We start from the raw sequence: 144,179 nt of genomic DNA on the forward strand, positions 1-144,179 counted from the left end.
TATATCACAAATTAAATGTGCAGCTTGTATAGCAGTACAGATTTACTGTCCTCTAAAAATTACTCAACATACACAACAAAATTAAGTACACCCTACGTAAACATTTAATAACTGTGTCCACATGTAATAAAAGTATTTTGTGTGAGCACCATTGTTATGTTGTCCTTAATCCTTCTGCCAAGTTGATCTTTATCTTTATCTGTCTCATCAGACCACAGGACGTGGTTTCTGTAATTCATGCTCTTGGGCAGGTCATCTTCAGCAAACTGTTTGCAGGTTTTTCTTTTAAACCAGCTTCAATGTGCAGCATATGGTTTGAGCACTGACAAGCGGAAGTTTCGCTTCTGCAACCTCTAAACCAATGCTGCAGCACTCAGGCGTCTGTTTTTTAAAGCCAGTTTCTGCACCTGACACACAACACCAGGACTTTGAGGCCTGATTCGAGAAATCCTCTGTATGACCCTGGCAACTGTATTGTAACTCAGGGTCTTACCAATATTTTTTATAGCCGTGCCCATCTTTATGAAGAGCAACAATTCTAATTCTCAAATCCTCAAAGAGTTCTTTGCCATGAGGTGCCATGTTGAACATCCAGTGGTCAGTATCAGAGAATTGTTCTCAAAACACCACATTTTAACTGCTTTAATACAAGATACACGAATGTATCCTGTCAAGCAGACAAAAACATGAACATGATATATAGGACATGTGGCTTTGCATAGTTAAATGACGTACACTTGTTATCACTTAGGGTTTACTTCATTTTGTTGACATGTTGAGTTTTTTTCAGAGGGTTGTACTGCTATACAAGCTGCAGATCGACTGCTCTAAAATATATATTAAAGTTTCATTTCTATTGTATTGTCCCTTGAGAAGATACACTAAAATGGTTGCTGAAATGTGAAGGGTGTACTTACTTTGGTGAGATACTGTGTATATGCCAGCCTATAATTATAAATGTTGAGGTTTATTACACATACAAAATAGTCTCATATTTGAGAAGCTTTGCACAGCCAAAGCCATATAAAATATGACATTTCTGACAATTCATCAGGTTTTACATACATGTTTGTGCATGTAACATAAATAATAAATCTACAGTAGAATAATAGATTTTATAAACCTGAATTACTATACAAAATATGAAAGTCCATCCAGTATGAAATGACTGATGGGTTAATCAGCATGGGATTAGACATGAAATCAACATTTTTTGAGAACATTTTAAGAACATATACCAACAAATGGTTTAGAATAAGAATGAATTCTTCAGCATATACGGTATAAACGTAAATGATAAAAAATGAAGTTTGGTTTCACTTTGACCTAAAAAAGCAGGATTTCTAAGATTTAGACCCCAAGTGCTTTATTCTGGGGTCAGTATTCCAGTAATATCTTGACTTGTCCTGCTAGAAGATACCAAAGATCCAAATACATCAAATTCACCAAAACTGAAAGAATATTCAATTTTTTACATTTTTGATTTATCTGATCCCCAATAGCAAACTCTAGACTTCTATAGTTCTGGTTAGAACTATAGAATATAAATAAAACCACCTGCAATGAACGAAATACCCCAAAAATGGTGTTTTATGTTTACAGTATTGTACTGTATTAACATTTTACCTCATTTTATAATTAATAATTATATTTCCTATTAATAAATGTCATTATTTTAACATAAAACTCGATAAAAACAATTCCCTATACGTTTTTTGGTCTATGGTGCTATCCGCAAGAGACCGGGAAAATCAGCCAAACTAATTAGTCACATTTCAAATGCAATTAACCTTGGACGTGACAGTCGAACCGTGTTAAAGCGGAGGAATTGCCGCATATATAAAAACTTGACACAAACTGGATTGGAAAATCTCAGGTTAAATCAATAGTTGATATTCTTTGCAACAAATAATCATTTCACCATGCAATTCAATATCTTAACAACTTAATCACCAGTTCTCTTTGCAGAACGGACAATCCTTGCTGCTCACTTCTCTCTATTAACATTCATTCATTTATACATTTTCTTTAATTCTCTTTTTTTCTTATTGTCATAAAATATAGATTAGATAGACATGATCAGCAACTCTCATGTTTACTTTTCTTGAAAAGTAAGATTTAGGGATTAGGGTTTAAACAGAGATAACTCCAGGTAAAAGATGCAGTGTATTGTGTAGATATTTTTCCTGCCAGCCCTGTCATGTAGTCCCAGGTGTGTGTATATATAGAGGATTTTCAATTGGACTTCCAGCCAACCAGAACCAAATAATATTATAATAAGATAATATATTAAGTTTAATAATGTGATGGGGTAAGAAGGTATTGGAACGAGCTACTGGAATAATTCTCATTACACAATCAGTGTCAAGGCTTTAAGATCAGCAAGCCACACCTTTTCCTCCCTGGCTATACTTATTAATACTGTTAAGAATGAGATTTTAGAACAGGATGTCACAATGCTCAGAAATTAATAAAATCATTTTTATTTAACAATATTATTTAACAATGTTATGCAATTTTATGGCACAAACACAAATAGAATGAAATGGCCACAATACTGTGCTTTACTTTTTCTTCAGTGTCAAAACAAAGCCTAAAAATCCCCAGCAGACCTCAGTTTTACTGGTATAACTGTTTTTTTTTTCTTAGAAGTCTTTGTGATTTTAAAGCTCTGACCGATCCAAGTTAGTTTGTGCTTGTTCTTTTCTTCTGATCTAACTTTGTGAAACTTGAGCAAATGTTATGTATGGGTATGTTTCACAGTAACATTTACTGGACAGACAAAGAACAAAACTGTCAGCAGACCCCTTTTCCACTGACACACTGCTGGTGCTGGTGCTGGAGCGGATGCTGTGTCAGGGACTTTGTAGGAACAGGCAAAATTATGTCAAATAATGGCGTACAAATTGCTGGGATTGTTTAGTGATGTCTGTCAGTAAAAATCATCCAAATGATATTAAAAAGTATATGTACAGTATATTCTCTTATGCTCTGTTGACATGAAGAGAACAGCGGTACTTCAGGTTGAATTCCCATCTCATGGTTCCCTGATGCTGTCTGTGTGGAGTGTCCTAACCATGTGTTTCCACTGTGTCCTCAGCTTTCTTTACACCTTACTTTCCAGGTATTTTGCAGGTCTTCTGTCTCTCATTTGAAATTGTTATATGATAAAGTGTATAAATGTGTGTGTGGTGTCCTGTAGCTGAATGCTAAGCGTGTTCTAAGGGTGCACCCCTATACTCATCTGTATTTGGAACATTCTGTTCAATCTGAATATCACATTTATATTTGTTTATATCTTAGCAGACACATACATGTACTTACACACACTCATTTTGATAATATTTGTCTTCTCGGGGTCTAATTTCAGACAATGTAGATAATATACATAGTTTCTTTTCTTAATATTTATTATTTTCAACATTTTCAAAAGAACATGTATGAAATTATGCAGTAAACATAAGTGGTGAACAACCCAGAATATGTTTTATATTTTCGATTGTCCAAAGAAAGGGAAAGGAAGAAAAGAATTTGAGAATTTAATCAAAACAGAGGGCACATTTTGCATCGACATGTCCTCCCAACTGGTTTGCACTTAGTGAGACCATAGTTTGTTTTTTAACAATGACCCCAAACATACCTCTAGGTTATGCAAGAGCTATTCGTTCAGGGAGAGTGATGGAGTGCTGCATCAGGTGACCTGGCATTCACAATCATCCAATCTAAATCAAGTTATGATGGTTTTGAATTAAACTGGACCAGAGAGTAAAGGAAAAGCAGCCAACAAGCACTCAACACCTCTGGGAATTTCTTACGATTGTTTGAAAATTGTACCAGATGATTACCTCATGAGTCTGATGGAAAAAAAGCTATGTGTGTGCCAAGCTGTCATCAAAATAAAAGGTAAAGAATCAAAATATTAAACATGTTCTGGGTTAATCAACACATATTTGTTTACTACATAATTTCATACCTGTTCTTTCATAGTTTGAAAGTTTGGATGTCGTCAGTACTAATATACAATGTTCAAAATTATAAAAAGTAATAAAAAACAATTAAGGAGAAGGTGTACAATCTTTTGACTGATACTGACTCAAAATGAGTTGTAGATGCAGCTGATTTAGCTATTTGTTCAAGTTTGATAAAAAAACAAACAAAAAAACACACACAGCTCCTAAACCAGCACAAACAGAGTGTTGGTGGAAAAAGGCTACAATTTCCCTGATGCATGGAGAAGTGAATGTGCAGATGTTCATTTACAAAGTGAACAAAGTGAAGCTCTGGAGTCGCTAAACTATTTAGAGGCCATTTATTCTATTAAAAAGAGGAGGACGTACCGCAAAGAGTCCACTATGCTCTGTCAGCAACAATAAAGACATTCATAGTACTCCACTCCACAGCAGTGGAGCACACCTTTCAAAATGACTTGGGGGGGTGTTTTTGGATTATTTCCATAGAGGCACCTTCACATTGCTGTTCGATGAAGGAGGACACAGCATCACAACTCTGGTAAAAGTCTCAGTAATTGTGCTCTTTTCCTTTAGAGTGTCGTTGTGAGTGTTAGAGTGAGGAATAGTTGAGACTGGGCTAATCACTCTGAGAATTATAGTCAAAACATTTTTCAGAGAGATCACATCATTGTACATTTTTTCGTCTGTACTTAGTGGCATGTAGTCCACCTCTTTTCCATAAGTAGCATTCTTTTAGTGTCTTTCCTCACTAATTTTCCTCACACGTAGGCCTGATTTTTATCTCTGTGAATTTTAGAGAGTACTGCCAACCCGTCCAAGAGGACCACTCGATGCCGTCGGCGTAGGACGAGTGCTGACCGCGCAGGTACTGTCCATTCAGGTTGGACGTGTGGCAATTGCGGTACCACCAGGCTCCGTGGTAGAAGGAGGCACAGTTGTTCTCCGAGTGATCGTTGTCCTTGTCCTTTGTGGTGAACTTCATGCCGTTGTGTTTGAGCAATGAGTCCCCTAAAGAAATAGAGAATAAATGGAGCCAAAACAAGAGATTATTTTGTGACTCGATAAACTTTTTTTGACATACTTATAAACTGCCACTGACTACACTACATTTTAAATGACAAATCTACTGTGGGAAGAGGAGAATGACTGGAATATCAAAGAATTTACTTCATTTCAAGTAAGTGCACATTGTTCGAGTTTTCAATGCTGTCCCAGTTTGCTAACTGATACATAAGTGCTGTAATTGTTAATGGATAAATCATAGGTTCTTTTTTTTTTCTTCTGAACTCTTTCATGATAGCTAGCAATGTTAATTCACTTTGCAGAGTGTTAAAACTAAAACACTGCCTAAAAAGCAACGCAGTGTAACGTGGCTAGTTAAATGGGTAGATTCCTGTCAATTTTAACTTATACCTGTTTGGACAGGCAACTCGCTATTGGTGTAAAAATATTGCTGTTATAAATGTGAAAGCATAACTGGGCTAACTATATTATTTTTATGCAGTTTCTGAAGAGTTTACTCCCTAATTATTCACCAGGAATTATGCAGCTCATTAGTTCAGCCTCTGCCTCTAAAACTACAATTGATTAGTACTTTTGCACAGTAGCCTCTTTGATCTAAGAGTGGATTAAATGACATTGCATTCACTATAATATACATTCTATTTAATAGATGCATTCATTAATTGAGATTTATTAGAGGTATTGGATTTGCATTTACATTTTATTCATCAAACCTATTTTTTCTTGATGTAAGACAGAATACAAAGCAGGAATATAGATATTGAATAATTCAAGACTGAATTTGATCAATTTTTTAATCATGCTATTTTTTTTATTTATAAAGATCCGTCTCTGTCTCTCATGTTTCTTGAGCTTGGCTTTTTTAGTGCAATTTGATTAATTTTATTGTAAAATGTTTTAATCATTAGGCGCTTGAACTGCTTAGGGCGAGCAGACTTGGAGCTGATGCTCATGAATATGAAGTCTTAAAAGCCACATGTCTAGCTATCTGTAGAGACTCTGCTGACACTCGTGACAACCAACAACCACAGGAAATGTCTTTTTGAGTGAATCTGCAAACAATCTTTGACATTGTATGCAAAATTATCAGTGCAGTACTAATAACTAGTTGCATGTGCAATAACTTTTTAGAACTATTAGCGTAGACTGATTTTTCTGCCATCTGTTCTTCACTGCTGTTACAATTTCCATTTGATGATCCATTTCACTTAACATTACCTTTATATGAATATTTATTTCTATTTAATTTTTTTATTTTTACTTTAAACTTTACTTTGAACTTTTACTGTGAGCGGCTGCAAATCAAATAATTTCTCGATGGAATCAATAAAGTATTCCGATTCTGATTTTTGAACTTCCAGCATGAGAAAGAGTGCTTTAAATTGAAAAGCTAGCATGTGTAATGTGAAATAGAGAGAAAAAAAGATCACATTACTATGTCCCATTACATTCCATTATGAAATTTAATTACTTATAATAACTGAGGCTGATTCAACAGTAAAAAAAAATGTAAAAACATGTCAAAGCTCATCATTTTAATAAAGGGTTTATACCTTGTACTTAATCTGCTAAAATAGTATTTATTAGCTTTAATGTCTTTAAACAATGCAGAAGAAAGGAGAAGAGAGGAGAGAGAAAAACATTATGAGAAGAGATTAGAATGGAAAAAAATAAAAGAGAAGAGAAGAGAAGAGAAGAGAAGAGAAGAGAAGAGAAGAGAAGAGAAGAGAAGAGAAGATTCGTTTGGTTTGTTGGAGCAGTATGATGGACTGCAAGTCTCATAAATGCAATGTTGCAGTGCTAACTGTAATGGAATTCAGCACTGATGACATCAGACTTTACTGCAGCCATATGAATCATACCAGACCTTTTGAAGATATAAAGGAGATATCATATCATAAGGCAGAAATACTTTTATAAATCTCAGGTGGCTTATGGATACATCAGGTTCCTCTTTGCTTTATAGACAGTACCTTGTTTTTATGTCCATAACGTCTCAAAGTGTTGAAACAGAATTGTGGGAAATTGTAATAACCACTACTACAACCTTTGGAATAGTCAATTTCTGGAATTGACAGCAAATTCACATCAAAATACCACAGAGTTATGAAACCTAAATTAAGCCTATTGATCATTTTGGTTTCTTACCAGTAGATTCCTTTTATTATTTGTCATATTTGATGCACGGAGTCAACTGTTTCTGAACATTATTATGTAAGGAATAAAAAACTCAGGGCTGTGCTGTGTTGGAAAATAATCAGTATATATATATATATATATATATATATATATATATATATATATATATATATATATATATTTCACATATCCTTTTTTTTTACCTATTTAAAGTTGCATTCAAATCTGTGGAATGTTTCGAAAAACAGGTGTTTGTTTGTGAAGTTACCAAGAAACTGTTTTAATATTTGTGCCATAAATGAAACTATCTGAGTCAGCACTTGAACAAGGTCACTCAATTCAAGTACCTGGGCTCATTCATCTGCTCCTTTTTCAGACACCCGAGCATGAGACAACACCACATGACTAATCTGGCAAATTATTGGAGTGCTCTATGATCCAAAGATGCTCATCCATCTCAAGGCAAAAGTGTACAAGGCTGCCATCCATATAGTTGCTCGGTCTTGGAAAGAGTGCTGTCCAGCCACCATTAAGCACCAACAAACTATCCATTCCTAGAAATGCTTTGCTGCACACTAATCTCTATCCCACTTTAATCACAAAAATGTCGGCAAAATAACAAAAGCGGCACTGGTCACAGAAAAGATGTGCAAAGTCTGACTGTGATCATACAGCCATGCCCTTCACGGTTGCAAGAAGACAGCCTTATGACAAAGTCCTCAAGAAATCTGGCCTCATGGTCAGCCAAAGAACCACTGGCTCAACAGACTGAAGAAAGATTGCATTGTCATTGATTGAGTCAAGTAGAGTATGGTGTGCAGAATTGCAGTACCTGCATTAACACAAGACTAACTCTAGGAAAAAGAGGAAAAAAAATAGTTGTCCCCTGAGAATCTGTAAAGGGACAGGATTTGGAAAGAAAAACAAATAGCATGTCCTATTGCTTAGGGCAGCTGCAGAAACCTGATTGGCCACACCGAATTACTCATGTACAGGAAGCAATGAAGGTAGAAATGTGATTCTTGGCTGAAAGCCTAAGGGGAAAACAACTGCATTAGACTTTATCTTGCTGTCCACTGGCCTCATCATTTGTCATTTCCCATTTTAGAGGTAGCTGTAAACCACCAAATAACCTGACACAAAATGGTTAAGAAAAAAGACTTGAATACTAGGTGTAGTAAACTGGGAAAACTCACTAAATTGCTGGTATTGGTGTGGCTGAATTTTGGCAAAACAACCAGTAAGTTTTGGGGCAAGCTGACTTTTAGTTTTGGAGTTTAAATGCTATGATCTTACTTACTACAATCATCTTTGATTTAAAAGTGCATAAGGGTGATTTATTTGCAAACAATATGAAACAAAAACCATGAGAATCATTAAATGCATGGCTTGTTGCCATTTCATCAAATTTACATGAGAATTCATAAAGTACTTTTGTCTCTTCAAATGTATATCTAGTTATATTGCAATGTTGGAATCCTGGCATGTAAATGCCTTTGTAACAACATAACACACATACTATATACTCGTATATCACTAGAAATTCTGGCTTCTGATCTAATAGATCTGGTGATGAAATAGTACTTGACATCATTATGTGCTGAAATTAATCGACTATATTACTGTTTTGCAGATGTTGCATTCTGTCTGCCCTTTGGACACTTTCCATAGAATTCTATGCAAAAGTGAACACCGTATACCTTTCACATTAATATGAAACTTTACTTTAGCTTTACTTTATGTTGTGCTACAGAAACCTGAAAGTGTGCTTGTTAATTAGAGCTGTGTAAAGATGCCCCCTTTCCTGACTTATATTTATAAAGTGTTTATTTGTCACCCATAATTAGCAAACTGTCCACCTTTATGGCATGCCATGGACATGTCACACTACCTCATTATCTCTGCTCCTCCCGGTGAGTCCGACCTGGTGAGGAGGCCAGAGGCAAAGGACAGGGACCAGGGACAGATTGATTGCAGAAAACCAATTAACGCTTGACAGAGGACCTGAGGGCAGTGCAGGTAAAGGTTCTCTGCCACACTGAGATAAGCAGCACATATATTTTACTTTTCAGTATTTACAGGATAAGAAGTTTTAAACATATTTGCTGAATTATCATGACAATTCCTACGTCTGGTTTGGGTGTGATCTCCTCACACTCTCGAGTCCAGCAGCTAACTTTACCAAAACTACACTTTTGAACTTTCATGGGCAATACAAAGGAGATACACAATCCAAAACATAATAATGGCATTTATTGTACACGCTGCTCAACTTTTCCTACATTAGCAGATAAATGATTCCAAGATGCCTTGAGCTAAAATTGCATCGATAAACGAGAAAAAGAGGGGAAAGTACTATAGTGCAAACCCACACTGCTGGAGATCCACTCAAATGATTTACTTTGATTGGTAAATACTATCTTATTCTTTAGCACATTTCTTAACCAAAAAAAAAAATTCATCCAAGTACTGTATAGCACACATGAAAGTGTATATAGGCTTATTTAAAGTGTTCATATGCTATTGTGTTTATATACAAGCAATTCTGAATATAATTAAATAGGATATCAGAAGAAATTAGATTGGATTCTGGTTAGATATTATAAATTATACTAGCTAGTATATAATATACTCAAAATATATTGTTTTTTGGTTTAATTAATGATATCAGTCTGCTTTTATATCAACTAACATACTTTTAACTATTATATCAACTTGGCTTTATATTATTTAAAATGATGTCTAAATTCACCTGATTTGATTCATGACAATAAACAGTGCCCAAAGAGAATGGTTTTTCATGTAGTCCTATGATTGGATTATCTCACAAGATAATGCCACATTAAGGAAGTATACTTAGAAGCCCTGATGATCGAAAGTTAAGCCTTTTTTCATAATTTGGTCACAGCAAAGATTGGCCTAAAAATAAAGCCTTGGCAGAAGAACCCTGTCGAGTATGTTCCACATTTCTGTAGTGCAGCATGAGTCTTTACAATACGACTACATAAAGCAATGCAGCTGTAACACACATCTGAAAGGTTCCTCCTTCCCCATAAATCTAAAGGATTCTATCTAAGGATGGATTTTGCCACTCATACTCGCTAAATCTCTCAGGACAAAGATAGAACCTACCAGCGGTTCCTGAGTAGTCCGCTATAGTCAATGGGTAGCCGTCCTCATCCGGGTCGACGGAGAACAATCCTACGCCAAAGGATCCATAGTGCGCGAACGAAGTGCTGTTCTCAAAGTCCTCCAGGTCAATCCTCAACTCATAATTAGCCTGAATGGTCAGTGCATGAATCCGCTTCAGACCTGAAAAACAACAGTAAGTTCAATGACAGAACCTAAATAAAAAAAAGAATTGAATACATTGTATATAAAGGTGTCTGGCTGACAGCGAACATGAACATGAACTGTATTATCTGAGAGCCATCATCATATTTATGTATGATGTAAATATATATATATATATATATATATATATATATATATATATATATATATATATATATATATATATATATATATATATATATATATATATATATATATATATATATATATATATATATATACATATATATATATATATATATATATATATATATATATATATATATATATATATATGTGTGTGTGTTTTGAACATTGTACTTATTTAGCCACAAGGATGTTACAAAATCTTTCACTTCAACCCATGTAAAGCATATTTTCATGGAGCTCACTTTGTGCACAGGGGCATTGTCATGTTAAAACAGGTTTGTGTCTCCTAGTTCAAAGAGAAGGGAAAATGCAATGCTGTTACATCCAAAGACATCCTATACAATTATGATTTTTAAATTCTGTGGTAACCGTTTGAGGAAGAAGCACATATGACTGGAAAAGGCAGGCGTCCTATTACTTTTGACCGTATATTATCATAACATGAACACGTATTAAGACCTTAGGTGCAACACCAGAATGAATAAAAATTCACAAACTGCATGAGAGTAACACATATGGGGTAGAGTTTGAGTAAAACCAAGGCGTATCTCTGAACATGTCTGAATTGATATGTATTGATCTGTCTGACAGCTCACACAATGTAAACACAAAAAAACTGACATTCATAAAAAATCTGGGAAAATGTCATACAAAGCCAATAATAAACCCACAAGTACAATCCATCAATGTATTAGTAGTATTATTCCTATTACACACAGAAGAAAGCATTTTGAGGGCCAGAGCGGTACACATAGCCGGTCAGCTTTTCCTTTAAAAGCTTCATCAAACAGAAGAAACTCATAACTTTAATTTCATGTCTGGTAGCCTCATTAAGTTTAATTTTGCTGCTGGTACACCATATGAAAATAAAGGTTAAAAACGAAGCTGTCACATGAAACTACTTTTGCAAAAAAAATGTGACCATGACAACTAAGACTATTTATTCAACTATGATCAGTACTTTAGATCATTACTTTGTATTTCCTGTTAGTATGATTTCATAGTAATAACTGTGATGTAAGAATGTAATAAAATTTCAGCACATTTGCTTTGTAATACACTGCACATATTTAAACATGGACACTTTATAACTTTCAATCAGGTTTAAATGGCTCATTATAAACTCTCACTTTCATTTCTAATTAGGTAAAAGTTTCTTTCTTTCCCATTTTGTAACCCACAGATGAACTTAATGCTCCCATTCATAGCATTGAGAACGATGCTAAGCTGTTTGCCCGTTTTCAGGAGTAATTGCGTGTTACGTACAAAGCTGGCGCAAACACCTCAGTAGCTTCTCAGAGCTTGAAAGCAACCATTAAGTTCATCTCGGAGTGGAAAAGAGAAAAAGTCCCAAAAACCATACTTACTGAGTCAAAATCTTAACCAATTAAAATCAAATGTTCACAAAGCAGCGAAGGGAAACATTAAGCTAGATGAGGGCTAGATGTACCAAGCTGTTTCCGCCCGTTTTCAGACATAATTAGGCAAATTTTGCATGTTTTGTCGGAAATGAGCAATCTCGAACGGGAATGGGAGACCGAATACATATTTCCGCTCCATGTACCAAACTTTTCACTTTTAGCTAAATTATCCCTCAGCAAGGTTTGTATGTCATTATATCGGCCTTACAAACGCAGGTCCAAAGCAGCACCTTGCTCGGAGCTGTGTGTGTGTGTGTGTGTGTGTGCAATGCTGCCAGGTGCATAGTTTTTTCTTTCAACTACTTTAAATCTGTCAATGCACATATTCACTCACAGATACTTTCATTTGTGCCAAAAAATTACATTTTAGGACTTTTGTGAAAAATACTTTCTACATCACTATATTATATTTAATACATTTTCGTAAACTGGATTTGACGATGGATATATCGTAATTATATCTGAGATCTATCTCTAATGAGCAAGGCAATGGCAAGAGGAGAAAAAGTTCTTTAAATGACATGAGGAAGAAACCTTGAGAAAAAAAAACAGACTGTTAGGAATATTCCCCAAATGCCAAGCGCTGCAGTTAAAGCTCACCGGAATGCATTTCTGACACCAGTGCTACACTTTGGTTTGGTTTAATTTGCTATGTGTTTTTCGTTGCCTTTCACATCCTGTTTCAACCCATGTCTTGTCATTAGCTGCTTCTCTCATATATCGTTGTTGCCTGCACCTGTTTTTGGTTTACAAATGATTATTTTGTATTCTTATTCCCACCTGTGTTCTTTCTTCCCTTGCGAAGTATCATCTCATTGTGACCAAGATTTTTGATTCTACCGTGTGGTTATTTTGTTGTTGATCTGTTTTTCCTTTTTGTTCTTTGATCGAATATATCATTTTCACATTGATGCATCTTTTGTATATTTTTGATACATTTACTCAATCACACCTTTTCACACCTTTGCTCAATCGTTGGCTTGGAGATCCAGAGAGGGCAAATTTGGAAGTTGGTGTTCTCAGTTGCCATATTTGGAGGCCACAGTGATTGAAGAGGTTTGGAGTTCTCCACTGGCTGTGAAAAGGGGAGTCTATTCTAACCTGGGTGACCCCCAGATACTGTCATTCTAAATGATCCTATTTCTATAACTGCATTCTATAAAGTCAAGCAGTGCTTAAAAAAAAAAAAAAAAAATAATAATAATAATAATAATAATAATAACATTCCCACACGTTTGTGACAGATGCTGCAGTCGACGTCAAGAAAAAGTATTACAGTTAAATTGACACTTTCCCTATTCTGTGCAAATCTTTTAACTAAAACAGCTGCTGATTAAAACTGGAATATCAGCTCCATTCATTCCCTCTCACACTGTTTACTTACAACTCTGACACCAGCCTTTGTTTAATAAGAACTTCATTTGCATATCTTCATTACTCAACTCGCTTTCAGTCCCAAGCTTTTTTCACAGAAACTTTTCCCAGCACTTAACGGCAGCTTTTCATAACACAATCAGATCTCGAGTGTCTGTTAACACACTCAGTGAAGCTACATTTCATAGAACTCAGTTTAGCACTCTGACATCAAGGCTTCAAGTTCAATACAATGAATATATTTTATTTATATATATATATATATATATATATATATATATATATATATATATATATATATATATATATATATATATATATAAAGCATGGAGCATACAGTATGCACATGAGTTTTCCACAGGAAGACCAGGTACTTGTACATGTGTGTATGTGTGTGTTTGTGTGCATGTGTGTGCCTGTGTCCCATAACATCAGAACACAAAATCAATGAGGCTGTGATTCTTTTTTGCAGAATTTCAGGACTATTACTTGGTTATTTACTGCAGAAAGTGGAAGATTAATCAAACTATGTATATCCTATACAACTGCACTGGTATATACTACACTGCACTGCTGTACACTATGTCTTAAATCATTTACTGGTCTATTAGGAGTGCAGTTTGAAATGAGTATTCAAGATTAATTGAGTATTTGGGAAACCCATGAACACATCACTGTTGCTGCAAATATTACTACAGACCCAGTCATAGAAATCATTGTCTCCAATTTTCTCATAAAAGCTCTTCTCTTTCAATTCTACTGTTAATAGTGTGTGTTTTTTTTGACTTGAGACTGGTGGTGTGATGACTGAGACTATAAACTTGTTATTAAATGTGAGGATCAGAACCTGGTGGTTTGTTGCTATTGCATCATTTCAAGTAATTTACTCTTACAATCAAAGATTTCACTTACAAATTATTTGTGCTGTAAAATAAGAAGTGGTGCATATCACCAAAATACTGTGGCCTACATTAAGTGTTCAATTCAGACACAAGGTTGGAAACATAATATTTGGTAGACCTATAAATTTTAATAAAAATTGCCCGGAAAAACTTCTCTATTCTAAATGGAAAAATTGGAGCGAACAGTTTCTGCCCTCATGTCATGTTTCCCTGGTTGCAGACAACATGTTTTAGGTTTTAGCCAACAAGCATGTTACAGCTTTTTGTTCTAATCCTGTTCCACCCCTTATTTGTTTTTGTCTGGCTATTTTCTGTTCTCCAACTTTGTGTAAGTCCTTGAATAGTGTGTGTAAATACTGTATACTCCTGGTCAAGAACATGAGGCAAGCCCAAAATGGCAAAATATCACTCTTTTAATAGTTTAAAAACAAATGATTGGTTAGACAATTAGCATCACTTTTGCCTGATATTCATTTAAAGGTTCATGCATGATGGGTAAGATTCCCTAGTGGTCTAGTGGTCTCACCGCTGCGGCCGGGTTCGATTCCCGGTCAGGGAACCAACCCCAGCCATTAGGGTTGCACAAGCCAAAGCACTCTTAGTGCCGGTCCCAAGCCCGGATAAAGGGGGGGGTTGCGTTAGGAAGGGCATCCAGCGTAAAAACGTGCCAAATCAATCATGCGGATCATGAATACGGATGATTCGCTGTGGCGAGATTGTTGAGATTCAAACAGTTGAAGATGTGTAGCTGAAAAGATCATAATTTTAATTTTTATATGTTCTTTTATTACCTAAAACAGTTTACATGCCCAAAAGAGAGTCTGAGGAGTGCATTTGTTTCATTCTTCTAATTCCCTGACCAATGATTTGTTGTAAAGACCAGTTAACCATTTTTGGCTTAGGAGTAATGGCAGTTGTGAAACCTGGAATTGACATTTCATTTTTATGAGATATTAACACAATGCCAGATTTGATTTATAACCTGATTCTCATGATTTGAAACTCACATGTTTACAGCAAGGTGCTTGTAGAAGACGTTACACAATACACTTTATTCAGGTTTATTATTTCTAATTCTACTTGCAACATGTCCCCCATGTCTGACATGGGGTTTCACGGATGATCATGTCAATTGACAACATTAGGAACAACATTTTTCAAGAACACCATCCTTGCATCAGCTTTCTTGTATGCTATAGAAAGTAGAAATAGACATATGATCCTACATATATGTCCTACGATTGTTAATTACTTACGCACACTGTACTGAACTGTACACATATCAACATACGTCCTAATTTCATAATACCCGTACATACCTCTAACCGTACTCCAGGATGTGCTTTTTTTTATCTTTCATAAAACAGATAAATAAAGGTAAGCATTTGAAGATCATACAGATCTCTTTGCCTCAAGCTTAGCCAGGCAGAGCACTCATAGCCGCGGGCATGCTCGAATAAAAGAACGCACAGCTCCATTGACTTATTAACGAAACGTGGCAAATATTTGAGCAGCTGACGCACTGCTGATGTTTAAACAGTTTGCTTGTTTGGAGGTCTAATTTATTCTCGCAAGAATTTCACACTCACGTCGGGCTGTCAAACAATCTTCAGAATCAAAGCTTTATGTTTGGGTGTAATCACAATAATTACGTTTGAAATGTATCAGGTTATTTACACACATTTGTTCGACGTGTTTGCTGAAAATGAAACAAATTAGCAACGCATAAGTTGCAAGCACAACATTTTTTCAATGTATTAAATGTAAAAAAAATAAAATAAATGGAATATTCTATACTATATCAAGTCAAGTTTATTTCTATAGCGCTTTTCACAACAGACATTGTTATGAGGAAGAAACCTTGAGAGGAACCAGACTCAAAAGGGAACCCATCCTCATTTGGGTGATATCAAGAGTGATATCTTTTCCAGTCGTGGATCATTCTCAAACTGTTTCCACAAAGTTTGAAGCACAGAATTATAAAGGTTGTCTTTAAATTCAGTAGCCTTAAATTTTCCCTTCACCTGAACTAGGAGACCCAAACATATTCCAGCATGTTAATGCCCCTGTGCACATAGATATGCTTTACATGAGTTTTAGGGAAGATCTTGATTGGCCTGCTGTAGTGTCTGGGCTCAAACCTATTAAACACCTTTGGGATGAATTGGAATACTGACCCTAGGCCTCCTCACCGTACATCAGTACCTGATTTTACTAACACACTCGTGGCTCAAAAATCACCACAAGCACACTCCAAAGTCTAGTCGCACATCTTCCTAGATGACTGGAGGTTATTATAAGAGCAAATGGGGACTAAATGTGGAGTCGGATGTTAAAAAAGCATATTTGAAACTCAGGTGTCTGCAAACTGTCCATATAGTGTTAACATTAACCCCTGTTTTTTTCATACCCACTTGTACTGCTGTGTGTGTTAGCATCTTTCCTGCATACATTAACCCATGCTTATTTTAAATTGTATATATTTTAGGTATTAGAAATCAATAGCAATAAGAAAAAAAAACTCGGGCTAATGATTGCAAAGAAAAAAAGATGTATGTCATTTTGTTTTTATAAAAAAAATGTATGTGTGCTGAATGGTTCCATTATCATTACAAAAAAATGGGGCTGTGACTATAAAAAGTTTGAGTACCCCTGGTCTACATTATGTGAGTGTTAATGAAAAACGAGCTGTTCTTTGTGAATAAGATGTATGTTTTGCAGTGGAGAGTGACAGTCCGCTCTACTCTCCTTTTCTTTCCGTGCAACAAAACAGGGTCATTAATATTTAATCACAGTCCTCCATCTGTGTAGCTGTTCATGGGAGAGCTTTCGGGAACAACAGGCTCATACACAGAGGTGTTCCTCTCACTCTGTCACAAAACTGCACTGAGAGGAGAAATGAATAGGGAGAGGAAGAGAGGAGGGTGATAAAAGCTCAGCACGAGTGCATGCTGACACACACACATGCACACACACACACACACACACACACACACTCTCTCTTTCTCTCTGGAGGTGGAGGTGTTGTGCCTGTAAGCTATCAGGTCTTGGTATGGGGACTCTGAACACCTGGCATGTGACTGACATGTCATAGGCACATTAGATCTTTGACACACACTTACACACAAATGCACAATTCTGCCACTCATTTCGCATCTGATGTGAATATTTCATAAATATTTAAATACAAATATAAATATTTAAGTAAACAGCTTTAAAGAAAAGAACACTATTTTAGTACGCTTTGGTGATATTTAACACATAACCTGGATCAGCCATAACATTAAAACTACTTACAAGTGTAATCAATTTTTTTTTATTTTGTTTTTATTCCAGTCACTTTACAGGGGTGGGATATTTTATGGCGCAAATATGCGGCCAGTTCTCAAAGCTGTGGAAGCAGGAGGAAATGGGCAATATCTTAATGACCTTGACAATTGTGATGGTTTGACAACTGGGTTTCAGAATCTCCAAAAACGTCAGGCCTTGCAGGATTGTTCACAGTTTTCAGTAATTAGCACCTACCAAAAGTGGTCTGAGAAAAGACAAGCAGTTACCTGGTAACAAAGACATGAGCACCCAAAGATCACTAATGAGGGCCTGAAGTGAAGACTAGCCCATCTGGCCTGGATCCATAGAAGAGCTACAGTAGCACAAATTTCTGGCTATGATATAAAGGTTTCACCAAGTGCATCACAGCTCACTATATATAGAGCTGTGTAGCTGCAAAGTGGTCAGAGATACCATGCTGACCCCTGTCTATCACCAAAAACTCCATGAAGCATGAGCATTAGAAATGGACCATAGTGCAGTGGAAGAATATGACCTGGTTTGAAAATTCACATTTTCTTTTACGTCATGTGAAAGGCCAGGTGCGTGTGCGTTGAAGAGATGGTGCCAGAATGCACAAAAACCAAAAATACAAGAAGAAGTATGCAGGTGTTGAGGTAGTGTGAAGTGTAAGCAAAGTTCTGCTAGGAAAACATGGGTCCTGGCATAAAAAAATTATGCACGTCACATGTATTTTACAACACAGTGAAATTGTTTCTTCACATATCCCAGTAATGTGAAGAAGCTGGGGCCAAGCTCCGGGTCCCCAAGAGTGGCAGCTTGTGATATCCCGGGTAGGTGATCGGTTCCGTAGTGATCAGTAACCCAGAGCCTTAACTCTGAGGTACCACCTTGTGCTGGTGTTGAAAAAAACACTCAACAACTTTTAAACTTAAATAAATAAATAAACAAAAATAAATAAATAAATAAATACAGATAGTCCTCGACTTACGGTGGAGATGTGTCTTGATAACCTCATCATATCTTAAAAATATGGTGAGTCGAGACATGGCCTAGCCTACCCAGGAGTCTAAAAGAATGGTGATCAGTCGTAGGTGATGGAGTAGTATATGGAGTAATATTGCTCTGTTTTGCTACATAAATTAGCAAAACAGTTCATTTTACAGTACCATACTGTAAAAACTATATATATCTGTCAGGAGGCGCATGGATGAGCACGGGTTCACGAAGACAGAGCATATGCTGCTGCAGTACATTTGCCTGCACGAAAATATTATTACAATATTGTTGTATCGCTATCATCATTGTAAGATCGGAAAATTGTAAGTCGAACAATAATGGACCATGTGTAAATAAATAAATCAAGTTTTTACATATTAGTCACATATCATGCAATTCTTGACAGTATCAGATGCTTCACATCTTTATCAGCAGAAATCGTATTAATCCGTCAGCTTCTCTGTGTAAATTTTCTGACCCGCTTTACCCTCTCCATCTGGTTTCCCAACTTCCCTCCGAAAAACGTCGTACACATCACTGTTTATCACTGCTTCCACGTCAGGCTAACCAAATAGCCTCTCGGGGACCAAGAGACATGTGGTGCATCCAGAAGGTAGCACAGACTATGAAATTAATTGCTTTTTGAAATAATTTCGCTTTTATCTTAATATCAGACTGCAACTATTTATCTTTAAAACAGACCTAAAATCTATCAGAAACATGTGTGGCATTGGGACCTGTGAACCTACTGTACAAATCAGATCTCGGGTGGATATGCTTGACACTAAGCAAACTTTCCTCTTTTGAGAACAGTAAGGTCTAGGCTTTCACCTAATTTACACATCACAATTTCTTAGCACAAAGTAATGTTGAGGTCTGTGTGGTGCACCAACAACAATCTTCACTGAACAAAAAAAAACTTCCACTGAAGCAGAAAAAAAGATTTTTTGTTATTTTCATTTTTGGAATGTGCATATGACTGAAGGACATTAATGCAAGCAGAGTATCTCGGCATTATCTGGTGGAGAAAGATAAGTAGGCGGCTTCAAACAATAAGCATAAGGATTAAAGCAAATGCTTTGTGGATGTTGAACGAGGTCATGGTTTATTCAGGAACATCAGGCTCACATACAGATCACAGATAAAGACCGCATTATAACTACCAATGTGTTCATGGTGCATGACAACTCAATGGGGACTGTGGTAACATTGTGCTCAAATCTCTACCTGCAGAAACGGAGCTTCGCTTTCACTGTACTACATACATGTAATCCACAATGCCGAGAAAAAATCAGGAAGATCAAAGGTGAACTCAAGGATTTATTTGTGTAATCCAGCTGAGTTCTTGAAGCATAGACTAACAAATAATGTCAACTGAGACCTAATGTGTTCTCTCTGTGCAAGATTTATGGATAAAAAGCTTAATGGCTCAAATAAACAACCAGAATACTAGTGTATACATTGAAATAGTCTGATATTTGATTCCATCCATCCATCCATCCATCCATCCATCCATCCATCCATCCATCCATCCATCCATCCATCCATCCATCCATCCATCCATCCATCTATCCATCTATCTATCTATCTATCTATCTATCTATCTATCTATCTATCTATCTATCTATCTATCCATCCATCCATCCATCCATTCAACCTTCATTCATTAAACTTAAAGTCCACCCAACCATCGATCTTTTCCAATTTTACGCTTGTTGCTTTGCGGTCATTTCTCCCATACCTGATTGCATCCACCTTTGCTTTTGCAAACCATTCGTGTTAGTGTGCTCTTGTGAAACACTCACCTACACATTTATATACCTTCAACGAAACCAGCCTGTAATCCTTCTTATTTTGTGGCTACTGTTTTCTTGTTTTTTATGATTATAACAGTGTTCCACTTTAGCTGCTCTGCTGTGATCCGACCCCTGCTACAGGCATTGACATCTTTTCTGGCTTTGCCTCAGTAAACATCACACTTGAAACGATTATACAGAAAGACAGGTTTCACTGAGTAGTTTAACCAAGGTGTCCATATGAAGGAGCATATTTTGAATATTTAGAAATTGGCTCAAAAGTGTAGATCTAGTAGACAACCAAGAATCATAATTGCCAAATCAATTTTTATTCAATCAACTCTCTGGAGGAACACAATTGCACCCTGTTTTCTGTATTTTCTGTCAAATCAATAATCAACAACCTAGTATTCATTATTAAAATGAATAATTATCACCATTTGTGTAATCAGGGCAATTAGCAGGACAAAGGCTCCCTATTACTTTTACTGCTATTAGCTATAGCTATTACTGGTGATCTCTCTAATACTAGAATCTCACTCTGTACTCCCCTGTTGTCTGGCAAACTATACCAGCTCTTTTCTATGGGTGGTCTGGCTCCTCAACACATACCACTCACAACCAGGATCTGGTCTATATATGGACTGACCACATACTACTGTATTCTAAATAAAATTCATCAGGCCTATGTTATGTACACTACATACATTTTATGGACAAAAATACTGCACTTATAATAACCACCAGATTTAGGAGTAAGGTTTTATAGATTTTTGCTTATTCAACCACAAGAGTGTTAGTAAAATCAGGTGCAGTACTGATGTAGAGTGAGGAGGCCTAGGGTGCAGTCAGCGTTCACAGTTTAATAAAAGTCTCAGTAAAATAAATTAAGAAACAGAATGCAGAGTCAGAAACTGTGCAGGGTTTGAGCAAAGGGCAAACAGATTTCAAGGACCTGAAATCCAGAGAGATAAAAACAAAAGACTGTAATATAAATTAGAGAAAAATAATACTTCGCAAATGCAAATTGTCTTCGAATCTCTATATATACAGGGAGATATATATATACGTTGAACCTGGAATAGTGTGTTGTCTTTTAGGTCGGCCATGTTGGATGGTAAGTCCTCGGCGTTGTGTGAATGGAAAGTATGTGGTTTTGATTGAGGTGTGCAGCTATGTTTTGATTAAAGTGTTAGGTGTGTTTGGGTTAATTTGTGTATTTTCTGAAATGTGTAGCTGTGTTTTGTCTGTGGTGTGCTAGTGTGTTTTGTTATCTTTGCAAATGTGTTTCTGCATTGTTAGAGTTGTGCAAGTGTGAATGAACACTTGCTCCCTCATATTATTTAGAGTACAATGCTAGAGACGGTAGTTTTGGTGTTTAATCTATTCCGGATGTATTAGCATGTTCTGCTTGTCACACTTGCACCTCCACATAGGAGAGTCAAAATATTCTTGATGCACTTCGAAAAGCCGAGGTTGACAATTTTTGAAGAGTTAGTTCAGAAGCAGCCAGCTGTTCGAATGTAAGCAATTGTGAAATGTCAAAACACAAAACTTCACAAACACACGAAAACACATAAAAAAATGACAGAATAAAGCATGCAGCAGGAGATGGAGATATGGGGGAATAAGAGAAGAGAAAGTAGAAGATGCATACAGTGAGTAGCCATGCTTGTCAGCAGAATGTGTTGTACACCTCAGGAACCGGATTTCAGTACACCAGATGGGAGAAGAGGTAGGGGAGGAGAAACATGTATCACTATGTGATACAACAGAACATAAAGAAGTGTAGAGGAATGAGAGGAGAAAGAGAGTCAGAACAAAAATTGGCATAAGATCACTGACAGCTTTGCCAAAGAATGAAAAACTGTGCTTTGCTATTGAATTTCATGTTTGTTTAAGTGCAATATGCTCCAGCTAGTTCATATATATATATATATATATATATATATATATATATATATATATATATATATATATATATATATATATATATTTTAGTTTCAAAACATCTGCACTCTTTTTCAAATCCCACAAGAATTCTCTGGGATGGCTGTTGATATGAGTTATTGTATAAAGTATGCAGGTGAAATTTGTTTCAAGTGTGATTTGTATAAAGTGTGTATAAAATGTGTAGGTAAGTTTTGTCTGAAATGTGTATAGGTGTGTTTTGTCTGTAATGTTTATAGATGTGTTTTGTCTAAAATTGGTAGAGATGTGTTTTGTTTATATAATGCATATGTGATTTGTCTAAAATGTGTAGAGTTGTGTTCACTATGAAACTATAGGCATGTTCTCCATGAAGTGTGTAGGTGTTTTATGTTTAAAAATTTGTATATGTGTGTATTATATGACGTGTGCAGGTGATTTTTGTCTGAAATGTGTATATGTGTAATTTGTATGAAGTGTGCAGGTGTGTTTTGTATGACGTGTGCAGGTATGTGTAAATGTGTTTTGGTTAAAGTGTGTGTTTAGTGTCTTTCACTAAACATTTAAATTAGCTTGACTTGCATTTCAATAATAAGAAATATAAAGAGTCGGGAAAACATTTCTGGAGGGTGTGGCACATTGCAGCAAAAGATATTACTTATGTCATTAATGGCAGCACACCATTAATTTACTGCACAATTTAAACAGTTATCTAGCAAACATCAAGATGCATTTTTACAAAAATATAATCTACCTCATATAGCAGCCTTTTTTTCTACCTTTTCCCCACCATCATAATTATTAATCTCTTTAAGAGGAAAGGATAAAAGCTATGGCTATATAATTTACCTCAGACATTCACTTGCTTATTTCTTCATAGTATGTATCAAGACACATAATTTGCCTGTCATACTTTTGAGTTAAATTGAGTTTGTTGTCATTTTTCTGCCTTGTTAATGACTTCTGTGCATAGGACTGGGCAGTACATTAGCATTTCATTTGAACGAATGATTTCTCCACCCCTACAATAAATAGCTTATTTCTTTCAGCACCATTTAACCCAGTTTATTTATTCACATCGCTGTAATTGAATTTACCGAAGGCACCTTTAATAATCTAAAAGTTCACAAACCCGTCCAACTAAGAAAAAAAGGTGATTACAAAGACTCTGAGATGATATAGCACATTTACACGCATAATGAAATCACACATCTGATGTTGTTGTTCAGTCTTTCAAGGAAGGGTGAGAGGACCACTGATGACATGCTACTGGAGGTTCGGCAGAGCCGCCAATAAGTCAAAAGCTGTTGCTTCCGGCTCAATATGGTGAGAAGTGTCATCGGCTTAATTTTTGCATGAACACTTTGCAGCAGCAGCTCCGATACCATCTCCTATTAAAAAAAAAACATTCCTAACCATAAAACTATAGAAAACAGTGAGAAGATAAGCCCTCTTTCCATTGGGTTCAGTTAGATGATATAGCCCTGACCTTGTTGAGGGATTTATTACATGAGCATGGACTGGTCTGTTTTGGTACATTTAAAGCCTTCTGCTTCAGGACAGCATTAAGGGCATTAAGGAGATAAGCAAAGAACCAAGACATTCAATTATTTTATTTATCTATGTCCTAATAGCACCATTTGTGCTATTTGTGTACAATGACCAAATATTTTAATTAGAAACCTAACCTAGACCTGTAAATGATTAAAATAAAGTATCAAGCATCATCCTAATCTTTAAGCTTTTTTATAAAACAAAACAAAACTAGGTTTAAGAGCTCAACTTCTTTTAGTTCTCTGTATCCTTCTTGATGATGTCTACATGGCAGACAATTGCTTAGTATCTAGTATTCAAGAATTGCTAGTATCAAATATTGATGCATCGCTTATACTATTACTTGATGCTAGAAATTCTTACATTCACATTATGTTCTCATTCCATTTGCATATCTTTATTTTCTGATGATATATCAAATATAACACTACTGCAAATCCCTCTTAACTCTCTTACAGCTGAGCTGCATCTCTGCCACGAGTTTATCTTTGCTAAGGGCACTGTGGCCTCTACACTGTCTCTTTCTCCACCCTCTTATCTTAATGACTGCATATTCTTGATTTTCCCCCTCCAGCTCATCTCTTTGAACTCGCAGGTTAATTGTGCTCAGCTTCCTCATGTCTTATTGATCGGAGATCAGAGGAGCAACAGACTCATCCTCATAACCAGCAGCACCGTTCTAGAGCTCCACCAACAGGCATGAGCATTGAGCTTCTTTAGTTTAATGCAGTAAGTATATTATTGGGCATCCAACCCAAACTATCATTCCTCTTCTTATAAACATCATTAAAGCAATGGGGTGACATTCACTGACAGGCCTGTCATTCCACATTACGGTGCCTTAGTCTCAAGAACATGGGTACATGTTTCCCTCAAACAATGGCAGAATATAAAATAAAGAAACTGGATTAATTCATTAAAGGGAGCTATTTTGCATCAGAATCAATCAAAGTTCTTCATACTGTTGCCCTGATAATGTAGAGGCATCCTTGCAGCAAATTAAAAAAAGTACTATTAAATTTGCATATATCAGTTGTATCTGATAATAACAGATAGTCAAAAACACACACATAAAGATCTGTTCAAGAATATATTTTTAGGAAAGCTTTTTTTTGCCTTTCCTCTTCTCCTTCTTCTCATATCTGTCTTTATTGCTATATATGCAGCCACCAACATCTCTGCCAACATCTCTGTCTCTGCTAGAGAGCTACATTAAAGACTTCTATACTGTATTACTCTTTATTTAATTCACTATAATAAATCAGGGATTATAATTACAGACAATTTGTCTTGCTTGTTTCATCAGTAGTCATTTATTCAAACTGCTGTTCTCTAACATCATCCTCCAAAAAATAGTTTTTAATTAATGGTAATGTCTGGGTACCACGACATGACAGGACATGATAAGGACCTGTTTCAGGCTTTAACTTAAGGCATAATGAACTCCAGCGGATAATTACATTCAAACGGATGCAAAGTTGGTACTTACCGTTCGAAAAAAACACTGTAATATGTAAAATATAATGAAACAATGCCTTACCAAGCCAGTGCTCTCCTGTGATCTTCCCAAAGCCCTCACGATACGCAGCCCAGTCCCTGTAGAAGTCGACAGAACCATCTTCTCTGCGCTGAAACACCTGGAGGACATAAATTAAGATGTCAACATTTCTGAAACGATTATCTTTATTCGATAAGGGTGGCTCACTGCGGCATACAGCCTCAATAAGCAGATTATTGTAATGTTTTACTGTTTACAGTATGGAATAGGAATGTTGATTCACATCATGAAATTTACATCATTTCTTATCAGCGTTTTATTAATTATGCATCTAATGCAATTGCATTGTTCGAACACGAGAAGCCTCATGTCTCTATAAAAATGTAGAGAAAGGACTCTCGGCCTCACAGTTCAGGATCGCTCTAATCCACACACATCTAGCTCTTCAGCAGCTCTTAAGCAACACCGGCTAAAGTAAACAGTCATTTAGGGCAGACATTTTAGCCGACCTTGGAGCTCTATTTCAGGTTGAAATAATGCCTCAGGTGCTGCTACAGTACTTGCGTTGCTTCAATTAAAATTGGATTATTTAGTAAATTTTTTGCGAAAATGTACAAACATTTTTTTTTTATGATGATGAACATCGTAATATCTGTTACATAGAATATTAAACCACTGCTCAAAGCAATTTTATTTAGTTCGTTTTATACAGACATTTTCATTGGTTATTTTTTTAAAGGTTTTTTTTGGTCATCATTTTTTCTACTTCTGTCACTTTCCTTTACATTTATATTTACATGTATGGCATTATGGCATCAAGAGCAACATACAAAAGTGCTTTGAGTCTTTATCAATAAATAAATCAACATTGTTCTACTAGGTAACAAACGTAAGATATCATTAGCCTAAAACTCTGCTAACTTTATTTTCTTTTCCACATTATTACAAATAACAAAATTGTCAAGCATTATATATTTAAATACTGAGCTTCTTTTTCCATCGTTTAGTAAATTTGTTTAGTTTAATGCTTTAGTAATGCTACATTTTTGCATGTATATAAAAGCAATCGCCAGTAAATGTACAAATTTGTTCTTGTATTCAGTTAGTGAAGCATACAAAACACCAGAGTGACTGACTAATGAAAGACAGCTAAATACTTCATTAATGTCAATCAACTATTATATTTCCTTTGTGCTAGATGAAATGCCTGTTTAATTTGCATTTTTTTTTTATATATATATAGATAGAAGTTATATACATTTTAAATGTTAATCCATCTTGGTGCACTGGTCCTTTGGCCATTCTGAGGTACATGAGTGACCCCTGGAGCTTAGTAATAAACCACTTGGTCATAGAAATATATATATATATATATATATATATATATATATATATATATATATATATATATATATATCAGTGGTTCTTAACCTTGTTGGAGGTACTGACCCCCACCAGTTTCATATGAGCATCCACCGAACCCTTCCAATGATGGCCAAGCGGGGCATGTCATCACGAATCATATGAGTCGGGTGTGTGTCTTGACCTCGGCACCCAGGTTGAGAACCACTGATATATATAAAAAGCTTGAATCAAGTACTGAATTGAGCATAATAATCAAATTCTGCATGTTGCAAACAGAAAAAGGACTCTCTGCCCAGTGTGTTTAGTAAAATCTATAACTGTGGGCTTTCTTTAGTATCACTAGCAACTATATACAGCCTTTTCAACACCATAAACAAGACTTTGACCTTGTCTATGGATGAAAACAAATCCTGGCTGCACCACAAAAAAATGAAATACTACATACAGTGTGTCAGGACTAATACAGAGCATCTAAAGGACCATGTTTCATCATGCTCCATCAGACCACTCTCCTGTTTCTTTCATGAAAATGGGCTGGAAAACAATCCAGCCTCATGTGAGCCAGCTCTAGGCCTTTTTCCCACTGCAATGTCATATAGCCATACTATCGCTACTATTACTGCAGCTGTAAACAGTCATTTCTTCACTTTCTATTGAAGTGAGATAAAATAAAGAACATTACTGAGAAACTGCAAAACCCAACATATAGCAAATAGAAACAGTTTAACATCCATTCCACTGATTGAAAGAACTAATACTTGAAATTGATACTTCTTCTACAAAATCCTAAATACACATCTCCTCACAGAAAACTTGGCTAGACATCATTAAATACAAACACGTTTATTAAAGGTTCATCAATACACTTCGATTATGAAACATTTATCATACAAGTCTCTGTGAGTTGGTGTTGCTATAGAAACGATTAAATATTACAACAAGCCCATTAAAATAAACCTCTGCTTTAAAATCAAGACAGCATCGCTGTCAGAGTTGCTGTTTTAGAAAATTACAACACAATCGACACCCTCTGAATAGTCAGATTTGAGAATTCTGAAAATATTACATAGCAGTAAAATTAGAAAGAATACCCAGAACAGAGCTTCTTCTGAAGAATCAATGATGCAAGAATAGATAATATCAATCAGAAATATTTGCCCAGTGAGCTGTAAATGATAAGTGCTGGTCTTTGTTACGGTGTGATGGAAAGTCTTGGAAAGAATTCAAAGCATAATTTAGGCAATAATTGAGTGCCAATGCCCTTATAGAGGATAAATCAAGCAAACAGTGAATCGATGTACTCCTGGAAATGCCAGGAATTGAAAACCCTTCTTTTAATGTGCTTGGCCAACTGCAGTACATACAGACACACACAAACTGTTGTAGAAAATGCTTCCCCATGGCACTATGAGACAAAAAAAAGAATGCACACTGATATAGACACATCCTCCAGTCTGGATTAGAAATAATAACACTGTCTGTCTTGGTTGTGTGGGTCAGAGATCGACAGCTTCGTTGTCACCTGGCATTCATATCAAAGTGAAGCCTCACCATTAGTGTGGTTTAGGTGTGGGTACCTGAAGGCATATTTATCTGTGAAGATGTGTAGCGTCTAACCCAGAGCCCGCAGTGGGGCTCAGGAGCTGCACCTTTCAGGCAAGAGATCTTGGAAAACACAGAGCACCTTTTAATAAAACATGCGAGCGCTCCGCATCGGTGCTCGGGGCCGCATTTGAAATGAGCGACTGCGTTATTCGATTCGAAATAAATCCCCTCTTTCAATCCTCCTGCAATCCACAAATTATCCAAAGAGCTTTAATTATTCAGAATAATCCCTGTAACTACTTTCTGAGTCACCTTTAAGTGGAAGAGCTCTAAATCTTTATTGCACCTAGAGTATACATTTAGGCAGTTAAATGCAAGCGACTTCTTGTGTTTTAATAAATATTTTACATGGATGGATCTGAAAATTCTCAACAGGACTTTTGTATCTTTGCTTCAATTTAGAAAGCATTTAGATGGCATATGAAAAAAAGAAAATAAATACATACATAAAAGATAAAGCTTTGGAAAGTCCTGACTCTGAGAGTTCAAGATGGTTGGCTGCAGAGGTGGGAAGTAACGAAGTACAAATACTTTGTTACTGTACTTAAGTAGATTTTTCTCGTATCAGTATTTTACTTCACTATTTATTTTTCGGGCAATTTTTCACTTTCACTCTACATATTTTACCCTAATATCTTCACCTTCCACTTCTTACATATTCAAACCAGACTCGTTACTTTAGTTTTAATCTATTTGGTGACATGATCGATATCCTTTCTTCTTGTTTTCAAACTACCACTGGTGCATAATTTCCTGGTTCTCACGCACTACGGACGTAGGCTAGTTTTCAAAGCTAACAACATGCAAGGCAGAAGGCAACAAGAGGTCTGGGGTTAATGTGGATGAGACAGAGGGAGTCAGTGATGTAAACAGAGACATTCCTGATCATCATCATTTTTTTCTCTGCTTGTGATCTATATGGTGGATGTTCAGCCTGGATTCATTCATTAGAGAACAAATGTTTTAATTATTTTGTATTAATATATTAATATGATGTGAGGTCCAGAAACCAGCATGACACTAAAAAACCAGGTAGTAGTAATGGCTACTTTTTACTTAAATACATGTCAAAACTCAAACTTCTTTACGTTAACTTGTGGAAAAGTAAAGTCAGTACATTTACCAGAGTCTTTTAAAACATGAGTGTCTGTACTTCTACTTGAGTGAAGGATGTGTGTACTTTTGCCATCTCTATTTGGCTGTGCTAAAAAGGTTTAGGTTAAGGCAATACCTTTACAGCAAACCTGTAGACTGAATAGCTCATATACTTTGTAAACAAGAAAGAAAACATGCTATAATAGCAGTGGATGGAGTGGGAGTGGGTGTGTGATGTTTCCTCTATCAGTTTATTTTCATATCCACCATGAATCTGCTTCAGCCTTCACACAGTGTGTCCACAAAGCAATTTCTCTTCCTATAATAAATGTCCACTGGCAGCAGAGCACACAAAAGCTGACACTAGTCCTTCAGTTCAGATGAGCTTCAGCAGCAGATTACACTGCTTTGCCATATACACTGGAACTCTTTTGTCTAAAGGCTCAAACACAGAGAAACGACCTTGTAGCAAAGTATATGAACTAATATACCACAGTGCTGCTGATTTCTCAAATGTGATTTGCCAGAAGGCTTATGAACAGCCCTGACTGCTCTGATTTGTAAGGCAAATCACATGTTAATACGAATGCACCCATGTATAATTTCTATAGTGGCAACTAACACTGGGACATGTATAGAAGTGATGTGCATATCCATAAATGAGGCCAATACGATTTGCATTTCGATGCATAGCCAATGATATGATACATTAAAGATACATATCTGCAGATCCCGATGCATTACAATACAACACAATTCACCACTTTTATGATCTAAGTTTGCACAATGTGATTCAATGCAATATGATGCAACAGAATTTCTTTGGTTCAGGCAAACAGCAAATCATAAATGTACCGAAGTACCTTCTGACTTCTAATGGTCCTTTCATAAACAGGCCTTCATAGTGCAAAAAATAAAAGATTAAATAAAACCAGATGTTTTCCTGTTCTGCCTTCAGGAAGATGAAGCTCTACCTCTGCCATGTTAATCTGTATTTTATGAGACTCTCAGGACACGCCTCGGTCTCTTTAGCGTTGTGATACGTGATATTCAATTAGTAGCAGTGGTGGTGAGAAAAGGCGCTTAAGAAACAGTTAAGTGAGGAGAAATCAATCTACATATAAAATATTGGATGGCGCATATATAGTAGTTATATATAAATAAACGATGATGAAATATGTTAAAAACAATGCATCGCCGATACAAATAGCGATGTATTCAAATACTTGTATCTGATGCACACTTTGTCAGATAGATGTAAATCTGTAAATGTTACCATCCCTAATGTATTGTAAACTTCTGTAGGTCCACCCACTCTAAGGCTAATAGTCATTAGTTATATTTGTAATAGATTAAGGTCTAAGTTACTTTTAGAGAGATTTGGTTTAATTGATTTGCTTTCACCTTTCACTATGCTGAAATGCATTGTGGCTGCAGCAGGTTATACCTGGGAGTTCCTGGGATCTCCCACCTCTTACAAGCTTTAAGTGGGAGACTTTGGTAGAATTTGACTCAATCATGAAAAAAGCTCAACAGAGATTGGTCTTCCTTAGTCAGCTGAGGAAGTTCAACCTGCCACAGGAGTTGCCGGAGCAGTTTTACTCAGCTGTCATTGAAGCTCTCCTGTATACTGTACTCGAATTACTGTTTTGTATGGTTCAGCTACCAAATTAGAAATTAGAAGAGGGTGTTTGGGACTGCTAAGAAGATTTTTGGTGCTTTACTGCCTTCTCCTCACCAGAACTTCACTGTGCTGTAATGTATATGTGACAAATAAAGGCTATTCTTCTAAAAGGTTTTACATTTCTGAAAGAAGTATCCTGTATCAGCACTTTAAACAGTCTTTATGACTTTTTATAGCATTTTATTAACTATGTAATAAAATAAAGTACGTTTACAGCATTTGGAAGACCTGATCCAAGGGTGTTATAATTATCTTATATATGCTAACAAGCAGGTGAGGGTTAAGGAGAAGCTCAATAGGCCACCAGTGGTAGATTGGTGGTGCTTGGATTTGAACTCACAAAATCCTTTTAGAAGTACAGCAAATAACCATTTATCAAATCACAACAATTCCTACAAGTGACATAAACCCATACATTTAGGCTGCAACAAATAAATAAGACTTTTATGGTGGAGAAGGCATCAGAGTATGGTTTGCCAAAAGAGACATTAAAAACTATATAGTTTGATTGGTGTAAGTGATGTAGCTTAGTGGTAAAGGCATTGGACTTGGCTCTGAAGGTTGTAAGTTTAAATCCCAGACAAACCAAGCTGCCCCCATCACCCCCCCACTCTCCTGGGTTCCTAAAAAAAGGCCTAAACCACATATCTGCTCAGCTGTATGAATAAGATAAGGGCATCTGTTTAATGCTGTAAATGCAAGTAAGGAATTATGTATTTTGAAAAATACAATCCATTCTTTTGTTAATTAGAGAAACGAATAGGATGGAGAGAACTTACTTGTTTCATGCATATCCATAAAAACAAATAAAAAGTGACTTGCCCTTTATAATCAATGAAATATGCATGCACTATGGTGTTTTATTCCTTACTAATTAGGGGCAACAGTGTTCATCCTGGATACAGGCATGTAAGAATGTGTAAATAGCTGATGTTCTAGACATCTGACATTGCTGTGTGATTCAGTCATTCTGTGTGTGTGTGTGTGTGTGTGTGTGTGTGTGTGTGTGTGTGTGTGTGTGTGTGTGTGTGAGAGTGTGTGTGTGTGTGTGTGTGTGTGTGTGTGTGTGTGTGTTAAAAGCATTCATGATTTTACATCGATGTGCCAAACCAGGTACTGTCCAAAATCTGACTCTTACAATCAGCTGGTATTGGAGACTCCTTCAAAAATAAACATTTTCTAACATTAAACGTCACATTATTATTAATACATCCATTCTTTGTTAAATAATAATTCATTTAATATCCATTCATTATTACACTTACATTATGTGAAATGTCTGCTAAGTCTGTTTATGCTGTGTTACTATAGAAACGATTTTATACTAGGATGAACATCACACTGAAATTGGCCTAATGTCACAGCTGCTGTTATAGAACATAAACATTAATACAGAGCATGCAGCACATACTATGCAGTTAATGCGCAGCAAAGGCAAGACACACATGCTGAAGCCTGTCAATCATCTCAGCACCACCTTCTCTGTGGAGGCTCACAAGCAATTTGAGAACAGAGCAGTGAGGAAGCCCCTAACCGCATCTTCGCAAACTGAGTGCCTCCAAAGTGGACAACAAAGACACTCGTTCTGTGACTGCAGCTATCGATCTAGTCCATTAAGGGAGCGAAGATTTCATAGCCGTAATATTTGTCAATTTGGAACAGATGTGATGAGAAAAGGACAGTTAGGTAGCCGACTGAACATATTGCTTTAAAGCCTGTGTTTTGCTTTCCAATTTACAGCCTCTCCTTCGATCCTCGCACAGTCCAAATTACGTAGCTCCATCAATGACAGTGGTCTGCCATGAAGACAGAGCTTTTCACCAATGGAATCCACAGCATCTCCTTTGCAGCTCTCTAATCCACAGATATCACAGGATAAAGACAAATAGAAACAAATAAACAGATACGCGTTGCTATTGAAAGCTTTTTTTTTCTTTACACCAGTTCAATGCGCCAAATTGCACAGGACTCAGCATTTACACCTATTCAGCCCTGTTTACCTTTCGGGTAATCCTTTAAAGCTGTATAAAGCATTGGATAGTCATCATTCTTAATCCCAATTACTGTTTTCTAGTTGATTTTCTTTTTATTATAACATTTTTCATTCAAAAATTCATTATAACACTGACACATTAATATAATCTTAACACATTAATACATTATAAATATGTTCAGCTAGTTAAAAAAGTAAAAAAAAAGAGATGGCACTTCAAAAGAATATTTTTTCATTCTGCATTTATTAAAAATATACTAAATCATTATATGTATTCAGCTTCTTCCTCTTTTATTTTTACATCTTATTAGAGTGTATAAAGAGAAAACACTTTTTAGTAAATTAATTAATTAGCAGCTTCTACTATAGTTTATAAAAAGATGTGATGAAAGAAAGAAAGAAATATAAACATATAAACAATGTATGGAATCAAATGTATGGGAAAATAAAATAAAAAAACAATTATAATATGGGGTGATACCATTTTTACTTTTTTATTACACAAAAAAATTGTTTACTTTTAAATACCATGCAATTTGCCAATGCAAATAATTTTGTATAATTTTGAATCCATTTATAGTTACATTTAATTATATAGCACACCCATGTGTCAGATCTCCAAATATGGCCACCGTGAACTCCAACCACCATACCAAAACCCTCTGCTGCTTGAATTCTCCAAGCTACTGATTGAGCTGAGGTGTGTAACAAAGACATTCATTCATAAGTTCACTGAAAAGCATTTCTCATACTGAGCAGCCCCTCTGCCATACCAAGCCTTCCAACATATGATTGATATCTCATTCATTACATGTTTTGGCTACTGTTTCAATGCTTGTTTTGCCCTGCTTAATACTGTGTGCTTTTTCTTCAATTTCTGCCTATTTTTGACCCCTCTTTTCCATATCAATTTGCATTTTACAACCTTCATGACACCATGAATCAAGTTTGTTCATATTGTTAATGTTGTTATAGCAGCCATTAACATTTGTTCCACCACAAGCCTCTTTTTATTTGAGTATAAATAAATAAACTCTGGGTCAGTCCATTTTTAGATTTCAACTATTTCATCAAACAATCAGAGTAGTAAATCTTGATGAAGCCGTGTTTTAAATTCCAATGCATAGACAAACAATACACTGATTGAAGTACTGTAATAAGATAAGATAAGATAAGATAAGATAAGATAAGATAAGATAAGATAAGATAAGATAAGATAAGATAAGATAAACCTTTATTCGTCCCACAGTGGGGAAATTTCTATGTTACAGCAGCAAGACAAAGAAATAAAAATAGATGCAAATATATATAAAAAAAGAAGAATATACAAAAAAAAATAAAAACAGAAATAAAAATAAATAATAATAATAATAATAACAACAAAGAAATAAAAATAATGCAAATATCTAAAAAATAATATACATATACTACAATACCAGTATATATACAGTACAATGTAATAATACAAATAGGAAAAAACTAAAGTACGCTTTTTAAGTCACGTTTTAAGGTAGTATTGCACGTAAATTGCGGGTGATATTGCACATAATATTGTACCTGATTTATTTAATAATATTTCACACAGATAAAGTTATTGCACATCTTAAAAAGTAATAGCAGTGTTGTATGGTGGTGACTGGTTTTACTGGGATGTAAATGTAAATGTAATGTAAACAAAAATCTAAATTACAACATTTTTGTTTGGTTGGAGCAAAAATGCTTTACGGCATGTTGTTCAATGGACCCTTATCTTTTCTAATAAACCGGGAATAGCTGCAGTGGATGCGTTTGTGACTCGTTATTACCATAATTGTGTAAGTACTGCATTTATTTATGCATGTTCTTTGTTTACTGCTTACACAAATTCAGCAAATACATTCATTTTTCCATTGAAAAATAGTGATCTAAAATCGCTGCTTGAGGCTAAGACATTTAGAATGATTTATAGTTAATAGTTACTCTTGACCCTTTTTATTTAATCTATTGTTAAACGTTAACACCTCTAAACAATAGGATATCGGTCGCGGGTGGGGCGCTGAAGGCTAAGGGGTTAATTTACTTACATTCACTTCAGGGTGTGTGGTTCTAATAAATAAATTCAAACAATTAAACAAGTCTATTGCTATTTTGATGAAAAGATTAAATGATGTTTGTACATATGCACAGTTGAAGACAAAACAAAAGAGATTAATGGCTTAAACATGCTGAATGAGTCAATTATTAGACTAAAGATATTGAAGTATGTGACAATTTTATAAGTGCTAAAAATCATATAATTGGATTATTAGTGTTCATGTAAATACAATCACTATACCACAGTGATCCAACAGCACTGAACTGAAGCCAAACTTAGCATGCTGACATCCATCTGGGCCAAAATTAGTGCAGAGAGAGAGAGAGAGAGAGAGAGAGAGAGAGAGAGAGAGAGAGAGAGAGAGAGAGAGAGAGAGATGGCAACAGATTTTTATTCTATATTCTAAACACAATTTTGTGATTTTGTGTGAGGTTCCCAAAAAGAACACCATCATTAAAGTGCATGTTCTAGTTTCAGTCCATTATTGTGGCTATTTTGTTCACTGTATAGATTCTAAATTGTGTGGTTGCCTTTATTAAATCCTTTGTGCATCAATAGTATCAATGTATCCAGTGTTTCCAGAACTTCAGTGAGAAATTTATGAATGGAGCCAACATTTATTCTTTGTTATCATCTGCAATTCTGAGTGGTGTTTTCTTTTGATTGTCATATATGATTTTTAGCTTCGACTGTAGTTTTGATATTAATTCTCCTTTCTTTCTCTATCTGCACCTCGATTTGTACCTTAAGCTCATGTAAATATATATAATGTAAATATAAAAGCACAATATCCCCTATTTTCAGTGGCCTACTTGGTACTGGTACTACTAATACTAGTCTTGATACTACACAGCATTTGAGGCAAAAAAAAAAAATAATCCCAACAAACTGCCAATGGTTTCAATATTTATATCTTACATATGATTCAATTCAAGCTGACACTGATGCCACTCATTTCAAATCCTTTCATTAGAGCGTACCATTGCAAGTGCACAGATGCTAAATAGATTTTCATTTAAAGTTCCCTGGCATGATCTAGATTTCAGGTTCCTGTGTTTGGAAAATTCCTATCTGCATGAGACCTCATGTACAGTATAAGAGGTCTCAGGTTTTCTTTGACCTTCAAAAATGTGCTGCAATATGGAATGGTTATGGTGCTGAGTGTTTCCATTGATCAGCTCAGGATGTACAAAATAACATTTGTGCCAAATGTATGTAATCTAAAGCTTTAAGAAGCGAACATGAATTTCTAATTAGAAGGAAGTAAATATTCTTTATTATTATTATGTAGAAATGATTTCCTTCTGTCCATTAAGTAATGAAGTAATTATTGAAGTTGGTTTATTCATTAAGTGAAGAGTGGGATGACTACCCAAATCATTAAATATTAATTATAAAATCAAATATTATGAACTTTACATGTACTATACTAATACAATAATAAAATGAGGAAATAGTTGGGTCATTTTCAAAACAAAGTTCAAACTATACAGAGAATCGCATGCAGGACACTCTCCAAAATTCACTTCCGGGTTAGGGAGCTGTCAATTCAAACCTTACTAGTCATAAGAGTCAAGCACTTCTTAAGCCCTGCTCCAAAAGGGTTTGCGCTAGAATCTTGAACATAATATTGCAGAGCATAAAAAGAAAACTTTGAAAGCGTAAAAAAAAACTCGGCCAGCGGATTTAAAAACCATGATTATTGACAAAGAAATTATTAAAAACTATTACCATGGAATTCTGTTTATTTGAAGACCATGTTCAGATTTTTGCCACTGCTCATTGTTTTCAGTTGCAGATTGCTTAAAAGCTACAGTACATTCAGTACTTTTATCACAAATGTCATTTCATATTATATCCAGTACAATCCTAACCAGAATAAGACTTGAATTGAAAGAGAAAGTAAGAACGAAACTGCTATTTCATTACCAGTTTCATTGAAATAAACCCATGTTTTTGCTAAATCAAATCTCAACAACTACACCAAAAATTGCAAATATGAAAATAAGATGTATGCACAAAAAGCAATTCCACATATTGAGCTTTTCATTTCCCCCTCTAATTAAATCAGGGCCTTAATCCAGAGCAGGAAATTAGCTCTTTTGTAAAGTAAAGCAGTATGCTTATATAAGGTGAGAATTTTAGCTAGCTTATGTTCATCCAATGGCCTATACAACATCTTCACATATAGGTTCTTTAAAAGAGATTATTATTTCTGGACTCCCCTGATCTCTCTCTTTATCTCTTTCTGCTGATCAAACCTGCAAACCATTTCATGCGCTAGCTGTCCATCCGCATCCACGATTTTTCATTTAAAATGAACACTCACAGGTCACAGACCTCCAAACAGGACTTGACATATATTGGACACGTGTTAATTTATCCTCAGTATAATTTGTAAATACTGATTAATCATGTACTGTAATACGCAATCGTTCCAAATGAAATGAGGCTGGGAAAAGTGGTGAGGAGAAATGCCCTGGACCATCTGTAGCCCATCAGCAATTTAATACCGGCTAATATGCTGCACACTAAATTGTGGAATTGAACTCGTGCAACTCCTCCACCAGCAAATCAATAAAAGCCAGTTGGGCAATCAGGGATTATACAGATAGTGTCTCGGGGGAAAAAAAAACAACTTTGCAGTTACTCTCTTGCCATTGGATAGTCGGAGGTATTCAGAGATTCTATATCTGAAGATGGTCTATGCGTTTTCCCCATGTTTTATTTGTGTTATGGACAAAATGTGGCCCCTAGCATAACTAAGCACACTCCTCTCAGGAGGGTTATAAAGTTCTTTCAAATGCATTAAATGCTACTTCGGTTTGTCCCTTTTGGGGTTTTCCTTTGAGAAATAATAGAAAAGTTTTCCCCTTTTATCCATCCACACAAACCTCAAAAAAACCTCTCCCTGAGTGTACTTCTGGTTCCCATCTCAACATTTTAGCGGAGCGGCCAGGTGAAGGCAAAATGATCTTGAAAAGAAATGACCTCTTTTATAGCCGATCGTTTCTTTAAATAAAATAGCCAGCAAACTAAAAATAAAAACTATGTGAATTACAGGATGGAGGTCATAAAAAAAGACCAGGCATTACCATGCGATTGGGGCATTGAAATGACAAATTCACTTCCAACAGCCAAAGGACCAACAACAGCAACAATAACAGTTAATACCAATTATGAGACAACCAAAAACACACAAAGGTACATCTCAGGCATAGGATGAAGCAAAATAAGTGTATCCCTCAGACACAAATTCCCACATTTGAGAAATTCTAAATCTAAATACTAAAAAAAAAAAACTTTTTCTGCATATTTTGTTATTTGCTATTTTATAAAGAAAACTTGATTAAGCAGAGTAAATAGTCTATAGAGTTAACAAAATCAATATTTATTTTCAGGATTGATCTAAAGTGATGTGGAGGTGAATTACATTCAAAATTTCCCTAAAGATTTACAAAAAAATAAAAATAAAATTGAGTGAGTTGTTACATTAGAGCAACCCAAGAAGCAACAAACTGGGGGAGCTTTTTGTACTTGTCACATGTACATTACAGCACAGTGAAATTCTTTCTTCACGTGATGTTAAGAAGTTGGGGTCGGAACACATGTTCAGCCATGATATAGAATATATGGGTAAGGACCTTGCCCAAGGGTCCAACAGTGGCAGCTTGGTGATAGTGGGTCTTGAACCCCTTACCTCTAACCAAAGCTACAGTACCAGTTCCCTGTAGTTTTCACATATCCCAGCTTGTCAGTAAGCTGGGGTCAAAGCACAGGGTCAGCTATGGAACAGCAGCCCTGGAGCAGATAGGGGTAAGTGCCTTGTTTAAAACCCCCTGGTTCTGGGTTTATGACCAAACGTAACAATAATCTATAAAAGCAATGAGACAACCAAAACAATGGCAAAATGGCACTTTTGTTCCGGAGAAAACAGATATTTATGGTGTGGTCTTTCTTTACATATAATATAAATATAAATATATATCCTGTATTTTACCAAACTAGCATGTATATTTGTAATAAAATGGTGACAGGTGTTGGTAAGTGCAAGCCTATCTAGATCTAGATCTAGATAAGCCTGTCTGTCTGTCTGTCCGTCCGTCCGTCCGTCCGTCTTTTAGTTATAATTTAATAGAAATCAGTCAGAGTTGAGAAAAAGGGTAAATTCTACAGTTACTGGGAATCAGGACCAGAACTCGTAGCCAAAAGCCAAAATCAATTTAGAAAGCACAACAGGGGTAAAGAAATCACACTGATATATAGGACACAGGAACACTGGTAAAACCAGACAAAGAATGGAATTGTCACGGATTCCCCTCTCAGAGCTCGGTGTGCCTCCAAATGTTGTTTTCATGTTTCATTTTAAGGTTCTGTCACGGAAACACTGAAGCACTCAAATCACTCAAATATAAGCACAGTAAGAAAAACATGTAAAGACAAAGCACCATAAGCACCAAAAGTTTCCAAACATATGACCATTAGATTATTTTTGCTTTTTTAAACATCCTATTCCACAATTACTTTTCATTTGCAATTATAATAATCTCCACTCCTCTGAGAAGGTTGTGGTTGGTCCTCTGGTTGTGGAGATCTGTGCATATTTAGCCACAAGTACGTTAGTAACCTGATCCATAAATTGAGCAATCGAGCTACAAATACAACAATGTACATGTCTAATATTTAGAATGAGATCAGGAGAGTATAGTTGGATATACAAATGAAATATTATTCATCTTATTAAAATAACTGATATCTGGTAGCTTGCAAACTAACAACAGCACAAGGGGGTGAAGATTGTCGCTGCGTGAGTACCATTATAGTAAGTATTGTGGTGATTCAGGGAAAAGAAGCATAAAAAGAATGAAAAGGAAGTAAATGGGACAGAAAATAAAATCATTAGGCATAATTGTATGAGAATTAATCAGCAGTTACAATTGCACAACTGTGAAAGGAATGAACTAATGTATGCAAAATCTCCAAAGTACAAATACACACACACACACACACACACACACACACACACACAATAACAAAACAACAAAAAAAAAAAACTCGAAATAAACCCAACCCATGCTGGCATTTGAAAAATAGGCATTTTTAATGTTAAAAGCAAAAGAAAATAAACAAAAATCTAATTTGGACTTTATTAAACAAAGAATAAGACCTTAATTAACCCCCAATATGTGCTTATTAAGGTAATTCACAATCATTTTTTAATAGAAAATGGCAGTAAAAAATGCCTGATAATGAGTAATGATTCATCCTGTTATGATTCACATCCAACAAAGATGATTTTTTTCCTAACGGTGGCTACAAGCCACAAGTTTAGTTTGGAGATAAACTTGTCCTGCATGTCATTTATTGATAGCTGGATGCTAATCAATTCCCAGCAACTTGTGAAACATCTGCGCATTATCATTATCATGAAGGCTTAGTCATCCCTCGACAAGATTTCTCAGCAGGCTGCCTGTTTGCATTTATTCAAATGTCAGGGACACAAGGCGCTTCTCGTCGCCATGCTGAATTCCCATGCCATCTTATGCTTGATGCAGCTGGCAACAAGTTAACTGGCTTCATTAAATCTGACTTTTTAATTTGCAACTAATTACCATAAGAGTGAGAAAGAAAAGAAGAAGAAGGAAAAAACCTCCTGAAAAATACAGTCTTAGAATATGAGTTTAATGGTTCAGAATGAAGAGAGCCAGGAGAGCACCACAGTTCTGTACACTGTTATTGCTCCCTCTCACTCGAATTTATGCAAATAGCTCATTCCTAAATGTCTTCTGGGATTAATGGAGCTGTTAAAAGGTAACGGCGGGAAACCGGCACTGGTGATATATAATGAAGTTGGACAGCGGTAATGTCCTCGAGGCCTGCTGCTTTACAGAGTTGACGAACAAACGTTCTTTATTTTGGAATCAAAATTCATGTTTCACAAAAAAAACAATAAATAAATAAAAAATACATATATCATGAGAAGAAATCGTTTGAAGAAAGACTGGAGGTAGAGGAAAAAACATAAAAAGCACTTGATGAATGCAGCTATGGTAACCCAATCATTAGGGTTGCACAAGCCAGTGCAGTCTTAAAGCAGGTTTTAAGCCCTGATAAATGAGGAGGGTTGCGTTAGGAAGGGCATCCGGTGTAAAACATGTGTCAAATCAAATATGCAGATCAAGACTCAGAATTTCATACCTGATCGGTCAAGGCCCGGGTAACCAACAACCCCACGGATATTGTTAGCCAACAGGGTACCGGTGGAAATGGGACTACTGTTGGCCGAAGGAGGAGAAAGAGAGGAGGAAGTCATCTACAGAGACAGCAGGGAAAGGAGAAGTGTAGGGGAGTGGAGGTTCGGGTTGGTACTTTAAATGTTGGTACTATGACTGATAAACGAAGAGAGATAGCTAATATGATGGAGAGGAGAAAGGTAGATATGTTGTGTATTCAGGAGACCAAGTGGAAAGGAAGTAAGATGTGGGATTAAACTGTTCTTTCATGGTGTGGATGGAAAGAGAAATGGTGTAGGGTGATTCTGAAGGAAAAGTACAGTAAGAGTGTAGTGGAGGTGAAGAGAGTTTCTGAATATGAAGCTGGAAGTTAAAGGGGTGATGATAAATGTCATCAGTGCCTATGCTCCACAAGTGGGTTGTGAGATAGAGGGAAGGAAGCATTCTGGAGTGAGTTAGATGGAGTGGTAGAAGGTGTACCTAGAAAAGAACGATAGGTAATTGGGGCATACTTTCATGTGCATGTTGGTGAAGGGAACAGAGGTGATGAGGAGGTGATGGGAAGGCATGGCCTTAAGGAGAGGAATGTGGGAGTGCAGATGGTGGTAGATTTTGCTAAAAGGAAAGAAATGGCAGTGGTGAATATGTATTTTAAGAAGAAGGAGCAGAGGGTAACGTATAAGCGTGAAGGAAGGTGCACACAGGTGAACTATGTTCTATGTAGGATATGCAACCTAAAGGAGATTGGAGATTGTAAGGTGTTGGTGGGGGACAGTGTAGCAAGACAGCATTGGATGGTGGTCTGTAGGATGGTTTTGGAGGTGAAGAAGAAGAGCAGGAAAGTGAGGACTAAAAGAATAATAAGATGGTGGAAACTGAAGGAGGAAGACTGTAGTGTGAGATTCAGGGAAGAGGTCAGACATTTGCGGCATTAAGCAGACGCCCTTATCAGACGGGTTTGGTGGTTTTTAAGAGGTGTGAGATGATCGGGAAACTACTGCAGAAGTGATAAGGGAGACAGCTAGAAAGGTACTTGGTGTGACATCTGGAAATAGAAAGGAAGACAAAGAGACAAGGTGGTGGAATGAGGAAGTGCAAGAGAGCATAAGGAGAAAGAGGTTGGCGAAAGAGAATTGGAATCGACAGAGTTAGAAAAAGTAGGCAGGAGTGCAAGGAGATGCGGCAGCAGGTAAAGAGGGATGTAGCGAAAACCAAGGAAAAGGCACATGAGGAGCTTTATACCGATTGGCCAGGCAGAGGGACCGAGCTGGGAAGGATGTGCTGCAAGTTAGAGCAATAAAGGATGCAGATGGAAATGTGTTGACTAGTGAGGAGAGTGTGTTGAAAATATGGAGGGAGTATTTTGAGCACCTGATAAATGAGGAAAATGAGAAGAGAGAGAAGGTTGGATAATGTGGAGATGGTAAAGCAGTGTACGAGGGCAGTGTGACAGCAGTGAAGTGTGCACTAGGAATAACAGACTGGTTCAAGGTGGAGGTTGGACTGCATCAAGAATTAGGTCTAAGCCCTTTGCTGTTTGCAGTGGTGATAGACAGGTTGACGGACAAGGTCAGACAGGAGTCTCAGTGGACTATGATGTTGGATGATTTTGTGATTTGTGGTGAGAGTAGGGAGCAGGTGGAGAAGAGCCTGGAGAGGTGGAGGTACGTGCTGGAGAGAAGGGGAATGAAAGTCAGTAAGAGTAAGACAGAGTACATGTGTGTGAATTAAAGGGAGTGCAGTGGAGTGGTGCAGTTGCAGGGAGAAGAGGTGGTGAAGGTGAAGTGCAAAATAATGGAGAGTGTGTTAGAAAAGTGAAAGAAAGAGTGCAGGCAGGGTGGAGTGGGTGGAGAATAGTGGCAGGAGTGATAGAAGGGTATCTGCAAAAGAGAAAGGGAAAAAATTATAGAACTGTGGTGAGACCTGTGATGTGGTATGGTTTAGAGACAGTGGCATTGACTAAATGACAGGAGTTGGAGCTGGAGTTAGCAGAGCTGAAGATGTTAAGGTTTTCGTTGGGAGTGAGTTTATTAGAGGGACAACGCATGTAGGACCTTTTTTTAGACAAGGTGAGGGAGGAGCGATTGAGATGGTTTAGATATGTGCAGAGGAGGGACATGGGGTATATCAGTAGGAAAATGCTGAGGATGGAGCCACCGGGAAGGAGGAAAAGAGGAAGACCATGGAGAAGGTTTATGGATGTGGTGAGGGAAGACATGCAGGTAGTTTGTTTGAAAGAGGCAGATGTACATATGTCCTCTACATCTGCCTCTTTCAAACCAACTATCTGCTGTGGCAACCCCTAATCGGATAATGTAATATATATTTTTTTTATAATATTTATTTTGTTATTATTATTTATTTGTAACTATTTAATTTGCATTCCTGGAAAGTCTGGCAACTGTCTTGAAAGTTTTCCACCTGTGAATAATCATCTTTACTGTAAGATGATAAGCTTTAAATTGGAAATGGCCTTATAACCCTTCCCAGATTGATGAACAGCATAAACTGATTTTTCAGGTAAGCTAAATATTCAAAAGTACAGCAGGCCTAGCTAATAATTCTAGTTCAGGTCAATTCTTACTTTTCATTCAAACTTTAAAAGAAAAAAGGTAAAGAAAACCTACAGTAATGCTTTCCCCATTTGCAGCACTGACATTTCTTTTTTATCTCTCAGGACTTTTTAAGGTCATCGAATACAGAGAGTACAATACAGCGAGTACTAAGAGGACCACAAATGACAGCAGAGCAGACGAGACAGACCGACAGCCTGAAATGAAAGCAGGAAGCGTATAAAGCTTTCCAGTTTTCAGGCTAGATTGAAATTAGATTGATATATTTCATTCCCCTGCCATGTCCTTCCCTTTTTCCCCCAAATAGGGAAGACACTCACTCTGCTGCAATTTCCTCTCGAACGCTTCAGTTGCTGTCCATATCAAGTTGTCTATCAGAGTGACTTGTAGATGGACCGGTTGAGCTGATGCCTGATACACTAAAAGTCCATAACTCAGTCCAAGATACATTTACAGAAAAGCATGTCTGCTAGTGTTATAATGCTGCTGCTACCTTTCGCATTTTATATTATATAGTGCAAAAAGAGCAGTTAAATATATGTTATGTATAATATATTTTGTATATATTCTGTATATATGTTATGTATAATATGTTATGTATATATTTTTATACAATTATTGAAGGTGTTTGAGATTGAGATTTTTTTGTTATTTATTTCGTTTTTCAGTTTGTCAAATCCTTCTTGTTTCTTAGCTCATCAATCAACTTTATTTATCTCATTAAGGATAAGAAAAAATGTTTAATGTTTAAATAGCTGTCTGCTGCCTCACTTTATATGCAACTGTAATTAAATGTAAATATGGTTAGAGCAGAGTATTGATATAGAACAGTGATTAAACTGTTCGGAACAATTTGTATGGTCAGGGATTTGAACACAAACCTTCCAGCCACTCAAAATGGAGCAGACAAATACAGTCAGGAAAATAAGTATTTGAACACCCTGCTATTTTGCAAGTTCTCCCACTTAGAAATCATGGAGGGCTCTGAAATTTTCATCATAGGTGCATGTCCACTGTGAGAGACATAATCTAAAAAAAAAAAAAATCCAGAAATCACAATATATGATTTTTTATCTATTTATTTGTATGATACAGCTGCAAATAAGCATTTGAACACCTGTCTATCAGCTAGAATTCTGACCCTCAAAGACCTGTTAGTCTGCCTTTAAAATGTCCACCTCCACTACATTTATTATCCTAAATTAGATGCACCTGTTTGAGGTTGTTAGCTGCATCATATAAAGACACTTAGCTGCTGTATAAAGACACCTGTCCACCCCATACAATCAGTAAGAATCCAACTACTAACATGGCCAAGACCAAAGAGCTGTCCAAAGACACTAGAGACAAAATTGTACACCTCCACAAGGCTGGAAAGGGCTACGGGGAAATTGCCAAGCAGCTTGGTGAAAAAAGGTCCACTGTTGGAGAAATCATTAGAAAATGGAAGAAGCTTAACCTGACTGTCAATCTCCCTCTGACTGGGGCGCCATGCAAGATCTCAGCTTGTGGGGTCTCAATGATCCTAAGGAAGGTGAGAAATCAGCCCAGAACTACACAGGAGGAGATGGTCAACGACCTGAAAAGAGTTGGGACCACCGTTTCCAAGGTTACTGTTGGTAATACACTAAGATGTCATGGTTTGAAATCATGCATGGCACGGAAGGTTCCCCTGCTTAAACCAGCACATGTCCAGGCACGTCTTAAGTTTGCCAATGACCATTTGGATGAACCAGAGGAGTCATGGGAGAAAGTCATGTGGTCAGATGAGACCAAAATAGAACTTTTGGGTCATAATTCCACTAAACGTGTTTGGAGGAAGAAGAATGATGAGTACCATCCCAAGAACACCATCCCTACTGTGAAGCATGGGGGTGGTAGCATCATGCTTTGGGGGTGTTTTTCTGCACATGGGACAGGGCGACTGCACTGTATTAAGGAGAGGATGACCGGGGCCATGTATTGCGAGATTTTGGGGAACAACCTCCTTCCCTCAGTTAGAGCATTGAAGATTGGTCAAGGCTGGGTCTTCCAACATGACAATGACCCGAAGCACACAGCCAGGATAACCAAGGAGTGGCTCTGTAAGAAGCATATCAAGGTTCTGGCGTGGCCTAGCCAGTCTCCAGACCTAAACCCAATAGAGAATCTTTGAGGAGCTCAAACTCCATGTTTCTCAGCGACAGGCCAGAAACCTGACTGATCTAGAGAAGATCTGTGTGGAGGAGTGGGCCAAAATCCCTCCTGCAGTGTGTGCAAACCTGGTGAAAAACTACAGGAAACGTTTGACCTCTGTAATTGCAAACAAAGGCTACTGTACCAAATATTAACATTGACTTTCTCAGGTGTTCAAATACTTATTTGCAGCTGTATCATACAAATAAATAGTTAAAAATTCATACATTGTGATTTCTTTTTTTAGATTATGTCTCTCACAGTGGACATGCACCTACGATGACAATTTCAGACCCCTCCATGATTTCTAAGTGGGAGAACTTGCAAAATAGCAGGGTGTTCAAATACTTATTTTCCTCATTGTAGCTGAATAAATATGGTATAGTCCATTATATATATAGATAGATTTATTATATTATATTATATATAATTATATAGTACAGTACAGAATATATCTATGTTCTGAGAAGAAGCTACAGATCTGGGAAAATATATTTTGAAGTGTGCTTCTGGCGATTTGTACACATTCAGACACAAATCACAAATCTGATGTGGCGTGCAGAGGCCTGGGTTGCACTCAGCATTCCAATTCATCCAAATGGTGCTCCAAATGACTACTGCACCTTGCTTTATAAATAAATGACCTACATATTTACTTCACTTTACAGAATTTCTTTTCATGTGCCTAAGAGTATACAGCTATATGTCAACTCCTCCCATGGCCAATGCCTGAGCAACACGAGAGAAAGCAAACCAATGCATCGAAACACAAAGTAATCAGAAGTCGACTGTGACGGAAACACCATGTGACCCTCATTGTTAAATGAGCTTTGAAGCTCCAAATGTCAGCACTGCATCCCACAGTGCAGCAGGAGCCGGCCGCGCTATTAGCCCCGGCTCAGCGCAGGCGTCAACCCGATGGAACAGAAAAAAAAGCAGTGTGCCAGAGTGTGAAAAAATCCCCTTGAGCCACTGAGCTCTCAACATGAAGTGCAAATACTTTCAAACACCCTGTCGCCCACCACAGAGTATGCTTGGGCTTAAAAAAAAGGGGGGGTTTTAAACTCATGCTGTCACTGAGTGCCTGCATTCTTGATGTGTCTCAAGGAGCAAGAAGAGCCTTTTTCACACGTGTGGTTGCACCTATAAAACGTGTGAACATGCACAGGAGTTGTTCATTTGCCAATTCTCTGGGAGGAGACCAAGTGAAGATAGAAGACAACACACTGAAACCTTCAAAATCAGCTTTTTTTTTAAGGCATGACAAGCTGCTTTTTTTTGCTGTAGGAGAGAGAAATATTGTCACGGTTACGGTAAAATCAGTTTGCAAACTACATTTCCCATCACATGTCACAAATCACATACACCTGCTCCCTGTTTTACCTCAATCAGCACAACTATATAAGATCCAATTTATCACCATCCCCTTGTTGAGCTTTCATTGAGGTCGATTATTTTTCTTACCCTGTGTACTCATTGTTTTGTTCTTAGTTTTTGCCCTGTTTCACTTTTTTGGTTCTTGTTTGGTTTATTACAAACGGCTTTATTACAGCTATAACAATTGGAGAGTTTGGTCATACTGTGATGCCGATCTGACTTTCAAAAATATTCCATATAAATAAGTATTGGGATACATGACATTTTCTGCCATATGTGGTTCTTCCCCAAACTGTTACCTTAAAATTGGAGGCACACAATTATACAGGATGACTGTGGATGCGGTAGCAGTAAATCTTTTCTTCACTTGAACCAGTCGACCCAAACTTGTTAAAACATGACCATGCCCCTTTGCACAAAGCCAGCTCCATGAACATATAGTTTAGATGGGCTGGAGTGAAAATATTGAGTGGACTGCTATAGATCTCTGACCTGAACCCTATTGATCAATGCTGACTCCATCTCAGGCCTTTTCACCCGACATCAATTCCTGAATGACCACAAATCTCCATAAGTACACCAAAAAATCTAGTGGACCACCTTCCCAGAAAAGTGGAGGTTATTAAAACAGCAAATGGGGACTAAATGTAGAATAAGCAAATAAGTATCTTATGGTCAATTGTCCACAAACTTTAGTCATATAGACCATTATTGCCATGTAGGATTGTGGTGGAATTTGAAATATAACACCATCTAAAAGCTTAAATGGATCCAATAGCATTGCGTAAAAGTTTTATTGTATATCAGATCTGACCCAAAGACAAATCTGATATCGAATAAAATGCAAATTCCACTTGTAGTAGGAATGTAAACCTGATCGAATCAGAAAATCATGCATAAAATAAAAGTAACTATTACAAATAAATTAAGATTGAATATATCAGATAAAGATAAAGTGGCCGTTTAAAATAATACAAATATATTTCAATGTGCAAAAGGGAATTACAAATTAAATAGAATGTATGCAATATTGTTTTATTGTGGTGTGCCATGTGTAGTTCTGATTATGTCCTAGTTAGTTCAAGTTATCTAGTGTAAATTTAGATTGTTTCATGTAGCATCTCTAGTAAGATCTCTGGAACAACTGTCTAGATAAAATGTGAGCACTCTATATAGACAAGTATTGGGATACCTGATTTTTCCAGCCATATGTGTTTCTTCCCCAAACTGTTACCACAAATTTGGAGGCACACAAATGTATAGGATGTCTTTGGATGCAGTTGATTCTTTCTTCACTTGAAATAGGAGACCCAAACTTGTTCCAGCATGACAATACCACTGTGCACAAAGCCATGAAGATATTCTTTACATGTGCACATACTTTAGCGCATTGTTCATTGGGAAACATTGTTTCTGTGTACTGTACCACCTGTATTATTGTTGAAAATCCAAGAAATGCCACTTGGGAAAGTAGTAGCTCAGTGTTAAGGCTCTGGGTTACTAATTAGGTGGTTAGGTTTCAAGCCCCAGTATTGCCAAGCTGCTATTATTTTGCCTTTAACCCTCTGTGCTCCAGGGGCACTGTGTTATGGCTGACCCCAGCTTCCCAATGCAATTTGTGGAGGAAGAATTTCACTGTTCTGTAATATACATGTGACAAGTGAAAAAAAACCATTTCCTTTAATATAGTCACAATTGTCCAATTTGTGTCATGCTCATTTGCAAGACCTCGAAGATGAATGTACATCCCAAACCTTCCTGAACATATGCCATCTTATAATACTCATGACTACAGTTTTAGAAAATGTCCAGTCTGTTGTTTTTGGGGTAGAATAAAAAATTGTGGATGCACTGAGGATGATTATTGCAGACAGCCCCAGCTGCGCTACAGATGTTTATACATCTGACTTTGGCAGCAAAGCTATCTGCTCTAATTAACCGCTGTTTGTTGCTAAGATGTTCTGTTCCAGAGAATTTTTTCATCTCCTTCTTTAAGCTCTTTCTCTCGTTTTTTTTTTTTTTAAGCTTTCTGTTCCTCTGTCTCCTTTTCGAGTCATTTGCGTGACAGAGGTTGTGCATGCATGATGTCAGCTGCAGTATCTCTGCCTCCCTCTGTGATCTTTTCTCTGCCATGGTTATCTTTTTCCTTCTTCGCTGCGTGCGGCACAAATGGAAATAGACTGCAAATAATTTTTTTAATTAAAAAAGTAAGACGAGACAATGCGAGAGCTAATGATGGGCGTTAATGCATTGTAAAAGTGAATTAATTTGTCTTATAAACAGGGCTAAACAAGGGGGAAATGATTAACAATGATACATATCCACTTTCTTGTTGATGTCACACCCCCAATCCACCCTTTCTCTCAAATGTTGTTGCAATTTCTGCCACCTCCACCACCTACATCCTGCTTCCCTTTCTCACTTTTTCCATCCTTTTTCCTCTTGATCTCTGAACTCAATCTGCTCCTGCAAGCCCAACATCCTTGTCAGGGGAAAGAAATGCTGGTGATGATAAATAGCTTTCTTCCTCCTCTACACTCTCCCACTGCTGACGATGTGCTCAGGAGGGAATGAATGGGGCAAATGCTCCCATGTTCAATATGTCCCCTTTTCAGATGTGACAGAGAGGGCGAATATCAAAAATGTGTGTTTCTGTCGGCTCAGGATCGCTGTAAATATTTGTTTCCTTTTCTTTCCCGCTTGTTTTGTATCCAATAGTGCTTTTGAATTTTGATAAGTTGGACTGATTTTTTTTTTCTTTTGACAGTAGTTCCAGATGCAAACTTTATATTAAATGTTACATCAATGTTAAATGTATCAAATGTTACATCAAGTCAGGAATGTTTTTCATTTCTATCTTTTTTTTTGTTTTGTTTTTTTATACTGCAGCAGCACCCACATTTTCTGTTACCCTGTGTTTACATTTATTTATAAGTCACTTACTAATGTTTTAATTTTCTTTTAATGTAGTGACTATTTAATATCTGTTTTGTGAAAATAGATGTTTCTTTTTATTTTGTCATAAAATCAGTACAGCAAGAATCTCTAATGAATACAAATATACAAAAACAAATATATAGGGGAGGTGGTAGCTTAGTGTTTAAGGCATTGGACTTTGGATCTGAAGGTCTTAAGTTTAAATCCCAGCCCCTCCGAGCTGCCACTCCTAGGCCCCTGAGCAGGGCCAATAACTCCTCTATGATGTTATATGGATATTTTATATCTGTTTTATGAATGAAATAAATGTAAGTATGCCAAATGCCATAAATGTAAGTATAAAGCACTATATGAGTAGGGTTATGGGAACTACAAATATGAATCCGTAAATGGGCAAAGTTACGGAAATGACAAGTATAAAGCTCTAAATGGGTGGGGTTATGGGAACCATAAGTATGAAGCTCTTAGGTAATTTTATTATCTTCTTGATGTGTCTTATCCACTGTACAATCCTTGCATAGTTATACTGTATATTACTATATATACACCATATCTTATCTACTGGATCTTCTGTGCATAATTTACCCTCACCCATGTACATATGGAATCATTTACCACATTGCTATTTTTTAAATAGGCCTCTTATCCGTTTCTGGTTAGATACTAACTGCATATCATTGGCTTTGCACATGTATTTTGCACAATGACAATAAAGTCAATGAATCTAATTAATCTAATCTACACTAAATTAATCTAATCTAAACTAAACTAATGAATTCTAATCTTATGGAAATTATAAGTTTGAAGCTCTAAATGGCCAGAATTATTGGAACTACAAGTATGAAGCTCTATAAGGATGAGGTTTTAGTACCTACAAGTATGAAGCTCTACATATCCAGTAGACTTTTAGAACAGGACAATATTTCCCGAATAACTAGAATAAATTAGCAAACCTTAGTAAACAGGTTAAAAATTGTTTGACGAAAACACTCACAATCAACAAAGAAGTGTACTGCTGCTCCTCGCTTCTGCTTTGTTCTGTCACGACACTTCACATCTGCATGATCTGAATCCCACTAAAACTAGCACTGCAACCGAGTAACTTCCAGCTGCTTTGTCACATCACGTCACTGCCAGCGTGAGTGCAGGGTTTCGCATGTAACGAATTGTTGCCTGTCACTTTGTCACGTACTAGTGTGAATACCAGGCGAGATCAGTAATGTCAGAATTTAATTATACCAGTGCCTATCTAATGTTCTAAATCCCTATTGTTCCTTGAACATGTCATACTTTGAAACAAAATAAGGTTTTGTTCTTTACAAGAAGAGCTGTGTGTGATATAAAAAAAATATATTACTTTTATGCATGCATGTCTTTTGTTTATATAGATATTGATTATTTACAATGATCCATTTTTTAGGAATGTATATCATTTGGGATGGAGGTTTCTCCAGCTCCTTTAGTTACCCTGTGGCTACATCTCAGCTAATTCTTTCTTTAATTGCTCATTGACATTTGGTACACGGCCACAGGAATGAGTCACCGTTGTGCCATATCCTTATTTAACATAATCAGCGACTAACTACAGAATTAAAAGAAGCAGCTATGTTTAAAAAAAGTCTGAGTGAAAATGCTTCTATTTTGCCTTTTTTTCTAAATAAAAAATAATTGACAAATGATATTCTGGAGTTGAAAAAAAAAATTTATATCAGGATGAATTTAAGAGTTTCTTAGTATTGGTACGTCCTAGTTTGGCTTTAATAACAGTGAGCACAAATTTGTGTAAAAGCTGATGATCTATTTAAAAAAAACAATCCATCAGTGTCGTCTGTAAAACGGGTTTCAGTAGAACTTTTAGACATTTTAGTATATCACAAATTTGTTCACATTTAAAATAGGGACCTAAATAGAAATCACTTGAATATCACATACAGGTAGTCCCCTAATTATGATTTAGATATGTTACGACACCCCGCCACACAACCTCTATGCCGGGGATTGCCCTTCTTTCTGGACCTTCACACTAAAATGTCAAGGTCCTGTGCTAAGCCATTATCAGCTCGCCTCTTAAAACAATTGGGGTTGGTGCCCCGGGGTTGAAGAGACGCTGGCCAGCTATCTCTCCACAGGTGTCTCGTCGTTCCTTAAAACCCGGGTGCTGCCCACAAAGCCCATTCAGAACACTTTGGCACTACTGGGCAAAGCAGATGCCTCAGTGTGTGCCTTCACACCATGGCAGTGTTGCAGGCCTATCAGGCTGACCTGCTGTAGAAGCTGGATGTGGGTGGCATCTCAGGCGGCGAGGAGGTCCAGGAGCTCCCTCGTGCAGCGGACCTGGCTCTGCGGGTCACTAAAGAGATCGCTGGAGCCCTCATGTCTGTCGGATTTTTCCGACAGGGACAGGGCCATTCTGCTGGACACCCCTCCCGACTGGCCCATTCGGCTACTTTGTAAATGCGGTCATCGACAAGTTTCAGGAGGCCTTAAAACAGTTGGTGGCATTACAGCGGTTCCTTCCACGTCGCTCTTGTGGGGCTGCTTGGCATCATCTTCAATAGAAGGGCTTTGGCCAAAAAATCCTGACACTGGGTCTTCTGGGGATTTCGCTGGGAAGGGGCATTGTCCACCTCTTTATACAGTGCCCGCCCCACCAAGGCACACTCAGGGTGCTGGTCCGTTAGCCCTGCAATGCTCAGTGCTCAAGTTAACCTGTTAGACTTCACCACCGCTTTTGGGACTCATAGCTGAAAATACCCTACCTAAATTTAAATGTTAACAGTTCCTGATAAAAGTGGGCTACATACACAATTAAAATATATTTAGAAAGAAGTTACTCTGACCTTTACTGTCCATCAATCAAAGTTGCTATTGCTCAAAAAGATAAATTCTTCTTATTTCTTTTTTCAGCTTCTCCCATTAGGGGTCGCCACAGCCGATCATCCATTGCTTATAAAGATAATAATTTATAGAAAGTTATAGATGATGAAGAACTGTGAATATAAGTTTCCTGAATTGAAATTATTTTTTTCTTCATATATAAATACATGAATTATATTGAATTATATGAATTATAGTGCTTATATTTTAAATTGAATGAAGATATCATGAAAAATGAGATTCCTACAAACATTTATCTGAGACTATGTCTTTCACCCCTTCTCACCCCACCCACCCCAGATTTTTAGGACAGCTCAAATGCCCTACCTAAAATGTTAACAGTTCCTGAGAAAAATGTAACAATAGACAATTTTGATATCTTTGGAAAAAAGACACTTTGAGCTTTACACCAAAGTTGATATTGCAAAAAAGTTATTAAGTAATAGATAATGAAGTGTCATGGATATACATTTCCTGCATTGAACATTATTTTTATTTCATATATAAATACATGAAATCAGTCCTGAAGCAATCCAGAAAATAAAAGGGGTTAAGAGCAACATGTTTAATGAGTTTATATTTTATAAAGATTTTCATGGCAAATGAGATTCCTACAAACTGAGGAACTTATCTGAGACTATGTCTGATCTTTTTGAGAGCCACTTGCTAAACTCAGGTGGCCATTCAATCTCTAATCATACAGTCTGCATATAAATGAATGACTGACCATTAAAGGCTATTCATAATTTATTATTAAAGGCTAGCTATAGACATGTCTGGCTATTGATATTGAGTTGACTTTCATACTGATGGCCAGGTAGCCAGTATTTTTTTTACTGTCATGGCTATTCGTATTGATGTGCGGCCATTCCGATCTCAACAATTCACACACACACACACACACACACACACACACACACACACACACACACACACAATAAAAGTTAATAGAAAACTGTAATGGGAAATATATTGTAACTTACAGATGTAAAATAGGCTCAGATTTTTCATCTCCATGCAGATCTCCAGGTCTCTGTTGTTACTCCGCCCCAACAATATTTTCCTCATCTCTGCTTTGCGCAAATCTCCGATAAAAGCAAGTTATTTGACTGTCCATTTTTTTTAGTAAACAAAGCCCAGTTAGCACAAGCTGAAAACAGCTGTTTGTGCAGAACTTTGTGCATGTGCTCCTCTGTTTGACCACTAAGAGTTTAGTAATAAAACTAAGACAAAAAAAAAATTTGTTTGTGTGTATTGCTTAAAAATTTTGCAAATACATAAGTTGTACTTTTCCATAGAAAAACAGTGATTTGAAATCATGCACTCCCCCGCAGGGCAGTCGCTGGGTAGAAACTCGTTCATGATGCGTTTCCTCTACAATACCTAAAAGTGCCTGCGTGGGACATGGCCATTTTGGAGGCCCTATCAGAGCCTCCCTTCGAGCCGTTGGCTGAGGTGCCTTGGAGGTTCTTCACAGTCAAGACTGTGTTCCTCCTGGCCATTTCCTCTCTCAAGAGAGCTGGGGATCTGCAGGCCCTCTCTGTGGCCCCCTCCTTTCTGGAGTTTACTTTAGGCATGGACAGTGCCTTTCTTTCTTTGCCTGTTAGTTTGTTATGGCCCTCTGAGGAGAGGTCTCCCTGCAAACAAGCAGACGCTCAGCAAATAGATTGTGGATGCTATTTCATCCTCCTACAAGTCCTCTGGTCGCCCTGTTCTTTTCGGGTTAGAGCTCACTTGACCTGGAGTGTGACAGCTTCTACTGCTTGGTCCTCTGAAGTCTCTCTCCAAGTCATTTGCAATGCTGCGGGCTGGTCCACCTCGCTGACCTTTGTCAGGTTTAACAGCCTCAACCTCAGTGCCACTCCTTGGGTCGCTGTCCTTCAACCTAGCTGTGCTCTTCCACACTAGGCAGGGACTGATCAGTCTGGCGTTATTGTACTCTTGTTCCCAAAGCGTTGTTGACACAGCTTAAGTTCCTGAAGAGGAATGTCTCCAGGTTACGTATGTAACCATGGTTCCCCGATGGAATGAGGCGCTGCGTCCCCATGCCACACTGCCGGCATCCCTGCGGCACTTTCATCCCTTTTAAGAAGCTAGCGCCGGCTTTACTCCATGTGCTTTTATAGCTTCCTGGTCATGATGTCACACCACTGGTGACGCCTCGCTTTCTATTGGACTGATTACACACGATTCAGAGCATAGACAACGCGCAAGCATTCCCAAAGCATTGTTGACACAGCAACAATACATAAGCTAAAATCATTAGTCCCCACAATCCATGCCAGTTCTGCTTAGCACCTGAGAGAATCTGTTGCACGTACTACAAAAAGGAACAGGAATGAGTGTTTCAAAAATAAAAATATAAGCGCAATATGAGTAGTACCATTTACATAAACGTATACAAGGGGAACATGCATGTATTTAGTCAGGACACTGCAACTAATTAAATGCATACATGTCAGGCAGATTCCTATAGTATATCTGGATTACTTTTATTATGAATATTGCCAGTCTGCAGTGATCAGTATCTATCAAAAGTGCTGTAATGAAGGAACAATGGTGAACCGGTGACAGGGTCATGGCCGGCCAAGGCTTATTAATGCATATGGGGAGAGAAGGATGGTCCGTGTGGTCCAAACCAACAGACAAGCTCCTGTAGCTCAGATTGCTAAAGAAGTTAATGTTGTTAATGCTCAACAAGTCAAGACTGTTTTGCCAACAAAAGCGGAACCAATGTTAAGGCATTTGGTTATAATGTTATGCCTGATCAATGGCCATAAAGTTGCTTGGTTGGTGTACATTCCTGTAAATGTAGCTATTGCTTTCATGTCCAGTATGAAATATACACATAAAATATAGAATATAAGTAAGTAAGAGATTCAGTTTCATAGGTCCTAGTCTTTTATTAAATACAGTCTACCCTAAATATGCTGGTGTTTGACCCTGGCTTTTAAGAGGAGGACTCACCGTCCAGCCACCTCCATCACTGCTCATATCACAGTAAACCTGGAAGCCTGATGGGAAGTGAATAGGAAACACGGAATAGATCCCGTCTTCTCGCTGTCCACTGGCATAGATGTCACTACAGTCTCTCGGTTGGGAGTCTGCAGAAAAAGACGAGAGGGGAAAAAAGCCTAACATTATCATTTATCATCGGCACAGCAGACACAAAATGTGTCATCTTTCACACTCTGCATCTTTCCGAAAGGCATCAGTCACTCATAAAGGCTGCAGAGAGAAAGGACCAGCCTAAGGGAAGTCCACAGGCGGTAGGAGTGCTAAGGCTCATTATGGCCATCTGCCCAGTTTATGAGAGTGAGAGAATAAAGATTTTTTCATTACCGTCTCCTCTGGCACAGCCTCTGGGTCGGACGCCATTGCGTGCCGGGGCCCTTTGAAGCAGATCAGCCTTCAGGAGACCCCTCTCGCTACCAGAGTCCTTGTGCACTGAGTCGAGCAAGTCACGCAAAGAGTTCACAACCTTCATCATGTTGATCTGAGTCTCTGACAACAGCTGGAGTGGAAGAACAACAAGAAAAACAGGCATTTGAAATCTGCTAGTTGCATAAATTCTTATCTATTAATGGTTTAATGACTTAATTGGAAATCTTTGATACCTGCAGCATGTTACAGACAGTGAAACAAAATGGGGGAATGTAAGATAAACAAACAAAAAATACATTTATAAACACAACTTTCTGGATTTGCCGGGGGAAGTGGTAGCTTAGTGGTTAAGACATAGGAACCTCATTGATACATAGCCGATTCCCACCCACTAACAAGCTTTCCACCAAAAAAAAAAACCCTGTGGTTCTTTTTGAGATGTGTGAAGCTTGCCACTACAACTTATTTATCCTTTCAATCTTCCCTTCATCACAGAGAAGCTGAAGTCTAATAACCAAATAAAATAAAAAATAAAAACTAGCTTACTGCCCTCTTCCACATAAGCAAGTTGGTTCATGTCACTTAAACTGACAAGAACAAGAGAAGACTCTGGTAATATTGGTGACATCATAACTTGCAGCATCTATTGCTGGCATATGGGTAAACATTTTTCAGTTATTTAGAATTCATGATAGTAAACAGAATTTTTGAAAAGAAAGTCCACATTTCTTTTTTTACTAGTCTTTGGAAACTGCAGTGCACTGTTTAAAACTGCATGGGGAAAATTTCAACCAGGGGTCTCAGATTGTTTTTTGAGTGATTCTTATTCTACTAGTCCCATAAAATTGCAAACGAAATGTTATATTGTTTTTATAGATGTAATTCTCATAGTTGTTTAGATTCATTCATTTATCTTCATAAACTTTTTTCCTAGGCAGTGGGAGTCCTGGAATAAAGAGGAAGAGATCCAAACCCCCTATTGAAGAGCATCACACACACACACACACACACACACACACACACACACACACAAGAAGAGGAAGAAAACCAGAGAACCCAGAGAAAGCCAACATAGATGCTGCAAGTGCACACAAAAATGGCACAGACAGTAAATCGAGCTCAGGATGGAAATGGGAAGCCTTGAGCAGCGAGGCAGCAGTGCTACTGCATGACATTTTAAATCTCATCTAAAAGTCAAACCCTGTCAATCCCTTCAGTGTTCACTCCAAATCCAAACCATCCAAACACATTAACTGACAAGCTGGTAGACACACCTCCGTATTCCGACTAGCAATACGGTGGGCTATTTTCTTTTCTTTTTTTATCAGAGCCTGGAGCACCACAAGAGAACAAATCTAAGTATAACCTAGTGGAAAATAGAAAATGTTTCTGACTTACATGATCACTTCTGACCCACACATGAACACACTGGTATATAATAATAACTATAAGCCATTGGGGCCATTCTGAACCCATTTCATGGCCACTACTATTTTTATTTTTGCCATTTCACATAGCTCTAAATTTCTGCACAATGTAAGATGATGGCAGAGAACTGAAAACTGTTTACCTTCACAGCAAAAGTAAAGACATTCTGAATGATACTGCTGTTGTAAGTTTAGACTCTAAATTAACCTCTGAAGCATTTTACTGTCTGCTTCTCAATACCTTGATCATCAAAGACAATCCCTGCCTTCATTCAGCACCCAAACATTACTCTCTACTACCTCCACTTGACATAAAACAACAAATGTGCAGTTCTGTAAGTTCTTGTGCAGCCTACAGTGGAAAAAACAGCGCTCAAGGCTCTCTATGTACATACAGCATATCACATGCTGTCAGCTTGCTGGTTACCACAGCAACCACGCTTACCTGTCAGTCATGACGAAGACGGAAATGATAAAAAATACATAACAACCGCAAGGGGAGAGGGTGCGTATCTTCATCTTTTGATGCCTTATATATCATGCAGCCTGAGTAGATCACTCAGCACACACACTGTCATATAGTACAGTTAGCTTCCATGCAAGCTCCATGGCCCCTGAGTGATGCAACAGGAAAAGCATTCACCCTATCGCCTGAGAGATCACGGGTTTGAATACCAGTGGCACCACGGACATCTTGTCTTCCTGCAATTCTAATGCATCGTGGGTTAAGTTGTCTAAAACAATCTTGGATATAGGAAATAGATTATACATCTCTGACAACGCTAAGTCCAACTCTTGGAGAATGTTCTTTGTTAGATGGTTAAAAGGGGGTTTTTCCTCACCAAGAAACTCTTATATTTTCCACTAGCTTAGGTATAATTTAAAAAAATTATTATTTTAGACTAATTATGACTTTCTTTACATGAATCGATGTTTATTAGTGAGAATTCCCATAAACAGCTACCAAAGGCAAATTCAGAGCTTTTCTTTGATCAACTTCATGACATTTTATATGTATTTTATATGTTCTATTTCTATTCCATGTCTACTTTCTACTGTAAATTCAGCAGCTCCATTTTATTATATTGCAAACAAAAAAAACCCTTTAAACTTTTACTCTTATTCCTGTCTTTAACTCTTTTCCTTTACATTTCCAATTTTATGTTTTTTTTTTTTTCCATTTTAGGTCCATGACCATTCGTTACAATTAAAAATTCTAATTTGATTAGAATGATTAGCCCATTTAACTGCTTATTGTTTTAGTGTTCAATTACTTGAAAGTCAAGAAGCGTCAAGAAGCTTTTATTGTCATTTCAACCACATGTAGCTATAGGATCAATTCAACTTTTTAGTTTCCATTAAATCTACACTTCAACCACATGTTGATAGTTTAATTTTAAATCCATTTTATCAGTGTACAGAAGCAAAATCATTCAAATTGTGTCATTGTGGAAACACTCATGCAACTGTCTGTGCATCCATACATGCATTCATGGCTTTTGTCAGCTGTCGAAACTCGGACTCGTGGTTAAAGCATAAAAGCATGTGACTAAATTGTGAAGACCGGGATCAGTGAGTGTGTTCATTAAAAACGATCGCAAGGTGCTGTGAAGTGCATGACTACTAAAATATTCATAAGGGAAGAATCACGGCAGTATGAAGCAGTGAAGCGGGGAGGTGAGTATGCAAATAAAACATGCGAGAGCAGGTCAGCCCTACAAGAACTGAACAAAAAGACGCATGCCTGCTTTCTTGCCTTTCACTCACAAGCCATGTTTATTAATATTCAAACAAAGACAAATAGTGATGTGTATATATATATATATATATATATATATATATATATATATATATATATATATATATATATATATATATATAAGATCCTTCTTTTATTGGCACAAGGTGGTAAGGTGTTTATCGAACATCCTGAACAATCTGAACACCAACAATATGAAGTTCATTGCATAATATAATTAGAAAGAAAGAGGATGATTTGAATGACTGTTTAGTGCAGAACTGCATCAGAGGCTTACTATCCCTATTACTAAAAGATGGAATGTTTTGATTGAGTTATTCCATTTTGTCTGATGCTGTTCATTAATCATTTCCTTCTCTACCAAGCAGCATTTTTATTTTTCTAGGTAGGCACTATGGTTTGCACACTCAGATGCCCACTATGTTAAAGATAATTATTGAGGATATGGAAGTCTACAGGAAAATAGGCCACGGATTTGTCTGTGATTAATGGATACGACTCGGTCAGCAAGCCGACGTATTTGAAATAATGTGCACGCAGCAGGCATCGGCGTCCTGCTCGGTCTCACTGATAGTCCATTTACAGAGTTGACTGGCCAGCAGAAATCAAAGCAGGGCTTTATCTACCAGCGAAGTGCCAGCTGAGAACTGAGACCTGAATTCTAAGTCAAATGACTGAATCCTGTTCCAGTTATTCATGCAGCACTCAAAGACCCAGATCATAGTACAAGCATGATGGGTGCCTCAGGAGGAGCACTGAATTTACTAACAGTGTATGAGCATGTAAAGCGCTGTATAAGTCAGTTTATAAGGGCTTATTCTTATGAGCAAGATGTTGGTTTAAAGAGTATATTTCTAGGACCAGTTGGACACGGGAAGTTTTTCATTGCAAACTGTGATATGCTTTAGAGTCAGGATTATGGACAGGAACTACGTTTTTGATGAGCTCTTAGACTCTCCATTCACAGCACTCCTTGTTTTTCAATCACATCTATTAGGGATGGTAAGCTTCACCAACTCACATCGGTGCATTGGCATAAAAGTTAACTATGTGATGCATCGGTTTAAAAAAGTGTGAATCGACTAGAAGTTGGCATTTGTATCACAAACACACACACACACACACACACACACACACACACACACACACACACAATTAACATGTTGGTTTCATTGTGATTGATGGCAGAGCAGCAAAAAACAAGAAAAAAAAAGGAAAAAAGGACAAATTTTCTTGTGCTTAAAATGTGTATTTGCTAAAAGGGGCAACTTTGCGGAGAGATCAGACAAAATGGCAGCACTGATCCACTTCTGCATGCGTCTGATCAATGAATCAGCCACCTCATTTCTTTCTGTCTCTCCAATTAATGGGTAAAAGGGTGGAGTTTTGGAGATAAAGGTGTCTCACCAGGTGACAGACAGATGCACGATGCCGGATTCGGCAGGGGACAACTCGTGCTGCTCGTTCTAAAGAAGCTCTTCTTGCAATTAACAAGATCGCCACAGCAGATCATCTGTCTCCATACTACCCTGTCCTCTACATCTGCCTCTTTCTAAGAAACTACCTGCATATCTTCCCTCACCACGTCCATGAACCTTCTCCTTGGTCTTCCTCTTTTCCTCCTTCCTGGCAGCTCCATCCTCAGCATTCTCCTACCGATATACCATATGTCCCTCCTCTGCACATGTCCAAATTATCTCAATCACCCCTCCCCACCTTGTCCCCTAAATGTCCCACATGTGCTGTCGACCTCATAAACTAATTTCTAATCCTGTCCATCGTTGTCACTCCTAATGAAAAGCATTTTCAGCTCTGCTACCTCTAGCTCCACCTCCTGTCTTTTAGTCAATGCCACTGTCTCTAAACCATACAACATCATAGGTCTCACCACAGTCCTATAAACTTTCCCCACTCTTGCAGATACCCTTCTATCGCAAATCACTCCTGCCACTCTTCACCATTACTCCACCTTCACCACCTCTTCTCCCTGCAACCGCACCACTCCACTGCCCTCCCTCTCATTCACACACATGTACTCTGTCTTACTTCTACTGTCTTTCATTCCCCTTTTCCCCAGCTCTCCCTACTCTCACCACAAATCACAATATCATCCGCAAACATCATAGTCCATGGAGACTCCTGTCTGACCTCGTCTGTCAATCTGTCCATCACCACTGCAAACAGGAAAGGGCTCAGAGCCGATCCTTGATGCAGCCCAACCTTCACCTCAAACCAGTCTGTCATTCCTACTGCACACTTTACTGCTGTCACATTGTCCTCATACATGTCCTGCACCACCCTCACATACTTCTCTGACACACCTGACTTCCTCATACAATACCACAATTCCTCTCTCAGCACCCTGTCGTACGCTTTCTCTAAATCCACAAACACACAATGCAACTCGTTCTGACCTTCTTTATACTTCTCCATCAACATTCTCAAAGCAAATAAGGCATCTGTGGTGCTCTACCTCGGCATGAAACCATACTGTTGCTCACAGATGGTCACCTCTTCTATCAGCCTGGCTTCCACTTCTCTTTCCTATAACTTCATGGTCACTTAATGGACTGATCAATTTTATTCCCCTGTAGTTACTGCAGGTCTGCACATCTTCCTTTTTCTTAAAGATCGGTACCAGCACACTCCTTCTCCATTCCTCAGGCATCCTCTCACCTTCCAAAATCTTGTTAAACAATCTGGTTAAAAACTCCACTGAAATCTTTCCTAAACACCTCAATGCTTCTACTGGTATGTCATCCTCTTAATCGCTTCTCTTCCTCCTAACCAATCCTATCTTCCTGCTGCTATCCACTTCCTGCTTCACCATCTCCATAGCATCCAACCTTCTTTCTCTCATTTCCCTTATTCATCAGCGGTTTAAAATACTCCCTTCACCTTCCCAAAACACACTCCTCACTAGTCAACACATTTCCTTCTGCATCTTTTATTGCTCTAACTTGCAGCACATCCTTCCCAGCTCTGTCCCCCTGCCTGGCCAATCAGTACAAATGTAATTTGTTTATATATTGAAATGAAATTTGAGAAATTTGTGTGATTAAATGAAGAAGCAGAATTTTAATGCTTTATAGAAGAGATTTGACATGGAATGTGTAGAGCCAGAGCTGAAGTGTGTATAAGAAGTTGAGCAACAGTCTGAAGAGTGGTGGTTGGTGTGTTTTTTAAAATCACATCAGTATTCTGCTCTGTGTGCTGCCTGGATGGTTAGTGGTGACTGAGTGGTTTGAGATAAGATCTGATCTTTGAAGAGGTGTCATGAAAAGCAGTTCTATCTGATCATGCTTTCACATATGAAACTCAGATTTTCCACTACAATTATACTTTTTCGCTCTGGTTCCTTTTGTCAAACAAAAGCATTACACTTGCACTCAGATGCAGGTCTGAGTAGCTGTAGAATCTGTAGCATGGTTTAATTGCAGCGAGGACGTTATTCGCCAACAAATTAATAAAAATGCCTCAAGTGAAACAATTACTGATTACTGGTACTGAGCCCAAGGATAAACTGAACAAAAAACAATGATATTTTGGTTTGTTTAATTATATACCATTAGAGTCCAACTGAACCGAAAAGCAATTGATCCAAAAGTATAATTTTGTAAGTATAATGGTCTTGACTGATTTGAATTCTAGAAGGCTCATAAGTAGTAGGAGAACACTAGAATGTCTGTTTTTGCTGCTCAGTAATTTATCATGTATGCACAACAAGGATGGACTGAGAACAGAACCCTGAGGAACTCCTGATAGAAGCCTGCGAGGTGATGACCTGACCTGACACGGGGAACGATCAATCCTATAGATTTGGAGAAAAAAAAACACAGGTCACAGAGTAGCTTCTAAATCCCAAGCAAGCAACAGTGGATCTATGGATCAGGAGAGTCAGTGTTTCAAAGGCTACTGGTACAAGGGTAAGGATTTTTTTTAAATAAGAGATTTTTTTATATTCTTAGACAGTTTATATATAAAAAATAATGCAATGTTCTTATTTTTGTGTTTACTATGGTTGTTAAGGTTTATGTAATGTCTAAAGACTGACAACCTCAAGGTATATCATTCTATCATTTCATGGAATCATGAAATTAACTGGTCATTGTGGTTGAAAGTTAGCAAGTTATTTCTTTCAGAAAATCTTTGGTAGTCTTGGGCAGATGACAAAATCTAAAATGACAAAAAAAGATTTGATCCCCTTGACTTAATTTACTATTATGATCAATAATTAAAGTAATGATACAGGTTAGATTTTTCCATAAATTGTCATATATTACCTGTATTATTATGTTGTAGTTGAAAGCTGAATGAGGCCTGGCTGTTAAGAAAAAAATAGAAAAAACTAACCTTAATGACGGAATGAAGCTTGAGTTGTCCAAAAACAGTTTTGTTTTGTTTAGTTCTTTTAGAGTTTGAAAAAAGTAATGAACGATAAGCAGTTTTTCCATGTTGCTATAATGCCATCTACAGTTTATGTTTACACTTCAGAAATGGAAATTGGGCTTGGTTGATTTAGAGGAAGATAAAAGGGAGGGGAAACAGGTAAAATCTAAGGGTTACTTAAGAGTATGAATGTTTATTTGAAAACAATTCTAGTGACTCAGCTGTTTGGACATCCAAGAACAAGGCCATTCCACCACTTGGGTGCCATTAAAGAGAAGGGTCTTGATGCATGACTTCCTTAAATCTGAATGGATGGTGGGTCAATTTGAGCCGTGCTACAAGCATGGTACAGTGTAGAGCTATAGGCATTAGTCTGTCTGGATTTTTCTTACCCTGACAATTACTTCACAGCGGCTGAAAGCCGTGATCTTTTTTATTTCTTTTTTCTCCAAGGTGAAAAAAATTCTTACGTAATGTGCACAGCTCAACTGTCCTTCAACTAAGGATCTGCAGCTTCTTATAAACGAACCTAAGAGAACATGACAAACAATAACCAAATCAAGCACACCACAAGGGTTTACGGGAGATGGTTTATCCAGGCAGATAGCTGATAGAGCCTGGTGTTTATTGCCTGTCTGAGGAAATCTAATGAAGGCATGCTCCTAGTTCACTGGCTGAATTCATAAAATGCTGATCTAAATGGTCAGGCAGCTGGTCCCATCTGTCCCTCAGTCTGCTAGGCATGTCTAGTGCCAACCCTGAAATAACACTATTACAGGTTATATTTATGTTCTCTCCAAATTATCACCTTGCCCAGTAGAATCACCAAAATAACTCCTAGAGGTAGAACTTGCTAAAGTTTGAAGTGCTTGTTTAGCTAAGGGGTCATTTAAATATATATTTGTGGGAGGGGGGTTTGTGGATCAAGGGGCCAGTCTAAAACCGCGGATATACGGCATCAACACTTCTCTCGTCCTTGTATGTCTTTTCTTTTGATAATAAAAATTGTGCTTATGTCTATATCCCTGAGTTTGCTAAAGCAGAGATGAGTTGGGAGGGCAGAATTGTGCAGATCCTGGCTTGTGTGGGTTCTCAAAAAGCTTTATAAAGGATACAGTAATCAACATATGAATCTCATCTACCTAATAAATAATAAATACAGTAGTTTGAAATAACCGAGATGTGAGGTGTAAGCAATTCTGTCAAAATGCAGGTCAAAGACTATTATATACTTCATAGCCTTCATATACTCATTCATTTCCATGGTTCGAAAAAAAATTTACTTAGCTAGCTGACCAGCTCACCATATATTATCATTATTACCACATAACTACCATAATTAAGTTTCTGGCCATCTAAAACAAGGGACCTGAGCTTTTGCTTGGAAATGAATAAAGCGCTCTGTTAATATTGGCAAAGTGGTCATATCTTAAAACGTAGAACACAGAAAGGTCAATCAATTCCTAATCACCAAGATTATAAATGAGTATGAGTGGTTGACAGGGAATACAAATTTTATCAGGACAAAAAAAAAAGGAGAAGAAGCTTGTAATGAATAATTTGAGCTGGGAATTGTGTGTTTTTTTTTTTGTTAAGGGCCCACCATGACTGTTTGGGATGTAAACAGGAGGCATCTGAGGGCTAACACTTGCATATCTCAGTCTCATGAATATCTTATGTATTAGTTACTGATTAATATACATTTTAATACATTGCATTCATAGCATTAGCAATATTAGCTAGTTGCTCTGGTGGTATGCACCGTTCCTGAGTATAAAGTACAAACCATCTGCTTAAATATTATTCCTGTAAAAGTAAAAAGACTGCTTTTACATTTCTACTTGAGTAAAAGTATCAAACTTGAGTTTCGAAAGAAAAAATCCTACTGATCCTTGAAAACTATATTTGTAATAATTGATGCAATTCGATTTTCCATTCTACTTCACAGGAGAGTGTTTTCTATTGTTACAAACACTCAGTAAGACACACACACACAACCACATTTACTCCACACAAACTCTCACCAGAGAGTGCTTGCGCTCTCATGACAGGTTCTCATTTAACACAATTTACATATTTGTTTCAAAATCGTGAGGAAAAAAAAAGTTTTGTCTGAAATGTAGGAGAAGAAATGCTTCCCAAAATAATATTACTTGAGTCCACCACTGGCCTGTTGGATGTAAACAGGAGGCATCTGAGGGCTAACACTTGCATATCTCAGTCTCATGAATATCTTATGTATTAGTTACTGATTAATATACATTTTAATACATTGCATTCATAGCATTAGCAATATTAGCTAGTTGCTCTGGTGGTATGCACCGTTCCTGAGTATAAAGTACAAACCATCTGCTTAAATATTATTCCTGTAAAAGTAAAAAGACTGCTTTTACATTTCTACTTGAGTAAAAGTATCAAACTTGAGTTTCGAAAGAAAAAATCCTACTGATCCTTGAAAACTATATTTGTAATAATTGATGCAATTCGATTTTCCATTCTACTTCACAGGAGAGTGTTTTCTATTGTTACAAACACTCAGTAAGACACACACACACAACCACATTTACTCCACACAAACTCTCACCAGAGAGTGCTTGCGCTCTCATGACAGGTTCTCATTTAACACAATTTACATATTTGTTTCAAAATCGTGAGGAAAAAAAAAGTTTTGTCTGAAATGTAGGAGAAGAAATGCTTCCCAAAATAATATTACTTGAGTCCACCACTGGCCTGTTGGCTATATACCGGGTAAGAGCAGGGGTACACCTGCACATTAGCTGATCGGTATGCAAGATTGTGGTTGGTGACACCGTCCCCATCCCAATAAAAGAGGAAAAAATACAAGAATGAATACACTACATGCTACTATTTACATTTTCAGCATATGCCCTCATCCAGAGCGACTTACAATTATCTTATACATACAACTGAGCAATTTAGGCTTAAGGGCCTTGGTTAAGTGCACAGCAGTGGTGAAGGGATTGGAACTCATAACCTTCTGATCAGAAATCCAACAAATTAACCACTAAGCTACGCCTTCTCTTTGCATATAATGCATACTCCATTTTTGTGACTCTGTGTTTCTTTCTTCTATATGCGTCTGTAGACTTTTTTTAAGCATAGCATTGTTTGCTGCTTGAGGTTAATAATAACATGTTTTCTCAGGTACTGTAGATGCTGTAGATCCCTTTCTGTTTTTGTAGCTCACAGCTTACAGTCTACTTTGCTCTAATTGACAAAGTTAATACAGATTTGCATTCTGTTTATGTGTGACTCAGAATTTCATGACAAAGTTTGACGTCACGTTTTTTGTTCTATACGAATAAATAAGACATTTGAACAGACATTTTACCCGAACCCAGTATCCACTTAATAATAAGCTGGAACATTTTTTTTTAGGCTTTGGTCGATTTCCCCCATTATATCAGCTCTTAGTGTCTCACCTGGACAAGTCTGGCCTGCTCAGTCTGCAGCATGCTGATCTCCTGGCTGATGCTGGTCTGGCCCTGCCTCAGTGCGCTGTACTCTGCCTTCATCTGGTTAATATGGGCTGACAGCTTAGCGATTTCCTCCGCCAGTTGGACGAGAAGACCTCTCTCCTGTCCCTTTACCGACTTCAGGTCTGTGTCATGGTGGCTGAGCGAGTGCAGCAGTGACGTCTGGACCCCCTCCAGTCTCAGGAAGTTGCTGTTGTAATCGGGGCAGTTGGGCTCGATGAAGATGTTAATGCGGGAGCCATCGCCTCTTTCTACAGTCACCAGGGCGTTGCCTTCATCTTGATTAGTAGTGATGAGTGGCGGCGCATCGGGGGATGGAGGTGTCTGGGAGTGGTTCATTAAGAGTATGGTGCCTGTTACCGTGAGAGCCAGTAGCACGGCAATGAATAGCAGGATGGTGCACAGAAGGTAACTACAACTCCTCCTCTGTAAGAGAAAGATAAAACCAGGTTTATTGCTTGAGATCTAATTACTGCATAAAGACAGTACACTGTATTTTTGTGTATTTTGTGGGCATTTTAATGGTATTTTGAAAAGACTCAGTATACAGAATTTCCATGCTATTTAAGTAAACGCTATGAAACAGAGGGGATTATTGAGATAACTTTACATATGTACAAATGCGTATAGAACGTTGTATAAAATGTGCTGCAGGTGCACACATACTATTGTAGACAAGCTCAGGCGGGTTTACCAGTGACTTCAGGGAAGGCTTTAAGCTGATTTCTGTGATTGCTTTGGGCCTGTGAGAGCTTGGCTCCAATAATAAACTACACATGATGCTTTGGCTGTGCAGCTCTTCCAGCAACGGGAAATCCCCCCAGGGCAAAGTGTGTAAGAGAACGAGGGAAGATACTAATACTAAGTCCTGCGGCTCAATCCATTCCCGTTCAGTTAAGTGTCTGGAGTTGACAATTCTTTTTGCAGTGTGTACAGACACAAACAATGGCAGCTTGTCACAAATGAAGAGAAAAAAAAACGAGGCGACGAAAAAAGCGGAGGCTCCGGGAGAACAAAACGGCCACGCTGCCAGAATGAAGCCCAGCTGATCTGTGCTGTGTTATTTATTTATTTACTTTGTAAAGATCTTTCAGAACCTATCTTATAACACACCACTGTGTCCTCATGAGCTTCTGTTTCTGTATGTACAGAGGGCAGATTCACAGCAGTGTTGCTTACAGCAGGGGTTCATAAAATGTAACTGTGAAAACTGTGAGAACCTCTTTTAAATGGTAAAATAAATAAATAAAATAAATAAATACAATTTTGACTCAGACTGAAATGTGAAAACCAAGGTTCTAATGTACTGTAATACCAGTTATTGTATAGTAATCAGTACAGTTATCTGATACTACACTGGAATATGAAATCTTTGAGGAATTGAGGAAGAACTCTGTATATATGTTATACTACACTACATGTGAAGCATTACTCCTGTCTTTATGGCACAAATCTGCAGATAGTTTGCAAAGAATCAATATAAAGCAGACAGTCTATTTATTTTTTCACGAAGTCTGAAAATGGCACAAAAATAATGTTTTTTCCGTCATGGCATAAAATGAAGAACTGGAATATCATTACGGAAATAGAGCAACATGTCTTGTCCTGTACAGCAAGCCTTTCAGATGTCTTCGAAGAGAAAGGTCAATTCATAAATGCATAAAGGTCACCACTATAAACCTTATTAGACATTTGAGAACTCATTTACATTTGTAAACACCATGTGGCATTTTGGTGTACTTTAGACAGCCTGCCTTCATACACAGCATATTTTACCAAGTAATTAAGGGTACACACTGACCCAGTTAATCCATAAAATAAACTGCCACAACCATGCCAGCACATACGGTATCATCAGACTCCCATGTTGCAGGTGTGTTAGGTGTAAAAAACTCAAGCCTCACAATGAGACACACTTGGTGATAAATTGAGAAATGAGATTTATGCTAAGCAAGCAAACAGTTCATAGCTAACTTCAAGACAACAAAAGGAATGCTAGTAGTTATAGAGATTGCCTAGGGGGCCAAGGAAAGTACTATTAAACACTCTCTTCCTGGGAAGGCCATGGAAGTTTCTATTGAACACTCTTATCCTGGGAAGTCCATGGAAGCTGCTGAAGAACATCATTCATCCTAGAGGGCCAAGCAAGAAGCTGTTGAACACCCTCATCCTTGGAGGCCAAGGAAAGTACTATTTAACACCTTCATCCTGGGGAGGCCATGGAAGGTGCTGCTGAACACCACTCATCCTGGGGAGGCCATGGAAGGTGCTGCTAAACACCACTCATCCTTGGGGGCCAAGGAAGGTACAATTGAACACCCCTATTCTGGGGAGGCCATGGAAGGTACTATTGAACACTTTCACTTCTTATCTCTCACCAAGCCACCCAAATAATTTTAGCAGTACTAGTAGAAGCATTATTTACCACAAATATGGAAACATTGTTAGAAAAAAGTGTTTGTCTAATGTGCACCTAGTAAAATGTACAAATGTGCCATATTAGGTGGCTAATATGTCATCATGCAGAGCATTCACAGGACCTAATGATTTCCATGAGACGGTTGCCCAAATCATTATAAATTCCTAGCAGACATTGTTGTTTGAAGGCACTAGGAATCATGGTTAAATTGGCTAATCATATTTTTGTGATGCTCACTGGTTTAGGCTGTCAAGTTACCCCACACCTCTAAAATGAAACTGCAATTAATGAACAGTTGGTACCACCCAGATGAGGATGGGTCCCCCTTTTAAATCTGGTTCCTCTCAAGGTTTCTTCAAAGTTTTTCCTTGCCACACATGCCAATGGCTCAATTATTAGTGAAAAACTATTATAAGGATCAGACTTATAGGCAATAAACCTACACATTCTTTTATACAACCTTATAACTTCTTTATCTGTGTAAAGCTGCTTTGAGACAATGTCCACTGTAAAAAGCACTATACAAATAAGAATCAATTGAATTGAATTGAATTGAAAGTTCATTCATCATTTATAACTTATCCTTTCAGTTTTGTAAGCTGCAAGATTTTCAATGGCATCAATTATTATGCACAAGAAATCAAGAAATACACGAGGACATTCTCCATGCAGATAAAAGCAATGATTAGAACAGGAAAGTGCCACCCGCAGCTGAGCTGAACGTCTACCTTCATAATCGACTCAAAAGAAGCACAGTCTCACTAAGTGTCTGGAAGAGGAATAAAAGTAGTTTCTGTCAGAAATGTGCTTTTTGTATTATTGTTGACAGGCAGTGCACATGTTAGATGAGAACAGGAACAGACTGTATTTACTAAAAGCAGAGATGCTTACATTCATAATGAAGCAGATGCTATTGGATGCTTGGTAAATTATAGACTTAAAGAAAGCCTTACTACTTCTATTTAGTTTGCTATAACCTTTTCAGAGTACTGAAAATGTTATTAATTAGAGTAATAGGCTCTTTGTCCCTTGCTTCCTTTTATATCTTCTTGTTAAACATCTTTTAACAAGAATCGTAGAAATTAATTGAGCTCAGTATTTATTTGGGGAACCTTTTTTCATCTCTTCCAGACACTGAAAAATTCATATGCTCTTAAAGAGTGTTTTGTGTGTGTGTGTATATATATATATATATATATATATATATATATATATATATATATATATATATATATATACCATCAAAGGAGAGTCAAAACCTTTTGTGTTAATTGCAGGGTCATATAGTAACCCCTGCAAGTATTGAGGTTGCACTATATATATATATATATATATATATATATATATATATATATATATATATATATATATATATATAGTGCAACCTCAATACTTGCAGGGGTTATATATGACCCTCGCAATTAACACAAAAGGTTTTGACTCTCCTTTTGATGGTTCCTTTTTCAAGGGTAATTGTACATGTACTGTACTGTAACTCAACAAAAATTGTGAATTACTTGTCATAAATGTTTTATTTACTACTTGAAATGAACAATACAGTAATAAAAGAGTTCCAATATATCTATATACACATATACAACAATCTTTACTTTTGCGTTTTATAGCACTACAAGACAAATTGAAGGTAGTGAAGATATTTTCTATTTTAACATAAGCAAGGATGTCTTCAACACATTTGGATCCTGACATTTCTTGCCCATGTTTCTTGCCACAAATGTTCAATCTTTGCCAGACTACCAGAACAGGTTTTATTCTAGGGGTTGATCTTAATTTTTTTTGCTATCTAACTATATATAGTTTATATAGTTTATCTAATGCTATATATAGTTTATAGGTCTCAGGTCTCAGAAATAATGCTACCATCACCATGCTTCACAGTGTGAATAGTGTCAGGTTTTGTCAAATGTAATGTTCTTGTGTTGAGAAACAAAAACTCTTAATACTAGTCTCAAAAGGGAAAAAATCCTGTGTAAATGGGCCATTTTTTTTTTTATATTAGCCCTTTAATATAGTTATTCTGTGCTTTCTTATCTATGTATAGTTTCTCTTATCTGAACGTTCGATCACTCCAGCTCCTTTAGAGTTACCCTTGGCCTCTTTGATTGCTTCTCTGTCTCCATACGTGGGCACTCAACTTTGGGTCACATTGTTTATTCTTTGCTTTTTGAATAATAAATGTAATGGTGCTCCACAGACTGTACTTTAACAAACTCTGAGGCCTTCCAAAAACAGCTGTATTGACCTCACATTACACAGGTGGACACAGTGTAACTAATTATATGACATTTGGCAGATGCCCTAATCCAACTGAGCGTTAAGGGCCTTGCTCAAGAGCCCAGCAGTTGGTGCTTGGATTTGAACTTATGACCTTCCAATTCAAAGTGCAATGCTTAACCACTGAGCCACCACCAGCCGTGAATTTATATACATGCTAATTAGTATGTCATAAAACAGGTGGGTATCAGTGCTAAAGAGCCTCATTAGAGCAACATTATTATCTTCTATAGGACAGATGAACAATTCTGTGCAGTTTACTTATAAACCTTAAATTGCAGCCAAAAAAACCCTACGTATAAAAGAAGACTTGTTAAACTGATTGGCAATGTGACTACATTATTCACAACCAAGTAGAGTCAGTATTTCTTTTTAACTTTGAAATATTAGAACATCTAAGAACCTTTATCTGTCAGCAGGAAAGTTAAACCAATATGAACTGACAAAACGCAGCGAGAGCAGAAGCAGAGCGAAGGTCATCTGCACTGACACCTGAGTGAAAACTACGCTATGATGACATGATTACTTATTCAGGGAAGTGAAGGCAAGGTGTCAGGTTCACAAAGAGGGGAGAGTCACAGAGAGATGCCTTGAGTCACAGATTCACCTCACCTTGGCTTTTGATGTAAAGTTAAATAAAGTGTGGTGCACTTTGAAGAAAAACGAGTTCATTGAGGAGATAGATGGCTGTGGTAAAGGCCCTTAGCTTTCTTTTATACTTCCCATACTGATTCATATCCTCTTCCATTTGAAAGTGGCAATTCATTGTGTGAACTTGAATTATGTGTCAGTGGTTTAGATGAAGCTGTTGAATAAATTGCTAGGTTTCCCAATATTCATTATCCTTTGTCCATCATGCGTAGTCTCAAAAATGATTAAACAATTAGAGGGATTGCTGGGATTTCTTCGTGAAGCTTGGAAAAATCTATTTCACTTTACAACAAACAAATCTTTTCAGAGTTCTTTTCCGGAAAAAAGTTGCATCTGCTGGGCCCTTGAGCAAAGCCCTTAACTATCAACTGCTCAGTTGTATAAATCACATTGTAAATCTGGATAAAGGTGTTTACATGCAAATATTATCTGGGTGGGTGAATTATTCTCAATGCTGCACTGGCACTAAACTGTTTGCCTAGTAATAGGAGATGCCCAGGTAGGAATGAATCAAGTGTATGTGATCCGTATGGTGAGAAGAAAAAACTTTAACGGCAACTGATAATTGGGTATTTGGTAGGGATGCACCGAATATTCGGCCACCGAAAATCTTCGGCTGAAAATGGCCCAAAAGTGCATTTTCGGTTTTCGGCCGAAAGACTTTGATCACCGAAAAAACACGGCCGAAACAGTTTGTTGTGATGACGCAAACAGAAACCGCTGCCTGCACGTGCATGTCTAAAACAACATGTCTGCGGTGTGGACGTATTTCAGTATATCTGAGAAAGACCCACGGATAGCGATTTGCAAAACATGTAATGACGAAATTTCGTCTGCAAAAACTTTCTCCACATCGGGTTTAATTTGAAATCCAAACATCCGATCGCTATGCTGAATATCAGAGGAACGCAAACGCACAGAAAAGCAAAACCCCTCCGAGCATGCGCACTCCGTCTGTGGCGAACGTTTTTGAAAAGGCAGGAAGTTTCCCAGTGATAGTGTTGTATTGTATCTTTAAGCAGTTGCTCTTGTTCTAAATGAACTTTGTTTTTATGAAAGAACATATTTAATTGTACAACCTTTCAGCAGGTTTACATTATTATGAGTGCATTAAAGTTAAACATTTAAGACTAAATTTTAATTTATTTTATCCTGTGCATTGCTGCAATGTGCTATAAATAAATATTTTTATAATTTGTAATTGATTAATTCTTTGAAACTTTAATATTAATTTATGCAATTGAAATGCCTTGATTTTAGTAAGGTTAGTACACAGTCATAGACATAAATGCAATGGTAATAATAATTGCCATAATTTCTTTCGGTGTTTCGTTTTTTTCGGTTTTCGGCCTTGCTTTCCTCCTTTTTCGGTTTTCGGTTTCGGCCAAGAATTTTTATTTCGGTGCATCCCTAGGATTTGGGGTTGGTATACTGTTTCACCATTGCTTTTAGCCTTGTCATTCTCAGGAATGCCAAAACTTTTATTTTCCTCTATCTGAAAAATGCTGTAATGTCTTCACTATCAGCATCATAAAGGAAGCATTGCCCTTAAAGAGGATATTGGTGGAATGGCAAAGTATGCAATAAAGGACGCACTAAAGGAAGTACACTAGCCAGCCTACTTCCTATTTTTGGAAACCCTGGATCCTGGTATTCATGTTGCAAGCCATGGTTACCCCTTCATGATAGATTGGACAAAATAGTGGTGGACAAAGTACACAAACCATGTACTTAAGTTAAAGTAGAGATACACTGAGTAAAATATTATTCCAGGAACAGTAAAAGTGCTCCCTTTAAACTTCCACTTGAGTAAAAGTACAAAAGTATTCGCCTTCAAATGTACTTGTGTCCAACGTACTATGATTTATTATAGCAATAATGTCCTGTTATCATTTTTGTCACTGCTTAATCAACTCAGTTTTTGTGAAAGATTCTAATGTAACTCTTTGCACACAATCGAATAATAGAATGATATTAATGAGTCAAACACTGATTGATATCTATCATGAGCCCGAAACCTTCTTTTCAAAACCTTACGCAAAAACACAGAGTTCTCGCAAATTAGAGTCAATCATTTATTCCTCTCAAAATGGTCTGCTTGCTGTTGTACTGACGCTGAGCTGTATGTTTGTACTAAGTAGATGCCACCGAGCGACAATCAAAACAGAGCGAGTGCTCTACAGTTCCCTGATTGGTGGCTTGCTGCGTGCTTGACCAGTTCAGTGTTTATCAATTCATAATTAAAAAAGGAACAGCCGATTTTACAAAATGTAGTTAGTAAGATAATTGACTTTTTAAATGAGGTGAAGTAAAAAAAATTGAAATACTTTATAAAATAAAAGCTATTTAAGTACAGTAACGTATTACATTTACTGTCCACCACTATTCCCTACTGCGGAGTGACTTTCTCAGGAGAATAATGCTCTTTAACACACTATAAATATTGTTCATTTAAGTTTCAAGGAACGTGTTGAATTGACCATGAAATTTTCCACATCTCAACAGATCAAGCATTTGTGGGATATGCTGAACAAAACACTGAGGCCTTAAATTACAACTTACAGGACTTACAAAGGTCTGCTGCTTGAATTTGGTGCCAGATGGGTTTATGGTTCAAAGGTGTTTTGGTGGCACTAGCGGGTCCAACACGGTATGAGGCAAGTGTTTTTAATGCTGTCGCACGTCGATGCGTAATCCCGCTGATTTACAGAAATGCAAAGCAAGAGCAGCTCTACTGATTATTATTTAAAGTGGACTTTTTTGCAGTTAAACCACCACCAAAGGCAATGAAAACCTGAATGGATAAATGGACATGTCAAAACAAAGGCTAACCTACAGTTGCATTGAAAAGGAGATTTAGACATGATATCAATTATATGTCTTTTCAGAAAGTAAAATGCTGCCAAATATGATTTTTGTTTACATATTAGAACTGACAGGTTCCTGTATGTGGATAATGGATTGTGTCATACACTAGATGGATGTGTGACTTGTTGAATCATAAGAGAAACATCAAATTTTATATACAGTATGTGAGCATGGACAAAATCGATGTATGATTAGAAGTTGAATGAAATATCATTTTTCAAAGAGCACAGTGATGATTTATATATACAGTATGTATAAATGACAAATTCACCTTACGTGAAAGACGCCTCATCAACAGATTAAATGTTTAGCTTTTATGTTAAGATACTTTTCTTATCAAGCTTAAGGCACACAGATGCTTTCTCAGACATGCACAGGTTGATAGCAGAGGTACCACATGCAGCAGGTGTTTTCTTCTCCCTGGTGTACAGATTTACATGACATACAGTTTACAAGAGCGGGTCAAAAAGCATTACGAAAAAAAATGGCTGTAATTATAGCTACAGTACAGCTCCAAGCTTGAGGGGTGACCTCTCGTGTTCTTGAAAACCAAGCTCTACTGCACACTGATATGATAACAGAATCTGGCAGGTAGCATGGCACTGCACTGATAAAAGCTGAAATCTTACGCTATCTGTGAAATGCATCGTGTGTGCTATAAATACTGAACAAGCGCTGCAACTTAAGGAACGAAAGCAAGTTTCCAAACACACCAACAGTGCTAAAAAACCACCAAGTGCAAAAAATATGGTCAAGCTCCAGCTGCTCTGTAAATTAGACCTGTGCAGGGACCAAATCGCTGAAAGCAACATCAGTCGACATGGATTATAGTGGCTTCTATGTAAGACCACTCATCCCTGCATTAGCCAGCAGTTTACTCTAAAATAAAAAAAAAAGCACATAAACCCCACCATGTAATATGGATTATATAAAACTTAATATGCACAGTTGCAATTGATTAGCTGTGGTGTGGAAAATAGCTTTACAAATGTACAGCTTTCTTATGGTTTTGCAGTGGATTGCAATAAGAAGCAAAGGGGCATCACACTGATGTAGTAAGAACCCATGGTTTACAAGGGTTATACCTAACCCGGCTCTCTCTCTCTCTCTCTCTCTCTCTCTCTCTCTCTCTCTCTCTCTTCCTCTTTCTCTCTCTCCACTCTAGCTTATTTACCCCAAGAAACCCTCACTCCTTTCCCACCTGAACCCCCATTGAAGTAACATGGAACTGTTAACTTTAACCGAATGTTCAGGAACATTAGGACTAACAATTTAAATTATGTATTTGCTTAAAATACTGTACACTATTACGTTTATAAAGTGACATAATGTCTAGATGAATTCACTGAGGTACCATAGGGGCTGGGGGGGGTGCAATTTTTGAAAGCAACTGGGGACCACTTTATGCTTTTTGAACATCCTATTCCGCATGTAATTTGCTGTTATAATAACCTCCACTCTACCGGAAAGATGTTCCACTATACTTTGGAGTCTGCTTGTAGAGATTTGTGCTCATTCAGCCACAAGGGCATTAGTACAGTCAAGCACTGATGTAAGATGAGGAGGCCTGGACTGCAGTCAATGCTCTAATTCATCCCAAAGGTGTCCCAATAGGGTTGAGGTCAGTGCCCATGTAAAACCACCCTGGTCAAGATATACAGGTAATGTCTATATCAAAGATTTCGAATGTTTGTGGAAAAACGAGATACCCAAAACATCTTGGACCATTTGTCCAATAGAAATAATAATAATAATAATAATAATAATAATAATAATAATAATAATAATAATAGTTGGTGTTGATTTTAAACAATTCAGATCTACTGGGATTTTTACACTTAACAGTCTCCAGAGACTCTATAGTGTGCTGTGAAAAGAAATCAGCCAGTAGTGCAATTTCTGCTGCTAGAAACAATAACACAGAGACATATATCAAGACAGTGAGGGCCAAATTGGCGAGTAAAACTTCATTAGCACATTTGAGGTGATAAATGCTTAATAACTGAGCATAGGGAGATGCAAACAGCTCTATTTCTGCTTTCCTAATGTCACCATCTTGTCATTTAGACAAATGAGAGCTTCACACACACACACATCCTCTTACAATCGATATGTGCTGCAGAGGGATGTTGATATGTTAAACAGCTAAATGCGAATGTTTGTATGCCTCAGGAATAAAGTTAAGGCGGCCTGCCCAATTACTGGACTAGAATTAATGTAAAAGCTGATGAAAATTAACAGGAATATAAACTCTAGTGCAATCCCTACTATATCTGACAAAATGGGTGGTCTTCAAGGTGGTTGAGAGTAAACCATAAATACATGAATGTTTTGTCCTTCTAACAAAGTTTCCAATGAAGCACATTGTGTTTGTAACCTCAACGATGAGTCAACATGCTGTTAGTATGCTTAATCTACAGTACATTCACATTTATGGCACTTTATAGACACCCTTATTTTGAGTTACTTACAATTATATTGTTTTTTATATTATTATAACTATTGTTGTACAGTTGAGTGGTTTACAACACCAACAGTGGCACCTGTGTGGTGCTGGTGATTTGAACTCACAACCTTCTGATCAGACATCCATCATCTAAACCGATATGGTCAGTGGAGCAAGCAAGTCAGTTACCTGAGGTGCATCATACCACCATGACGTTTATTAGAAACCACCTAGGCTTTTATCGTTTTTTTAAACACATGCATTTTTTTTTAATGCAACAAACGAAGGTAAAAAGCAAAAAACACACAAATATTAGACAGTAAATGACTGAAAAACAGTTCTCTGGACAGATAAGTCCACACATATACACATAAACTCATTTCTTAAGGATAAATGTGTTGTCTCCACTAAAAATTAAGACCCCAAAACTTCCTCTTGTGTCTTGTGCATTTGTGCATATTATATTGTAATTGTCTTTGCACATGACTAGAATGCAAGTTGTCTTGCCTTTGGACACTGGCTTAAAGAAAACAACCACTTGGAAATCCATTAGAGACTTCTTTTTTCCTGATTGCATTTCTCTAATAAAGTGGATGCCTCTGGAGATTTACCTCATTTTCGAAGAAAATTCTGATGAGCTTTTAACGTTTGACGAAGACAAAATGGGGTGAGCACCATAGGGGCAGCTGTCTCTGTGTCCTTGATTAGGATGCTGCTTTGGACTTTTATGTAACAGGCTGATGAAATGACAACTTGTTATGGCTGAAGAATGCTGGCACTAATTGGTTTGTCCACACCTGATTTCTGTCTTGGTGTCCACACTAGCAGATGACAGCTGTCAAAGTCACTCAATTGTAGGAAACAGGCTTTCTGCCTGCTTTCCTTCCTCTATTAGTATCTAAACTTCAGCCCCACCTTTATCTCATGTGTTTGGTTTACAAATCCTTGGATGTCAATGACATAGATGGTGTGCATTGTCAAGATGTGCCAATGCCACTTGCTTTAAAAAGCATCAGAAATACCTAAAAGCTCTGTGGAGGGAATCAGGATACCCCACTGACTGCATGGCATACTAAGAGTAAAGGGCACATCATGACTGATAGAAGCTTTTGATTCAGCTTGAGTGTTGATTGGAAGGCAAAGACAAAATGTTTGTGGTTTTGTGATTTGTCTCCCACACTTATTTACACCAGTGCCTTGAAGTTTTATATGGATGAGTTCAATAGATTCCCTCAAGCCACTGTCCCTGGTTTAATGACTACAGGGACAATGTAGGGATATTATTACCCTTTAACTTTTCACTGCTTTTTTGCCTCCTGGGCCTGACAGTTGTATGAAGCAGTAATTGTGCAATTGGACTGTTCATTGTAAAAAGTCATGCTTCATCAAATAGTACAATCAGTACCCAGTAAATGGCTAAAAGCTTACTAACAGTGGTCCTGTTTATTGATATGTTAGCTTTCGCTGAAACTTCAAATGGAATTAGTTTGAAGTAGGTATAAAACAAATAAGCTTGTTTCTTTAACATTATTACCTTTAATTGGATTGAATATAAAAGCTGGTTCAGCAAAGCCTAAGTTGCATTTGCAAAAGTCTATGTTTCACTTCATGTCACATCAATCACTAACATCTATTGTACCCAAGAACCAATCACTTATTAGCACTATTTTATTTACTACTAATCACCGAATCACTAATCATACTCCCACAGACTATTCACTAATCACCATTGTTCCCAACAACCAGTCACTAACCAGCATTATTTCCATCAATAAACTTGTTTAATTCATTTTTATTTGTATAGCACTTTTAACAGCTAACATTGTGTCAAAGCAGCTTTACACAGATAAAGTGGTAATAAAAGAATGTATAGGTTTGTTCCTTATCATTGTAATTTAGTCCCTAATGAGCGAGCTACTGGCGACTGTGGCAAGGAAAACCTCCCTGAGATGGCATGAGGAAAAAACCTTTAGAGGATCAGGACTCAAAAGGGAACCCATGCTGATCTGGGTGGCACAGAATGTCCATTATTAACTTTTAACATCATTATGATGACAATTAACACTAACCTGTGGTCCTTAGCCATTATAGTAGACTGTTGACATTAACTACAGTCCAAATCCATCCTTAAATCTACCATGTTGCTTTATAATTTCATGGATCCCCAGGCTGTTGATGCAAAACCATCCCCACCTGCACAGAGTGGGTACAAACCAGGCAGATCCGAAAGAAGGAAACAGTTCACTCTTGTCCCCAAAGAGCAATCAACATTACTCCCAAAAGCCAATCACTGCTCACCAAGGCACCCAGAAACCAATTACTCATCAGCATTGTTCCTAATAGCCAATCACTGATCACCACTATTACAAAATCTCTTATTGATTTTCATCTGTGTTGAGATCTGGTAAAAGTAAAGGTCATAACACGTGATTGGCTAGGTGGTAGCTTGGACTATGGATCAGAAGATCACGAGTTCAAATCTCAGCACCACTAAGCTACTACTGCTGGGTCCATAACCCTCAACATCTCAGTTGTAAGTCGCTCTGTAAAAGAGCATCTGCCAAATCCTATAAATGTAAAATATAAATGTAAATGATTTGCATCGGCATCCTAAACAACCTATTCGTCGATTTCCTAATGACCCAGTAGATGGGGGTGGGGTCAACATGAAAGCGCTCACTCTGGATAAAAATATTTCAGTATATAAGGTAAAGGTGATTTCCCCAAAGCATGACAGAGCTACGATTAATCCACTCATCTGTACACACATCATTCATCAATTGCTTCTGGTGCAGCGTTTCCTTGAGATAAATCCTGTGCTAAGGAAAGCAGTTATCCATGTGCACATGATTCTGTATTTGTAAGAGAAATCTTGCTAACCATTACTCCAGAAAATAGACATCTATCTGACAAGTGTGAATTATGGTGAGCTGATCTCATTTTGCCACAAGATCTGATGCAGAAACTCTGTGGAGTCTGTAAGGGAAGTATCATGTGTAAGCTGCAGTGTATAAATGCCCTAATGAGCAAATCCTTCAGAGCCAACAGAAGGAGCAGCATTACAGAGGGCGAACTGCTGTAGAGCAGGTTCCAGCTGTGTTTATGGTCCCCGGTGGTGTACCACACACACACACACACACACACACACACACACACACACACACACACACACACACACGTGTGGCACTCTGTAATGAAGACACCGGTTTAGACATGCCTGCTCTCCACTATTGCATTCGCTCTCAACGGAAGGGCAGGTACCACCCTTCTCCATCGCTGCTTCAGAGATAAAGTGGTGCTTACAGATGGAAATCAAATCCAACACCCTCTCAAGCTCCTGCTCACATTGATTGGTCCTGCAAGACAGATACTTTCACTGAGTGTCCTTCGGGGAAGGTTCTAGGGTCTGGATAAATAAAGCAGCTTAAAACTGGAACTCGAATTTAGGATCAGGTTTCTGGTTTACAAGAACAGCATTTCCACCAGTTTTGGGGGTCCATTCAGTTTATTCGTTCAAGTTTCAATTCATTTTTTTTTTTGGATAGCACTTTTAACAATGGACATTGTCTCAAAGCAGCTTTACAGAAATAAAGTGGTTATAAAAGAATGTATAAGTTGTTCCTTATCATTCTTTGTCTCTAATGAGCAAACTAGTGGCGAATGTGGCAAGGAAAAAGTACCTGAGATGGCATGAGGAAGAAACCTTGAGAGGAACCAGACTCTAAAAGGGAACCCATTCTCATCTGGGTGGCACCGAATGTCCATTCATTATAGTTTCATCATTGTTAAGGTGTGCAGTGATAGGCTATTAAATTCACCTTTGGTCCTGAGCCATTGTAGTTGGAGTTGCTCAGTAATTTCATGGATACTGTATTTGGATATTCTTCATGAATATTCATACTACAAACTAAAAGAAAAAAAAGACTAGTGAAATTAATTGGTTCCATTAATCATACATACAATATTTCTATATTATACTGTGTTATATGGAATAACACACTTGAGGCATGCTATTATAGAAAACGGCATGAAGAGAACTTACCATTACTACCAAGTGAGTAATGTTCTTATTATAACACCAAGTATTTCATTTATCTTACACCACAGCAATTTGCCAAATGACTACAAATAGGTAGTTCTTCAAAACAAATTCACATTTTTACTCATTATATTTAAGCTAAAGGTGCGTTTTACTTGTCACATATACTTGACGATATTGGGAAATTGGAGTCAGAGTGCAAAACCAGCCATGATACAGTACCCCTGGAGCATAGTGGGTTAAGGGCTCAACAGTGGCAGCTTGGCAATACTGGGGCTTGAATCTCTGACCTTCCAATCAGTAACCCAGAGCCTAAAACCACTGAGCCTCCACTTCCCCCTTAATAAGTGGAATGTCCAAGAAAGCAGTTTGTTCCTTTTAATCACTATGTCATAGTAGCTATATGTTATATATATTTATTCCCTTGTAGCCTTTCTTTTTTGCAAATCTTTGATCCAGACAACACTCAATAGCTGTTGGTATGACTGTTAATTTTCACTGACACTCCTTTTAAAAAGTTAAATGAATGTTATCTTTACAGAAAATATCAAAATACCACAGTTATAATCCATTGGTGTGAATACCCAAGCCCTGAATATAGCATTCCATAGAAACAATAATGTATTAGAACACATGTGTTTAGATAAGCCTGTGATTTGCCTTGTATATAGATTGCTTTAATCGAAGGTCATTGGAGTCTTTTGCTTTATTAGAAGGTTGGTCAAAAACTACTGACCAATCAGAATCCAGCTTCAGTGCTGTAGCATATCTTGGACTATGGACGTTATCTTACCGACAGTAATATAGATATTAATGTAAAAAAAAAAAACACACCAAGAAACTGAATCAAAAAAGCACCTCAGGTATTAATGAACTTAATGACATTCTCTCCAAGAAGAGCTTATCACTCACCCACAACATCAGACACCAAATGAAGTGAAGCAGACTGATACCATTTTGATAAACAACCACAGAGTTGTTTATGTCCTGCTATCATTCTCCTGTGAATTCTGCCATGTGTGTTCAGTCAGGTTTTCTCTGCCCACTCTTTTGTCACACTTCTATAATGGATATTTAAACGACAGCAACCAAGGAGCAAATACTGGAGACTTGGCTGGACTTCACACTCATCCACAATCCGGATGAAGCCTGCAGATATTAGATTGGTAGATTACTAGAAAGATATTAATGAGTCAAACCTTGATTAATATCTATTAAAATGATCATGAGCCCAAATACCTCTTTTTAACCATTTTAGAAAAATCAAGCCAATAAGGCCAAGGGTGTTGTGGCAAGTTAGAGTTTCTTCCATCATTTATTCTTCTCAAAATGTTCCGCTGTCTGTTTAACTGACACCGAACTGTATGTTTGTGCTGAGTAGATAGCACCAAGCAGCAATCAAAACAGAGTGCTCTCTATCCTGATTGGTGGATTGCTGCATGCTTGACTGGTTACGTTTTTTTCCACTCATAAATACAAAGAACGACTGATTTCGCAAAATGTAGTTGGGTGAACTACAAAGACTTTAAAATGTAGAAGTAAAGTAAAAGTCTCTCCAAATAAAAATACTTCAGTAAAGTACAGATATGCAAAGAAGTTACTTAAGTACAGTAACAAACATTGATTTTTTTTTGCATACACCAATACCTTCCCATATTTTATATTCTGTGGAAGTATAACTTAATTGAATCATGTTACATGTGGCAGCAATAAAATCAGATTTTAAGTCCCTGCTCACCAGAAGATTCACGCCATAATTCATCTATCATACATGCAGTAGATTTACTGTATTTTCTATAGACAAATCGGATACCTGACCATCATACCCATACATGGGCCGTCGCACAAAGTCACAGGGTTTTAGGCACACAAATGTCTAAAATGGATTCCAGTTCCAGCATAAAAGTACCCCTGGGTACAAAAAGAGCTCAATGAAAAAATGAATTCTTCTGCAGAGAAGCTGGAACTCAACCTCAAACTTACTGATCACTTTAGCGATGAACTGAAACACCAACAATTTACCAGGTCTAGTCAACTAACATCAATTTCTCATCTTAAACACATATATGTTCCAAAATCTTGATCAGTCTTCTCAAAAGAGTGGAGGTAATTATAAAAGCAAAAGGGCACTAAATCTGGAATGGGATGTTCAACAAGCAAATAGGGGTGCAATTTTTTTCCACACAAAGCTGTGCCTCTAAGCTTCAGTTCAATTGATATTCAGAGTAACGGTTAGAAAACAAAAAGGTCATCGCATTAGCTGCATACGAATGTGACATTGCAACTTCTGAAATACCAAAAAACGTGTTCCTTTCTTTTTACCTCAAAAACCCATCCAACAAATCAACAAAGCCTGGCTCTGTAACATCCTTTAATTCCATGACGTCCACGTTGACTCTTCTTGGGTCCTTTTTGCATTGTAATTGACTTTGCCAATTAGGAATAATTAATGTTTTCTGTGTTTTCACTATATTTACTAGATATTTTATTTGCTTATCTACCTACAGATAGGGACAGTTAAGACCTGAAGGAAAAAGTGAAAAGTGTTCTCAGATGCTGATTGGGCTACAGAGAAAACAGATGCTGATGCTTTTCTAGTGCGTAGAAAAAAAAATCACAATATAACACATAAAAACGTGGCAAAAAACGAGCCCATGGCACACGATGCCAAGCCATGCAATCAAGTTTACTATTACTGCACAGTGAGCTTTTTAAATGACATTCAGTTTGGTGTACTTGGAAACCAGTGCTAAAAATATTCACACAAATGGTTGAAATTTATAGGATTCTGTCAGGAAAAAACACCCTGCACTTCTTTTGTCCATAAAGCTGAAGACTGAGTTAAACTCAAAGCAATATTTGTAGTTGGTAGTAGGGGGCTGATGAATAGGAAGCACAGTGATTGTCTTCAGCCAGCGCTTTAAAAGCCACTTCATTACAAAAAAGCTATTTCACCTCAGGAGCCATTCACACCACTGGTTCAATTTCTAAACCCTAATAGCTGCCACAATTTAAGCTGACGTAAGTCATGTTAGCAGTTCGTTACAATTTTGACCAAACTTAAACAACAAATGAGGCTGCTTTCTTTAATTAACCAATTTTCAGCTAAAAAATTTCAATTTGTTAGTAAGAATTGGTTGAATAGGTTCCTTGAACAATTTCACAATTGGTGTCCAATAATTGTAGTCTTTCATGAAAACTAATATGTTAACTGCTATAGCAAAGTTCTCAGAAAATTCACAATGAAATGGTGAGAAAAACAGTGGAGGTTAACTGCAAGGGATCTGTTCCATGCTAGCTCTTACATGCTTGAATCCAGGTATTAAAAGAACTATATATAATAACAGGTTCTATATTTCTTGAAAAGTAATGCTCATTTGTCAGGTGCATAACAAAATATTAAACTAATCTAGCATTAGAACGTATCATAAATACATTTAAAATCCTATTAAAATCTTTGCCGTTAACACTGGTAGTCACTCCAACCCATGATATTTTTCTGTTTTAGACCAACCCGGCCCCCATTAAAGAAAGGAAAAATGATGTGGCCCTCACAGAAAAGAGATTTGGGGACCGCTGTCATAGAGAAACCGGAAATATTGAACTTCTCTGGTCTGAAGACTCTTCCGTGGTGGAAAATCTTTTGACTAAGCACTGACACTGAAGACGTGTTCTTAACCGACAGCTTTGCCAGTTTCAATGATTTTACACTTTTCGTTGTGAGGAAATTGCGTGTTTTTATTCACTTTGTTTCTTAGCAACATGTGATGCAACCAGCAAACAAGTCCATGCCATTATGTTACAATAGGATGATAAGCAGAAGGGGGATGGTTATATAAATCTGTTGTTGATACAAACTGTTTTTTTTTTGCCATCTTTGAATGTGCAAAACACTAAAATGAACCTTTGGACTGGCATTTTTTGGCTTTCCTGTTCTTGATTTCCTAAAACATACTGTACAAAAAAACCCCAAAATACTCCATGGTTTATTTGATATGTTTTCAAGCTACCACTTGGCTTCTCATTCATTTATAGGCTACTCTTGTATAGCCATATAAAAGAGAGACAGAGAGGTGAAAGGCACTTGCATTTGCAAGTGCATTTGCATTTGCTGACTAGAGTCAAGGTCTTTCCAGAAGATTATTTTCCGTGTGAAAGTTTATTTATTGACAGCGAACAGGATGCAAAGGAAGCAAAGTCAAATGGCTCATATAAAATGACAGTAGCTTTAAGCACAATGGTGTCAATGAATCTATAAAATCCGCTTTAGTTCCTTCTTCCTTTAATCAAAGATGTGACTAAGAAAAGACAAATTATACAATAATTATGTAGCCTATTGGCAAGTAAAAACACCATTGTATTACCCAGTCCTATGTTTTGGGCACCGAGAAAAGGACTTGTGGTGGCAAAGCCTGCTAATGCAATGACTTATATTAGACTAATGCGTCTAATGAGTCCCGCTAACGTCCTTAATTTCTCAAAATGTCTAAACACTGTGTTCTTGATTTTAAAAGCATTCAACCATTTTTCATGCTAATAAAAACTGTTCTACCATCAGACAGATTGTCCATTGAATTGTTTTGGCTCAATACACCTCAATACTGCAAAATCTTTTGCTTTTTTTTTTTTTTTTTTTGGGGGGTAGGTGTCAAATGACTACTTTATAAACATCTGTTCATTAGGGAAACCATATTAGCAAATCAATTCAAAATGATTGCATTCCTGAACACAAACCGTGTTGGGATTATGACTCTGGGCTACACCTCCCATCATCCACTACACCCTAACATGCCTGACTCACATGTCAATAATCACTCACATCTGTTCCTTGTCTCCTTGATCAGCACTTGTATATGCAGTCGCCTCACCCTTCACTCTGGTCTTCCATGGTTGTTGTGAGGGTCCACAGTCTATGGCTTCTTGATCAGGTTTTGGTTTCTTTATTGCTTTGTTTGCATGCCTATCATGCTTTTTAGCACCTTTTCAATAAATAAACAATCCGTTTTCTTCCTCGGTACTTGACACGCACCTTGTTGAAGTGCCACGAAAAGATATATTTTTTGGAAAATGGCATTTAAGTAGCGTTCCTTCACACTCAGCTGGAAAATCCTAACAGGCGGAAGTAAAGGACGCTTTCATCAAGCACTAAGCCATTCTGTTCTACTTCTCCACTGCAGGTAAGTGTTATTGATCCCACGAGAGTACCTTTGTCTCCTGAGGGAACGGAGTTTATTAATAAACACCAGGCAGCCAGATGAATTCACGCTGATTAATTAGCAAACCCTGAAATAACTTATGGTGTGTACAACAGGAGCAGGATGGCAGATGAGCCAGCACAAAGCCTGTGTGTGTATATGGCATGACGTTAACATTCAGAACACAGGTGTGTAAATTGTAGTCATTTTTTTATGCTCTAACTTCCTTATAGACATAAATCACAGAATTGACGAATCGCTTGTCATTAAAATGACAACCCACAAGCACATTAATCCAACTTTGCGTTCCATCGGTTTACAGTGAATGAAACAGACGAACATTCACACACTTCGCTCACACACTTAGCAATGAAACATCATCCCTCACTTCCTCCGTGGCATGAAGGCATCTGTCATGGCATAGGGATGAGCGAATCTTCTAATGGACAGTAAGTGCATACTTATAAGTTTTAGAGCTTCTGTAAAAAAGCCTTCATTGCTTGAATCTTTGTTTTTCACCATCAGAAGTAAGGAATAAAACAATTCAGGTGTGCAAGTGAAGGAAAGTAATCAATGTCAGGGTGATGTGACCATGGGCTGATGTTGATTATTTTCCAGGAAGTGTTTTGTTCCTCATACCACAGACATTTTACATTTTATAAAATTCACTGAAGAACCGATCACTGTACACAGGGAACGATAGTCAAACCATGGTTAGGGCAGTTAGGCAAAAAAGGGGTAAATTCACAGGGAGGATAGGCAAAACAGGGTAGAGTCACAGGGAGGATAGGCAAAACAGGGTAGAGTCACAGGGTAGGATAGGCAAAACAGGGTAGAGTCACAGGGTAGGATAGGCAAAACAGGGTAGAGTTACAGGGTAGGATAGGCAAAACAGGGTAGAATCAAAGGGTAGGATAGACAAAACAGGGTAAAGTTACAGGGTAGGATAGGCAAAACAGGGTAGAATCAAATGGTAGGATAGACAAAACAGGGTAGAATAGTCAAAACGCTAGAATAGTCAAAACAGGGCAGAGTCACAGGTAGGATACGCAAAACAGGGTAAACCAGCCAAAACAGGGTAGAGTCACAGGGTGGGATAGGCAAAAAAAGGTGTCACAAAGAAGGATGGGCAAAAAGGGTAAGTGTCACAGGGTAGGATTGGCAAATAGGGTAAGTGTCATAGGGTAGGATAGGCAAATAGGGTAAGTGTCACAGGGTAGGATAGGCAAAACAGGGTAGAATTATAGGTTAAAATAGTCAAAACAAGTTGGGGTCACAAGGTAAAATAAGCATTTTAGGGTAGAATCATGGGGTAGAATAGTCAAAACAGGGTAGAATCACAGGGTAGGATAGGCAAAACAGGGTAGAGTCACAGGGTAGGTTCAGAATATCAGGGAAGTTTAAAAGGGCAAGATAATCAACAGGGTAGGGTAATAAGGCAGGATGGGGAAAACAGGATTACCTACATTTTCAAGGGAAAAAAAACATAAAAAAAAAATATAAAACTACATTAATATGTTCTATCGTGTATCTACTATGAGATAAAAGACTCTTTTAGTGGAAATTAAAAAAAAATCCAAACACATCCCCTAGAAATTATATATATATATATATATATATATATATATATATATATATATATATATATATATATGAAATAAATGTTTTGTTCGTGTTCATGTCATGAAACAGCCCAACACCTTTCTGCTGTAAACTGTATTACATTTTCTTTCTCATAAACCAGAAGCCAAAAGTGATTTTCTTAAATAAGAATAGCATTCTAAATAGTGCAGTTTCTATAGCTAGGGACACACAGGGGTGAAATTATTCATTCATCTTCTTGAGGCATCAAGCACAGTCCTCTCTATTCTGCAAAAAAGCAATGCCAAGACACTTTTCCCAGCCATCAACGAGCATGGGAAAAAAAGCATTCCTCAGCTCTAACACTGTGTGAAAGAGAAGGCTGCGATAAACACTGACATGAGCTCTGGCAAATGTGAAATGTTATTTCCCAACAAGGGTTAATAAAGAGGACTCAGGGAAAAAAATGTGGAAGCAACTATAAGAGCCTTGTGCTGAATGGCTTATTTCAGACACTAATCATTCCTTACAGCAGACATGTCCTAGAAACATGATTATGCCTGGTTTAACTGCTACTCCCCACATACTCAAATATTTTCCTTTATCAGAGAAAGAGCAGTTATTCTGCTTTTCTGGACGTTATCTGAAGCACGGTGACTGCATTTTCGGTAAAATATTCATTTATTCATCTTCAGTAGTCTCTTTATCCAGGTCAGGGGCACTACGGCGCCAGAGCCTATCCTGGGAATACTGGGAATATACCTGCACTGGATGCCAGTCCATCACAGGGGACCCAGGACTGTTCACACGACAAAATATTTACCGCCTCCACCTAACTGGTATGTAAGGAAACTAGAGAATCCAGAGGAAACACAGACACTGGATGAACATGAAGAGAAAAAAAGACAAAATTCTGGTTTATCGTAACATTCAACGCTGTTATGTTGTGATTGTTTTCATGAAAGCCGCCTGTTTTGAAGGATAATGAAATAATTGTGGCGATTGATGGATGGATATGCAAATTAGTTTTGTGACGTCATCCAGTGGTGTACACCCACTTTTTTTTTGCTTGTAGCTACTTTCCCCTGAAATGATCAATAAAGCAAGGCTGCACTATTTAAAAAAAATACTTTTGGCAACATTATGCAAATACCAAAAGTGGTTTTAATTCATTTTAACCCTAATAGCACAGAAACAGAAAATTAGAGTCACTATAATTAGATTTCATCCTAGAAAAAAGATGTCAAGCATGCTTAGTCATCAACCTCACACTCGACTCCTAAAAGAAATGATCTTCATGTGCTGAAGGTGGATTGATTTGTTTTTATCTTTTTTTTTTTATTATTAGAAACAGAGTGTATATATTTATATATATATAAAATGGCTGGGTCTCATCCAGTGGGGTCTACCTGAGCCTTGTGCTGCGGTCCGTCTTCAAGCTCCGTGACGCTGTTCATGATTTTCCCCGAGCTGCTTCACTGATATTCTCCGAGAGGGCAAACAAACAAACAAACAAACAAACAAACAAGCAAAAACAACTTCCGGGGAAAAAAAGCCGATATTCTGTCCTCATGGACTGTAAAGAAATCCGTTTGATTCCTCCATGAATTAACTACTTAAGCAGCACATGCACACCTTCAGCACTGAGATTCAGGACCTGCTCCAGACACTCATTTAAATAATAATAAAAAAAACACTTTGTAAAAAATTATATATATTATTAAAAATACATGTAGAGATTACAGAGCTGGAGTGATGCGAAAGCCGCTTCTTCTTAGGCAGATCTTCATAGGAGGAAACTTCCCCTGTCCGTCAACGTGACAAGAAGAACACATTAGACAAAAAATGGATAGAAAGAAAAAGAGGAAGATGTCGGTATTTTGGGGAGAAATGTGTATCCAGAGAAGTGCTGCAGGTCGGGTTAATCCTGTAGCGTCCATGAGAGGAGATGTGGAGTCTTTAGAAACGTGTCGGACTCACATCCTCACTCTCTGTAGTGCGGCTCTGCTGAGATGAAGCGCCGCTTTACAGCCGACAAACAGCAGCAGCCAGGCTCCTGAAGGCTGGGGTTGCCAGATTGTGTTCACTGCTTTGCTTCCCCAGCGAGGGTTTTCAACTAAACTGTCAATACGATTGTACCCTAATGAGTAAATCTGTCATATATTTTATACATTTTTACATTTTATATTGCAATATATTATTAATAATAATTATTATTATATATAAAAAATATATATTCTTTTTTATCTTTCAAGAAGCATAATTCTCAAACATAGATAGATAGATAGATAGATAGATAGATAGATAGATAGATAGATAGATAGATAGATAGATAGATAGATAGATAGATAGATAGATAGATAGAAATTAAACATAGAAACCTATAGACATAGGGTTAAATGTTATCTGGAAAAGCATATAGATATTATACCAAACTTAAAATTTGATATTTAAACATTTTTAGCAGTGAAGTGAATAACACTGATTATCTCTTCATCATGGCACCTGTTAGTGTGTAGGATCTTATTAGGCAGCAGGTGAACATTTTGTCCTCAAAGTTCATGTGTTTAAAGCAGGAAAAATGGGTGAGCATAAGGATTTTTGAAAGTTTTACCAGGGCCAAATTTTGACGTCTAGATGACTGGGTCAGAGCATCTCCAAAACTGCAGTTCTTGTGGAATGTTCTTGGTCTGTAGTGGTCAGTATCTATCAAAAGTGGTGTACGGAAGGAACAGTGGTGACCCAGTAACAGGGTCATGGGTGGCCAAGGCTCATTGGGGAGTGAAGGTCAGATCTGATAAAAAAAAAGGTGTCAGAATACACAGTGCACTGTAGTTAGTTGCATATCGAATGGCGTAGCTACAGACCAGTTAATATTAGACAGGTGGTCATAATGTTAAGGCGGTGTATGTGTGTGTGCGTGTGTGTGTGTGTGTGTGTGTGTGTGTGTGTGTGTGTGTGTGTGTGTGTGTATTTATATATTTTTAAATAGTTTTTTTTTTTTATCCCAAAATCATTTTAGAGCATAATTCATAAATAAATAAAACAACAGTGAAACTCAAAGATGTGGGGTTTAATGGATAAGCCTTGCTTGTGATGAATGTAAACCAAAAAAAAAACATTGGCATTATGTGGTTTGTTGATATTGTGTATCATATCATATTAAGATATTTCTGTTTATTTTCTATGAATCATTTTCAAATGCTTGATAGGAAAATCTAAAAGAGCAGCCTAAAGATCTATGAACCAAATAGGATGGAATTGGGCTATAATGGATATCCTCTTTATCTCTTCAAGGCTGCTTTGGGACTTTTTGTCTGTTGTTAAAATAAAACTAAATTGAATTGAAAAATGCTTAAATCATGGATTAGTAAAAAGGCATTTAAGTCATTTCCTAAATCAATGATAGGATCCTTGCTAAGAGTGGCTACCTGTATTTTGCATTCTAATGTAGATGTGATGCATAAAGATTTTAGGTCATTGTTAAGGTCAAACAAGACAACATGACATCACACCCATTATCAAACCAGCCAGTATTTTATTAAGCCAGAAGTTATCATACTCAGCATAGATTTAGGTCAGAAACATACTTTAATTATACTACAGAACACATCAACACACAGCTACAGCATCCCTGGTTCAACCCTGCACTTCACTGTCTGCAAGGAGTTGTTTGTATTTTCCATCTGTCCATGTGGTTCCTCCAGGATCTCTAGATTCTTCAAACTCTCCCAAAACATGCTGGTGTGTGCATTTTCTTTGTTTAATTGCCCCTATGTGCTAGAATGAGGTGCTGAGTCTGTTCCTTTGTTGAACAATCAAGGTGAGAAAATAAATTAAAGGCAAAACCTACTCTGACCTCACAAAATGGGTAAGTAATCAATTGAGCAAACAACTAATAGGTCAGATACTCAGTCGATATGCTACATATTGGTCTCTCCATTTACTTACTATGGTTTATGCCACTATTACTGTATATGCAAGAGCAATGGTGCAGTATGTAACTTTTTGGAAATATGTTCTAAAATTGATTTCCATTTCTTTATCTGAATACTGAGTAATGGGAGAAAAAAAATCTTGGAAGAATGTATGAATGTGTGCATTCCAACATGTTATGTCCTGTCGTTGCACAATGAACTCAAAAACATTTAAAACATATGATATATATAGTAAATAAAACTATATGGCTAACATGTTAAAAAGTCATGTGTGACATTTCTACAAGAGGTGAGAGTCTCAGAAAACCTGCCAAAATGCTAACATACACTGAAAAACAGCATTCACTGTACTGTGTAGTAGCAAGCAATCTGAATAAGAACCATAAATAGATTTACCGCTGGTCACACTTTAAATAAATTATGCAAATAATCAATCAAAAGAGAAATCAAGTTAATCAATAAAATGTTGAGCCGTCTGTGAGCCGGAGTGGTAGGGAAAGTTTATAGGACTGTGGCGAGACCTGCAATGTTGTATGGTTTAAAGACAGTGGCATTGGCACAAAGACAGGAGGTGGAGCTGGAGGTAGCAGAGCTGAAGATGTTGCAGTTTTCTGACGAGGATGGACAGGATTAGAAATGGGGTTATTAAAGAGACAGAGCAAGTAGGACGTTTTGGAGACAAGGTGAGGGAAGCGCGATTGAAATGGTTTGGTCATGTGCAGAGGAGGGACATGGGGTATATCAGTAGACGAATGCTGAGGATGGAGCCACCAGGCACCAGGAAAAGAGAAAAACCAAGGAGGAGCTTAATGGTCGTGGTGAGGGAAGACATGCAGGTGGTACATTTGAAAGGGGCAGATCCTGTAGAGAACAGGATGATGACCCCTAATAGGAGCAGCAGAAAAATAGAAGAAAAATACTGTATATAATTCACATTCAAAATCTTATGATCACATGTATTGATTATTCTGTAAGGGAAGAAGGAAAGAAGGTTGAAAAAAACCATACATTTCTAAGAACAAGCTTTCTAGTAAAATATTGATGGCTTTTTTAGAGGATATATTGACAGAATAGCAAAAATCAACCAGGTCAGCAAAACCATGTTCAATATATTATATTATATACAATATATATATTTAGGGGAGGTGGTAGCTCAGTGGTTAAGGCATTTGACTTTGGATCGGAAGGTCACAGGTTCAAATCCCACCACCACCAAGCTGCCACTGCTGGGCCCTTAAGCAAAGCCCTAAAACCATCCCCTGCTCAGTTGTAAGTCGCTCTGGATAAGGGCGTCTGCCAAATGCCGCAAATGTAAATGTAAAAAACTGAAATATATTAAAATGTGGACTTGCTAGAAGATTGAAATGAGAAGCTCTAGCAAAAAAAAAAATGAATACAATGAAACTTGTCATTCGATGTACTTCACACAAAAAATTCAGCTCTGTCTGTGCTGGTTGAAGTTGTAACACAGTAACAAGTGTGAAGTAGTGTTATGTGTGGCAGCATTCTTACACACTAATGGAAATCTCATAGAAGATGAGGGTGTGGAAGGGGTCAACCGGTGAATGATGGGTTTTAGAAGTAGAACAGTTCTGTGTGGCATCGACAGGACTGATGTAGGCCGATCACGCTCACATTTCATTCTCTATTTGTGCTGTAACACTTCAGTGGTTTTGTAAATAGGCAATTATTTCTGCCACGAATTTCTGCCCCAACGGCTGCATTGACTTTTCGGCTGCTTTAATATCGGCACGACCCTGTGTGTTTTCCCACATGGTAATGGCCACTTGCTAAAGAGCTTCATATGTTACAGGAAGAATAGCAGTATGAGGAGAAGCACTTTATCCTGATTCATCTGATTCATCTAAGACAATGTGCATTCAGGTTAAGTGGTGCATGTTTGAAGCACACATGCTTGGAGCTTTTGTCTGAAGGATTGGGATGATTATAAATGGGAAGTTTTAAGTCCAGCATAAAGTTATGAATTCGTTCTCAACAGATCAATTTTAGAAACTGAAACCTTTCAGAAGATGAATTCACAAACAACCGTGGGAAATTTTGGTGTGGTGTACTAACATGTTATGTTGTTCCTTGCTCTTTTTTCATACTGTTTTGCTGACTGGTTTCAGCTTCATCAGTTTAGCAGCAGTGAAATTTCTCATAATTTGAATATGTTTATATTGTAGAGCAAATCAAATCCCCACACCACACCTGTTCACCAGCCGCAACATCACACTGTGTTCACATACACTGCAAAAGAGCTTTGGCAATGGATTTTGCCACTGGGTGTCCCAGCTTTGAAACAAAACAATAATTCTCTTTGTGGAGAACATTTTTGTGATATAAAGTGAGGCCTGCTGAGGAGCACTGAAACTTTTGGGATGTGTATATATCAGAGCATTCAAATTCATTATATATTTACACTTGATTTCACATATTTCACGTTTACATGTATTTTTAAACCTTGCCAGACATTTGACAGAACGTGATTATGAGAAGTTTCTTCTCCATAACTGCTACCAAGAGGCCCAAACAATGCCCTTGTGTACAAAGTGAGATCCAAAAAGTCATGGTTTGCCAAAGTTAACATAGAAGAATTTAAGTAGGCTGTATAGAGTTCTGATCTCAATCTTACGGTGGCCGAGAAGTGCAAAACACATTAACAAATCAGAAAACAAATGAACAAATTAGAAAACACTAACAAATCCGAAAACAAAATAACAAATGCGAAAACAAATTAACAAATCCAAAAACAAAATACCAAATCCGAAAACACAGCGACAGATATACAGGAAATATGAAATCTTATAACCGTTAACTTTAAACTATTTTTTATTTCAATTAGTGCACCTTTAAATATAAGAAAATAACAGAAGTAAACATAAGCAAGGAGAAACTGTTGTACTTCCTGTATATCTTGAATGACAGGTGTCTCGTCCAATGATCGGTAAGTTTCCAATTACTTTTCCGGTTTGTCTGAATTGTTGCACGAAAACACATCAACAAATCCAAAAACACAACAACAATTCAGACAAACTGGAAAAGGTAGGTATAGTTTGTAAATGGAACACTTACCGATCATTGGACGAGACACCGGTCATTCAATATATACAGGAAGTACAACAGTTTCTCCTTGCTTGCTTATGTCTTATTTTATTTATTTAATTATTTATTTATTTTTTATTAAGTAATTAGCCATATACAAATTTTGACTTCAGATTAGGACTCACTAATGCTCTTGTGGATGTTTGGAGGTGGACGCTCAATGGTTAAGGCATTGAGCTCTGGATCACAAGCTCAAATCCCAGCACCACCAAGCTTCCATTGCTGGGCATTGCTTGTGCAAGGCCCTTAACCTTCAACTGCTCAGGAGTTAGTCGCTCTGGAAAAGGGCGTCGGTTAAATGCCATAAATGTAAATATCAGTGAAAATGACCACAAATCCACAGAGCCACATTGAGGAGTGGTGGTTATTATAACAGCAAAAGGTGGACCACATCTGTTCATATGGGTGTGACGAGCAGATGTTTTAAAGTTGCAGCTCATTCATTTGAGTGTTTAGACAAGGGATAGTATGTAGGAAAATTGATCATCGGACAGAGTGAGCAGATGCGTAAATTGTGTATTTACTGAAGAACACTATGCTGTAGATTCTCTCTATTCTCACAATAGTGTTGTTTCATGCTATGGAATGTCTACAAATTTTTTCTCATTTACCACATAATATAAACAGCCACATTTTTTTTTAATGTTTTGAACATAATCAAGCTGTAAAATGCACATAAACCTGTCATCTGAAATACAGCAGCTGATAAAAAAAGATTCAACAATCAGATTTGAGAATACAGTAATACGAAGATTTATGCAAAGAAATAGAATTTATTTATTATGGTTGTTTAATGTTACATTTAATGGTTAATTAATGGTCAAAACTAGAAGAGTCACTTGTTAAAATTGTAAACCATTTATATGCCACCACTTGATAATGCAAAGAAAGAGAGGGCATGAGTAGTGAAATCTAATTTAATTTCTAATTTCGTTTGTTGTAATGTAGTCTGTATAATGTATGCGGGAAAAATTTACAGAATTCATACACAGAAAAATGTCAGCATGCAAATTTACTGCTGTGCAAATGTTGACTAATCTTGGCACATGTCTAATGCAAATCCACATAAAAAAATCAGACATGGCCAAGCGGGTGAGTGAAATGCCCCTCAATAGAAGTGTATTCCTAAAATGGAAGGTGTAAAGAGCTGTGGGTCTCAATTGCAAGAACAGACACTGGGAACACTTGTCTTGTGGGCAGATATTGCTGTTTCTGTTTAGCTCTTTGATTCCACCACTTAAAATTCATTTAGAGTGCAACTTTGGCTGGCTGCTCTATTTGCCTGCCTTATTTGTGCCTGTTGTCTTGGATCTCTGCTTTGATAATGTTTGCTTTGGCTATGTTATTAAAAAGGGTCGCTTATGGATGCTTCCTCACAATCATGTTCTGCTGTTTGGCTGAGGATTTGTGGTCGTCTGAAATTTATGAGAAGGAACTATGAGACAGAACATTCGTTAAAGACTCATGGGAGCAGTTCAGTGAAAAAGACTGCAAGCGTGTGTGTGTGTGTGTGTGTGTGTGTGTGTGTGTGTGTGTGTGTGTTACATATCACCTGTGAGCACTTGGGACTGGAAAACCACACAGCTAGTGAAGCACATGTGCAGATGGCCTTCCCAGTGGAGGTTCCTCATATCTATCGGATCTACAGCGGGGGTGAAGGCCATTTATGTCACCTGATGTTCTGGGGAAAATAAATGAAAACATACGGAGAGAGGGTTTAGGTTTGAAAAAGACTGAAAGCAAATTCAGGGTGATAAACTCATGCAGAGTCGTCCTATAAATTGTGTCTCAGAAGATTTTTTCGCTTCTCTTATATCATCTACTAAAAAGACAGTAGTGGCAGCATGAATACTGACTGCAATAGCACACATATAGACACACACACACACACACAGTTCAATGAAATGCTGTAACGCGAGAATGCTTTCAATATCAATTTCATTTGTTTATTTTTCATCAATTTACAAAATGTTAGGTGAGCAAACAGAAGAAAACTCTAAATCAAATAATTACTGGGTGTGACCACCCCTTGGCTATCAATCCTTACATTTGCACAAAGTCAAGGATTTTGTAGGATCAGAGTCAGGGCTAAGATGAAGCAATTATACCAAGCAGGTGCTAATGATCAATTTCATATGTATTGTTTAAACACAGTCATTAACTGAAACAGAAACAGCTGTGTAAGAGGCTTCAAGCTGGGTGAGGAACAGCCAAACTCTGCTACTAAGGTGAGATTGTGGAAGACAGGGCATACACCATGGCAAGATTGAGCACAGCAACAAAATGCAATGTAGTTATACTGCAATAGCAAGGTCTCTCCCAGGCAAAGATTTCATGATATGATTGAAGAATCACAAGAGACAGGCAATGTCAAAGACCAAACACGGTGTGATCGGTCAAGGAAACTTAAGACAGCAGATGAAAGACACATCATGCTTATTTCCCTTTGACATCAGAAGATGTCCAACAGTGTCAACAGCAATGTACCGGTGGAAACCAGTGGGACCCATTGACTGTCTGGAAAGGTTTGGCAAGAAGTGGTCTTCATGAAAGAATTGCTGCCAAAATGCTAATACTTCCGACATGGAAACAAGGTTAAGCAACTCGACTCTGCATAAAACCAAAGAAACTGAAGGCAAAAAAATACCAGCGGGTGCTCTGGACTGATAAAAGAAAATCAGAAATATATCGCTCTATCAGTAGCCAGGTTGCTTGCTTAAGGGCTGGTGAGTGATACAATAATGATTGTCTGCAGGCAACAGTGAAGCATGGTGGAAAAGTAGCATGTGCTGTAGCATGTCTTTACCCTTCCTGATTGGTAGTTGGCATGTGATACAGTAAGATTTGAGTAAGGCAAGAAATTGACCAAAAAATAACACAGCACAGGTTAATCTAGCACACCTGAGACTTGGTTTCCCATATAATATTATATATATTTACCTGATTTCTTTCTTTCTTCTTGGGGAAATGATAGCTTGGTGGTTAAGGCTCTGGTGTAGTGATTGGATGGTCAGGGGTTCAACCCCAAGTATTACCAACTCTTGGGCCCTTGATCAAGGTTTTTAACCCTCTGTGTTCCAATGGCATTGTATCATTTTCTGACCCCAGCTTCTAACATCACTAGAATGTAAAAAAAAAAAAAATTGCATTATGCTGCCCCTCTTTTTTATTTCTGTCTCTGAGCACCGAGTTAAGAACACTGTGTTATGCAAAATAATAAATAAATAAATAAATAAATAAATAAATAGAATTCAGCAAGCAATGCTTGGAAAACTGTGCTTTTATTTATTACAATTTTGTGTATTTTACCAACTTACTCCCATGCCACATCAAAAGCTCATGTGTAAGCTTTTACCTTGGTTCTGTTGTGTCTCCATTTATCTAATCCAGTTAACATGTTGTAATAGTGTGGAAGATCAGAAGAAGTTTATAGCCTCAGGCATTCAATCCTATCGTATAACTGTTCTGGAGGTAAATACCTCCAGTTTGTTTTTACCAGTGGTTTGATTTCTGTTTGAGCTTAAAACATAAAAAAAAACAAGTATGAGTCTCTATTTTAAAATTTTCTTTTTGGCAGAAAGCTTACAGAACTGTCATTTCCAGCCATAAACGTTTTAACCACGTTTGGGATCGCTGTTCACTTCTTTGGTGGCTTTCATTCGAATGATTCATGCTCATGCTTGCCCAGATAAATTGACTCATCCTCCGTACCAACACTTAATTATTTACTACAGACCCTTATTAAAAACACTCTCTTAATTAATATTCGGAGTGCACAGCATGAAAATCTTGCTGCAGATTCTCCTCAGTTGACATGATACTATTTTGAGAACTATTTTGTGCTGAGCTTGACTTTGTTGCTGAGAGAAATGTATACCTTCGGCCAAAATCAGGCACGTTATTCTAAAAAAGTATAAAAAAAAAACCACTCAATAAGGACAGGAACAGCAAAGGAGAAGACTATGTGAACACAGACGTTTGGATTGAGAACCCTGTTGTAATTAGCGATGCAGGCAGTAAGACTTGCTGGAACTGAGGGCAGCTGTGTACCTTCTCTAATCCCTGCACAACCCTTTTAAACTCTAACAAACAAACTAAAAACTAAACCACATACATGTATTAGAGGAGAACAGCTTTCAAACTCCAGCATGCACTTAAATCAAAAGTATTGAAAATCCCATTTATAGCATGTGTTTCAAATGAACTTTTCTACCCCACCAATTTGTACTTTTCGAAGTTAAGAAAATAAATCAAGACGCATACTGAGAGATTATTTTCCCCAGTTCACTTGATCATGTTTCAAACAATTTAGATATTACCATGTAAGTTAAATAATAAACTCAACATATGCTGAACGTTTTTTCCACAAATTTACAACCAACTTTATATAATGTGAAATCTAACAATTAAATACATTTAACAGAACTGTTGGGTTCATTGCACATTGAATTCCTGTCATTTAATGTCATTTTTTTTACCTTGTATAGCCAGTGTGTTAGTTTCTCATGTTCTTCCTAACTTTCCTAATTAGTTTCTTTACTTTTATAGTAATACTACAGCACTGATAAATTCAGAATGTCTAAATACAAATTATAAATAGCAGAAAAGCTGAAAAAAGTTTGTAATCTTGTAATCTTTATAGAAAATGCTTGGTCTAATATTTGATTATTTCTATAGTAGTACATAATTTATAAACATTATCTGGCTGTCTTTTTGTCTATCTATCTATCTATCTATCTATCTATCTATCTATCTATCTATCTATCTATCTATCTATCTATCTATCTATCTATCTAGACATTTATCTATCTAGACATCTATCTAGACATCTAGACATGTTTGGTAGACATATATGGTTTGGTCTCTGACATTCTGCAACATTAAATGTATCTATAAATTGAATGGTGTTTGTTTTTGTTTGTTTGGTTTTTTTTTAATATGAGGTGCCCTGGTCTAATTATTAATAAATGTGATAAAAATAATAATTTGAAATCCTTTCATGATACTGAGGAATACAATTTTTCACCGCACTCTTTCAGAGGCAAACCTTCAACTTCAAGGTTGCATTTGGCATCAAACCAGGCTATAGTTGATTATTTTCTCATAAAATGTCCTGTCATGTTTTATTTCTTACCTATTAAATCAGACTCGAGTTATAAAACGATGGCCTCTTGCATTATGCTGATTCCTACAATGTGAACCTCCCAAGCATCCCACAGGCAAAATACTGAGAGTTGAACAAGCTGTTCCTTTATTTACACCACTGTGTCTGGGGGTAATTTATATTGGATGTTATGCTGGGACTGTAAACTTTGGCAGAATGCCTTTTTTCTAATCAATCTTGTAATTAGGTTGTATCACAAAAGCATGGTGCAAACGCGAAAGGTGCAACGCAGAGGCAATATATCAATTACATCAGTATATATCAATTAGATTTAGTATAACTACTGTAATCAGCTGCATATTGGCTGAAGTTGTAGTCATAAACAAGGATCAAGAAACAATATCTTTTCCAACTGTGATAGGAATTTTAATGATAATCAACTGAGAATCTCAAAATTAGCACACATGGCGTTTTTTTAGTATATAGCCAAAAGTTTGTTATATTTTTTATGTTCCCTTGCAAACTAGCTGCTAAGGAACTCCCTGTTTTGGCAGCTCTCTTTCCCCATTGTGGCCTTGTTTCGGTTCCCAGACAGGAAACCAAACCAGCACTGGGATTGGGGGTTTCTCAGGAAGGGCATTTGATTGGCAGGTGTGTAGCTCAGTGATGTTACTGATCAGCAGGTCAGGAGCTCAAGCATTGAGCAAGGCCCTTAATCCTATGCACTTCAGGATGCTGTATCATGGCTGAATCTGTGCTCCTAGCCTAGCTTCCTAACATCACTGGGATATGTAAAGATTTCACTGTGCAGCAAAGTACAAGTATAAAGCACCTTTCTTTCTTCTTTTCTTGATGTAAAACCTGTGCCAAATCAAAATGCAGGCCAAAGATTTGCTGTGGTGACCCATAAAAAAGCAGCCAAATGAAAACAACTACAATAATGAGCAAGTTTTACTTGGCACTTCTAATTAATCAAGGGGGTGTCCAGTCAAAAAAACAAGAGCAGCACGATTTCATGTTCTTCAGTAGTTAAGCTTGTTTTTTAATATATTAGAAGATGTGGCTTCTGCTTGTTTGGAATGAAAACCTGCACACACAACTGCCCTTTGCAGATAAGATGGAACACTCAGTATAATCCAAACTCAGCTCAACAACAGCAGTCATTTTGGATTTTATGAATTATGTCAATGGCAAATAATTTTATAGAAAGCTTTATAAAAAATACACATGTTCTATAGGAGACTTTGCTGTTTATTTTACATACATTGGTGGCTACAAAATATTTTTGAGAACCACTGCTCTAGACAGGTTATACAAACTTGGGAGCTGTTACTGGTACTGGAAGCTTTACCGAATAACCTTTGTGAGATCATATATCCATCCTTGCTCCTAGCATTTAACATTAGTTGATTGACACAATCTCAATTCATCCCTTGTGCACTACACACTTCCCTAAAATAAAGAGTTTGTCGAAAGCCTAATCCAGCCTTTATGCCTGAGTGCTTCCCCGCATTCACCCGCCCCCTACACTTCCATAGATATATGAGCAGCATTTATCATACCGACTGGTGGTAACTATAACGCTGGCATATCCAATTACACTTGTTCTTCAGCAGCAAATTTACACTTCTTACTTTAAAAGCTCGACTTCTTATCGTCTGCAGAGTTCACGCACAGATATCTTTGTACAGTAGGTGACCCGTTCCGCTTGATGTTTCCAAGCAATGATGATTTTGTAGCAATGACAAACTTTCATTTTTGTTTCTAAAATGCCATATGATTACATCCTATCAGAGTCTCTGTAAATGATAAGCATTCACATTTGGAGACATTGTGAAATGTATGTATGTATGTATATATATATATATATATATATATATATATATATATATATATATATATATATATATATATATATATATATTTTTTTTTTTTTTTTTTTTTTTATTGAGCCTTTGAGAATAACGTGAAACACTGAACACACTGAAAAGCAAGACCATTGTTACATTGGATTAAATACAAACTTCGAGTAGTTTTTATTGTCATTAAAACCATATACAGTGCAGTACACAGTGAAATGAAACTAGTCTCAGTGATGATGTAATGCCTCCTACACTAAATAGACAAAAGCTTGTTGACACTTTAGCATAAGATTCGTATATGTTTTTGGACACCTCATTTCACATTTAATCCCAATTTGCTCTTATGATTGCCTGCACTCTTCTGAGTAGATGTTCCACCTGATTTTGGTGTGTCTATGGAGACTGGTGGTCAATTAGCAGCAAGGATGTTGGTAAAGGCTTGGGTGCAGTCAGCATTCCAATTCATTCAAACAGGGTTAAAGTCAAAGCTGTATAGCAGATCTTTCACTCCAAACCATGTAAATCATATCTTCCTGGAGCTGGCTTTGTGCGCAGGAGCATTGTCATGTTGAAGCAAGTTTGGGTCTCCTAGTTTGAATTAATGAAAACTAGGAAGGCAGCCTATGCAATTGTTTACGTGCAATTTTGTGGAAACAGTTTGGAGAAGATACCTTGAGAGTGACCAGACACAAAACACCAGAGATTAAGAACTACCATATAGCGGAATATAAGATTGTGAGTAATGTCCTTTCTACAGTATTATACAGTCAGTTAACATTATAAAGGCACGTGATTTATCGTTTCTGCATTGATTCTAGAATAATTAATCAGCAAGCTTTTCAGAATCACTACAAAAAGTGCTAATATGACTTGCTTAGTTCTTAGGATTAATGTTATTAAATTTCAGCAGAAACACCACTTTATTAATCTGTTTATTTGTTTGTGTTCATTGAGTTAATTGATATGCTTCATTTATCACTCAGCTCATTATGCTGTGCATTTAAATAGACTAATGTACTGAATGAAAAGTTGAAAACATCATTTGATTTCTTGGATTTAGTCTTATTAACTAGATCAAGTGCTTCATTTCCTGTCAAATGTTTAGTTTTTCCTCCCTACACCAGCTTCTGCTGTTTCTTGTTCAGATTAATAATGAGCAATCTATCTGTCTGTGAGCTCAAATCTTCCAGGTTTATGTAACTGTGAGTGGCATGACTGGGAAGATATGGAGAGGAGGAATAAATACGCTGCCGAGTGCGATAAAGAAAATATTGGACGCATCAGAAAGAAGAGGCTTCTTTCTGGCCTTTTTATATGTTGCATAAATAGAATTTTGCCTGTGGAGTTTAATCAAGCAAGAAATTTCATTTCGGTTTGGAGAGAATGTTGGTGTATGGATGGTACTGTGGGTGTCAAAGATGCGTTTGCTGACTAAATCTATTTTATGCGCTTTGCATAACATTGAGATATTTTTTCCGAAATAACATTGAATGCAATAAATAAATAAATAACCATCATTGACATTCAAATGATCCTCAGAGCTGTCTTCACAAAAAAAAAAAAAAAATCAATGCCCATTTAAAGCCATTTTTTTAAAGAAACATCTTGAAGAAATATCAATGCTTTTTGTTTATCACCAGCTGGCTCTTTTAGGCTTGAGTGAGTTTCAAACTTTTGCATTTGCTCCAGTAAAGTGAAGACTGTGAGCCACTTAGAAGCTGCCAGTCTGATCGTTACTGGTTCATTATCCACTCGGTGTGATGGTCCTTTTTTTTCTCTCTTGCTTTGTCTCTCTTTCGTTTTCTGTCTGTCTCGCCTTATCCAGTTTTCATATATACTTCCAATAATCCTCTCCTCCATTCCATCTATTTTATTTTCTGCTATTACATGGTCAGATTGTTTGTTACCCTAAATACTTCTAAAGACCAGAACAGTCATTTGAATAATTATGTTCACTTGAAACGTAAACGTTTTTGGACATATGTTATGTTTTATACATTTTGAACATACCGTGTATAATGAGTTATGTTTCAGATGTGAAGAATTCTGTGATCGCATTCATATATGCATAAACTACTACTTCTTCTACTACTACTAATAATAATAATATAAATAATGACTTTATATTGATCAAAGTTGCAGCAGGTCTATTCTAAGATCTATTTTCGTCTAAACGTTGAAATTCGGACATGAAATACACTTCCGATGGGCCGTCAGTCCACATACACATTCATTCATCTGTGGGAATGTTCTGTATCTTAACCAATCCACCTACAAACATGTTTTAGTAGCTAGTAAGAAAGTAGAGGACCTGAATAAAACCCACATGCACTACACATACAGGAAGAACATGCTAAGGTACTCTATAACTTCAGCTAAAAGGATGGGATTCTGGAGATGTGATGCAGCAATACTAAGAAACATTAAACTCAATAAATATGTGGGTTTGTTGCTGAGATCGAACCACTGTGGTGCTGCAGGGCACAGTGCAACAACACTGGCACCAAACCTGGCAAAATTAAGAGTGAAAGGAGCAGAGCGGGGCAAGTGTTTCTGCCTTTCACAAAAGCAGTGGACATGCCGAACATGACCAGGTGCTGCATCCAATTCAAAATAACATCCTGGATGAAGGCCACCACATTACAACTCAGGAATACTAGAGTAAATAAACCGTGAGCAAAGTTGTTAAAATGTACCAAGAATACAAGTCAACCACACATGAATATGTTTTCAATTATTCCCAATAGTCTATTTTCTTCATTTCATAACTTTTCTCTTGGTTGCACTTCTTTCAGTAGTGTATGTGTATGTGAATGTTTCTATTCCATTTAAATATTAACCTCACGTGTTGCCAGGGTTGAAGAAATCTGCCTTAAAACCTTTAGAATCAACAGTGCGGGTGGCTGTAGCTTAGAATACATGAGCTGTTGGAGTTGTTTACCCGATCAGATTTTGAGTGGGCTGCACCAAAGCCATCTAGCAGGCGCACTAGTCAGAGCTAGCAAACTGCCTCTGTAACAGACTGCATAAGGTCAAATATATTTGTTGAAGAACCATAATGTACGGAAAACCTCGGGTGGACGGTATTCTTGTCATTTTTTGAATTTAATATTGATGCTTCTGCTAGAGATGGTGTATGTGGGCGGTGTAGCTGTGGCTACAATGAAAGGAGATTTGTTGAATGTGTTAACTGTGGTTTCTTGCTTTAGTATATTACATTCATTCTCGCTACATAAGATATCTGTCTGTGATGCAGTGTGCTGTTATACTGCGTTTCTCTATAATATTGATTATAAGACCCGTGGCATCATAATGATGCTATTCAGAGGTTGATTACTTCAGGCAGGGCACCACTAAAGGCCTATTTGAGAAATACACAGCCTACCACTGATATATGTGTATATATATATATATATATATATATATATATATATATATATATATATATATATATATATGTGTGTCAGGGAATTTGGATGTTTGTGTCGCACATTGCAAAAATAATTATTGTATTCGTATTTGTATAAATACGAATACAATAATTATTTTTGCAATGTGCAGTCATGTTGTGGCACATGAATATGAAGTTTCAAACCCTAGAAAGAAAGAAAGCACTTTATTAAATGGTGTTAAAAACAACAGGATACGTCCTGAAATATTTATTTAATACCCTGCACTTATCAACCCAAATGGAGATCTATATATATAAAAAAATTCTCTGTGCCATATTGTCAGTGAACCGTTCCAGGCGTTATCTCATTTTTCACTGTTAAAATAAAACGACAGAATATTTACCTCCTGCTAAATGACAAAAACAGAACACATTGTGCTGATAAAATGAGTTTTGAACCTTTCTCAAATCTACAGCATGCATAAACAATTTTTTTCAGGATTTTTGTCTCATATTGTGTTTAAGTTTCATCCACAAAGCACAAATTAAATCATTCAATGTTTTAAAGTATTGCATACCCCCACAGCAATCGCTTACTCAGCATGTTTTAATAATAATAATTTGCCACAGTAGAGGAAACATGGTGGCTGTTTGCCAGCCAATCTGAAAGAACTCCTCACTACATTTTAAAAGCTTTTTGCTGATTCATGCTTGTCATCTTAATGAGAAACAGGGCTAGAAGGTCTAGATTTTTATGCAAATTAATTATCCTTGTGGATAATTATGTTCATCAGCAGTTACAAACTAGGAACTATGGAAGCTATGTTGATGTTATAATACACATAGAAAGTCTGAAATAAAACACTTTTAGGTACTTTTAGTTAGAGGAAATGTATGGTGTGATGAATCCAAACATGTTTAATTGTTGCATACCCTGAAATGTTTTATTCCGTTTAAACCACTGTGTTATGTGAAGATATGAAAGGAAGAATGCAAATATAAACCAAAATATGAAAAGAAATAAACTAAACAATAACATGGGAAATACAAGTATTCATTTTTATGAATGAGTATCAGCTGCATAAAGTCATATGACATGATCTGTTATGGCACAGTGGCTTATGGGAAATGTAGTCAATCTATGTCTTTTTGGCATAATCCTGGCACGCTGTGATTTGCCACTGGTAACAGTGTTAGAATTATGAAGGAAGAGCATTTTGTGCATTTATCCATTTAGAGTTACATTTAATGTTGAAATGCAGGTTGGATCAGCCTATGTTTGTGAAGGTCATAGCAAATCAACACATTCTTAACATAACATATAACACAACACATAACATGGTTTAAAAATTTTATTATGTAAACCTTTTGCTACTAAAGGCTCCTTCCAAAAATATTAAATAAAATGTATTCTAATTAACATGCACCATTTTTTCAAAAAAAATGTCACCATATAAACAATTACACACAGCATCGGCCCTACATAATATAATAGTAATCTCTATATAAATGGAAAAAAAACAATAAAGAAATCTTAATTTATTATAACAAGTCTATTGATATACATGTTCGACTTGCAGCTGAAACCGCCATATTCTGTTAAAGAACTAATCAACAACTTACATATGCTTGAGAGCAGCGCTTTACAGCTTGCATCTGGCACAGCTGGAATGGGCAACTGTATAATAATTGCCAATGAAAGAATAGCAGAAATGAAATCCTATTAAGAGAATCTATTAATGCTTCACAACAATGTACATAGAGTGTGCCCTGATGATTGAATTAATGCATGCATGACTAATACTTGGCACATAAGCAAATAAAGTGTTTACTGCAACATCCAGCAGAGTCATCCATAAATACAAAATAATAACGGTTATTCAATATTCACGTGTTATTAAATCTCTCTGTTAGTTATTAACATGAGTCACAGTATTAATTATCCTCGGAATAATCATGCTTCATGATGTTCATTTTGTAGGTATAGTGTATGAGTTTTCTCAACATGTAGGGCATGATTCAGATGTGAAGAATTCTGTCATCACATATTCTTGATTTTGTGTATGAAATGTATGCGATTTTAAAGTGCATCTGGAAAGTATCTACAGCACTTCACTTTTTCCACATTTTATTATGTTACACTTTATTCCAAAATGAATTAATTCATTATATGCCTCAAGATTTTAAAACAACACCCCCTAATGACAACATGAAAGACGTATGTTTGAAATCTTTGCAAATTTATTAAAAGTAAAAAAATGAAATCATATGTACATAAGTATTTATAGCCTTTGCTCAATACTTTGTTGAAGCACCTTTGGCAACATTTACACCCTCAAGTGTTTTTGAGTTTGATGCTACATGCTCTACATGCTATTTTTGAGCAGTTACTCCCATTCCTCTTTGCAGAACCTCTTAAGCTCCCTTGGTTGGATAGGGAGCATCAGTGCAAAGCAATTTACAGATCTTTTCAGAGATGTTCAATCGGGTTCAATCTGGGCTCTGGTTGGGCCACTCAAGGACATTCACAAAGAACATGTCTTGGAAAACCTCTGTATGATCCCAGCCACTGTGCTGTAACTCAGTTCAGGGTATTGCTGATCTTCTTATGGCCTAGGCTGTCTTTGTGGAGAGCAACAATACTAATTCTTAAATCCTCAGAGTCTTTGCCATGAGGTGCCATGTTGAACATCCTGTGGTCAGTATGAGAGAATTGTACTCAAAGCACCACATTTTAACTGCTCTAATACAATATACACACATTTGTATGGTCTCTCAAGCAGACAAAAACATGAACATGATGAAGAGGACATGTGGCTTTGAACGGTTAAATGACGTACAGCTGTTATCATTTAGGGTTTACTCAATTTTGTTGCCAGCTATTTTGACAATAATGGCTGCATGTTGTGTTATTTTCAGAGGAAAGTAAAGCTATACTGCTATACAAGCTACTACATTGGCTACTCCAAAATATACCTTAGTTTCAATTGTATATTATTAAGAAGTACTTGAGAAGATCTACTAGAATGGTTATTATTATATAATGTTATTTTATTATATGTCCACGTTATATTTAATATATGTATTGTTCAGCCTTCGCACGAGCCATTTATTGGTTAAAATCTTTGAGAAGAAAATTACCGCCAAGGTTTTTACGAGACAAAGGCGCATTCGTTACCCTTTAATTGGGCTGCAGGAATAATTGCATTGCTCTATACTACCGCATGTGCATAATAAGTGGCCCAGAGGTTTTAGAAGGCAATGCATTTTCACCAGCAGAAGAAGTAGCTCGCTTTATGTGATAATCAGAAAACATGGAATATTAAATTATTGTATTTGTGGGTTATTAGATATCCTGAGGTCTTTTGTAATTATTACATGTAAAAAGGCAAAGAATTTGTTTGAACACAACTTCAACAAGTCATCAAGTGGTAAAATAAAGAAGGGAAATGAATAAATAAATTAGTTGATGAATTCATTAATTAATAAGCCAGCATTTTAGGGAAGGCATATTGATTTATGCCTACCTTTATCTATATTATTTGTCATTCATCTGTTAAACAATGTCAAATAGGTGTTCAGCACACCAACACTAGAGCAATACAAAGGGTCAAAAGAAGTCATATAAACATGTTGAAGCAAATGTATAAACCACCAGTGTGAGAGATTTACTTTATTTTTATTGCTGATTTCTTTTTTTTTTTTACAAAGCATGTGTAAATGTTTCTTTGTAAGTCAATTTTTGCTCAAAACTTAATATTGAATTTAAAACCAATGGACGTCATGTTATCGAAAGGAATGGACGCAAGTAAATGTTTAATTATTTTATTAGTGCAAACACTGATGCTTAAAACCAAGAAACCATAGTCTGATCATGAAGACGTGCAGTGCAAGGTATTAAAGGTATACATTTTTGACCATTTTTATTTAAATATAAATAAATAAATATAAAAGAGGCGAAATTCAAACCTTTTAACGCAACACAGATTTGTTTGTGGCGTCTTCTCTTTACTCAGATAAAAACAAAAAATAAACTCTACAGAAAAATATTTCAAATATCTAAACATTATTCTCAAATCAAGCACCAAAATACGCCATGATGCACACATCCGGCAATTAAATCTGTCCGTGTGGAAACATAACAAAAGTTCTGTTGGTGTCTGCTGATGATTTATGTCATTTAAAACACCATATTTACTTTAAAACATTTACACAAATATTTTGTCTTCATGCTCTATGTTGAGTGAGATTTCACTAATAATAAACATACATTTGCATAAAGCATCCATAATTGCCCATGCCCATGTTCATTAGAGTATTAAAAACGTAAAAAAAAAAAAGATTTTATGTAAGATACAATAAAAACAGATACAAAATGTGTGATTAGGTTGCGATTAAATATTTGAATCGATTCACAGCCTTAGTGTGTGTATATATACAGTGCTAATCACCTGTAAATGTTAAACATGTGCACAATAAAAATTACAATGTGGAATTTATTTAAGGTGGTTTATGTCCATAATTCTGACAACAGGAATGTGAAAATAATCAACAAGATGTTAATTTAATGCACTAAAACAAGTTTTTTATTATTTACTACAGAACAGTACTTCATTCTAATATTGTATTTTTTTCTTCATTGGAGAGATTCATGTTATAGCAGCTATAAACACTTTTAAAACAGCATTTAAAAAGCATATTATTGCTTATTTTATTTAGCGAGCAATTTCTGTGAACATATTCCCTATTTACTTAAATATCTCATTGTGCTGAGAAACCCGTACTCTGTTTGAGCTTTGTGACAGTTAGATATCTGATATTCTGACATGACAGCTTGTTTTTGGAAGGCAGCATGTGTATTTTTTAGTGACTGTGTCAGTTCTTTACACACTTTATATTAAGGAACCTTGATCCATCGCTCAATGTCTGACAAAGCTGCCAGAAAGAAGCAGTAAAAACATGAAAGATCTCCACATTGTGTTGTCTTTGATTTACATCATCAGCACGTCACGTTTAACCATGTAAAAAAAAGAAATTCAGTTTATTATAACAAAGTATAAATATTCTGTTGTAAATAAACAGATTATAGGTTTTATATACATACACATTGTCACATATGATGAGTGAAAGCGGATGCAAGTGCAGGTAAAGAGTTCTTTAATGAAAACCAGGCAACAGATCCAAAAACACAATGTAACTTCACAGTAGTAAATCAAAAAGAAGTCAGGTATTAGTACAAAAATTGTGAAATTAATTACAAGGACATCAACTGAGAAACCAATGAAAATAAAGGGCTTAATGAAGTCAGTAAAGCAAAACTTTACAGTCTTCAGATGAAACCCTGACTCAATGTTTTTTTATGTTAATTGAGCCTGGAGGTGTTCAACAAAAAAGGATGCATGTGTTACCAATGAGGTGTGGCATTGCACAATGCATTTACTTATCTTTAGAGTTTGGAAATTGAAACAAGCTGAATTTATAAAAAAAAAAAAATATATATATATATATGCCATGGATGTATACATACCAATATAATAACCAAAAAAGGCTTCCACATACATAAGAATTATTAACTGGAGTGATGTATCTCAGGTTTTAAAACTGTTTGAGTCACAATTGACACATCATATTAACAGTGTCAGTATTTCTGTTCAAGTCTTTTTGCTGGCACCAACTTTAGCTAAAGCTACAGACGTTATTGTACAGTACTGTAGATACAGATAGCGCCATTGCATTACACCACAGTAGTATATCGACGCAGATGTTCAGAGTGCCCCAAAAATGATGTCAATGATGACAGATATCTTCTATAATTGCACACATCTACTGCAGTGTTTAGTAACACATCGGCAGCAGGTCTTAGCAATAGTAATTAAATGGGAGGAATGTAAATGTAACTGTGTAGCTACAGATGTGTGGACGAGTCAGCGTGGGTTACTATAATAATGTGGTTTGGGTGGGAGGGAATCAGATTATGGTCTGAGTGAGTGAGGATGTGCCTGGATCAGCACAGAGGGGAGTGTTAATTATTTGGCGAGGGAAACATGCCATCTGGCAAATGGCAACAGGAAGTCATGAGGAGTGAGACAGAGAGAAAGAGTTCGAGAGAAATGGTGTTTTCATCTCTGCTAACAGGAAACACGTTCAGTAAGTGAAGAAAAGAAAAGGCATGTGTGAATACCCATACACATCATTTTGATTTATGTCATATGAATGGGAAACTTGAAATAAATGTAGTTAGAATAGCAAACAATGGGCTGTAGAAGACAATGAAGCTAAAGTACACAAGTGTTTTGAGCTACAGCAGCGACTTAACTTGGTTATTTCGATTTAGATCTACATGATGAGTGTTAATTGATGCTGGTAATAGTGAATTAATTATTTGAAAACTAATCTAGGGACAGTATTTGGTCCCCTGGTGGTCTAGTGGTTAGGATGCGGCCCGGGTTCGATCCCCTGTCAGGGAACCAACACCAGCCACTCTTAGTGCTGGTCCCAAGCCCGGATAAATGGGGAGGGTTGCGTTAGGAAGGGCATCCAGCATAAAAACATGTGCCAAATCAAACATGCGGATGATCCGCTGTGGCGACCCCTGATGGGAGAAGCCGAAAGAAAGTTGTTTAATCTAGGGCCAGTATTTCATCTGACAGAGCACATGGAGCGGCGTTTCTGGATCCAAAATGGTGCTTCTTATTGTACTGTTTTTGCTGTAGTAGTCCTGTGTGTAGGTCTGCTAATATCTCATATAGTCCTGTTTTGTTCTTGGCAGCACCTTGATCCTGGAAGAACTCAGTTTTGGATCACTGTGTACTGTAGAAACTGTATTTGATTGAAAAGACAATAAAAAATATATATTTAATATGTGTACTACAATAACTTGATTGTTAATTATTTAGCATAGAAAGTGTGATCCAATGCCTTAGTATTAACTTTATGTCTATGACATAATATGTATAAGTATATGTTGAAGTGTGTGGGGTTTCATGTCATTTTTTTATTAATCCTTTCAGCTGTACAATAACAAATTTAAATATGGTAAAGGCTGCTTAAATAAAACAATTCAAATCAATCCAGAATAAATTACTAATTCATTAAACTTTGTGGATCAACTGCGGATTTGATTATGCTTATATGTACAGTAAGATGCAAATCACAGCCACACGATGAACCACTGTCCTCCAGGCCACCAGAGAGCACACTGTTTCTTTCTTGATTCTACACACCTGTTTTTTATTGGTTTAATTTCTCAACTTACACTAAGTATTGGATCTTTCCTTTTTTTCCAGTTTAATTCTATTCATTTTTATTTGTATAGCTTTTTTACCAATTGTCTCAAAGCAGCTTTACACAGACAATGTGGTGATAAAATTGAATAAGATGTTCTAAGTTTAAGTTTGTCCATGATGAGTGAGCCAGTGGCGACTGTGGCAAGGAAAACATCCTGAGATGGCATAAGGAAGAAAACTTGAGAGGAACCAGTCCTAAGAGGGAACCCATCCTCATCTGGGTTGCACCGAATGTCCATTTATTACAGATAAGCGATGTTGCAAGGTACAGTGATGGTGATCAGAAGCAAACTGTAGTCCTGAGTCAGTGTAGCAGACTGTTGACATTAACTACAGTCCAAATCCATTCTCAAAACTCACATTCTTACTCTGAAATTTCATGGAACCACCCAAGGCGTTGATGAGAAACCGTCCCCAGCTGCACAGAGTGGCCTCCAAACGAAGAGAACACTATCCAGAGGCAGGCCAGGACGAAGCGGAAAGATCCGAGGAGGGAAGGGGGGCAGGAACAGTGGTCACTGGAACCTCATGAGCATGTTTAACTTGACTGAGAGAGAGAGAGAGAGAGAGAGGTGACAGGAGATGGATATGGATCAATATAACTTATTGTTGTATGATAGTTAAGGACACTGTGTAGTTTGGGACTCCGGCAAGACTCGCCATGGCAGCATAACTAAAAGAGAGAACAGAAGGTAACACAGACACGAGGGATCTCTGGGATAAGAGACGACCCACCACACCACCGTCAACAAACCTGAGTGAACGTGTGAGAACGTCTTTTGCTGTTTTTGCATTAAGCTTATGCGTGTAACAGTGTTTGCAGGCTGTGCGTAGCTTTTTTCATGTTTGAGATTCTTTGCTTAGCCTGACATTATCCTAGTCCTTTTTTTTCTTACTTCTTTAAAGAGACTCTGCAATTGTTTCTGCACCTTTAATCCTTGTGACACTCCTTGTGACAGTCAGTCCTTTTTTTATTTTGTTTATTGTCTACTAAGATTCATGGTCATCAGAAAACCCAACCCCCGTTTGAGCAAAGTGTACAGCCGATGAGGTGAGAAAGCTGAACAGACAAAAAAAACTACAGCTATTCTGCAACATTTTCTTCAAAGAGTTAATGGAAGAGAAAATGGAATATCTAGGTTTTACATATCCCATTACCAGCACGTAGTGGAACAGCATTGTGGGCGATGGAATAAATTGTGAAAGTGAAACAGACAAACGTGTCATGTCAGAATTTTATTCTAACATAAGTCTTGGTTGCCACTGGAGATTACTGTAATATGCAAGGTATTATGGTAATGAAGTCATGCTGGTATCATTTCTACATGTACAATGTTGCAGGAACATTGCAGGAACATGCTTTGTATAACTCTTGTGAAATCACCTAAAGAACCTGATTAACTTTACATTATTGGAACTAGTATTTCTTTGGAGGTAAAGCACTATACCATCCATATATGCTCTGCTATCTGCTATCTAGCAGGGCACAGCAGTGAGAGAACAATAATCTCCTATAACAGAACTCATTAATGAGCTCTAAACCCCACAGAGAATTCTTTCACATTCATTTCTAGATCCCACAACCTGCCAAAAAGACTATAATTATGTTTGCATGTACATAATGTCTTCTGCTGTGGATCTGAATCGCAGCTTCTTCTTTGTAATTGGATTGCATGTGTATATTTTCTTTTTCGTATTCTTTTGTACTGTGTGCACCACAGAAGCACCACGCAAATACACTCTCCCAGTGTTTACAGCTCAAGTCGAGGTCATGCTGCAATGAAAACAAGGTGAGCAACGATGAACAGTTCGCTGCTGCTTTCAGATTGGAGTTGGATTGAAGGATAAAAAATAGAAAATTGAAATAGAAAAAGCATGAATGTACTTTAGAAAAAAAAAGAAAAAATATATATTAGAAGTAAAAAAGACCATATGTGGAAAGCATTCCAAGGTCTGAGAACCACAGAGAATTGATGTGGAAAAACAGCACAAAATATGAAGGTTAAGAAGAAATTTCAGCGGCTGTTAGAGAGCTTCACAATACAAATTCTAAATATATACGTGTATATATTTAAATGTACTTATATAAGCCTTTGGTTTTTTAATCTTTAAAAATATTCAACTTCACAGAAGTCAGCAAATAATAGATAAAAACCCTCTACGAGTTTTGTGAAAATATCGGAATACTTGCTGCATGATATACCTGTCTGTGATGCAGTGCTCTGTTATACTGAATTTATTTATAATATTGATGTTTTTATAACAGTGAAGTTATGATATTACTCTTAAGAGGTGGAGTAGTTCAGGTAGGATACCACTGATGGCTTATATGTCAAATGCACAGCCCACCAGTCACAGATAGACCTTCTTCTTCTTCTTCTTCTTCGGCTGCACCCATCAGGGCTCACCACAGCGGATTATCCGTCTCCATACCATCCTGTTCTTTACATCTGCCTCTTTCACACCAACTACCTGCATGTCTTCCCTCACCACATCCATGAACCTCCTCCTTGGCCTTCCTCTTTTCCTCCTTCCTGGTGGCTCCATCCTCAGCATTCTTCTACCAATATACCTCGTGTCCCTCCTCTGAACATGTCCAAACGATCTCAATCTCTCCTCCCTCACCTTGTCACCAAAACATCCTACATGCGCGTTTCCCCTCTAACAAACTCATTTCTAATCTTGTCCATCCTCGTCACTCCCAACGAAAACCTTAACATCTTCAGCTCTGCTACCTCCAGCTCCGCCTTCTGTCTTTTACTCAATGCCACTGTCTCTAATCCATACAACATCGCAGGTCTCACCACAGTCCTATAAACTTTCCCTTTCATTCTTGCAGATACTCTTCTATCACAAATCAATCCAGTTACTCTTCTCCACCCACTCCACCCTGCCTGCACTCTTTTCTTTACTTCCCTAACACACTCTCAATTACTTTGCACTGTTAACCCCAGGTACCTGAACTCCTCCACCTTCTCCACCTCTTCTCCCTTTAAACGCACCACTCCACTGCCCTCCCTCGCATTAACGCACATGTACTCTGTCTTACTCTTACTGACTTTCATTCCCCTTCTCTCCAGCGCGTACCTCCACTTTTCCAGGCTCTTCTCAACCTGCTCACTACTCTCACCACAAATCACAATATCATCCGCAAACATCATAGTCCATGGAGACTCCTGTCTGACTTTGTCCGTCAACCTGTCCATCACCACTGCAAACAGGAAAGGGCTCAGGGCTGATCCTTGATGCAGTCCAACCTTCACCCTGAACCAGTCTGTTGTTCCTACTGCACACTTCACTGCTGTCACAGTGTCCTCACCCTCACATACTTCTCTGACACACCAGACTTCCTCAAACAAGACCACAGCTCCTCTCTTGGCACTCTGTCGTACGCTTTCTCTAAATCCACAAATACACAATGCAATTTCCTCTGTCCTTCTCTTTACTTCTCCATCAACATTCTCAAAGCAAATAATGCATCTGTGGTGCTCTTCCTCGGCATGAAACCAAACTGTTGTTCACAGATGGTCACCTCTTCTCTCAGCCTGGCTTCCACTACTCTTTCCCATAACTTCATGGTGTGAAGTCCCCAGATCTGTGCCTTGCAACAATCCTGTCTCTGAGCTCTGCAAGTAGTACTTCTGACCTGAGGCCTTCGTCAACTGTGAGGCTTTTATTGAGAGATGTGTGCCTTTCCAAATCATGTCTAATCAATAAACTAACGCAGATAGGCTCCAGTGAAGGTGTAGAAACCTTGATCAAGAGAAATAAGAGGAAAGTGTTGCCTCCTATGTTTTCCTATTTGCCTTACACACAAATTTGACTATTATATTCAATCTGTAACTGCTAATTGAAAACAGGATCATATTTTGTAAAAATATTGGTATGCAAAAGCTACATATAACCCAGTGACCCATTGATTAACGTAGGTCATATTCATATAGCTGGAGTACACTGGAATACAGTCTGCATAGGCATCTGGTTACACTTCTGTCTGTGTTCGTACTTCCTGTGGCGTGTGCATCCTGAGAGCCAGCCAGTGTAAACAGAGACAGCTAAAAGAAGAAGCTGATGGATGAAATATGAATATCCTGAGACAATCAGGAGAAAAGGGTACAATGAAGGAATGTGCTGAAGTGACAAGTTACAGTCTGTAAATCCAGACAAGCATCTGTGGACATAAAAAAAATGCCCTTGTCAATGAGTGCTTCGGACTGGTTTATAACATCATATAATATAAGCAATGTGGGTCAGTTAGGTGGTGCGTGACAGTTGTGGACCACAGCAATGCATTGTAGTGCATTGTAGTTGAGGCTGTGTGATGTATATGATTGGGTTAGACCATACATCAGTGCTGATAAATTCTCCATCAGGCAGCTTGCTGGTGTTGATTTACTGTCAGTAACAGTATCTTTGACTATAACAAAAAGCTTATATGAATGCGCTTGTTGTAATGTGTTATGGTTTCTATAGTAACAACATACCCAGACTTGTATTGAGTAGCCATCAGATAAATTCTTTTTTTTTTATGTTAATTATGTGATTGTCCTCTTTCGGAAGAAGTCTCCAGTGTCAAATCTTTTTCACAGTATGGATAAGTGGTTGCTTAGTGGTTGTGGCATTGGGGGCATGGCCGAGCGCCGGTTTGTGAATGGATGGCGAGGCTGGGAGAAGAAAGGCGTAGGAATGTCACACCTGAGGGAAATCTTAACTAACAAATTTTCTCTCTCTTCCAGTGATCAGGGGGAACATATAAAGAGGAGTGAGAGGGTGTGCAAGAGTGTGTGTGTCTATGAACTCCTGAAATAGCACTGAACACTGAAATAAACGAATTTATTTTTGAACTGGTCCTGTCCTGTGTGATTTCTCCTTCCCCGAACCATCAGCTCTCCCACAGTTGTTAAGGCAAGTTTAAATCCCAGTCACCAAGTTGGCACTTCTGGGCCACTAAGCAAGGGAAAACCCCACAGCTGCACATACAGTACAGACCAAAAGTTTGGAAACACCTTCTCATTCAAAGAGTTTTCATTATTTTCATGACTATGAAAATTGTAGATTCACACTGAAGGCATCAAAACTATGAATTAACACATGTGGAATTATATATGGAATTATATACATAACAAAAAAGTGTGAAACAACTGAAAAATGTCATATTCTAGGTTCTTCAAAGTAGCCACCTTTTGCTTTGATTACTGCTTTGCACACTCTTGGCATTCTCTTGATGAGCTTCAAGAGGTAGTCACCTGAAATGGTCTTCCAACAGTCTTGAAGGAGTTCCCCAAGAGATGCTTGGCACTTGTTGGCCCTTTTGCCTTCACTCTGCGGTCCAGCTCACCCCTAAACCATCTCGATTGGGTTCAGGTCCGGTGACTGTGGAGGCCAGGTCATCTGGCACAGCACCCCATCACTCTCCTTCTTGGTCAAATAGCCTTCAGTGTGACTCTACATTTTTCATAGTCATGAAAATAAAAAAAACTCTTTGAATGAGAAGGTGTGTCCAAACTTTTGGTCTGTACTGTATGTATGAATGAAATAAAGTTGCCCTGCATAAGGATGTCTGCCAAAAATGTCATAAGTGTAAACTCTTAATGAAATTCAGTGGTTAAGCCTTTTGTCAGGATTATGGCCTTTAACTACAATACCCATCATCCACTGAACATCACTTGATGCCAGCACTCACTATGTCACATAATTGTCCACAATTAGCACTTGTATATATAATCCTATCTTTCATTTCACTTTTTGTCTTACATTCGCCTTTCGTTGGTGGTATCTTTCCTTCCTAGCCTTTATTCCTAGCCTTCTCCTACTTTGTGTTTTTTTATTCTGTGTATTTGTCTTCACTGCTTGCAGAATTACTATAAATATCAGATTATTACATGCTACTTTTAAAGATCAGCTTTTCTGAAACAGGGAACATGAGTTCATTGTTTTTAAGAGAGAAAGAATAAATGCTAGTGGCAGAGCAGCTGTTTATAGCTGCTATAACATATGTGAACTGTTACTGATATTATGACCAAAATAAAAGAATTCACAGAATGAACAGTTTATCAAATTACATCCATAATAAAAAATAAATGATGAATGAAGCTTGATTGTATGAAACAGAAAGAAAAGTTTGTCTGCAGCTTTGGATTTGTTGTGATGCTGATCAGGATAAAGGATTCCACATCTTGGTGGTGAGAAATCGATCAATTCAGTCAGAATCTTTGGACGGTTCCCATATGCGGTCACGATGTCGATGATTGGAACCCGTTGAAGATGGCTTGCAAAATCGCAAACTATTACGGCTGATTTTTTCCAGGCATTTCCAATCTTTTAAATTGCCAACCTTCTCTCTCCTCTGTGTTGTTTTTGTCATTTTGGGTGAAGCCCAATCACCTCCAGCATTTCGCTGAGTTCAAGCACATTGCCAAAACTCTGTGTGTGCAAAAGCCTTAAGCTAAAAACCTGGAAAAGGGAAATCTAGTCTCTATTTAACCAATTAGCACGTCATTAAAAGCATTACAGGGAATGAAATGTGCAAAGTTGCTCCAAGCGTTAGAAAATAACACCGACCCGTTTTCCCTGAATGGGTAAAGAAAGTGAGTCAGGAGAGCACGGGATGCAAGGACAGACAGAAATAATAGAGTCCAAGCTGCTTGACTGGTGACCTAGAAACGTGATGTCTAAGGAAATGGGTCTCATTTACAGTTCTCTCATGTCTACAGAAAGGGACTGCACTCAGGTCTATTTTAATGGCAGAATATACAAATATGATGGCAAGTCTTCCAACTACTGTATTTAAGTGCAAAAGAGTACATACTCTCTAAGGCAAAATAAAAGGATCACACATACTACACTGATTATAGTCATAAATCACCATGAGTGTGCATGTAATTATTGATTAACTGGAAATGATATATAATTTAATAATTAATGAAATAACTTAAAGACTTGAAAACAAGCAGTAAAACAGACAGACAGACAGACAGACATAGACTAAAAAAAGACCAATAAAAACAAAAATAAATTTGCCATTATAAGAATCTGAGAATAGAATAGAATAGAATAGAATAGAATAGAATAGAATAGAATAGAATAGAATAGAATAGAATAGAATAATGACTGACAGACAGACAGACAGACAGACAGATGATGTTGGTTAAAAAAACCTATGCACTGAATAGATTGCAACAATATTGCTGATGCAATCTAAAGCATCTTTTAATAAGTTGAAACAGATAGATAGATACATTTTCTCTAAATGAGACATACATACTGTAATTGCTTCCTTCTTTGCCTTAATTTCAGTAACATTTTGGCCAGTTAACAACTGATCCCCAGAGTGCAAATGGTTTTTATGCTCATTATTGGCTCAACAAGTGCAGGTAGCTGAGATGTGGCTCTTCACATCCAATTTTCTTTTGAAATCTTGTCTTTAGAAAGGTTTCTTTTTAGTGGTATTTCTCTCTCTCTCTCTCATTGTTACATCAATTATCCAACAGTTTCCATTTGTGATCTATTGTCTATGATGCCCAAATTAAGATGGTGGATGAAGAGATCCAGAAATTAACATGTTTCTTTCTTTCGGCTTCTCCTGTTAGGGGTCGCCACAGCGGATCCTCCGCATGTTTTGATTTGGCACATGTTTTACGCTGGATGCCCTTCCTAACGCAACCCTCCCCAATTTATCCGGGCTTGGGACCGGCACTGAGAGTGGCTGGGGATCAGTGGCGGCTACTGGTCTGTCAGAGAGGGGAAGCTCATTTTCGGCCTACATCATAAAATTGTCTATTTATTTAAAAGTAAATTCTGCCCTACGTTCCTTTTCAAAAAAATGGTCTGTGACCCTGTCGTACCAACTAGGAGTCTTTTCAAGTGACTTGACCAGTGTCCTCTCAATGGCCAGCAGAGCTAGGCTGCTTAAACGGCCTTGGCCCATTGTGTTTCGGGTGTAGGACTTGAGTCGCTTTAAACAGGAGAAGCTCCTTTCTACACCTGCAGATGTAGCTCCAATTGTTGCCACTAATGAGAACAGTTTGTAAAGCTGAGGCATTGCACTGTCCAACTCCATGTCTTTAAGGAACACCAAAATCAGGTCGACAATATTAGCACCGTCTGCCATCGTGCGCAGTTTCACCCACGACGCTAGCCTAGCCTACTAACGTTATATGAATGAATGAATGAATGAAGGAATGAATGAATGAATGAACGATCTAAAAAAAAAATATTAAACTCTGTAAAACTGAAACAAGGAATGTGGTGTATAATTGTGTGAAATGTATGATGAAAATCAAGCAATTTCGCCAAGCAAATATCAAAGAAATAGGTTGCAGCAGTTTTTATTTCGACTGAACTTGAGAAATCCGCGATGGGACTGAGCGCGAATAGCTTCAGTGATTCCTTATAGTACAGAATCGCTGTCAGTCAAAAGGAGATGCAGTCTTTCGACAGACCCTCCAATCATCACGCAGAAGCTCGGAGTCCGGGCCAGCCCACTCCCCATTCACCCCCAGAGACGCTGAGCGTCCGTGGGCGGGACATAATCGCAGCGTTTATCCAATGACCGTCTAGTTTCGAAGCGCTGAAAAAAACCGTTCAAAGCAGCCCCATTGAAGTCAATGGACGCTGGGCTTCAATAGGAAATGCACTGTGACGCTGCGGGAATGTATGAGAAGGAAATCGAGTCAGCCGACCTGCTATATGTAACTGATTCTGAACGAACTCGAACTATATATATATATATATATATATATATATATATATATATATATATATATATATATATATATATATATATATATATATATATTTATATATATATATATATATATATATATATATATATATATATATATATATATATATATTTATATTTATATATATATATATATATATATATATATATATATATATATATATATATATATATATAAAATTCTAAATTAATTTTACTTTATTTAAATTTAACATCGCAAATAATTAGATTCCAGTCATGGATAAGGGCGGAGCTATTATTCCCATCAACCGCTTCACCTTCATATGATTCATTATGTGTCGGGGTTTGGAGAGACGAGGCCGAAAACCGATGTAACAAAAGCCATAATTTTATTTAAAGAAACCCAGAATAATCGTATGCACCAGCCATACTGTGAAAGTTCATATAACCTGATAGAAACGTTTTGAAAAGGTGAAGTCCATAGAATCTCGGATCTCCAGAAAAGAAAAGGTCCCGCCAGTGCAAATAATCCCAAAGGGTTAGTCCTCCTTAGTAAACTAGTAGAACAGAACTCTGAGGAGAGTGGGTGATTATATAGGGTCGAGTGGTGATGATGCCATCAGGTACCAGTATTTAGGTAGATAGAGAGTCAATGTGAGTATCTATCTATCTATCTATCTATCTATCTATCTATCTATCTATCTATCTATCTATCTATGTATCTCTATCTATCTATCTATCTATCTATCTATCTATCTATCTATCTATCTATCTATCTATCATTATTGTATTCTATTCTATTATTAGATTCTTATGAGAGCCCATTTTATTTTTATTTATTTATTTATTGTCTTTGTTTGTTTTATCAGTCTATCTATGTATTTGCTCATGTTTTTGCTTGTGTGTTTGCATCCTCTTCTTGCTCTTTACATAACACTTCCCCTGAATGCTTTTCGTTTATTAGCTTATAATATGTATATGATGGTAAATTTGAGCACAGGGAATGCATTTGCCACGCAATACATGCGCCATCGTCTCATTATCTACAGCTGCTGCAAAGTGTTCAAACAGATGCTCGCTTTTACGTCTCATACCTAGTTTGCTTCGGCGTTGACCTGCGAGACAGGTGTTGCATAGAAACTAAGGAAAAAGTCGCTGGCAGATATTGAAGTAAAACGTCTGATGTGAACCCAATTGCTCAACGGGGTTTAAAGCAGAATGTAAAGCAACATCCGCAAAAACATGCCGAGCAACAGTCAACATCGTGATGCAACCGAGTATTGTGGAGCTGCTTGTGTTAATCACTATGCTTAATGCATAGTGGCATGTTGATTCTCCCTGAGATCATTACACTCTTATTGTGTGACTCATTCCAAATTACAGGCAGCTGCTGCAATCCTTCATGTGTAGCAACAAGATATGATAATGTGTGTGAATGTGGGTGGGTGTTTAGGGCTTCGGGAAGGTTGGGACCAGCCACAGTTTGACGTTATATTAGACGGGAGCTGCATGATTTCCAATTCATGAGAGGTTTTATTTTCCCAAGTATGTAATGCAGTGTTCTCATCACAATCCAAAAATTGTAAGCGGTTCTGTTATTTCATTTTTTTTTTTTTGGAATTCATATTTTCCTTATACAAAGTGTGCTTAGACTAATCTCTTTTCATCAAAAAACATTTTGGGAACAAAAAACAACACCTGTTTCACAGGCACCTGTTTAATATGCCATGCAAAAGATGTTTCCCTCCAAAATATCAGTCAATATTGCAATCGCACACAATGGATATTTTTCTCACGATAATCACCTGACTGGAATGTCATTTTTAATATGCAAGAATCTACAATGTGTTCTGGAAAAAGAAATCAGCCCTATCCAGTGTTTCCCTTTCATAGAAAAAAAAAAAAAGCCTAGTTAGAAACTAGCAATTATGTATTTCTATGCTAGCCTTCTTTTCATTAGTTGTCGTCCCAGGGATCATCTTTTCCATGCCACTCTGTCCTCTACAACAGCCTCTGTCAAACCACATCCATAAACCTCCTCCTTTGCCTTCCTCTTTTTCTCCGTCCTGGTGGTTCCATCCTCAGCATTCTCCTACTAATATACCCCATGTCCTTCCTCTGCACATGTCTAAACCATCTCAATCTCGCTTCTCTCACCTTCATTTCTATGCTAGTAATGTAATGAAATACCAAAGGATAGCTAGCTTACAAACAAACCTAGCAAGTCACTAAAAGCCCAGCAGCTAGCTGACGAAACCTGAAAGCATCCAGAAAGTATTCACAGCACTTTATTTTTTCTACACTTTGTTACAACCTAATTCCAAAATGGATTCAATTCATTATTTTCCTTAAAATTCTACAAACAATACCCAATAATGACAATGGGAAAGAACGGCAAAATTGAACTCAGGTGCATCCTGTTTTCACTGATCATCCTTGAGATGTTTCTACAACTTCATTGGAGTCCACCTGTGGTAAATTCAGTTGATTGGACATGATTTGGAAAGGCACACACCTGTCTATATGAGGTCCCAGAGTTAACAGTGCATGTCAGAGCACAAATCAAGCAATGACGTCCAAGGACATGTCGGTAGACCTTCAAGACAGGATTGTATTGAGGCACAGATCTGGGGAAAGGCACAGAATAATTTCTGCAGCATTCAAGGTCCCAATGAGCACAGTGACCTCCATCATCAATAAGTGGAAGTGATTTTTAGTTTAGTTTTTTCTTTTACTTTTCAACTCTTTTTGGTTTGTTTCTAAGCTACCACTGTACCACTTTTGTTAGCTTTTTTTCACATGTATTATGAGAATAAATTGATTTATTTTACTAAACTTTAAAACTTGATAAATAATAGCTAGTTTATTTTATAATTAAAAAATCTGCTCTCTGTTCTACACTGCTTTGGATTTTTCTTGCAATATAATGTGATTCAGTAATACCAGTATCATTCAGCATGGATTTCTTTCGTTCTTTTTCTCTTTCTTTCTTTCTTTTACACTTTTTTCCTTTCATTATTTCTTTATTTTTCTATTTCTTTCTTTCCTTCTTTCTTTCGTCCTTTCTTTCAGTCATTATTTATTAGAATTATTTATTATTTTACTCTTTTTCTTTCTTTCTTACTTTATTGTTCACTCATTCTTTCACTTATTCTGTCACTCATTCTGTCACACTCTTTCTTTCTTTCTTTCTTTCTTTTGATTTAGCATCATATTTTGTGCAGTTCTTTCTCAGATAGCTTCTTTCCTCACTGCCACTTCCTCAGTGTCTACCTGATGAACAACCTTTCTATTCTATTGCTTTTTTAGCACACCTGTTGCTTTTTTTACGCAATGTACCTGTCACTGCAACCCGGCCGCGTTTGAAAATAAATACACTGCTATTATATTTTAGCGCTCTAAGGCAGAGAGAAATAGGAAAACCAGTCTACACGAAAGCCACCCTGTTATCTGTGTGTGTGTGTGTGTGTGTGTGTGTGTGTGTGTGTGTGTGTGTGTGTGTGATCATATTGTGAAGAAGTGAGACAAATATTATGCAGTGTTCATTAACACATGCCAGCACAGAACCGAGCCTCCAAGTCTCCCGGTTTGAAGAGTGCACCCTGCTTGGCTGTGGCTAGAGCAAAAATGTCACTTTCCATTCTTCTCTAGTTATTAACGCTGCTCCAATGCTTCAGGATGACAGGTGTCAGCTGTGGCGTCTGGGCAGCGTCTGTCAAGTGCCGTCACAAACTCTTAAAGTTCAAACACAAGTTTAAAGTGCTTTGCAGGTTGTCAACGGACCACATAATGACCCTCCAGGCCAGATCTGAATTTGTATAATTCATACTCGAGATGCATATTTCATAAGATTTGTAATGGGGAATTGCATCCTTAGTTAATATTCTGAAGGCTCATCCCCCAGATGCTCGGGATGGCTAAGGGTGTGTGGTTCAACGCATTAGATGGAAGATTGTGACTTTTGTTGTGCAAGCATTATGAATGAATACATGATCGCAATTTAACCCATTTATGTTTATAACAGTGGTTATATTTCGTTTTTATATTTATCGCATTTTGGCAGATGCCCTTATGCAGAGCAACTTACAATTACACTTAAGCAGTGGAGAGTTGGGGCCTTGCTCCAGGGCCCAACAGTGGCAGCATGGTTTGGTGGTGCTGAGATTTCACCTCATGCCCTTCTGGTCAAATGAGCTACAAGTTCGCACTTACCACTTTTTTAATAATATACAGGGTTAAACTTTTAAGCAAAAAAAATATATATATATATATATATATATATATATATATATATATATATATATATATATATATATATATATATACACACACTTTGCATCTGAAATGGATTCCCCAGAACATGTTTATTACAAACTAAACTTACTACTACGTGTTATATCCTCAAATTGTGTGTGTGTGTGTGTGTGTGTGTAGGAAGCAATGAGCAATGAATGGATTAAAGGAACCCGAGAACATCTTACCCAAATTTATTTGATTAAATGAACCCAGACTTAAATCAGATTACATGAGCCCAGTACTTTTTCATTTGCAGTAACTTTCACAATGCTTGCATGCCGTATCAAATAGAATTTCTGCCTGGAGCAGAATGACCAGTTTGCTCTAGAAATCTACTTTTGGGATCCGACATGTTGGTTTGAGTATTTCAGAAACTATTGATCTCACATAAAAAAAAAAAATAAAATAAAATAAAATGATCTACGGAGCAAAGGTTCGATGCTCGAAAACATTTTGTTGATAAGAGAAGGAGACCAGACTGCTTTTAGCTGGAAGTAGAGCTGTGGGAACTCAAATAACCACATATTACAATCATGTTGTGTAGAAAAGCATCTCATAATGCACCACATGCACCGACAAATAAAGCTTAAGCTTTACCTCTTGACTTTGACTTGACATGCACCGTCAAATAAAGCCTAAGCTCACCAAAACAGCACAGGTGAAGTTCAGACATAAATCACGCCAGCGGCATTTTCTCTTCAGCTGTCCATCTGACTGATTAATTATTGCTTATATATATAAATCACTACTCATTATTGAGGAGAACCAATAAGATAAATCTATGAGATAACAAGTAAACGAACACAAGGAAAGTAACAAATTTGTGAAAAAACACTAACATACTGACGGCTTTCTGTATCAATGTACCGAATGTAAATGTGCAGTGCGATTGTGTATTTCAAAGATGGCCTAAACTCTTTATTGTATCTAGGCAACATGAATTATAGACCACATTACTGAGTGGACAATCAGGGCTGTTGAGACTTCACATGATATTTGGGCTTTATCTCAGCAGGGACTCTAAAGGCACTTTACAGATGCTGCCTACTGAAGAAGCCCTAAACTTGCCTGCTATCAAAATAACAATGCATCAGGCATGCAAATGTAAAAAGGCAAACAAACTGAATAAAATGTAATTACTGATAAGAGATCAGTCATATATGGGTTCCTGACCTCCTGAGGAGAATGCATCGTTCCATGTGGCGAGTTTGAGGGATATCCAATATAGATCATATACAGGCTCACTTTTCATCCCATCGAAACCTTATTTTGTAAACAAAGACTTTTTTCTACATTCTTCACTATGTCTATGATGCAATAGGAGCACACTGAAGCCCGACAGATGCACTTTAACATCTATAAGTGATTAATTTTCTGTATTGTGCTGACAGTGGGATCTTTGCAGTCTTTGTTTCAGATTAATGAGCTAAAAGTCACAGCAGAAGTTCCTCACACCAGAACTTTTTAATACTCCTCACCCCTTAGGAGAACCTTCCTGTCAGACCTAAAGGCAAATGACAGCCACTCGTCTCCTGTCTCTGTAAATACTCTCTCTGTCACTCTTCTTTTTGTCCCCAGAATTATGGCTGGTTTCTATTTTTTTTTAATCTGTGCTCTTTGACTTGGAGGAAAGTAAATATATCCCAGAAGAGTGGCTGCCAGAAAATGAGCCCCGTGGTGAAAATGACTTGTCAATAAAATCTCAAGAACATCTTATTTAAGATGAGGAATGTGACAGAAGATCCAAGATAATGTTTATAAGGTAGACCATAATTAAGTAGCTGTTTCAGCTTATTATTCAGCACATTATTTAGAACAGTATAAGAGTAAGTTTCTAGTCAGGCTTCATACAGCTAATGTGCCATGTAGATCATTTTGAATGACACAAAGCTTGCTTATGTGTAATTTAGTGGTTACAGTTACTTTCAAATGACTAACTACTTAAGACATTTTAATAAAAAACCAAAGACTAGACCCAAAGTCAGGTCTAAAATGATGGATAAAGAGATTTTTATTAGCAAATCAATTACTGACAATGTTTAAAAATCTATCTATCTATCTATCTATCTATCTATCTATCTATCTATCTATCTATCTATCTATCTATCTATCTATCTATCTATCCATCCATCCATCCATCCATCCATCCATCCATCCATCCATCCATCCATCCATCCATCCATGACAGAAGAACAGAAGGCTTTGTTCTTTCTGGTTCTGCAGTTGAGTGACAAGCTGGTGGGACTGTTCAGGGACCGACTGTTCATACTTGTTATAATGAAATTGCAACATGTACTAGTTTTACAAATACCACAATATTCCATATAACTATAAATTAACAAGTTTTTTCTTCCCTCACTATATATTATTGTTGTATTGCTTACTTATTGTTTTTTTTTTTCATAAATATGACTGTGCCATTGAAAAAAAAATAAAGATTGCCAAAAAATTTGGGAAAAAAAAGAAGACAGACATAAGATATGGAAAACACCAACGCCTAACTCCAACTAAATTTGTAAAAATGCAAATGATATGAATAATGTTCACAACCTTGTCATACGACTTCCTCAGTAATAACGATCGACTGGTTTGCAATCTTACTTCTCTGTTTGAAATCATCTTTTGGTGTTCATTTGCAAAATCTTGCTCAATAATTTGTCTATGAAGATTTGGAGCACTTGCTATCTGCCTGTCTTGGTTGGTGTTTTGACCATTTCACGTTTAAATATTTAGTTTTTTGTCTAATTTATACCATTAGCCGAAACTCACATTCTGAGGTTTGCATGCTCTTTGTTTCTTTTCACAAGGTTTATATTAAAAGCAGATAAGCTGCAATGACATCCATTTATCTGCTTCATGGTGCATCCATTATGCTGTATATTTGTAGAGGGAAATTGTGTGTGAAAGTTGGGGTGTAGGCAACACTCAAGGACTGGCCTTGAAACTAAAAACCTAAAAAACCAGGAAAATGTAAACATAAAAAAAAGTTAGATCTTTTTTGAGAATTCTGCACCTATAAACAGCAACTGTAAACAACACTTTACCGATATAGTTAAATTTCTGTTATTTGTCCTGATGTGTTTATTAGGGGACAAACTTGAGCAACCTTCCCAAAAGGAAAAATGCCCATCTGTCATGCTTATATGAATCATTCAATACAGGACAATGAACTTGTCTTGTAAATTCATTTCCTGAAGCTGGATGTTATTGATGCAGGCAGCACTAACAACCGTCGACCATTGGCAAAAAGGCGGCAGGAAACACAGCACAATTGCCAGGAAGCACAATTTTACACAAAAATGACCAAATTGCCATGGTTACAATATTGCAGGGCAGCAGACGTCCACAGACTGTGTGGGCACAAACAAAGGGCGTGCAAGTAGCAAAGCAAATCGCCAGAGATCAATTTGAGGCCACTATGATACAAAAAAATCCATGACCTTGTCATTGGTTTCTATTTTTCTTGCTCATCTTCACTTTTATTTGCCTTTACTGTGTCTAACTAAATGAATAGGTCATCACACGGTAGCAATATTAAGTGAAAAGATGACTATATTGTCAAAGGAGTATGCAAGTATTGATTAGAATACTGACAAAGAGCAATGCCAGAAATTGTGTTTTTTCCTGGTTTTTAAACCAATGTATATTTTACATGCAAATTTTTCACAGGGCGGGGCCTGTCTTCAGGAACAGGTGTATTTAGAGGTTAGACTTTATTGAACTACAACCCCAAATCCAGCATGTTGGGACACTGTGCAAAATGTGAATAAAAACAATGATTTTCAAATCTCATTAATCCATATTCTATTCACAATAAAACAAACATATCAGAAAAAAAACAGCAAATGTTTAAACTGAAACTATATATACAATTTTGAGGAAATAAACAACATCATTTTGAATTTGACGACTGTAACAGGTCTCAGAAGATTTAGAACAGGGCCATGTTTACCAATTTGTAGCATCACATCTTCTGTCTGTATACATCTGGGAAAAAATTCGGAGAGAGCTGTTGTCCCATATGTGTCTGATACAGGATTCTAGCTGCCCAGTTCTGGGTGTTCTTTATTGTGTTTTTGTTCAGTGATGTGCCAAATGTTTTTAAATGGTGAAAGGTCTAGACTGCAGTTTAGTCCAGTTTAGCACAAGTACTATTCTACTACAAAGTCATGCTATTGTAAAAGATACAGTATGCAGTTAGCATGGTCTTGCTCAAATATGTAAGGTGTTCTCTGAAAAAGACGTTTTCTGGATAGAAGAATTTCTTGCTCTAAAACCTGTATATAACATTCAGCCTTTCCAAATGTGCAAGCTGCCCATTCCACAGACACTAATGCACTCCCATACCATCAGAGATGTGGCCTTTTTAACCGATCGCTGCTAACAAGCCAGATGGAACCTCTCCTCTTTGGTACAGAAGACTTGGTGCCCATGGTTACCCAGCTCCCATTTTAATACTATGGATTAATATGCATGTATGATCCCATTTACCATACAATTACAGTGCTAAAGGGGTGTGCATACTTATGCAAGGCACCACATAGCCTATTCAAGCTGACAGGTATTGGTCTTAAAATTTACAGTTTCTGCAGTGAATTATAAGGATTTGGCCCAATCATAAACTTCTGTGTGGTTGTAGGAATAAGTAAAGCATGCCACCAATATTATAATGTTAGAGTAAGAATTAATATCTGCTTCTTCCTTTTCTCTCTCTATAACAGGCTTTTTCAACCACCAATGGACCTAGATTTTGGCATAGCTTTTGGTCACTGGAGCCAAATTCAAGACATCACCATTTAGGTGAAGAATAAACCTTATACTGCCAATGGGATTGTTCCCAAAGCTGACTAAAGAACGTTAATGTGCATGAGCAGTCTGATAAATTGAGCACACAGATAGTGGGGGTGTTTCAGGTGATTTACATAAACCAACTGCATAAATGTTGTAAAAGTACGCAGAGGAAGTGATATTTGAGTGGTTTACTAATTGCTCTTGATAGCTGTGGCAGATTTGAATTCTGAAAGAGTAAAACTGAAATTTACATACAACACATATCTAATGCTGATTCAAGTAAAAGGCATTAAGGCAAAATAATACATAAGATAAATGTACACCAAAATTTGCCCTAGAGGGATATAGTTGGCAGAAAACAAAAAGTTTACTCCTGATTCTAATCATAAACATCATGAAGCCATTTATAGTATATTTACTACTTATAAATGTACTTATAAAATATACTTAATAGTGTAATCTTTCCCCTTAGGGTTACTTAATGGTCTAGTGGTTAGGATGCGGCGCTCTCAACGCTGCGGCACGGGTTCGATCCCCGGTCAGGGAACCAACCCCAGCCATTAGGGTTGTACAAGCCTTAGTGCCGGTCCCAAGCCCGGATAAATGGGGAGGGTTGCGTTAGGAAGGGCATCCGGCGTGAAAACGTGCCAAATTAAACAAGCAGATGATCCGCTGTTGCGACCCCTAATGGGAGAAGCCAAAGAAAGTTTTAATGTAATCTTTCCCCTTAATGCTAATTGTGTAATAGGAGACACACCCAAATCGCTTCACAAGCAAATGGACTAGTATGCTTCATTTTGAAATCTGCACGTGTGCAATCTTTGGTAGTGACTAAATTTATTGATTTAGTAAAAGGACTAAACCACCAGACATTTTCTAAAAAGTACCGATTAAATAAGAGCTGCACAGTATTTCATTTGTTAGTCGTTAATGCACCAATGGCGATACTGCAGAAGGCTGCAGTATGCAAACCAGTCGTCGACTCACTATCTGCGTCCAGATAAGAGTGTGCATGTGTGTGTGTGTGTGTGTGTGTGTGTGTTATAATGAATCACATTATTAAGATTTGCTGTAAAACATTTTAAACATGGCACCATCAACCCACACTCTATACATCAATCCTAGCAATTTTTGAAGAATGGTCCCATTTAAACCAGTCTAGACTCAGTTTGACTTTTTGGTCTGCATGCTAATACTTTAATAGCTCTATATGCCATAGAGCTGTTGTGGAAAGGCTGTGTGAGTTAGAGCTGTAGACACCTTGGATGTGTGCGGGTGAAACGGCCCGAGAATGACTCGTATCAGATGACACAGGTGTTGGGTTTTAAAGGGACTTGCTCATTTTCAGCCCGACAGCGATAGTGGCCTGAAGCTGGTAATATGAAGTAAATAATTTATATGTATAATACATGTAAAAATTCAAAATGTGAAAAAATATTTAATGGAGTAACGGTAATAAAAAAAAATTATATATTATAAATGTCAAAAGTAAATTTATTTAGATTTATTTAGAATAATTGTTCATTTTCCATTGGAGAGGCTTCCGTCTAGCCACTCTGCCATAAAACCCAAAATGGTGGAAGGATGCTGTGGTGGTTGTTTTTCTGGAACGTCCACACAGGATCTCCAGAGGTCTGTCAGAGTGACCATCAGGTTCTTGTTTACCTCTCTTAATAAGGCCCTGCTCCCCTGATTGCTCAGTTTGGTGGGTGACCAGCTCTTGAAAGAATCCTGAATGTGCCACACTACTTCTGTTGGAGAGTTGCGGAGGTCACTGTGCTTTTAAGAATCTTCAGTGCAACAACAATTTTTTGTAGCCTTCTCCAGATCTGTGCCTTGCAACAATCCTGTCTCTGAGCTCTGCAGTCACTTCTTTTGATCACATGGCTTGGTTTTTGATCTGATATGCATTGTCAGGTGTGAGGCCTATAGAGATGTGTGTGTAAAAAACACACATTTGTAAAAAAAAAAAATGTACAGACATTTCTAGAACTCTGTTTTCACTATAGGGTACTGAGTGTAGATTAATGAGAAAAGTAAATAAATGTAAACGATTGTAGTATCAGGCTGCTGAAGTCACCCCACATTTTAGAAGTTCAGATCAAAAACAGGGACACTTAGATCACAGGTTTTAGATGACAAAATAAGACCACAGTTTAAAGGAGAAATTAATCGGCAAAGACGTTCTGCCGTTTCGTCATAGACACAAAAACATTAAATGTCTCACCACCGCAGACATTATCAGTCTCAAAGGAAATGTATGCTACATACCTCATTTGTTCATTATTCTTATTTCTCATTATACACATACATCCTATGTTATAAATTTTACTGCTGCACTTTTTATCTTATCTACTTACCTGTGTTTTTGTTCCTATTTTTTTCTTTTTCCTTTATATGTTATGTTTTTGTATTCAAATTGGAAGGAACTAATATACTTAGAGACACCAGTGTTACATTACATTTGAGTTCATTTCAGTGTTTTTTCCACAAAGTTGGGTTTAAGTATTTTCTTACAGAACTTATGTGCACTAGTTAACCTGTACAAAAACTAAAGCTGGCACAATGCACTTCGTTTATGTAGAATATTCATGTATTCAGTTCCCCCACTCTATTAACACTGCAAACTGATCCCTGTGTTTCTCTTGGGAAACAAATGTTTCTTTATTACTTAATCTCGAAGAAACGAGTTAGCTTTACTTTCAAATCTGATTTATTTTTATTGCAACGTAGCTTTTCAGGACTCAAATATAAAGCCATGGAGCTACAAGTCATTTTCAGATCAAACATCAGAATGGGACAATATATGATCCTAGTGACTTTATGTGATCCCAGTGACTTTATACAGTATGATCCCGGTGACTTTATATGATCCTAGTGACCTTATGTGATCCCAGTGGCTTTATAGTTATTGCTCCCAGACCTGCTGGTTTGAGTATTTCGAAAACTGCACCTTTCCTGGGAATTTCGCACATGACATTCTTGAGTCTGAATTTCTGAAATAAAAAATAAATACATCCAGTGAGCGACAGGAAAAACCTTGTTAATGTGAGATGTCAGAAAGAAATAGCTTCTTTGGAATGGGTTTAAACAAAAAGAAAGGCTAAAGTACAATGCATACTTTTACCATCTGTGGTGAGCAAAAAAGGAACCTCAGGACACATACTTTTTCAACTTTGGAACAGGGGGTTACAACAGCAGCAAACCTTATTTAATTTAATTTCTATTACTACACAGCTGCATACTGTAGGCAAGAGTTATGTACCCCTAATAAGTAAATGGTGGATGGATGGATGGATGGATGGATGGATGGATGGATGGATGGATGGATGGATGGATGGATGGATGGAATAATGGATTTATGGATTAATGAATGGATGGGTGATGTATGGATGGATGATTTGATATGTGGTTAGGTTGATAGCAGAATTGTTTAGTGGAATGAAGGATGGGTGAATGGATGGGTGGATGTGTGTATATGGATGAATGGATAGATGAAAGGATGATTTGATATGTTTGTGTATGGATGGATGATTTGATATGTGGGTGTATGGATGGATGGATGGATGGATGGATGATGTATTGATAGGTGATTCAATATGTGGGTAGATTATTAGAGGGATGGATGGATGGATGGATGGATGGATGGATGGATGGATGGATGGATGGATGATGTATTGATAGGTGATTTGATATGTGGGTAGATAAATGGATGGATGGATGGATGGATGGATGGATGGATGGATGGATGGATGGATGGATAGATAGATAAAAATTATTTGATATGTGGGTAGATTGATAGAATAATGGATGGATGGATAGGTCCTCATCCCAGGTGTCTTTTAGAATTTAATAAGCTATCAAGTTTCGTAGACAAAAATAAAGCCAGATGTTTTGTTTACAGAAATAAAGATCTTAAAGCATGAGAACAATTACCTGCATGGTTGGTTGCCATTTCATCACAAATCATTTTAGCCTCTAATTGTATGGGAATGATTTCGACATGCAGCAGAAGAGAGCAATTGCAAAATGTACGTAACTCATGCATACAGCTGCCATACCAGCTGAGCAGAAAATATGAGTAACCATAAAGAAGTACCTGTGGCTCTGCAAACAATAAAAAACATAGCTAGAAGCGGAATAGAAGAGCTGATAAGACCTGAAGATGACAGAAAGCCACGACTCACTGGGATTCACTGAAGTGTGTGTATTGTGTTGTAGGAACCTAAAGGCATCCTGGTTAATTAGAAGAGAGTAAAAGAAGCTTTCCCTCCCTGATTATTGCTAATAGTGTTTGTTTATGTCTCCCATAAAAGGCAAACTGTTCGTGTTATTGGGATGCTATAGTTATGCTGCCTCATTATCGCTGCTCTTCCTATTAAGGGTCAGTTGGATGAGATTGGCCTGGTGAGAAAAAGCCAGAGGCAGAGAACAAAAACAGGAACCCAGGACAGAGTGAGTGCACAAAAACAATTCATTCTCGAAAGACAACCAGCGAACAACGTGGGTTCTACAAACTGCAATACGCAGTATATTAACACTGAAATACAGTACAGGAAATCTTTAATGTCTTTATACAAGAGGGAAATATATTCCTCATTTGATTACCCCTTTATATTTAGAGATGTGATATCTTAATAGTAGAATGTTGCTTATTGTTTACTTATAATGAATTTATGAATTTTGATTTCCTGTTGCTAGACGTCCTATAAAGAGAAGTTAGAAAGAGAAGTAAAGCTGAGCAACTGTTCTATTAAGACACAATAAACAGTCCACAATTGTACTAGAGAAGCCCACTATGCTCTGTGGGTTGCTGTCTTCATCAGGGTTGACAGAGAACAAATTCACTCTGGAAGGATCAATAAGGCACAAAAGGAGTGTTGTTCTCAATGTCTTCCAGGTCATTCTTTAGCTCGTGGTTAGCCTGAATGGTCACAATAGTGAGCTCGGGTTAGTTGCTGGTAGGGTTTATAAAAGCCTGTTATTAAAAGTCCAAGTGACGGTACTTCAGTACAGTTTGGTCATATTATGTGATATCTGTCAGAGTCATGTTCCCTTCTCATGTTGATCCATCTTTGGGTAAGTTAAGATCCAAACCTGTCACATCTAATCTAAGGCTACATCTACATTAATCCTTAAACTTAGGTTTTAAAACTCAGGGTTTTTGGTTCAAATGGCCAAAATGGAGAGAAAAAAATGCATTTTCAAACAAAAACTTATTATTGTTGACATGACCCAAAACTTCTTTGTCATGTTACTACTGCACATTGCTTGTTAATCAATTGCTGTGGCTTTGTACAGTCTTTCAAGATCATATATTTTTTTAAATTCTAGTCTTACCATTCCTAATCCATTATAACCCTTTTGTCCTTAATTTTGAATTTTGTGGTTGGGGTTTCAGGCCTGAGAGGACCAGAAGTAAATTTTTTAGGATGTATTTTTGAGGTATAGAGTATATGGTATATTAGTTTTTAATGACAGCTACTGTCATTATTTTTTTAATAAATTAGAATAGGAGACTCGTTATTAGCATTAACTGAGTGATTAATGACAAGACTGTATTTGGTCTTGTATTACACTCCCAGCTAGCCAATTTGCATTAGGCAGGTTTGTAATGGGTAGACACAGATGCCTTTTTTTTTTTTTTTGGTTCTCCCCATTGTTGCTCCAGTTTGTTATTTGCTATGTCCCATCCACCAGCCAGCTCTCTCCTATTATAACAAAAGAAAACAGACAGAATAGTGGGGAAAAAGTAGTATGGTCCAACCAGGCACGTCAATGAACACTCAGAGGAATGTTAGCTACCCTCTTCTGCAGACATAAACTAACTATGATCGACAGGGAAGAGGAAAAAATGCCATTCCTCCCACACAGAAACACAGCCAATTTTGCTGTCTCGCCTCTTAACCATTGCTGTAGCATCATCGAGATGGGAACGTGTGATCTCCCGGCAATAGGATGAATGCATTTCTGTTGGGGCTCTCTGCCGCGGTGCATTTATATAATGACTCCAGAGTGTGTTTTCAACATGATGGATTTCAAGGTTCCTTTTTGTCCAGTCCTGTAACTACTTTCAAAGCATGTGGCTAGCAAGGATTCTGCAGCTCACCGTATGTCAATGTCTTACTGTTATATAAATGTCTGCTGCAACCCAATGTGCGTTTGACTTCATATTCCCTCCATAAAGGTTTAACATAAATATGCTTAGAAATAATATTTTATATGTTAATAATTGTACTAGGTATTATTAATTAATGTGATCTATTTAACACCAATACATTGTGCTGAATTCAAGGTAGAGTTTGCAACATGCAATTAAAATGTACTTGCTAGCTTGGCGTGGTTTTTTCAACTATCAAAATTTTCTCTGTTTACAGAATGTCATCATTTCACCATGACTGTGAACAGTGTAAAAACAGTTACCTATTAAGCGCACCCATATATAAGCCGCATGTGTCATTGAATTTGACAAAGATTTTTATTTTGAACATAAATAAGCCGCATCTGTCTATAAGCCTACACTGAAACTAATGAACTTTACACAGGCTTTAACGAAGGACAGTGTCTGTTACACGGTGTAACGGGCGAAATATCTTGTGGCTCTTTTAAGAGCAGAGCGGTGTCATGTACTGGAATGATGCTCTGTACCTTTAAGAAATGAAAGTGCAATGCATACTGGGAGCAGGATATTGAATATGTGTAGTGTGCTTGAGAACACGAGTAAAGATGCTGTTCAGAATCCCGATTGGCGTGTGACTAAGTTAATAAGATAAACAAGGTATATAAAACAGATACACAACAAGCGGCATTTTGGGAATAGCCTGCCGCCGCATTTTTCCGGTATTACTGCATGTGTGCAAGACCGAGGAATTATGTCCTTATTATTTTCTGATGCTCATTTCTAAGTTTCTTTGACTAAGCCGTAATGCTGTTGCCAAGAAAAATAAAAAAGCACGAGTTTTGGAAACCTGTCTGTGCTTATATGATTTCTGTTGTAACTGGAGTTAGCGAGCTCTCCCTTCACCCTGACTCCATGCGTTACAACGGCTTGTATCTAAACAGTAGCCTACCAAGAAAGTCATTGTTCACTGTCTTCCTCCTTCCTTTCACAATTATTTCTCTCGGGAGTTTATCTTTTGGCATCATCGTGCGTTTAAAAAAAAAAGTTTTTTCTCCCGATGCCGTGCAGCTCAGAACACAGGTGAGGTGCGTTTTTTCGTTTTCGTTCGGAAATTTAATTGGTCTAATGTTATGTCGCTCAGTTTTTTGGCTTGAAGTTTGTGAAACCGGAAAAAACCCAGGAAAAATCCATAAATTAGCCGCTTCATTGTTTAAGCCGCGGGGTTCAAAACGTGGGAAAAAAGTAGCGGCGTATAGTCCGAAAAATACGATAATAGCAGGATTAGCTTCAGATCAATGAACCTACAGACTCACTACGTGGTTAAATCATGCTAATCACAATATTAATGTTTTGAAAAGTAATAATCAACATTAGCATTATCATTAACATTAACTGTTTAGCTTGTTGTTTAAAGGCACTCAATAATTTCTGCTGACAAGCTTGTGTCAAAGCTGCTCACTGTTTTCCGCTGTTCTTTCTGTGCTGTCCATTTGTATAGTCAACAAATAGCCATACAGGCCTATAACTGTGAAAGGACAGTAGAAGAAGATCCTTATGAGCTTTACGTGTTTCGCTAGAGGTGTTCGTGTTTTTCTTTTTTCTACTTAGTATCTTAGTAGCAAGATCAATGCTTAGTAGCAAGATTACTATCTCATACCGTACCATGTATCTCTACTACTTTGTGTCCGTGAAGAAACAAACGACCAGCCAGTTGATTCATATGAGCACAAGATGGCCCTTATGAGGTGCTTCCAAGCTTTAAGTGACCAATGCAGTTGACACTGAAGGTCTCCTTTGTTTGGAGCAAATTTTAATTCAAAATGCAACACTGGCATTCAGGAAGAAAAGCTCCACAACAGGCTGGGTACATTGTCACATTTAATCTTCCTGACCCCGGCTTCTCAGATGGCAGCAGGTACAGTGCTTGACAGGAACTAATGTATTTGCCTGCGTATAAATTTCCTTTTGCAGGCCATGCTCTGTGTGTTTGTGTGCCTTAAATCAGGACTGAAAATCGATACAGCTGGGTTCTGCTGGCCATAATCACGACTTGTTGCTCCTCTGAATTGCTTGTGTGGAGCAGGATAAACACAGCTCTAGGTATCAAGTGATTGCACTCCATCTGCAGGGTGCCCGATTTGCTAAGTGCTAGGCTTCACACTTTAAAAACAACATATTGTGCTTAGCAGATGCTAACACGTAACATAGATGCCAAGAAGAGGAGGCCCGTTATTAGCAATAACTGTGGGATTAATGACAAGACAGTATTTGGGCCAAAAGAGCTTTTTTGAGTCACATTCTGGAGTCTAGTTTCTCTCTATTTTACAGCATACTCCCAGCTAGCCAATTTGCATCAGACATGTTTTAAATACCTAGATACTTAGATACTTTTTTCAATTTGTTTGTTTCTCTGTTTGCAAAAAGGAAGTTTGTCTAGAATCCAGAATAATGGTTTCTAAAAATAATACCCAAAAGTCAACCTACATAAGAAAACTTATTTCTCACACTTAGCAAAATAAAGCAAAATGGAGAGCAAGTATGTAGTGTTTTAAAGCCTCTTTTAATTATTTTACCTACTTTGTACTTTAGACACCATAAAACCAATAATAATCTCACAAGAAGCACATATATTACTTGTTAGATGCTACTACAAATATCTGCCCTTTATTTCAGATAAACATCAATGTTGTTACTGCCATTTTTTATATCTATACATTTTTAGTTTGTTTTTTTTTCTACACAAGTCAATTCAAGTTTATACCAATTCTATGCTTATGTCATTGTCAGTCATAGGTCTGTGTGTGTGTGTGTGTGTGTGTGTGTGTGTGTGTGTGTGTGTGTGTGTGAGACCCAGAAAGAATGATTAAGATATGGTTAAGTTTGAATTTGAGATACTCAAAACCTTTCAAATGCTGCTTTTAAAACCTTACAAAAACATCATAATACTGTATGTATCCATCCACTAATTATATTAATAACCATACAAATCACCATACCACCTTTTTTAAAAGGTCATAATCAGCATTAGAGCTTTCATTAACATTAGCTAGATAGCTTGTTGTTAAAGGTGCTCATTATTGTCTGCTGACTTGCTTGTTCCAAAGCTGCTTCCTGTTTCCCCATCGTACTGCGATTTCAGTCCAAATGTTGTATGAATGTTTGTTTCTGTGTTTTGTGTTTTTGTTTTGCTAGTGGTTCACCTGTTGTAGGATTAAAAAATGTGATGGACACAATCGACACAAAGCTGACCTAATTGTCTGTAAACTACAGATCATGCTTTCTTTTCACAATGTATCTTAAAGCTATTAGATTTTCAAAACACCTGTCGTTAGCCAAACAATTTACCATTCAAATGCATCAAGAATCTCAGGGTTTAATTAGATCTCGAGAGAATCCCTTGCTCCACTGTTTCGTAGAGAAGCTTTAACAAACTGTGACATTTTCCTAAATTTAGGATGAGTGCTTAGGCATAATTGCAATATTTACCTTTGTGGTAATACATTATTGATTTGCGAAAGTTTCATTTGATATGAAATTTCCACTCTGAACCGTCGAACATGCCTGAAGTCATTCTCGGCTTTGTTATTATTCATCAATTCCTCAAGATTTCTTCAACCTTGGCCTTGTTATTAAATCACTAAATAAATGAAAGGACATTAAAGTCTTAAAAATAACTAATACGTACACATGCGGTGTGAAGGCTTTCATTAAGTGGGAAATACTTGAGGATATAAAGGCTTTGTTAGGAATTGTATTAAATTCAACTGAATGCATGTGCTCTACATTTTTCAACACCACTGAGAAGAGAGAGACGAGGAAAGAAAACAGAAATCTATCTTTCTTGCACAAAATGTACATCTCTACATCAAAATTTGAATTAAACCATGGCTGGGGGGCGGCTTTCTTCATTTCAGAATTAAAAGTTCGCAGCACTACAGTATTTAATTCCCACATCTGGATTTGTATTTTGTATGTAAAACAAATTGCATACAGGGAGCTGTGCATGTTTAAGACACATATCACAAGGACACATACAAGTTGCCATAAATAAGTCCAAATACCTGATGGTGGTATTATAACTTTATAATAGGTGTCATATAGCAGGTACATTCTTAAGAACAACTACAGCTAGCACTCATACGAAAGTGCACAGGCACAATCATTTTCAATACGCACACACACACACACACACACACACATACACACACATCACAGTCTTGGTATGGGGTCTTTGAAGTCTTCCCATTATAGTCATAACAGCTTCAGCTCTTTTAAAGATGAATCATTTCTTACTGTCTAGCACATCCACACATACACACACACACACACACACACACACACACACACACACACACACATCACACTCAGCTCTCAGGTCTTAGCATGGGGTCTTTGAACACTTTGGCATCTATGTGGAAGTACTTGGTAAATCAAGGTGAATTAGTCGTCCATAAGAGGCCACTATTCTATGCCAAAGATACACACAGAGTCACACACACTCTCATTTCTAGTATCTGACAGCCCGTCATCCAGCGTTAGGTTTACTTGCATAGCACTTTTAACACTGAACATTGTGCACAAAGCATAATGCTTTACAGAAATACCAGAGGTAATGGTGGTAAGGAAAAAGTCCTTAATGTGGTATGAGTAAGAAACCTCAAAAGGAACCAGACTCAAAAGGGAACAACAGATACTGTGATGACTGATCTTTTTTATATAACATAGCTTACACCTTTTTATTCAAATGCCATAAAAACAATAAACGTTGCACTCTGGGTTCCTGAGTCCACAGACAGTTAGTTTAAATCCTAAAAATGCTACAGCCACACATGGCTGGGAGCCAAGAGAGCGAAATTGTCCGAGCTTTCTAAATGGGTAAGAGGGCATAATCTTTCTCCCTTGTCAATCACAGCAACAATTGTGGTTGTCTGTGAGTTTATTGCTTGTGAAAGAGACGAGATAGCGCTTCCCTTCGAGTGTGTTCCAATGCCTGGTGTGCTGTGGTTGCTAGCATGTGTTAACCCTCCCTGGTTGGTAGATGTCATGTGATAGAGGAGATGATGAGAAGGATTGTGGGTGGGAAGTGGCAGGTGACCAAAATGGGAGAAATTGATTTTTTTGGGGGGCTAAAAATGTATTTTTTTTGCCATTCGTAACTTCACTGTGCCAGGATGTGGTAAATTAATCCATAGTTGTGTTCTTTGGGGTATGAAATAAAACAGGATTTCCACTCTTTACAAAAGTTTGTGGACACCCGAGCATGAGATTTATGTTCTTTTAAAACTTCCTATTCCATATTTAGTCTCGATTTGCTGTTATAATAAACTCCAATCTTCCAGGAATTTGCTCCACTTGATAATGGAGTGTGGTGGTATGAATTTTGCTTATTCAGTCAGGAAAGTAGGGTTCTGATGTAAAGTGAGGAGGACTGGGGCATTCCAGTTAATCCCAAAGGTGTTCAATAGGGTTAAGGTCAGAGTTTTTTAGCAGGCCACTGAAGATCTTCTATTTCAACCCATGTAAAGCATATCTTCAGAAAGCTGGTTTTGTTCAGAGGGGCATTATCATGCTGGAAAAGGTTTGTGAAGGGAAAATGTTATGCTGCCACATCAAAAGGACATCCTATTTCTCCAACTTTGTGTTAACAGTTTGGGAAAGAAGCACATATGAATGGAAAAGTCAGGTGTCCCAATACTTTTGTGAATACACTGTTTAAATTTGACCTAAAGATCTAAATATTTTAAACACACACAGCAGTTATTCCCTTTTATCAACAAACTCTCATGCTCCTTTGAGATTACCAAGATTTTATTCCATTCCGTATCAATTTGTGGTTGTTTCCTAAAGCGCTCCATCGCAGCATGCTGTCTCGTTTCTTCTCCTTTTTCCCTCCACATCAAGCGCACTTGATAGAGCAGTTTGTTCTCAGAAATGAAGTTGAACGATTGTTTTGATCGCATCAGTGGCGACGCAGCATCACCACCAGCATAAATCTTATCACCACATTCTGTTCATTGCTGTAACTTTCAGAGCGCTGACCTTATTTACTCTTTCCATCTGGCTGCCTCTTTTTAAAAAAAAAAAAAATAATCTCCCATTTTACACGTTACTGTTTGTTACTGATTTCAGGTCCAGGTTCAAAGAATTGCCTGCAAAGGACTAAAAAAACCTTTGGTGCATTGATGTGGGAGCAGAGTCTAAGGAAATTGCCTTTGTAAAATTGCTGCAATTAAACCATTGAATCCTGAAATGAAGTGTAACCA

At 37.3% G+C, this 144,179-nt stretch overlaps 1 protein-coding gene and 1 long non-coding RNA gene across 2 annotated transcripts; one reads left to right on the forward strand and one right to left on the reverse strand.

The window, feature by feature from the left end:
* Positions 1-2,467: 2,467 nt before the first annotated feature.
* On the reverse strand, positions 2,468-91,335 carry LOC124399436 (fibrinogen C domain-containing protein 1-like). The gene is made up of 7 exons (XM_046870328.1): positions 90,728-91,335; positions 67,771-68,250; positions 56,711-56,882; positions 56,336-56,472; positions 25,423-25,519; positions 10,266-10,445; positions 2,468-4,979 (listed from the first exon to the last, which is right to left on the reverse strand). The coding sequence occupies exons 1-7, from the start codon at positions 90,773-90,775 to the stop codon at positions 4,720-4,722; spliced, it is 1,374 nt and encodes a 457-aa protein (XP_046726284.1). The 5' UTR covers positions 90,776-91,335; the 3' UTR covers positions 2,468-4,719.
* On the forward strand, positions 87,598-88,186 carry LOC124399437. The gene is made up of 3 exons (XR_006928233.1): positions 87,598-87,719; positions 87,854-87,925; positions 88,060-88,186. It is a non-coding gene; the product is annotated as an uncharacterized LOC124399437 (long non-coding RNA).
* Positions 91,336-144,179: the final 52,844 nt, after the last annotated feature.

The sequence above is a fragment of the Silurus meridionalis genome, chromosome 17 (assembly GCF_014805685.1).
Source record: "Silurus meridionalis isolate SWU-2019-XX chromosome 17, ASM1480568v1, whole genome shotgun sequence".
Classification (NCBI taxonomy): Eukaryota; Metazoa; Chordata; class Actinopteri; order Siluriformes; family Siluridae; genus Silurus; species Silurus meridionalis.

Coding starts and splice junctions, on each gene's coding strand:
- LOC124399436 (XM_046870328.1), bottom strand. CDS start 90,775: ATGAACAGCGTCACGGAGCTTGAAGACGGACCGCAGCACAAGGCTCAG. Junction 56,473..56,710: donor AGGCTGTGCCAGAGGAGACG/GTAATGAAAAAA, acceptor CTTTTTCTGCAG/ACTCCCAACCGAGAGACTGT. Junction 4,980..10,265: donor GGACTACTCAGGAACCGCTG/GTAGGTTCTATC, acceptor CTATTTCTTTAG/GGGACTCATTGCTCAAACAC.